Here is a 144,179-nt window from a genome sequence, read left to right as displayed (position 1 = left end):
TTATTTGCTGGTACGGCTACTAGAAATAAGATAGCCAGATGTAATCTTAAAAATCGATCTTAAGACTTACGCTTAGTTTCTGTCATGTGTTAGAATAATTTTGATTTCTAAAACTATGCAATTTCTACATGGTTAAAATTGCGTCAATGTGAGAAATAAGTGAGAATATGTGAGACATTCCATTACATTTTATTCCGCAGAATTGGATCCTGGGTTAAATTTTGGCTGGATCTTCTTCTAACTAGATTTTTGTTTTGCACTTTGCAAAGATTAAAAAAATGGTTTCAATTATTTGAAATACGTTTTTCCAGCATTCTCTTATATATTACAGACGTGTACATTTTCTTTACTAAAACGTGATTTCTGTTTTTATAAAAACGATTCTTTTCCAGCAATTGCTGATTTTCTTTTTAAATTTTAGGTGCTGATTTAACTGGTTTTTCAATTGAAACTATGATAGCCGGCATTTGCTGGTGTATTTAGTGACAAGCATTAACTTGTTGATTGAAAACATTACATCAATTATGTCATGATTATAAAGAGAGTATAACCACAAGGTCGTAGATTTACCACATGGTTTCTAATCAACTTCCTTGTAATACTAAATCAATGATGGTTTCTTTTAACAAGAAAAGAAAGAAGGAAATAATGATGAAATCACGTTTAAGTTATCGTTTAAAAAAAGGTACAGCTTTTTTCTCACTTGGCGCTGATATGAAATAATTTAAATATTTGAAATTGAAACCTCCAGTAAATCTACAAAACAGCTGATCGGACGGTACCAGCCTTCTAGAATTTTTGCTCAACTTCAAACTTTGCGAGGTAGAAAATTTACCAAAAAAGCCGTCGAAATCAATAGGTTAGAGAAAATATCTAGATATTTAGTTTTCCCTTTGTCCAATCATTTATTTTGTAGTAGGCTACTATTATTTAGTTAATTTATTAGTATTCAAGGCTACTAAATTTTTATCATTGTTTCCCATCCAATTTTCTGTCTACTAATTAAACCGACAGACTAAATCAAAATCAAAAGGTTTTCACATGTTTTTCGCTTTCTTCATCAAGCGTTATTTTTATGTCTAGATCAATGGCATGCTGTACTGCTCCAGCTACTATTTTTAATTCATTTCTGCATCCATTCTAGCGTTTACTGTTTTCTCTACCAATTGATTTGAACATCCAGTCGATTTAACTTTAAAACTCAATCAATTGTTTTTGTAATTAGACAAAATCATACCCATAACTGAGGCCCCCCAGCGGCACCCCTAATCACGCCATCACGCAAAAATATTTTCTCCATCACGCATCACGAAAATCGCTAAAATTTGTCATCACGCAAAAAATAGCGAAAAATAGCCCAAATCACGCATCACGCCTCAAATTTTTTCCCTATCACGCATCACGCCAAATTCTTGATCACGCCATCACGACAAAAGAAATCTCTAATCACGCCATAACGCAAGAAAAAAGTCCCAATCACGCCATGACGCAAACCGCTGGAGGGGGCCTCATAACTTCTAACATTTAGAGTCAAATTTAGGATCTACTTTGTCGTTTACATCGCACCTCTATTTATTTTTGACGGTATTTGATTACTTGACGGTGTGACGGTATCTGATCACCGTTTTCATAGCACAAAACGTTTTTCTCTATTCTCAAGAAATCAAAGTATCTTGAAATGGACCTACTTTGTGAAAATTTTAACGGCATGAATAGATAAAAGTTAATTGACGTTAGAAAATATAAAATGCAGAATCATTGCTTTCTCAATGCTTTTATTTACGCAGAAGATAAATACACGTTTTTTTTTTATAAGGAACCTTAACTTTGCTCTGAGCCTGGAGTTCCTTATTTTTACAGAGAATTTCAGTCTCAAAGTTCCTTATCGAGTTCCTTACTATATAGGAAATTTTGAACTTTTTGCCCCTTGAAAGATCGAAATTTGGTCAAATAAGTCCCAATAAGATACATTATTTTCAAATCCACTTATTCTCAGCCTGAGCAGTTCCTTAACAATTCCTTATTTTTTGAACCATTTTCAGCCTCGAGTTCCTTATAAACGTGTTCCTTATAAAAAAAAAACGTGTATCTATCTCCATGCGTTTTCTCTAATGATATGTTATTCATTTCATTTTGACATACTTCTAGGAAAATCACTTTTTTAAGAACAATCCGTTATAATTATCCAAATTATAACACCAATTATATTTTAACAGCACGAAGCGAAACTAATTCTTTATTGCCACGTTTTAATATATTTTCTTTCTCCACGTTTTTTTTGGCATATCCACCCTCTATTGTTTCTGAGTTTCTAACCATGGGTATAAAAGGAATGATGTTTCAATTGAAAATATCATCAAACAACAAACAGTTGATTTGAAGAGTGAAAACAGAACATAAAATAATCATTTGGCTGTTTTTATAAATCAAAAACAAAGAAGAGAATTTTAACAGAATTTCAGGTAACTAATTTAAAAAGTTTTATTTTCAATAAAAGGTGTCTACTGAAAATCTTGTATCGAATCATGCAATTAACACAAAACAAAAGCAATAATATTCTATAAAACTTTAATTTACTGTGGTGTTAAAGATAAGAGTTAAGTATTGAGAGAATTTATTAATGAGAAATTTTGATTTAGTGGAAATATATTAGGGAGTGGTCAGAAAGTATCTACTAGGGGGGGTGGAGGATTCTAGGGGGGGGTTCCAAAACTTTTTCGAGGGTTTAGGGGGGGGTTCCAAATCTTTTGGGCAACTCAAGAGAAAATGTAGGAAGTCTAATTTCATAGTTTTACGTTTCAAGATTTCAAAAATTTTTCGGCCTGACGGCCGACAACTCACAATTTATTTTATTTGATATATGTACATGTCATACTAACATTATTTGGGCATTATCGCCTTGCCCTTTCGGTTTGTAGCATTGAGCTAAATGAGGGAAGTAGATTAGTGGCTTTCACAGCTCATCAGAGTGGTTTGAAAAAGTACTTTTTAGAAAGAAATTTGTCAAAACAAAGTGTCTTTTAGCTAAAATGGTGGTGAAAAACATCGACATTTTCTCCCGTCGGCGCAAACCATGGTTGTGCCTCCTTCGTCTCTACTATTATCTTTTAAATTATATACACAGAGCTTTGACAGACCCTGGAAAACCTGAAAATATAGGTTTATAGGGAAATTTCAAACTCAGAGAATTTTATTTTTCAGACTCCTTTTAACAACAGAATAGCTTGTATTTTAGGGTCTCGAGTACCTGATCTTCAAAATTTTCTCCCTTCGGGGCCAACCATGGTGGCCCCTCAGGATATTTTGAGTAATTGAGTAATGCCTCTGTAATGTAGGGAGATTATGTATCAGGGAAAATAAGCCGTGATTTTCTCCCAAAACTTTTGGAAACTCAGAGAAAATAACTCGTTGATTCTTATTCTAACCCTGGGAGGGGAAGAAAGGACCTTATTCGCAGCAATCTAAAATCTTACAAAAATAGAGATTTTCAATTTTGTCAGTGGGTCCAATTGACCCTAAAGTGACTCTAAATGGGTCCAGGGCACTCAGTTGTGACTCTCAAGTCTAACCCTGACCCTAACTGGTAGTGACCCAATAAGCGACAAATACGTCACTAAAGAACGTCACAATACGTCACTGAAAAACGTCACATCTAACGTCACATCTAAAAAATGGATATGGCCGTCCACAACCCTGACCGAAAAAGTGAGTCCACCCCTCCGCAAAATTTTTTTCCGTAAGCGACCCAAGCCCTCATTTAGCGGTCCAAGCCCTCTTTTTAGAATTCTCTGATTGCGCCAGCGGCCCAAGCCCTACTTTAGCGGTCGTAGCCCTCCGAAAAGTATTCTGCGGCTCAAAATAGCGGCCCAAGCCCTCAAACAACGGTCCAAGCCCTCGGAAACTTAGTCACTTTTTTATTCTGGGTGATAATCAGCGGTTCAAGACCTGAATATTTCTGACAACGAATTTCCTAAACCAAATTGGCCGGACAACAAGAAATGTGATTTTTTTGTGCGCGAAATTATTATGACTTTAACGGCCCAAGGCCTTAAAGCATTATATTTAGACTTATCATTTCATGTACTTTTCACGGTGAAAGTGAAAGAGAGTGTGATTTTAGACAAAATGCATATAAAGCGAGTGAGTGAGTAAAAATTACGAGTGTTTGGAGATTTTAACTTGGAGTTTTTTTTGTTGAATGAGTAATATTTGTAATGTTGATTTCTTTCTTTCTTCTCAAGATTTAAAAAGTCTTTTTAAATTCAAAATGGACGAACATGCACGTGGAAGGGTAGAATTAATTTTAGATTACTTCAAAGAAGCTAAAATCCTTATTCAGGATGGAAAGGAAGAGGATGGACAAAGTCCGAGCATAGTGTTCGAATGTGATGTCAAAAATCAAGAGGATAATGACAACTTTTTGGATTTTTATATGAATGAGACGAATGAAATCATGAAAATAAAAGTAAAAAAAACACCAGGTCAGAAGAGCATTTATGCAATCAAATCAATTTACCGATGCCATTTTGATACAAGATATGAGAATACCAGAGACGCTGAATCTATTTTGAGGAAGGACCCATCAAAACGATTCAAGAATACAATGTGTCCTTTTCAAATTTCATTCAAAGTAATCAAATGCCCCTCTCATTCGAATGCCTCTTGTCAACTCACTATGACTTGCGAGCATAACCACCCAGTGAATTCCTTAGAAGCACTAAGCTTTAAAAGAATTTCGGAGGAAATTCTGATCGAAAGTTCAGAACCTTTTTGAAAAGGGTAATACACCATCCCAAGCATATCAGGAATTTCTCAGAACTCTCAAGCTACATTGTGAAGACCAAATCAAATTTCATTTGAGTAAAGCTGACAGATCAAAATGCCCACGACGAAGAGACTTTAATTCACTTTATATAAAGTTTTGCAAAGAAAAATTTGGTGGAAAGAATGGAGCTGATATGTTTGAGAAGCTTGAAGAAAGAATTAATCAGTTTGAAGAAAACATGGAAGGGATAAAAGTCGCAAACCAGCTTTACAACGAGGACGAAAATTCGGCATTGATTTTGGCTATTTTGACACCTTTGATGATAAGAGTCCACAGAATGGTAAAGACAACTCTATTACATTACATTTTAATATTACATTTTTTGGATTTTAAGACATGGATTTCCGAGTGCGGATGAAATGAAAGTTAATTTCCCAGTGGGGCTTAAATTACAGGGTTTTTCCGGGTATTTTCCCAGTGGGGACCAAATTTTTGCCAAATTTTCCAGTGGGGCTGGGGTCCTAGTGGGTCTGTGAAGCAGGGGTATAATAATTGATTATTCACAAGAGCAGCCACCGGCTAGGAAGTATGAAATACTTGTTCTTGAGGTCCTTTTTTCCTGGAAAAAACGAGCTGTTTTGTATCCTGGACTCTCCTGGATTATATCATTTGCTCTGGGAAAAAATGAGACTCCTGTATATCTGTTCTCTTGAAATATTATGCTCCTGGAAAAATATAACAGCTATTTTCTAAGAAAGTTATAATGTTCCTAGAAAACTTACTACAATACTGGCAATAATATTTGGGAAAAAAGGGAAATTTTCCCACGAAATCTGAAATCTGAAAACCAAAAATAATTTGCAAGCCCTCTAAATTAGATTGGAATGGTAGAGTTTTAACTCTGAGCTTGAACATTAGACTTAACACCTAGGACCTTAGGATCTGAGGATCCAAAAGTCCAAGAATGGTCCAACAGGGCTCAGAATATAGCCAATGGGTAAATGGGTATGCGGGTTGACTACATAGGTCTTCCCCAAGGATGACTTCCTTCTGGAAGTCTGGCGCCCTTGCCCTGCAGAGCCAATCTTCAAAAGTTCAGTCAGATTAACAGTGTGCCCTTTTTTTCCATCAAGTTTACGTCAACACTTGCCTTTCTTCTTTCTGCTATATTAATTCTTAGATAAAACAAATATATATTTTTTTCATCCAAGACGATGTTAATCACTTTAGTGTTGAAAATCGCTGTATTTTTATGACATTTATTGAATAGTTATTTACCATCATACGCTTGTATTTCAAATACCATCATTGATCATCTTACAGCGATGTTAATCACTTCAGTGTTGAAAATCGTCCACAGTAGTATATTTATCTAACAATTATTTATAAGAATCATAGAGGCAATGTTAATCACTTTGGTGTTGAAATTGTCAGTACGCTCCTCATTTGACTAAGACTTTGACTGTGAATAGTAACCGTATTTTTCAACCTGTACATACAAACTTATTTTTTAACTATATAACTGCGAATTCACTTTTTATCACGCAAATACTGTATTTTATCAGTTTTTACATTAATTTCGTTCCACAAAAACAGAAGGATTACTGTAAAACCTGGAGAAAACCATTAAATCTCACTTTGTTGCAGGTAAAGTGAATAGTGGTAGAAGCATTTAACAAGAAAACGTTAGTATGGTTCTCCTATCTGTCCGTTTGGCCTCCAGGCTAAGGGATTTTGCCCAAGTTAGTTGGGTACTGCACACTCTGCATAGGTTGGCTTCTTGCAGTGTTTTATTTTTGCCTCATGGGGTGGTTGACCTCTTTAGACAGTATTTACTGTCATTCTCCCTATGATGTATCCAGTGGCGCGGAGCATTAGAAACATTTAGCTATCGAAAGAAATACCATGAATAACTCTTTAAACAGCACCAGGGTTAAAGCCCCTGCTCTTAAAACAGCACCAGGGTTAAAGCCCCTGCTTTCTCAGTTTCAAACTTAAACCTTGTTTCCCGCGAAACCAATGAACCGTCTTCTCCAAACTCACCAGAGAGAGTTGACGGTGATAGGATTGAGTCTGTAACAAAACCTAAAACACAAAGACTACTAGTTTGCAAACATCCAGCCATTTTAGCACTTCAACGTGCGCTCTCTATCTCTTGTTAGTAGAAAACAAGAGCTTCTTTCGTGTTTTTCCAAATTCCAAATCGATGTGCTCAGTATTCAAGAGCATAGATTTCTACACAAAGACATTGAATTCCTCCACTCAAATCTTGGTGAAAACAAGCTTGTAACCGCCTCAGCATGGAAAAATTCCCAGGGAACAACAATCGGGGGTATTGGTATGCTACTCTCTTCTAGAGCAGCAGAAAATCTTTTATCTCTCCGTAAAATTTCAAATCGAATTATTGTTGCCGAATTTAATAGCAACCCTAAAACAACCTTTGTAGCTTGTTACAGTCCAACAAATGTCTCTGAACAGGTTGATGTCGATAGTTTCTATTCCATTCTTTCTCAAACTATCCTTTCTATTCCTGCGCATAACTTTCTTATATTAGCTGGCGACTTTAATGCCCAGTTAGGGAATGATAATGTAAGATTTTCATACCATAAATCGACAAATAGAAATGGTAATAAACTCTTTGATTTTATGTTACAACATCAGCTTGTTGCTACTCTTTCAGTTGAACTGATTACTGATTACAAGTAAGAGTTTTGAAAACCCAAATTCAAAATCCTATCAAAGAAATCAAGAAATAAACTTACAAAAACATCCATATTTTTTTCGCTTCTTCAGAGATTTCACTTCAGAGCATACTGACATTCCAAGTGGTCGGAATAATTGTGTTAATAGAAACTTTGTTTACTTTTCTCATTAATTATTATAAACATTATAACAAAAAAGCGAAGAAAAAAAAAACACGTGACTCGTGTGCGTATAAAGGCCTATAAATTCGAAGGCTTTAGTGTGAAAGCCAATTCTGTTGTTCTTTCGGCATATTTTTCTGCTTTCCAACCTTTTCAGGTCTTGGACCGCCGATTATCACCAAGAATAAAAAAGTGACTAAGTTTCCGAGGGCTTGGACCGTTGTTTGAGGGCTTGGACCGCTATTTTGAGCCGCAGAATACTTTTCGGAGGGCTACGACCGCTAAAGTAGGGCTTGGGCCGCTGGCGCAATCAGAGAATTCTAAAAAGAGGGCTTGGACCGCTAAATGAGGGCTTGGGTCGCTTACGGAAAAAAATTTTGCCACCCCTCCCTGGTTATTTGACTTGGTTCTAGTCTAGCCATTAAATATCCACTACCGGTTGAAAATTACGCATGCGCAGTATTATGAAATAGAATTGCGAGAAAGGTCCTTACTGCCTGTGCTGGACTATTCCTATAGGAGATCTACCATTTTGATTGACGTTGACACCACGGGTTTTTTTCTTTTGTTTACTTCAGAGAAATTCCGTCGTAACCATGGAAATCGACGGAATAAATCCCGTGGTGTAAACGTCAATCAAAATGGTAGATCTCCTAAAGGACTATACTCAACTTTACAGGGCTAAACTATCTCCCTTACCTAATTTTGACATAAAAACTGTCATACAAACAAATAATAATCTTTGTACCGCATCTGTATGAATTCTTTTTTTGCGTAAAAATTTTTCTAGTAGGGGGGGGGTGTGAAAAATATTGGGCCTTATGAGGGGGGGGGTTCGAAATTTTTTTCCAGGCTAGGGGAGGGGGTGCGAAAGTATTTTGGGATTTATCAAAATATCCTCCACTCCCCCCTAGTAGATACTTTCTGACCACTCCCTTAATCATATTTTCTAACCTTTTTAGCATGAAGTTACACCTTTTATCATTGGTTTTGGTATTTGGTTGTTTATTACAAGTTGAATCACAAAGTAAGAATTTACAAAAAATTCATTATCTAGTCCAAGTAATGTTTATATATCTACTCAACAGGAATTTAGTTTTACATAAAAAAAATCAATACAAGAATTCATACATTTGCATTTTTTTCTCTTCTAGGTGTGAGCGACTATGCAGCCCTTGACACGTTCATACGAGATGCACTTTCTGGCCTCGCAAAGTCAGGTGACTCTTTCATTCATCTGTTTTAAAGGTTTTTTTATACTCTCTTGAATAAGTTTTCATATATAAAACAAATTCATATTGAATTTAATTATTAATCTTTGAAATTAAGAAAACCTTTATCAACAGTTGATTAATGGAAGCTTGGATTTCACATCAATATAACATTTTTCAAATAAATATTTCAGAAAGCAAATTTAAAGAAATATCTGCCGTTGTCCAAGGTGCTATTGATTTCGTCAGTTCAATTAGTCCACGACGAAAAACCGATCAACAACGAGGAGAGGAAATTATTCAACTCTTGAAAGATGTCAGTGTAGATCGTGGAAATAAACAGGTTCTCAAAAATTTGCTTGGTCGAATTTTTGGATCAGTTTGGAAAACGGTATGTTGTTATTTTTATCATATTCCTCTTAAACAATTATATTCGAAAAATTGACGAGAAACATTCTTACAAATATATTAACAAGTCGTATAAGTAAATATATTTACAGAATAGGTAAATTTAAATATTTCTAATTTACTACAGCCTGTCATAAGATATAATTTGATCTTTAAACTTAATAAAATAAATTCGATAATAAATTTTACTTTTAGAGCACAGCAGCAGAAAGAGCAGCATTTGCAGCACAAATCAAAAATTTCATCGCTAATCCACCAACTTCAGCTCCACCATCGGTAAGTCTATCAAAACATTTTGATATTTTAACCAATTAAACAACAAGAATTGGCAAAAAGAAATTAGAAGTTTAATTAATCTGAATACAGCTACGATAACTGTAATTGAGATTATTATACTATATATTTTCAAGTATATTTTTAAGAAATCAAGTATTATAAAATTCTAGAACTTTAAAGTAAAGATGCGAAAAAAAAATATTTTCTTCTTGTCCTCACTTCAAGTATATTCCAGTAGTTTTTCCAGTATGACTGGCCACACTGCAACTTGTAAAACACAAATCTTTCTAGAGAAGGTATTGGTTTTCAACTTTTGTCCTTGTTGCGTTAAGTTGGTGAAAATGATTTCTCGCTCTGTTTGAATGTTTTTGATTTTTAGTTTGACACGCGTTTTCTGAATTTTAATTAGCTTTTTCAGATTAATATGACAGTGCTGTAGCAACTGGGGGGGCAAGGGGGGGCTATGCCCCCCCAATAATTCTTTCAAAAATGGTAATTTTGCAAAATGCAAAGTTTTTCTTTTTTAATTTGTCATAATTGTCACAATTGAGTGCATTTTCAAGCAATCTAGAGCTCAAATTTTCAAAATTTTCCCCCTCGGGCCAAACCATGGTTGGCCCTCGCGGTGTCACTAAACTTCAGCCCCCTCAATATGAAAATGCTTCCTACGGCACTGATATGTAAGGAGTAAAAGAAGAGGGATATAGAAAAAAAAGTTTATTTTATATATTTTGTATTTTTCGTTATAGAAAAGAAAACGACGAATGACAAACGAATTGTTTGACGAAGTTTCTAAACGATTGTATTTATTAGACGGGGGTGCTACTCTAGTATTTACCATCGATTCTACTACTTCAATGTATTTGGATATTGGTATAGCAAAAAATATTGCAACCCAAATCTTGGATCTGGATAGAGAAAATTCAGTTGATTATATGTTGGCTGACATCAACGACCCAGGTATGCAGTATTCTGGAGTCCTTGCAGTTACCTTTAAAAAGCCATCGGTTAAAGTTTTGTGTATGATCCTTTAGAAGAACTCTCTTTTACCCCTCTTTTCAATAAACATCTCTCCCAATTTTCAAAAGCTTTTGTACTATATAATAAATAGCATGCCAATCGAAACTTGGTTAATTAAAAAGTTGAATAATTGTTTAAAAGAAAATTCCATTTCTTGCTCTTTTAGCTGGATTAATCAGTGACACTATTGTCCGACCGCCTACAGAAGAAGGCCTTATGCAGTTTAGAGATGATATAGGAAACATCAACCTAAAAGGTGGTGGTACTGATTGTCCAGAGCTGTCATTCACTGGAATGTTAAAAGCATTCGATTTTTTCCCTAATTTCGGAAGTAGTATGTTTGTATTCACTGATGCAAGTCCAAAAGATGGAACAGATGCCAATATCGCGACACTCATCAATGCAGCACAAGGATTAGATACGAAAATTTCTTTTTTCACTGTATCAAACATAAGATGTACAATTGGTGGAAGTATACCATCGGATTATTCTAAATTTGAAGAAGTAGCTGCAGCAACTGGAGGTAAAATATTATTAAATCCATTTAGTGAAAGAAAATTACTTCTTATCATGGAGATCGAATTATCTAATATAAATCAAATTGAACTGTTAACAATCTCTTATTTAAATAAGAATAAATAATATTCTTATAAAAACTTTATACCTAGAAGAATTAGCTACAATTCCTCTTTTACTTTAGGTTTTGTATTTCCACTCGTTGATGGACCTTTACCACCAGGTAAACGTAAAAGACGGAGTGCAGGAGCTTCAGACCGCTTACCGTTCATAACATCAGAGTTGGCAGCCCATACAACCATATACCAAGCAGATGGAAACAGCATATTTGGTAAACGAATCTTTTTTAATGTTGATGATGAAATCAAAAACTTAACCATCAAAGTTCAGACTGATGCAAATCATGAACAAATCCGTGTGTTTAACGAAAGATTTCAACAAATCACAACAAGAGATATTTTGGGAAATGTTGTGTTGTATCAATTTGATAATCCATCCAGTGGAACTTACTTCATATTGGTCCCAAGAGCGGCTGGTTCTTTTCGTTATACTGTATCAGCTGCTTTCAAAAATCCAATTGCAGTTAACACAAAATATTTCATGAATGATGGACCTGTTGCAAGGCCAATTTCTCACCCAGTACAAGGTAATTATCATATTTTCAGTAATCTGAAGTGCTATCTATACCATTTTTAAAGATATCCAATAAAGGTTTCTTGAATATAGCTCTGAAATTAATGACTTGTTGGTCACATGAAAAATCCTAACAGGAATAAACAAAAAAAATGGCTCTTTTGGAGTAAATTCAAAATTTCATAATGTGTGTAAAGCCTAATTTATGAATATTAGTTCATTAATACATACATACTTATTTTACAATCAAGATAATATACAATATTACATTTTAATCTGACTGCTCATTAATCTTACATAGGCATTCAAAACAAGATATTGATCAGTGTCACAGGATACGATCGTGTAACAAGACATACCTTAACTGCAAATATCATGTATAAAAATGGAACAAAAAAAGCTATTACTTTGTCACCAGACAATGGAAGTGGCGCTTTTGAAGGAAGTTTGATACCACCTAATTCCGAATACAAAATTCAAATACAAGGTATTTTTTTATTTTATATCATTCTGACAAAAGTGAGAATTCCTCTATAAAGAGTTGTACCAGGAAGCTTCTAAAACTCTGACTTAAACGAAGTTAATTTGTTACAACCACATCATATTTTATAGGGAAAACAATTGGCGGAAAACCATTTACAAGATTAACGTCAAACTTTGAACAAGGAAAGCCAATCGCCTTTGTCACAATATACGCCGGTGAAGACAGCTCAACTCTTTACAACACGAAAACAACTGTATTTTTGATTGCCTACAAATCGCCAGGATCACCTTTTGAAGGAACAGCAGAAACCAGGTTCAAAACATCCAAAATCAATGATGGTGATTCTGCTAACCTTAAATTGTCTTCAACAAGAAATTTTGTAAGGCTGTTTTACACTTCGCCAATAGTTGCCGTTACCAACCACACAGCAGATGAGATCACAATTCGAGATAATGTCAGCAAAGATATTTTACACCGAATCCCAATTTTACTTCATTAGTTTAAAAATATCAATTGTTTTATTTAAGGGCTCTGACCATAGTCAAAAATTGATTTTGGTATTTGAACATAAAAGTTATATTTCAGGTTCCTTAATACTTTTAACAAAGTATTGCCTTTATAAATTGCTTTTTAATCGACTCCCTCAAGAGTAATTAAGAATTTAATTGCAAAAATGACGTTATGAACTTTAAAAAGATGTTAATAATATGTTGCATCACCCTCTTTTACAAAAGGTGCTTAGTTTTAATGGGCAATTAACTTTTTTTGTTTCAAAATTTCTTTACACTGTCCGCAAAGAATTGAACTATTTTAAATTTTGCGTAAAATTTTTCTAAAAAGATGTGTCAAAAGTTATGACTGTTTTTTTAAGCAAAATCCAGATTAAAAATTGATGAAAAACCACTATTTTGAAGATTTCGAGACAAAGAAGCATTTACAAAAATTTTCCGCAAAAAATTTTATTGTTCGGTAAAAGATACACCATCTACTGCGAAAAAATTTTCAAAATGTTTTTTCTTCGCCAAAACTAAGCCCTTCAAAGTTGAAATACTCTTCCTCGCAAAAGTCTTCATTTTCTTCCTCATCAAATTTTTTCAATGCAATTTTTGAATTTTCAGATTCAGGAATGGTTTGTCTAACAAAAAATGTATAACATGCCATAGTTTTGTTGGTTACATCAGTCAGAAAACACCACTATGGTCAGAGCCCTTAATCAAATACTATACTCTTTATTCTCAGCTTTTGTGGCATTAGTATAATTATATTTCTATGGTAAAATCTTTAGAAAGAAATAGCTCATAAAGAAAAGTTGTTTGTAATTTTACTTTTTCTAAATAAAAAAACGTTAATCTTTATATTACCAGGGACAAAGTTAATCTACAATTTATTTCTATCATTATTAATCAAATAAACTATTACCAAAATTTAATCAATTATGAACCTTTTTCGTTATTATCATGTTTAATGGGGGGGGGGGCGTACGGGGTTTCTGATTTCCGAAATTCCGAGCATTTTTGACCTGATTTCCGATATTCCGCAAAAATATTTCACTAATTCCGATACCGAATTTTTTTCTGTAGATAATTTTCACTTAAAGAAAAACTTGAATAAAAAAGGAAGAAACTGTGGGAAAAGAATATTTTTGCCACATACAGTACAACTATTACACCCCGCGGACACCGCATGCTGCAAAGAGGTGGTACGACACAGAGACCAGAGGACACAAATTTCAGTTTAACCCCCTACCTCAAAAAAGGAAGTTTGTAAAAGACAATGCGAGCGAAGCGAGCGCGAAAAATTTTCCTTGACTTTTGCTTTAAAATCCACCCTTTTTCCCTAAAAAAAGTGTTGAGAAGAGTAGTTTTCCCTGACTTAGAATGGAAAGAGAATATTCTTTCCTGACCAAAAAGGTCAAATTTTTCGTGTTGTAGTAAAATAATTATTTCAAAAATAACCCGGCCAGCTTTACAATAGTCAAAGTGTGTTGACTTTAGAAAAATAAAAAATAGAGATTCAAAGATTGACTGCAAACCATCAAATTCAAGGCATTCTTGAAAAAAAAGCTCCCTGACTTTTCCCTGACTTTTGAGAAATTTTACGAAAATTCCCTGACTTTTCCAGGTTTTCCCTGACCGCTGGTAACCCTGTTATAGAACTGGATTTTCATCGTTCCAATTGATAGGTGATGATTTGACTCTCAGTAAAATATTAACGCCTTATTATAAAAATGTTGACCTTCTCACAAAGCCCTCGAGGCATCGTGCCATTCATCGTACCTGCTTTGGTCCGTTTTGAAAAAGCTTCAATTTTTCACTGCTTACAAAAGGTCCGCGAATGAAATAAGATTGTGTTGTGGAGTAATCTATACCTATACCCATCATATGTGCGCGCGAACGCCGCTAGGATCTAGCGCGCGCTTGTGCTTGACGTCATTGATTCAGAAAGCGTCTTTTGTGGATGGAAATTAGTGAGGTTAAGTCCCAAGTGAGTTTCAACCAATCAAATTTCGTATTTTTTCGTCCGTCATCGTGATTATCCTGGTATGCTTAACCTCAGTATTATTTCCGAAGCACGCAATCGGATACCGTAAAACCGAAACTAAAGCTCTTCAGACCGAATTTCCGCAGTAAAAAAAGTCATTTTTCCGAAACCAAAGTCTTTTTGGATTCCGAAATACCGAAGTGTTTTGACGTGATTACCGAAATTCCGCACAAAAACTAGCCCATTTCCGCAATACCGAAATCTCGTACGCCCCCCACTTTAATTTCTTGAAAGAAAACTGATTTCTTGCGAAAGTCATCTGAAAAGATGGTATGAATTATTGATCGATACTTTTCTCACGAAGACTATGAAAATTGATAAAGCTAATGTTAAAAAATCTCCTTCCCACATCCTTCCTATTTATTTCCACAATAAAGGTCTTGAGTTTATTCAGCTCAAAAATATTCTTCGCAAGCCTTGTGTGAATTCCAAACTTCCTGAAATACTTCAAAAAGATCCACCATCGATTGTTTACTCTTTAACTCCTACGATTAGAAACAAAATCTTTAATTATAAAGAAACTGTAAATTCCATCAATACAGCAGATTTAGAAACTTTTGGCACCAACCTTCCATCTTGTGAGTGTCACGATTCTCCTTTTATTGATCTAGACCATGGTCATGTCATGACCGGAGATTTAAGTTTCATTAAAAATAACCATTTGCGAAAATTGATATCCAAGGGACCAAATTATCGTGAACCTCGAAATATCAATTGGAATAAATGCAGAGATGTTATTTCTAGTGGTCTGGATAGTTTTGTGAATAAAACTTCAGCCAAAATTAATGAGACTGACGAAACTTTCTTCAATGGAAAGTTGAAGTGTTAAAACAGGTGGATAAAAAGATAAAGTTTTGAAAAAGAAGATCAGGTACAATAAAGTGAGCTCTGTGCTCAAAAGACAAGATGTTACTGATTATTTGAATGTTTTACACACTAATTTTGTTATTGTCCCCATTGATAAAGCTGGTAATAACGTTGCATTTATTTGTAAACGTTTCTATGTTGAAGTAATTTTGAAGGAGATTGGGATTTGGGTGCAGGAAATGAAACATACATTAGAGTTAATCAGAATAAAGCAGAAATGGTGAATGAAAATGTTCGTTTTTCTAAACGTTTTGGTCTTGCTGTTTCTGAGAAGGACTTGGATCTTCCATGTATCTATTGGACTCCAAAGAAACACAAGACTCCTACTGGTAAACGTTTCATTATCGCTTCAAAACATTGTTCCACCAAACTGATTTCTAGATCTGTCAGTCTAGTTTTTAAGCTTGTTTACAGACAAGTTGAAAATTTCCATACAAAAGCAAAGTTTTTGAGCAATTATAATAAATTTTGGGTACTTCAAAATTGTGATCCAGTACTAGATTCACTCAACCGAATCAATAAAAAGAAAAACGCCAAATCTATTTCCACCTTTGACTTTAGTACATTGTACACAAAGATTCCTCATGACAAACTGATTAAAGAACTATCAGAGGTCATTGATTTTGTATTTGATGCAGGTAACTGCAAGTTTATCGCTATTTCTAAAAATGATAAAGCATATTGGTCAAAAACAAAACCCAAATCTTCTGTGTCTTTTACACAGAATTCTTTGAAAACTGCTATGAAACATCTGATAAAAAATTGTTTTTCAATGCAGGTGATATTGTTATGTGTCAAGTGATCGGGATTCCCATGGGAATCGATCCGGCGCCATTTTGGGCTAATCTTTTCCTCTACCAATACGAACAAAGGTATATGAGCAGGGTCATTGAGGAAAGTAAGGTTAAGGCTCGCCATTTTCATTCGACTAAAAGATTCATTGATGATTTGTGTGCTATCAATGACGGTAACTTGTTTCAGTCTGTGTATAGAGATATCTATCCAGATGAGCTTGAACTCAAAATTGAGCACTCGGGTAATCATGCTTCTTTTTTAAACCTGGATATTACCATCAAAGACGGGATATTTATTTATAAGTTGTTTGATAAACGGGATGCATTTCCTTTTTCCATAGTCCGAATGCCACATAAAGATAGCAACTTGCCAGAATCGATTTTTTATTCTTCTTTTGTTGGTGAACTTCTCAGGATTGCTCGTTCTACGTTACTTTTCGAGGACTTGAAAGTTAAAGCCAAAGTTTTTATACAAAGAATGCGATGTCAAGGTGCTGAAAACGCAAAGTTAGATTGCAGTCTTCGACGGGTTATAGTTCGTCATTTTTCAGAATTTTCAAGATTTCAACTCTCTCAAGATTCACTCGTTCGCCAGCTCTTGCGGTGAGCGGTCACGGTGTACGGGGCTTCGAACCGGGTTATAGTCCGATTTTTAAATTCTCATTCTTTCCCCACTCTTTCCATCTTATTCTTTGAACTGTAAAATGTGTGTGAGAGCCACAAGGTTGGATAGTGGCAATCCAATCCCAGTTCCTTCTCTTCTAGTATGCTTTCTTCAACGTTGTGGCAGAAACGTGTCAAAGGTGTGGCAACTTTGTCTAGTAGAAAGTATACTTCTTTTCTCATTGTAATTTTAGTTTCTTCGGCTGGTTCCGTGGTTTTACGTTTTAGTTTATTTTATATTATTGCGCGCGTTTTATACTTTCAATAAACACATCTTTTTACTATCTTTTATCTGTGGTGGTGTTTAATTAACACTGCTTGGCCTACCTACACAACCCTATTTCCATCATATAGGAGGATATTTTCGTAAAAGGCCGAAATCCTGTGTAGGTCGAAAACTGAGGAACAGATAATGTGTTTTCTTGAAATATATTTTTGACTCATATTGAGTTACTCATTCCATCTTAACTCATATTGAGTTACTTTCTTCCTTAAAGTCATTTTAGATCACTAGTTTTACATTGATGGATTTCTATGTCATCATATTTTCCTTTTCTACTCCAACCTGATTGATTTTCTGTGAATGTTCATTCTAGATTTTTGTTGTATTTGTATTGTCTTTTTGTTTTGTGGGTTTTTGTCTTTATGTTTCCATTTTGAGTAGTTGAAGGTTTTATACTTCTAGACTATATATATATTACTTATTTGAAAGTCCGTGAAACTGGTGAAACTGGTGAAACAGCGTATAGGGGTTTTTTTGCTTTAGTATGTACATGAAAATCCGTAAAAATGGTGAAACTGGTGAAACAGCTTAGAGGGGTCTTTTGGCTATAGTTATAGATATTACTTGAGAATCCGTGAAACTGGTGAAACTAGTAAAACAGCCTATAGGGGTTCTTTTGCTATAGATATGTACTTGAAAACCTGTGAAACTGGTGAAACTGGTAAAAAAGCTTAGAGGGGTCTTTCGGCTATATATATTACTTATTTGAAAATCCGTGAAACTGGTGAAACTGGTGAAACAGCTTAGAGAGGTCTTTTGGCTATATTAATATATATATATTATATATATATAATACTAATGGTATTTTTGTCTCGATCCTCCGTCCGATATATAATATATATTTGTTGTCATCTTGTACAGGCCGCTGGGGTAATGTCGCCTGACTGTCTTAAATGATAGTCAGCCTGTCCCAAGCCAGGATAAAGACAGAGGGACCCAGAGAGGACTAATTACCCTTTCATTGTAACATCGTCTCTCTAAGAGGAAAAAGAATTCGGCCACTCTTTGTTGTTTGTAGTTCTGACAGGAGAAAACATTTTATTTTTTCATACTATATATATATAATATTATATATATATAGTATGAAAATAAAATGTTTTCTCCTGTCAGATCTACAAACAACAAAGAATGGCCGAATTCTTTTTCCTCTTAGAGAGACGATGTTATAATGAAAGGGTAATTAGTCCTCTCTGGGTCCCTCTGTCTTTATCCTGGCTTGGGACAGGCTGACTGTCATTCAAGACAGTCAGGCGACATTACCCCAGCGGCCTGTACAAGATGACAACAAACTCCAGGTAGACTGACAGGAGAAGAAAACAAAACATGAATCAACAAGGTGTAAACACCTTAGACTCCTTTGGAGCCGACTGCACTAGACACCAGGCAGGGGACATCCTCGCACATCCTGATGTACTAGGCAAATATATATAGTATGAAAATAAAATGTTTTCTCCTGTCAGATCTACAAACAACAAAGAATGGCCGAATTATTTTTCCTCTTAGAGAGACGATGTTATAATGAAAGGGTAATTAGTCCTCTCTGGGTCCCTCTGTCTTTATCCTGGCTTGGGACAGGCTGACTGTCATTCAAGACAGTCAGGCGACATTACCCCAGCGGCCTGTACAAGATGACAACAAACTCCAGGTAGACTGACAGGAGAAGAAAACAAAACATGAATCAACAAAGGTGTAAACACCTTAGACTCCTTTGGAGCCGACTGCACTAGACACCAGGCAGGGGACATCCTCGCACATCCTGATGTACAGGCAAATATATATAGTATGAAAATAAAATGTTTTCTCCTGTCAGATCTACAAACAACAAAGAATGGCCGAATTCTTTTTCCTCTTAGAGAGACGATGTTATAATGAAAGGGTAATTAGTCCTCTCTGGGTCCCTCTGTCTTTATCCTGGCTTGGGACAGGCTGACTGTCATTCAAGACAGTCAGGCGACATTACCCCAGCGGCCTGTACAAGATGACAACAAACTCCAGGTAGACTGATATAATATATATACGTTTTAGTTTATTTTATATTATTGCGCGCGTTTTATACTTTCAATAAACACATCTTTTTACTATCTTTTATCTGTGGTGGTGTCTAATTAACACTGCTTGGCCTACCTACACAACCCTATTTCCATCATCTAGGAGGATATTTTCACAAATGGCCGAAATCCTGTGTAGGTCGAAAACTGAGGAACAGATAATGTGTTTTCTTGAAACAAAATTTTTGACTCATATTGAGTTACTTCTTTCCATCTTAACTCATATTGAGTTACTTTCTTCCTTAAAGTCATTTTAGATCACTAGTTTTACATTGACGGATTTCTATGTCATCATATTTTCCTTTTCTACTCCAACCTGATTGATTTTCTGTGAATGTTCATTCTAGATTTTTGTTGTATTTGTATTGTCTTTTTGTTTTGTGGGTTTTTGTATTTATTGTTTCCATTTTGAGTAGTTGAAGGTTTTATACTTCTAGACTATATATATATTATATATATCAAGAAAAGAAAATTAACCAAATTTGCTTTTTACAATACTTTAAGTTTCATGTTTCCAATAGTCAGTTGTAAACTAAATGTTGAACAAAATTCTCTTCCTATTCATACATCGTACAATAATTAGAGTAATTAACAAGGGAATCAATACGTGTCGTAAAATTTGAAAAATAAATTCTATTGGGAAAATAAAAAGTTAATCTTTTGATTTATAATTTGCCAATACATATTTGTTAATATGGCGGCACTTCGCAATAATTTCTGATCTTTTGTTTAAGAGTTCTTTTTTGTTTTTATAGCTTAAGATTTCGAGTTTTTCATTCAGACATAATTGGCATGTTTTGGAAATGTTATTGTATGCCTTCGCTTGGGAAACAATTGACCATTTTAATGTGGGAATCACGCCTTTTGATTTCATATCCCAGATGTGTGTCGAGAGTGTGGTGCTATTTTTGTAGCGCTCATTATTAAATGATGATTTGTGTCCATTGTAACGTTCTTTGAATGTCCTTTCTGTTAATCCTAAGTAGACCTTTTTGGGTACGTTTTCCCCGGTAACTTCACATTTGTAAATGACCGATGAGATCTGGCAATTTCCTTCGAGGGGGCAATCATCTTTTATTGTACAATTACATGGCTTGTCTGTGTTGTTAATCCGTGACAAAAGTTTTTTGTTGTGAGATTTGATTATTGAGCCAATGTTTTGAGTGCAGCTATAGCTCACCTTTACGTTGTTTCGATTGAAAATTTTTCGAAGACCGTTTTCGTTGGTAAAATGTTTATCGATTAGGCGGAGAAATGATTTGGCAACGTTTGTTGATACGTTTTTGTTGAACGGTGGGTTGAACCATATTATATTACGTCTGCGATTTTTGGTGTGTGTTTTCGGTTTGCTAAATTCGAGTTTGAAGTCTTTGTAACCGCTATTCTTGAGTGCGTTTTCGTATTCAGTCTTAGCTTCGTTAAAAATAGTTTCGTTTGAAGAGTTTGTTGACAGTCTATTATTTATTGAAGTCGGTAGCTGCTCCAAGATATTAGATGGGTGGTTGGATGATGTGTTTACGTAAAGGAGTCTGTCGTTTGGTTTTTTGTAAGGTCGGTGGGTGCCATTGATAAGGTCAAGTGTTAGGTCTAGAAAGTTTACCACTTTTAGGTTAGTTAAAATGTCGATGTCGAAACCTATGTCTTTGAAGGTGTTGATAATTGATTGTTTCATCTTTTCGATCAGTCGTTTGCTGGATGAACGGATTAGCATCAAGCCATCGTCGCGATACAAACCGTTATTGTTTTTGTCGTTAAGTTTTGATAGTTTTTCGAGGATGAAGATGCCTACGAGTTCGCATAATTCGGCTCCGTCGTAGCTTCCCATCGTCACATCAAAGGTACTGTGTGAATTGCCCCTTTTCCATGGTATATTTTTAGAGTACAAGAGGGATTTACGGCAATGCATTATTGTACGTATTTCTTCGTCGGTGATTTCTGTAAGGCGCTTTGCGAATTTTGGAGATTGATGGGTAGAACTCTTTGATGTCCATCTGAATGAAGGAGCATCTGTTTTTATTTTCGATCAGCGTAAACCATTCAATGACTTCTGATGAATCCTTCCACTGTCTGACGTTAAGTTGTCGTCGAAGGTCGCGGTTGATTCTGTCAAGTATGGATTTTGTTACCTTGCCCAAATTGCTCTTGCAAGGGTTGATAAGTCTGCATGGATAATTTTGATGAAAGTTGTCTTTGTGGTCTTTAAGTGAGATAAAGGCTTCCGATTTTGGCATAATTTCGGCGCGGTTGTCGATTTTATAGGATTTTGCTATTTCTCTAGCTTCAGAGTTAATTGCTTTTTCGAGGAGCTTATCGGCTTTTTCATAAGTTTTGGTCACATTATTGTCCAATAGTCTGTTGTGCTCATCTGGAGGCATACTGTAAATGTTATTTGTTTTGTCGGCGAAAACGTAGACTTTCTCGGACTTACGAATTTTCTTAACATCTTCTTTCAACGTGCGTTGGAATTGGTCTGATGTGTTGCGGAATTTTATGTTTCCAAACAAATCAAACAGTCCTGATTCAAATTTTATTAGTTCATTGCACGGTGGCGGCGTATTCTTGGTTTTAAAACCATAATAATTTTGGTTTGCGTTATCGTTTTCGTTTGCATTCTGGATCCAATACATTTTCCATCGCATACGTTTAACTAGTAATTCCATTTTGTCAATCATCTTGAGTTTGTAAGATTTCGCGTCAGGAATTGGAATGTTCTTCATTCAAAGAACGTTACAATGGACACAAATCATCATTTAATAATGAGCGCTACAAAAATAGCACCACACTCTCGACACACATCTGGGATATGAAATCAAAAGGCGTGATTCCCACATTAAAATGGTCAATTGTTTCCCAAGCGAAGGCATACAATAACATTTCCAAAACATGCCAATTATGTCTGAATGAAAAACTCGAAATCTTAAGCTATAAAAACAAAAAAGAACTCTTAAACAAAAGATCAGAAATTATTGCGAAGTGCCGCCATATTAACAAATATGTATTGGCAAATTATAAATCAAAAGATTAACTTTTTATTTCCCAATAGAATTTATTTTTCAAATTTTACGACACGTATTGATTCCCTTGTTAATTACTCTAATTATTGTACGATGTATGAATAGGAAGAGAATTTTGTTCAACATTTAGTTTACAACTGACGATTGGAAACATGAAACTTAAAGTATTGTAAAAAGCAAATTTGGTTAATTTTCTTTTCTTGATATTATGCTCCTTCGGTAGAGCACTCTTTGAAGATACATTTAACTTTCTACATATATATATTATATATATATATATTACTTATTTGAAAGTCCGTGAAACTGGTGAAACTGGTGAAACAACGTATAGGGTTTTTTTTGCTTTAGTATGTATAAGAAAATCCGTAAAAATGGTGAAACTGGTGAACCAGCTTAGAGGGGTCTTTTGGCTATAGATATGTACATTGAAATCTGTGAAACTGGTGAAACTAGTGAAAAAGCCTATAGGGGTTCTTTTGCTATAGATATTTACATGAAAATCTGTGAAACTGGTGAAACTGGTGAAACAGCTTAGAGGGGTCTTTTGGCTATATATATTACTTATTTGAAAATCCGTGAAACTGGTGAAACTTGTGAAACAGCCTATTGGGGTTCTTTTGCTATAGTACGCACATGAAAATCCGTGAAATTGGTGAAACTGGTGAAACAGCTTAGAGGGGATTTCTGGCTATATATATGTACAAGAAAATCCGTGAAACTGGTGAAACTCGTGAAACAGCTTAGAGGGGTCTTTTGGCTATAGAAAAGTACATGGATATCCGTGAAACTGGTGAAACTGGTGAAACAGCGTATAGGTTTTTTTTTGCTATAGTATGTACATGAAAATCCGTAAAAATGGTGAAACTGGTGAAACAGCTTAGAGGGGTCTTTTGGCTATAGAAATGTACATGGAAATCTGTGAAACTGGTGAAACTTGTGAAACAGCCTGTATGGGTTCTTTTGCTATAGATATGTACAAGAAAATCCGTGAAACTGGTGAAACTGGTGAAACAGCATAGAGGGGTCTTTTGGCTATATATATGTACAAGAAAATCCGTGAAACTGGTGAAACTTGTTAAACAGCCTCTATGGGTTCTTTTGTTATAGATTTTACTTGAGAATCCGTGAAAATGGTGAAAATGGTGAAACAGGTGAAACAGGGTATAGGGGTTCTTTTGCTATAGATATGTACATAAAAATCCGTGAAACTGGCGAAACTGGTGAAACAGCTTAGAGGGGTTTTCTAGCTATATATATGTACAAGAACATCCGTGAAACTGGTGAAACTTGTTAAACAGCCTCTATGGGTTCTTTTGTTATAGATTTTACTTGAGAATCCGTGAAAATGGTGAAACTGGTGAAACAGCGTATAGGGTTTTTTTGGCTATAGATGTAGTACCCACTTAGTCGAAGTGCTTGGGGGTCAACAAACAGGGAGTGACACAAATAATTGACAAGGTAAAGTTCAGTTCTTACAACTATTTCTTCTTCTTCATGAAAGACGTCTGCACTCTCTGCCAAGCTTGCAACTAAGAGGCTTTTGCCTCGCTCAACATAAACCTATCAAGGTAGGTCACTACACCTCTCCTTTCCTTCGGGTATTTACATATGTACAGTGCCTTCGCTATTGGCGGTTCTCAGTCCAAGGCATAGATTTTATATACATTAATGACTACTTTATAACTCGTAGTCATCAAGATAACGTGGCGCTTTTCGTCGTCTTTTCAGTCCTGAATTTTTACGGTCAACGTCCTCAACGTCTTCCATCTCACTCTCTCCTTCTCGATACGGAATCGTGTCACTTTCGCTCCCCGAAGATGTGTCGTCAACGGGGCTGTCGTCGGGCAATGGTGGATTAATATCGTTATCATAGCGACGATGACGAAACGGAAAATCATCATCCGAGTCGGCGTCGACGTAATTTCGTGTTGGTGCGCGTCTGAAAAACGGATCGCGCTCATGGACTTTCTTGAACTTGTTTGCTGCACGGGTAACAAATTTGCCTTTCGATGTTTCGGCGGTGAGCATGTAACCTTTCTTTTTCACCACAGTCAATGGTGATGGGTCGAAAGGAGTCTTCTTTTGACGGTAGACTTCTTTTGAGGGCGAAGGACTTTGTCCCCTAGGTCGATGTCAATGGGCTTCGCGTGTCGTCGTTGGTCATGGTATTTGGCCATGGCGGCCTTGTAACTTGTATCTTTCTCGAGAACGGATCGATCTTGTTCCTTCTTTTTCATCATTGGAACAGAGGTTGCAATTTGTCGATGGAACAACATCTCCGCTGGTGACTTTCCAGTGGCTGAATGAGGAGTCGCCCGGTACGAAAGAAGATATCTGTGAACCACTTCTTTTGGGTCCTTGTGTTCGACATAGGCGGTGTGGGCTACCTTCTGAAGCATCTTCATGAAGTTTTCTGCCAGCCCATTCGACGAAGGTTGTTCTGGTGTAATCGGCTGGTGTTTAAAACCTCGCTTCTTTGCGTAATTTGTAAAGTCGTGCGAGTTAAAAGGCGGACCATTGTCCGTCTTGACCTTCTCTGGAATGCCATGAGTTGCCAAAATTCGGTCGAAATGAGGTACCACCGTGTCGGCGGCGGTAGAATCTAGCACAGCCACTTCTGGAAATCGAGAGTATTCGTCAATGAGAAGCAGGAAATAGTAATCTTTGGCGATTGGGCCCTTGAAGTCCGAGGCAATGTGTCTCCAAGGTCCTTCTGGCAATTTCGTCGTGATGAGCGGCTGATGCTTTTGTTGAGGTGTAGCGGCTAAGCATGCATGACAAGATTGTACAAAGTTCTCCACAAGCTTGTCCATGTTGGGAAACCAAACTTTCGATCGGAGATAACGCTTCATTTTCGATGCGCCTTGATGCCCTTCATGAGCGAGAGCTATCACGTCAGGCTGCAAACTTTCCGGAATAATGAGTCGTTCTCCTCGTAAAACGACTTGTCGTGCAACTGAAAGTTCGTCGAATACGTGTCGGAACGGCTGTAAGTCGTTTGCATTCTTCGGAATGTATCCTTTCTCAAGGATGCAAAATTTCAAGCGGGCGAGCTGGTCATCGGCGTTCGTTGCTTTTCGAACCATGTCGAAGGTCATAGCGTCGGGAATATCGTCGTCGATGATAGCATTGATGTGGAAGGTTTCCTCACTGGCTTGCATCTTCTGTTGTTCAGTGATGGGCAATGGATGTCGACTGTTGTAATCTGTCGGATTGGTGCTTCCCTTTTCATACTTTACGGTCATACGGTACTGTTGTAACTTCAATCGGTGATTCTCGATGCGAGCTGGGGCTTGTCTTCGTTGATTATTGTACAATGAGACCAGCGGCTCATGATCAGTTATTGTGTCGAATTTCATTCCGTGGAGATACATTCGGTTGGTCGTGACGCCGAAAAGGATAGCTAAGCTTTCACCCTCGATCGGAGCATAGCGTTGTTCTGTCTCTGTTAGCGATCTACTCGAGTAGTTGATTGTTTTGTAATGTCCAGTGTCGGGTTCCTTTTGAAACAATGTGGCGCCAATACCCTTCGGTCCTCGGTCAACTACAAGCTTCGTCTTTCGATCGGGTGCCCAGGGTGCTATTACTCGGTTGCTACATAAACCCTCTTTCAGTTTGTCGAATGCGTCCTGACAAGCTTGATCCCAGTGGAATGGAACTTTCTTACGCGTTAGATTTCTTAACGGTGCTGTAATGTCACTGTAAGTCTCTGGCTCTCCAAACATAAAGAGGGCGTTATATTGACACATCTGCAAGAAACTTTTTACTTCCGCTGCGTTGGTTGGTGGTGCGAGTCTGACGATAGTCTCTACTTTCGATGGATCTGCAGACATACCTTCGCTGGAAAACTTATACCCAAACCAAATAACTTCTGGAGCACTCCACACACATTTCTCTCGTCTAAGTGTTAAGCCGAGGGATTGTAATCGATCAAGTAGAGCACTCAAATGGAGGTCATGCTCATGCTGGGTCTCTCCGTAAACTAGCAAATCGTCTTCAATCTGTTCCACACCAACGAGGTCTACAATACTTTGCCGCAAACGCTCGTGGAACTCTTGACTGGCAGGTCCAGCACCCATGACAAGACGCTTAAATCGGTAGATGCCTTCGTGCGTGTAAAAGTTTGTAAGTTCTTTCGATTTCTCACCGAGTGGCATTTGGTGAAATGAATGTTTCATGTCCAACTTTGTGAATACTTTGGCGCCGTTAAGCTTGTGACGCAAGGAATGGACAGTCGGTACGGGAATATGGCTTTCTTTGATGGCAATATTTGCGTGACGCATGTCTAAATTCATGCGTATCTGCCCGGATGGTTTCTTTGTAATGACAACGTTCGAGATCCAGTCGAGGTTAACACTTGGGTCTAACGGGCCTTCGATGATGTCATTGTCTCTAAGTTCTTTGAGATGGCTCGTGACTTGTTTTCTGAAAGCGAACGGTATCGGTCGCTCCTTCTGTATCATTGGTTTGATCGATCCGTCTATATCAAAGTTTATTTCTGATTTATTGAACTTGCCGATTCCCTCAAAGATAGGTTGATGCTTGTCGATGATTTCAGTCACTGAAGTTGGGACTTTCTCTGGTTCGTTGATGTGGTATACTGGCGTTTCCGGATCATTGGCGTCTCTGCGGCCTTCTGGGTGAATCTCCAAGACACCGAGCTCTAACGATGCTTCTAAACCTAAGAGCGGTTCCGTGTGGTTTCCTTCTATCACGTAAACGAGTTGCTCGGCTGTTGCTCCACTGCTAGTGGTCAGTTCGATCTTTGCCCTACCCTTCACTCGCAGCAGGTCTTTAGTACCATACGGGCGGAGCTTCACTTTCGATTTATACAGTCTGGTCGTATTGGCAAACTTGCGAAAGTCTTTTTCTGGGATCAGAGTCTTTCTGCATCCGGAGTCGACTCTCATTTTAAAACACGTACCATTGGCTTCCACATCGATCATTTCAATTTCATTTTGGTCATTCACCAGAGGGATGAAGTTCACGGTCAAAATGCGACCCATCAGTTGTTCATCGTCCGAATCACTCGATTCGTCCAGGGCATTAACATCTGTTTCTGGTGCACCAGGACATACTGGCGATTTTGCAAAATGGTGCTTCTTCTTGCAATCATTGCAACGTTTCCCTTTTGCGGGACACTTTCCTTTTGAGTGGGCTTTCCGACGTTCATATCTGAAAAGTCACAAATGTTTGGGGAACTTTCGGTTTGCTTTCCCCTACCGATCGAATCTCTCGTGATGTTCTGTTTCGGTGGGTCTGGTCTTCTTGGTCCTCTTCTACTGCCGATCCAGTTAACATTCTCCTGTTTCTCAATGTTTTGCGCTTGTGTCGATGATGATTCTAGCGCTATTCCGTATTTAACGAAATCATCGAAATTTGCACCCTCCGCGAGGGCATGTTTCCTGAGCTTATTGTTATTCGTCTGCATCGTCATGGCGAAATTGCAGAGCTTTGCTTGATCCAAAACTTTTGTGTACCATTCGGTGAACGGCATCTGCCCTTGTGGCATCTCGTTAAAAAGTTTAAATACCGGGTAAACTTCGTTTATCTGTCCCTTTAAGGAATTTCTGATTTTGTCAATTGCGGCTGCGTATGTATCTTCTGTCGTCACCTTTCCTTCGTGCTCGAAAAACGTAATCATTTCGTCTCCACCCCAGAGTTGCAAAAGAGCTTTCTTTTTCTTATCTTCGTCAATGTCCTCCGTATAAAAAATCATGTTTGCTCTCTTGATATATTTATCGAACGAATCGAGGGCGGCACCCGCGTCTTTTGGGCGTTTGAAGGTTGGGAGGGCGGAATAGAGAGCGCCTCTGGCGGCCATATTGGATTTGACTTATCGAGACAAAATGTGGCTGGTTCGATCGAAAGCAAGCGTAACTTGGAATTTTTCTCTGGAAACTCTGGAAACTACAAGAGTCTATTTTAGGTTGTTGATCATCTGGAACTGGGTAACATAAGTCTATTCGTCGCCAATGTAGTACCCACTTAGTCGAAGTGCTTGGGGGTCAACAAACAGGGAGTGACACAAATAATTGACAAGGTAAAGTTCAGTCAGCATAGAGGGGTCTTATGGCTATAGATATGTACATGGAAATATGCAAAACTGTTGAAACTGGTGAAACAGCGTATAGGGGTTCTTTTGCTATAGTATGTACATGAAAATCTATGAAACTGGTGAGACAGCTTAGAGGGGTTTTTTGGCTATAGTTATAGATATTACTTGAGAATCTGTGAAACTGGTGAAACAGCCTATAGGGGTTCTTTTGCTATAGATATGTCCATGGAAATCTGTGAAACTGCTGAAACAGCTTAGAGGGGTCTTTTGCCTATAGATATGCACTTGAAAACCTGCGAAACTGGTGAAACTGGTGAAACAGCTTAGAGGGGTATTTTAGCTATATATATTACTTATTTAAGAATCCGTGAAACTGGTGAAACAGCCTATAGTTTTTTGTTGCTATAGATTTGTACATGAAGTTGCGTGAAACCGTTGAAACTGGAGAAACAGATTAGAGCGGTCTTTTAGCTATAGATATGTAGTAGTGAATCCGTGACACTGGTGAAACAGATTAGAGGGGTCTTTTGGCTATAGATGTGTAGTAGAGAATCCTTGACACTGGTGAAACAGATTAGAGCGGTCTTTTGGCTATAGATATGTAGTAGAGAATCCGTCACACTGGTGAAACAGATTAGAGCGGTCTTTTGGCTATAGATATGTAGTAGAGAATCCATGACACTGGTGAAACAGATTAGAGGGGTCTTTTGGCTATAGATATGTAGTAGAGAATCCGTGACACTGGTGAAACAGATTAGAGCGGTCTTTTGGCTATAGATATGTAGTAGAGAATCCGTGACACTGGTGAAACAGATTAGAGCGGTCTTTTGGCTATAGATATGTAGTAGAGAATCCGTGAAACTGGTGAAACTAATGAAACAGCTTAGAGGAGTCTTTAGGCTTTATATGTATGTACTCAAGAATCCGTGACTCTTGTGAAACTGTTGAAATTGCTTATAATGGCTTGCCGTTAAAGTTCGTCGTAAAAAATCTTAATATTTGACATTATACTTAGAAAGGTCTGTCATCTTCAGTCCATGATATATTGTAAAGCTGCCCAGGGGGGTTCTTTATTCTTTATATAAACTAGCATCAATAGTTATTTTCCAGCCCCTTTTTCACAAAATTTCACTTTCCAGAGGAGTCTACCCCCTGATTTCCAGGGGATAATTTGCTATTCAAAATTTCCAGGGGGGATAGTGAAAAAAGTTGGTCAATACCCCTGTACAATTCTTTTTGGAATAGCCCTAAAGGGGTTTGTGGTTCATTTTAATTATCTCGTTCCCGTTCTTTTATTAGAACACCTAAAATTTGGCCGAATTTCAGCCTTGGTGTTCTTATAAACTGGGTTCTAATAAAAAATTAAACATGTAATCGTCAGTCGTTCAACATTACTCGAATCTGATTGGTTTAGAGGAGTGCGATTAATCGTTAATTGCACTATTACCACTTTTTGCACTCTTCGGCGGGGGGACACTTTTGCTCCCTTTATTAGCGAGATTATGTATTTGGAATTCTCTACGGGTACGGCTAAAGTGGCGAGGGAAATGGCGAGTAAGGCAAGTAATGGTGGGTGAAAGCAAGTTCGATATTTGACGTACGACATTATGTCGTTTTTGCTTATACGGTGTTTTGGTGTTTTTCCCGTACAGAGCAAAGTAGACAACGACATGTCGCCTCTTTGGTGACGACCCGTACGGTCAGCCCCGCAACCGTAGCCGTAGAATATCTCCGATACATAATCTCGCTAGTGCTTTCTCCCTCCCACACCCTGTTTAGCAATACAGAGACTTCTTTATTATAAAAACACAAAGTGATTTTGCATTGAAGTGACTTCTTTTTAATGAAAACAAAAATATCGCACTGCAATAGCTTCTTTTTAGACAAAAGAAAAAAGACAGGTTTTTCAAATGTACAAACAAAAAGAGTCAAGAACATGCCACATTTTCAATAGAGAACTATGGTTTACTGACGATTACCTCGGAATCGTATGTTCTGTCGTGCAATTAACGATTAACCACTCGTAACAAAGGAGAAAATATCATAATTTGCACTCGTCCTTCGGACTCGTGTAAATTATTATTTCGTTAATTGCACTCCAAACCATACGATTACTAGTGCTAATCACATGATAACAAGTGTAAATCGAGAATAATTGCACGAGTGATTTTTTTGTTATTAATTTCCCGAGTCCGAAAGGAAGAGGAAAATTCGAAACAAACAATCACGAGTGCAATTTTCGAGTTGCACGAGTTATTATGTGATTACGAGCTAATCGCAGTACTTTTTCCCCGTTAGGAAAAGTAAATTCCACTAAAAGTCATATTTTTTTCTTCTCTCTATGTTATTCTTTTATTGTTGTTTATAGATTTTCTTTCTCTCAAAATGAATCTCGAATGCAATTAAAACGTTCGATGAAAAAAATATAAGAAAGAATCATTAAAGTCAATTTTGTAAATTATGTTGAGATAAATTATCTCGTTATGTTGAGATAAATTATCTTGTTGCGTAGACATAAATTATCTCGCATAATAATTATCTTGTCATGTCATTAGAAAAGTTTTGTACTGTGGTTAAATCTTTTGGAGGACAAGTTGATCATTCTTGTGGGGACAAATGATCTTACAAAGTCAATCAATAATACTACCGAAAATCTTGATCTCCTAGTCAAAACTGTGAAAGAAATTAGTCCTGAAACTCAAATTTGCTTTTCGGAATTATGTTTACGTAATGATTTTCAAGGAAGCTTTAGTAAATTCAAATTGAAAACGAAGAGCTGCGAAAGTTCTGCAGAGACTGAAACATTGGCTTTGTTGAAAATGGGAACGTTGAACACTCGTGTTTAGCTAAAAGAAAACTACACATGAACCCAAAGGGATTGAAAAAGTTGGCACTAAATTTCAAAAATTTCCTTAGTGAGATGTGATTGGATGGCCCCCAAATGAGATTGGCATTCATACTGATTGTTCTCCCATAAAAAATCTCCGAAGTCAAAAATTGAAATATCCTTTAAATTTAACAATAGGATATATAAATATAAATTCAGCGCGCCATAAATTGAAAGACCTTCAAATTTTTTTTGGAAATAATATTGATGTTTTAGCTATCTCTGAAACCAGAGATTTGAGAATGGGGGATAAGAATCGACGCTGTTGCTCGCAATTTTCTCATTGTTGACCATTAAATTCGGCGTCGTTTAGAGTCGCTAGGCTAGGCAACAATTTGGCCAAGAAGGTACTGCGAAAAAAATGGCGTTATGTGCAGTATTAACCCTATTTTTATCAGGGGGGGGGTGTTTTCCACCAGGCTGGCATTCTTTTGCTAATAGCTCACCGAAAAAATTTTTCAACACTTTGAAAGTATTTGACTTTAAATATAATATTCTATTAGCAGCATGTATACCAAATTTTACAATTATACACTGACCAGATCAGGTTATATGACTTTTTTGTGCAGGCATATCATAAAATCCAGCTAAAACCCTGTAAAATCCCAAAATCTTAAATTTAGCATAACTTTTGATCTAGGCATCCAACTGACTTCAAATTTTGACAGGTTTTAGGTATCAATAATAAATTTTAAAAAATATTTTAAAAATTCTCATTAACTGCTGACGTCATCAAAAATGACGTCATTATTTTTTGAAAAAAATTACTCATTTTCTGAATAAATTTTAAACGTCAATTTTATTAGTATGTTAAAAACCGGCAAATATGTTAAAATTATTTATTTTGGTATTTAGAAATTCAAAACAGAATTGAAAAATCTCCATTTGTTCAAGTTTAATCGCTATTATATTGAATAGTACTTTTTCATTGGTCAGCGGTAATTGTGAAACTTTGTGATGACGTCATCACCTTTATGATGACGTCATCAACCCAAATTTTTTTCTATGAACTCCTTTTGTAGTAGAGAACATTTCTGCCAAATTTCAAGTCCATATCTTTTCTAGATCAAAAGTTATGCAAGGCTGGTGGAAAACACCCCCCTTGAGAATACAAAATCCGAAAAAGCCTGATAATAATAGGGTTAAAACAGTTCAAGAAAAACTGTCTGAATTTACTCCTTTGGAGGAGTTTCCTACTTATATAACCAATTGAAAAGAAAATAACGATCTTTTGGGGTTTCCACTGACAAAAACATCTGGTGTTGCATGCTTTATTCTTTGAGAAAAAGATGGCGGAAGCAGGCATGCTGAAATTGGATGTGAAATGGGACCTTTTTATTTTTAGCTAGCTTGCCTTACTGGAAAGTCTTTCAGAGTCAAAATAAAGTGGTTTGGTTTGGCAAAAGGTTGTATCTGACTAGCCTAGCTCTGGTTTTTATTGACACATTTTAGATCTTTTTGGCACATACTTCAAAGGGGCCCCCAGCGGTTTGCGTGAATGCGTGAATGGTCATTTTCGGTTGCGTGAAAGCGTGAAAATTGAAAAAACTTGCGTGAACGTGAAAATCCACTTTTTAACTGCGTGAAAGGGTGAATCTGGGCTATTTTATGCGTGAATACGTGAATTTTCCCTTTTTTCCACTGATTGTGTGCAGTGTTCCCGATTTTCCAATGTTTCCCCGATTTTTCCCGAAAATTTTCCGATTTTCTGAAAAATTGGGTTATTGCGTGAAACTCGAGGAAAATTTGCGTGAATGCGTGAATTTCGAAAAAAAATTGCGTGATTGCGTGAATTGAGGGTCCGCTGGGGGGAGGGGGGGGGCTCTTCAAAGATAGCTGGAAAATTATATAAAAAAGTGTATTTTTTGTTTGTTAAGTTAAATAAAATTAATTTTTTTTGTTATGCAAACATAATTTTTATGGGTAGAAGTAAGGTTGATTAAGTGACAACCTATAGCTTAGTTTTACATGGCACATCCTCAAACTTTCTTAGCATTTTGATTGAAGATGGGCAAAATCGACTAAAAATGTTGTATTTTTTTCCTAGTTTTAGATGAAAAAATAATGTTATCCTATCAAAACCGGGTCGTTGTAAAACATGGAGTAGCTCCATGGAGTACTCCAATGGAGTACCTATGAGTACTCCAATGGAGTACCTATTGGAGTACTCTAAAAATACTGCAGACCCGATTTTAGATCGCCGCGAGAGGAAAATAAAGACCTGTATAATTTTGTATTTGCTCTAAATAAGGGGGTTTTGTACTTTTACGGTGTGACGGGATTTGCCCTTTTTTAGTACGGTATTACGGGATTTGACGAAAAAAAAGACGGGAAAACGGTATTTTAAAATCAGACGGTGACGGTATTTGGCCTTATTTTTTGTCATTATGCCGGTATTTGAGCCTGTACAAACCGGTGTTACGGTGTTATTATTTTTTTAAATTTTCGGGATTCCGGGATTCAGCAAATATTTTGACGGGAAAACGGTATTTCGAACCCCTACAAACCCCCCCCCCTAAATAACATTGAGTATGAAATTCTCATATCAATGAAATAAGTTGGCAGACTCCATTTATTGTGATTGTCTTATTATTTTGTTAATTGTATGTCAATAAAATGACAATGAAAAAAACTTTAAAACCCCTCTGTAACCTCTCTCACAGACTGTCCCCAACTGCCATTTCATATCCAGTCATACTACCTGCATCATATTGAGTATGATAAAAATTCCTTTTGGAAATGTGTTGATTAGCTATGTATTCTATGATTGTCACAATATTTTCTTTAAAAATGTTAATCTGTTGACAAAAGGACAAAAGAAAAATATTGCTTGGTGGGAGTCACATGAAGAAATTTTACATTATTCATCATAACTTTTGAAGCAGAAAAGATTTCTAAATAAAACTTTCCAGAAATGTAATATAACAATAGACAATGTGAAAAATAAAAAAAAAATTCTAAAAATAGCCAAGACGGGGGTAATATCAGCCAGGGAGTAATACACTATCAAAATACTTTGGCAGCGTTTTAGAAAAAGCACATACAAAGCAAAAAAGCTATTCCAAAAATTTTTTTTAGAGGTTGCTAGTATTTGGATAAGCTGTGGAATGAATGTATATTTTTTTCAAAATTTCATTCCAGGTTGGTATGTCATGATCCTATGTTTAGATCAGCCATAAAGAAATTGGGCCCTAGCAACGGGTATGATTTTTCGTTGCTAAGGAAAATACTTTAGATCAGGGTCTAGAAAAAACCTTATATCTCAGGAAATATAAATGCTAAGGCCTTAAAATTTTCAGGGTGTGTTCAGAAAGGGTATAGGGTCATGAAACGCGCAAAATCCCAAAATCGATAATTTTTTCACCAAATCTCAAAGCTTCGTGTGACTACCACCTTAAGAAAGCTCTAGTGCCCTATAACTGGTGTTACAAAAATAATATAACACATAATATTATATACAACTAGCCGGTACCCGGCGTCTCACGCCGGTTTAGCTGTTTGCTGAACGCATTTAAAGTTACACTGATATTATATGTAATGTTATAAAGTGTTTGATATATAAGAGCTATTCTACAAGCTAAATCTGGTCTGTTAATTGTAGAATCAACAAAGATTCTTAAGCAGAGAGCGTGCGCTATATGAGATTTACTGCCAGAAATGATGGTAGCTAATTTCTCACAGACAAATACTTGGAAAATTCTTTTGGTTGCTATAAATTGGCAGATTACAGCTGGTGGAAAAGGTTGATTATCAAGTTTTTGATATTCATCGCTCTGACAGGTATTTTTGGGAGTACTCCATTAGGTACTCCATTGGAGCTAATCCATGTTTTACAACGACCCATCAAAACCTGCTTGATTGCAATGAATTTTAGACTTGGTAAAATATCGCTAAATTATCCTTGATGCCTTTTTAGTTTCTACTGAGGAAAAGCATTTTTTTGGGGTTGAAATTTCAAGTTTTTGTAACAGAAAATTGCAATCAAAGTTCTAATATTTTTACTTATAATTTATAAAACTATGATTCTGAAAGGGCAATGACTCTGACCGGTTAGTATATTGGCTATGATTGGTTAATAGATTGGCTCTGACCGGTTAGTAGATTGGCTCTGACCGGTTAGTAGATTGGCTCATCAAGTATTGACGGTTATCCAGTTTATATATAAGATTTATTTCAACGGTTGTTGTTGGTGGTCGGTGGAATTAAGATTTGTTGTTTGTGTTCTGTATTTGTTCATGATAGCTTGCTGCAAAGATCCTAATTCCCATTTTCATTATTATATACTTTCATGTTAGTTACCATCGTACTGCCCTAACCCTAACCTAGATCCATGAATTATTTTGTACCTCCACGTGGTTGGTATACAATGAGAATTGGTTTAAAGTTTGTCTGAATTTGTCACGTACAAGGCTCAATATCTTTGTAAACACCAACAAATTCTGCTAATAAGATGGATGAGTGGAAACCATATTTAACTCAATGGAAACAACAATGGAATAATTCTATCAAATTGATTATGTGCATTATGTGTACCTAACATTTTTTTTCTTGGATGTTTTTGGATTAAAACTTTCCCTGTAAACTGAACATCAATTTGTATCAGTTGTATCATGTACTCTGGAAAGTACATCTTGATTTGATTTTGATATGTAATGGCTGTAATTGCCAATGAAAATGAATTCTTATGTATACTGTATGTAGTATGAAATTTATTTTTAATGGCAACTGAATTTCGATACCAAAACATGCTGCATTATGTACAAATCAGTTTTTTTCTGATGACATTGCCCTGACATTGCTGATGTCATGGTTTGTTTGCAGTTGGATTGAGGGCTTTTTATCCCCGTTTTACCAGGGTTTCCTGCTTGATTACGCAAATAGTCCCAAACAAGTAACTAATTCAAAAACACTCAGGGTAATAAAACATCTGAACGATTCTAAGTCAGTCAGCGGTGATATTCATACTAAGATAAAAAAACTAGCCAAATTTGTTTGTGCTCCTACACTGCAGCATGTTTCAAACACAGTATTGAATCACAACATTTTCCTGATAGCTTGAAGCAGGCTGATATATTCCCAGTCCATAAAAAGAATAACAAGCACGATAAGGATAACTACAGACCCGTCAGTTTGCTCCCTTCCCCCGGCTAAAATCTTTAAAAAACTAATCTCGAAACAATTAAACATTTTTCTTGAGTCCTTTTTCTCTGTTTTCTCTACGAAACTCTGTGGTTTTCGCAAACAGTATAGCACACAGACTGCTATACTAAACATGTTGCGAAAATGGCAGACGTCTCTTTCTACCTCTGGTAAAATTGGAGCAATTTTGATGGATTTGTCGAAAGCCTTTGACTGGTTGCCTCATGATCGCAAAACTTCACGCTTATGGGCTTGGACGTAAAAGCCTCGCTGTTATTCATAGCTATCTTTCAAATAGGAAACACAGAGTCAAAGTGGGATTATCTTACAGTAATTGGCTACCTTTGGTATTTGGAGTGCCACAAGGATCTGTTTGAGGTCCAATTCTTTTCAATGTTTTTATTAACGATTTGTTTTACTTTGTAAATGAAGATGATCTCTGTAACTTCGCCGATGATAATACTTCTCACAAATGTGCTTCTTCCTTGCAAGAAGTCATCGATGCTTTGTATTTAGACTTGAAAATCAATCTCACCTGGTTTGAACAAAACTCTCTTGTAGCGAACCCGGAGAAGTTTCAGATGTTATTTCCAGGGGGGGGTTTCACTTTTACGGTATGACGGTATTGGGCCTTTTTACCCCCGGTAAATCGGTATTACGAGAAAAAAACGACGGGATTACGGTATTTCATTTTCTACCGGTATCGGTAAATTGCCTGTTTTTTTGTCGGTATTTCGATATTTTTATCAATTAAAAACGGTATTTCGGTATAAAACTATTTACCTTTTAGTTTCTTCATGAGTTTCATATGCAGAAAAATTTTCAAAAAAGTCTATTCCACGATTTTAACCAATAAAATTTTCTTGCTCGCTTCACTCGCACAATCTTGGATGTCCTATTGACTTATTGTCATGGTGAATTCTAAATAAGCAAAACTTTACGATATTTAAACAAATATTTTTGTTATTTTTCTGCGGGCGCATTTTTTAATGACAACTTTTGTGATGCAAATACTGCATCCAACAAATGAGTCTAGATAACATTTTCTCCGTCAGCACTACAATCAGTGCCATAATATTGGCACTTTTGGCTAATTTACCATTTTTCGAAAATTGAAGTTCGAGCGAGAATGTCAATTTTTAGGCCTTCAACTTGATTTCATCGATTATTTTCGATCCATCGCATTTATTGGTTTCTAGGCTATATTTCAAGCCCTACTAGACCATTTTTGAACTTTTGGATCCTCACATCCTAAGGGGGCCTAAGTCTTAAGTCTAGCGTTAAAACTCAGAGTTAAAACTCTACCCTTCGAACCTACTTTAGAGCACTTACAAATCGATTGTGGTTTCAAAACACCCCGGTGAATTTCCCTTTTGTGCCAAGTATTTTGTGACTGATTGTAAATGATATGGTCGTCTCTCCGTATTCACTTATATTGCTACTACAATACAATACAGTGATACTGCAGTAACTTAGAGACAGTAAAGGCGGTATTTACTCCTTCAATAATTAGTAAAAGTAGATAGTTCTAAAAACATCTTGTGCAGCATCGAACGATTAAAAAATAATTCACATCATGATGCACATGCAGTACAGCCCTACGTGAATTGGCAAAAATTTGTGCATGAATACCTGAATTGAGGGTTGATTGGGGGGCCTCCTAAAGTACAAGACTTGTTTGTGCAGTTTCTATTTTGTTACTACACAATAGATTTGATAACTGAAAATTCATTATTTTCGAAAAAAAACATAAATATAATATCGGTATCGGTATTAGGCTTCCTTCACCGACGGTATTACGGTATTTCACCCAAAATTTTGTCGGTATGACGGTATTTAAGACCCCTGAAAACCCCCCCATTTCCAGGTACAAAAAACGCAAATATATCTCTTGACATAAGTAATTTTAAACTTAAATCTTCTGAAAATGTTAAACTTCTTGGTGTAACCATCGACAGTGCTTTATCATTTTATCCTCATATTCAGGATCTATGTAACAAAGCCTCTTATAAAACTAAAACTATTCTCAGAATTAAATCATATCTGAACCAAGAGCAGGCAGACTTAATATTTAATATTTTTATATTATCTACTTTTAAATATTGCCCTCTCATTTGGATGTTTTGCAGTAAGATGGCCCACAATCTTTTGACTGAAGCTCGTTACAGAGCCCTTAGGGCTAAGCAAAATCTTCTCCATCTTGATTATGATGAGCTTCTGGTCGAAGGAAATTGTGTGTCCATTCATACTCAAAATCTCCAACTCATGCTAGTGGAAGTTTATAAGAGCGTCAACAATATTGGAAATAAATTGGGCTGGAACCATTTTGAAATCATCCAGCGTGATACTGAGAACGAGGATGAGGATGTGGATTCCCCACATGCTCCGAAACTCAGAAGAGGCGCTCAAATTAAACTTCCTCTGCCAAAAAATGCAGTTTGCTTGAACTCCTTCAATTATCGGACAGGACAGGCTTGGAATAGACTGCCAAATGAGATTAAAACATAAGACTCAGTAGAGATCTTTAAAACCAAAATTTTGAAAGCAAAAATATTGTTCTTGCAAACTGTGTTCAATATTTTAATGATTTAAATATTTTGACTTTGATAATATTATTTACTATTCAGTAAATATTAGATTGTCTGTTGGTTTTAATTAGTCTTTTTGTACTATTTTGTTTCGTACCAACGATAAATAAAGAATAAATAAAATGTCGACATAATTATAATTATCTTATTATGTCGACATAAATTATCTCGTTATGTCAACATAACAATTATCTTGTGTTTATTATGTTATTACCCCCGATTAAGTGCTGTTTATAGCATGTAACATATGGGCCAAAACACAAAATAGAAAAAATAAGATTTTTGAAAAAATGTGTAAAATATTGAGAAAATTTGCGAGTTTTAGTCCCATTCAGGGTCACTTTTTTTCGAAAAAACGAGTCCCAAGCAGGGTCCATTTTTCAAACTTCAATGGCACACCCCCGTCGGTTTGCAAAGGTAGTATCCCCCGGAAATTGAAGATTGGCCTAAATATTGTCCCCAGTGGAAAGTTTAACGCTATTTTGTTCCTGCTTAAAATAATCAGATAAGCCAATTCTCACTGCAAAATATTGTGCTGTTTGCTCCATCCCAAACGAACGTTCTGACTCGAAAACAATGGAATTCAAATCCCCAGCCATAAAAAAAAACACTGGAATATTAATCCCATCGAGTTTTTCACTGGGTATTGGAGAAGGGGGTGTAAATTTGCAGCAAAATGTAAGAAATTTTCTTACAACGTATGTCAACCAATTCCTGTTTCATGATTACACAAAATTTCATTTTACATTTTTAAATATATTCTGAATCGATAAATTTTATGTTCTCTTCGCTGCCATATTGAAATTACAAAAATTTTGCATTAAAGTAGTAAAACCAAAAAAACTTTCCAATTTAATGATGCGTGAAATTCCAAATGACCAATATAATTTCAGGTAGGAAGAAGCAGATGATTCGATTTCTGAAAAGTAAGTATCGATGAAAATATATCAAATTCGTATTTAATAAAAAATATAATTTTTCACTGGATATGCCCAGTTTTACTGCGTTTTTCTACTGAGTTTCGATCTTCCAATGCGCGAGGTTTGCAGATTGTTTCAGAGCTGGGTGATGAACAGACTCAGGACGATTTTTTTAAACATGATGAGAAGCTGTCATAGAATGAGCGGATTCTTTAAGGGATATAGAAGCTTTACAAAAATAACCAAAGGCAGTTAGTTAGTCACACTAGGAAATTAAGCTTTCAGAAAAAAACAACATCAGTCATCTACAGGATGTATTTGCAACAACAAGGATGAGAATTACCTGAATCAAGTTCAAGTTCCCAAGACAATTAATTAAAACTTGAAAACTTAAAATGAGACAAAATGACAGATTGCGAACCTGCAGCAGCCAGAATATCAACCAACCAAATTTTGTCATTCAATTCCCGAGACAGCGCTTCAATTTTTAACATCTATGGCTCAAATTTTAGACAATTTCTCATAGTATTTGAAAATAATGATTTTAATAAAAAGCGCTGGGTTATTTTTTCATGAATCCCTTTAGAAGTTTTGCGAAGAATTTTTTTGCTAGCGAGTGAAAACAATATAGCGCTTTCGCAGCATTAATCTTTGATACGCATTTCGGCGGGACGCTAGTGTGACTAACTGAAAGGGGGTTGCAAGTAGGCATAATAGGTATCGGGTATGTGGAAGCCCTTTTCATGCCCTTGAAAGTTACTCAAATAGCTTCAAAACACTAAAAAAGCAATTTATTCTTTGAAAGGGCTCCAAATTCTTAAAAAGTTCGAACAAAACTTGATAATTTGGTTAAAAATACGGAAAGGGGTTTGGGCTCGTGCATACTCGTCAAGCCTTGTCCCCGGGACCTATTCCATGAAAGATTTGGTACTGGTCCCTACCAATCAAAAGCACAAGAAACAACTTACAACATTTTCCACATGTCTTTGGGCAGTTTGTTTGGGCGAAACCTCTACCACATAAATTATTGCTTTTGTAAAATCGGCAAACACGTGGGTTAAAGCCAGGTTTGTCAGTACAACCTATATAGGAATACGGAATTATATTATCACAGACCTTTTGGAATGCTCGATCGTATGTGTTATATAGTACAGACAGATACAAATAAAACGTAACAGTGTCCTAGCTTCCATAAATCCGAGCATTTTTTTTTTTTTAATTCCCTATCATCGAAAATACGAAAGAAAACAAATCCATTTAATGATATACCTGAACAGAGATTGCAGGATTTCTTGCAATATCTTCTTGCAGATGGAAACTGGCAGGCGAAATATTTCTTGAGTTCGTTTTGGCAAAACTTTGGAATTCCTGGCCAGCCACGATCTCTGCATGAACCTTAAATTAATCCATTAATTGTTTTAATTTACTCAATTTTCATTCAATAACTTCCTAATTGAATCATTAATTCACACCAAACCATTAACAATTTCACATTTTGACCCATATTTACTGAAATTGAAATGGACCTTCAAAAAGTCTTAATGGTTATTTTTCAAAAGTTCACCTGGTTGGTCTAAGTTTAGTTTTTATATCAAATGGTACACCAGTCGATTTACTTTACATCATTTACTCTGTAGTTCAGAATAAAAAATCCAGCTAGAAATCATGTGTATATGATTTTCCTGTCCCTTCTTTACGAAAAAGAGTCATAACTGGCAGCGAATGGGGATAAAGTCTGTAACGAAATATTGGTAGCCCTTTTAAAATACATTTGCTCTTGATAGAATCAATATGGTAACTTCTTTGGTGTTGAATATGTCATTGAAGTTTTTGACCTTTGAAATTTTCCAAAAATTTCATTCAGTATTTTTTTTTATAAGAACAAACTATATAAGAACATAAGGCTTCGAGGCCCAAAAATTTAAGAAAATTCTAAGAACATTCTAAGGCTTTGGAGACTTAAAAACATGCATTTTCTTAAGAAATTACATCAAAATGCTCAAAAAATGCTGAAAATAAGAACATTTTAAGAACATTTTTAGGCTTCAAATCCAAAAAACTAAGAACATCCAAAGGCTTCGAAAATTTTTGACGTTCTTATAAAAAAAAAACGTGTAGGTCATAGAGCCACATTCAAATCATGAGGACTTATTTTTCAGGCATACGCGTAGCGAGATACCCTGCAAAATTTATGAGGGAGTGCAGACGTTTATGACATATTCATTATCTTTTGATAAAACAAAGACAATAATTATACATTATGTCTTAAAAACCGCTCTCATCCATAAATTTTGCAGGATATCTAGCTACGCCTATGAATATTATCAAATCGAACCTTTTATATCCACGAAGATAAACCTTAAATTTCTCATTCCATTGAAATAATTGCGAAACCTTACCTCTCTTCACGTTCTCCTTCTCATTCAAATCTTTTTGATGAAGATCGTTTTCCCCATCTGCCAATACCAACGGCAAAATCAAAAGAAGAGTGAATACCAAACTCGCTTTCAACATTGCTGGTTTCAGTCTCGGACTCATAAAACTCTAAAATGAAAAGTATTTGAAAACATTGTTGCTGCAGAGCACATGTTTTAAATTTCTATAATGGATTTAAGCGAAAACAGCAAACCTGAAAAGAAAAGTGGAGCAATAATTTTGTGAAGCTCTGATACTCAAATGTAAAAAGAGACGGTTTGAAAATGCAAAAACGTGAAAGAAAGATTATTAATATGATCTTATCACTCACTTACTCACTACAAACTTTAAGTCACAAAGCGCAAACTCCAGAAAAAAACAATTTGCATCAAAATCTTTGCAAAACGTAGTTCATATTTATAACATTTAAAGAGGAACTGTATTTTGGTAGACTTGGTCAAATTACACAAATCATTTGTCAGTTGTCTACAAGGCCAATGAGGTACGTAAAAACTGACTGCTATTCAGTCAAAGCCAAAATTTGGCAAGGTCAGAAAAACATAATTTACATCCAGTCTTTGTAAATAAATTTTGTAGTTTAGTACCGTCAAGTTACACAACATGCACACAACCATCTTGAAGACTTGGCTGGTCGCAAATGATAATCGAAAGCAAAACTTAAAATTTATTATTATGCAGGGAAGCTCATTTTTCCCCCATTTTGCTTTAAACTCCCTTTTGATTGGTCTATGAATTTGGGTGATCGCTTTACCGCCTTGGCGGAATAAACACACGACCATAATAAATAAATTCAACAGGGCAGCGGAGTAGCAAATATTTCAACTGGGAGTCCTCTCTTCTGTGCCAAGCACTGGCAGTGTTTTTTAAACTTTAAAAAAATGTTAAATGAAGACCAGATGGATCTATTTGTTATGACTGTGCAAGTTGTGACGAGAGTGTGCATGTTGTGTAACTTGACGGTATAATTCATTAAATTCTAGAAACCATTTTTCATAGCTTTCTGCAGTCCGCTTTCTGCAAGTCTGATAAGAGGTATGTATAAACTGTTATCGCCATTCATTCCATTCCATCATTCAGTCCAAACGTGCGCCAAGGTTAGAAAAGGTTAGAAAAACACAATCTGCGTCTGGAACTGCGTGAAAAATAGTTAGATCAATTTCAACAAGAACTGTATACAGTAATATTAATATAATTGATCAAATTTCAAAGACCATTTGTCATAATTTTGCAAGTCCAATAATAGGAGATGTGATGTCATCATTTGGTTACCGTCATCTGACCGAGCCTGATTTACGGTCAGCAGGTAGAGTTGGAGAGTCGGAAAGCTTTTCCACTGTCGACCTCTGCACGCTCTGTGTTTACAAGTTTGAAAAACGAAGTAGCGAGCCGCATGCTAATGGAGAGTAAACCGAAAACCAGTTTATCCACGGTTTCTCAATTTCTTAATTCGGATCAGTCCACACGGATTCCCTTTCAACAAGATGTAGCTGCTTCTTAAAAGAAAAATATTTTCGACTGACCGACCGACCGAATGACCCCCACTTTTTAAAGTAGAAATGACGGGAACCAAACGCATTTTTTTGCGATTCGCCTTATCAAACACGTCCAAACCAAGTCCAAAAAAGCACGATTGCATCCAAGTTTTATCAAATTTAGACAGTAGCTGTACTTTTGTAAACTTTATCAAATTCCAATAACACCATCAATCCCACCTAGAGGCAAACAAGAAAAATATGTTTTTATTGCAAAAACTAATAAAAAGCAGCAATAAAAAGTATCAGAAAATTCAACATAAACAAAAACTTGAGCAAACGGCTTTAAACCTTCAAAAGATGTAGAAAAAGAATCCCCTTGATGAAAATCATGTGCTCGATTTGCCGAGTTAAAAAAAATAAATGACAGAAATTGAAGCTTGCAACAATTTACACTGGAAATACTTTGGTACAACACTGACTTATCACATCTGACTTATCGCTTGAGCCGCCATCTTGAAACACCACATTATGATCTGTAAAAATAACGCACGCTAAAAGTACCCAAAAAGTTAACCCGATCGGAAAAAAGTTTAGAAATCAAAGTGAGATCGATCGGGAAATCGGATTTTTTTTTTTTGCCGTCTTATGATGCTGATGATGGTGGAAGAAAATTTTACCTATTTGAATGCTCAGCTTTAGGCTGACCAATTACCAAATCCATTATAACTTAGGTGGGTTAATATTGGTGGGGAAAAAAACGCCAAATAAAGCCACGCAAGAATATAGAAAATCGGTCTTTAACATAATTTAACAAAATCTTTTTAGAATAGAATTTCGATGGATAATACTCATTTTTTAGTAAAATTAGTCAACTAGAGCCTATAACCTATCCCATCTGCCAAATCGAATCCCCACCAAATTTTAGAAAATTGACCAATCACCAAATTAAATCCCACTCCAAAATTGATAGTTAATATAAAAAAATATGGAACAACGAAAAAATAATGAGGAAGACCTACCTTTTCTTCTTGTAAGTTTGGAGGTTGGGAAAATATGCTGTAGAGTCAATAGCCAGGTTATATCTATATTATAATACGCTTAAATCGGAACTCTCCCATTCTCGCATGAGGCTTTTTCGCTAGCGATTTTTAAATACACGGCAATTTTTTTCGCGCCTTTTTGATTGTATATTCAATTCTATTCGCCAAGTGCACTCCCATTCAAGAGAGCACATTTCTCCTTGATGGAGAAACACAACTGACTGTGCAATAGCACTATCAGCATAATTTATAGTTTTTTGAAAAAAAGTTTATGTCGGTTATGAAATAATTTTGATTCACATGGGAATACGTCGAAGATAAAATTTGAGTTTTCAAAAAGACATCATATTTATGATTACCCTTGAGATTAATAAAGCTCCGATGACATTTCCCTTCTATTTGATACTCTGATAAAAACATTTCAATTTAATGGACTTGACAATATGAGAAAAGTTGATGACTTATTCCCAATTCAATTATGAAATTTTTTAATCAATGTTTGCTATTTTTTGTTCTATTGAGATAGCAAAATGAAAACGCTTTTACTTACGCATTGAGTTTAATTGTTAAATAATTGTTGACTCTGTTAAGAGGTATTGAAAAAGGCACTCTTTATATTCCACCGTAAAGCACTGTGGTCTTTGGAGTGATCGATGTTGCCAAGTACCTCTAATACTGAATTTGAATTTCTATTTGTTTTTTATCTTCATCCTTGCGTGAGGAAAATAATAGTCTTTCCTCTCCCAAAAACCCAAAAAAAAGCACGTTTAAAGTATGACCGATTTCTCGCGAGAAATTTTTAACTCAATTTTCACCAATATTTGCATGAGCATTATTTTTAGCGAGTCAAGAACATTATTGTTTGAAGGTTTTCAACAAAAGAAATTATGACAAATTTATACAATTTAATAAGGAGAAGAAAAATCAAAATTCAACTAAAAATACTTTCACCATATTTTTTAATATGCATTAATTTTAGTGTCCCCTTAAAAATTTTAAACATAAATTTTTACGAAAAAGGCCTAAATTTAAGAACATTTCTTCTCGCAAAATAAGTACATTTGTATACAAATCCCTACAAGTTTCTGAAAAATAGAAAAGCGAGCGAAGCGAGCGTATTAAAAGGAGTAAGAAGTCGTCTCGGACGACGCCGGGACGGCTAGTACAAAATATTTTCGTTCATTCGTTGACTTTTTATATGTGTGCATAGTTATAACGAAATGTTTTCCACACCTTAACACCTTTGGGTGCTTTGATCTTTTTCTTTTCGAAGAACGTAAAGAACGCCAAAAGAAACTTGTCACCAGAGATTTGGGAAAAGTATTAAATTTATCTGCCTTCTTTTGTAGCAATTTTAATTAGCAACCAAAAGCTATCAGAATAAATTCTAATCAAAATTAATTATTGTTAAGATCATCACACTTCAAAAATTCAATGCGCGAAAAACACGATTTTTGAAGAGAATATTCCTCCGAGAAACAGGGTTCTTCGCAACCTTATTTGCCCATACACAAATGAAAAACTGTAAATTTTTAGAAAGCTAATGAAATGAATTTTTTGTATCCTAACTTAGTCTGATGTACCCTCGGTAACACACTTTCATGAGTTTTGCTTGAAGATTCGTTACTGGTCACAGTTGACAAACATTTTTAAAGTTTCTTTTTGATAGAAGCATGAAACACATCAGAGTGAGTTTAAATATCTATTCACCTCATCTACGCCGCTGTGTCACAGACCCACTGGAATCCCAGCTCCACTGGAAAATTTGGCAAAAATTTCGTCCCCGGTGGGAAAAAAAAGTCCAGTGGGGCTGTGAGACAGGGGTGTTCATTTAGACACCTAGATGTTGAATAAAGGTACCTTATATACAGAACAAAATTCAAGACCTGCAGATTTATGATACTTCAACAGTCTTAATTTATAGCTATGGAGGAAAAAATGAAAAATGAATATTTACTGTTTAATGAGCTGAAATGTTGTATCTTTCATTGAAGAAGAAAAAAAAAAAAAAGATTAATACAATTTTGTGGTCAAAAGTCAAATTTGAATTTGGGGGATTTTCGCGAATCAAAAATCGGCCATTTAGAGCGGGTTGTGCGTTTTTCGCGCGGAGTCTAGTCTAGCAAGCTCGACGACTAATTCAGATATAGTAGAAATAAAACAGCATTATAAACGACTCCAGTCTACGCGAAGTCGTGCATTGGTAGTTTTAATATTAGTTATCTTGCATTTTTCACTACAACAAGGTAGTTAAAAAAATCCTGTATTTTTTAGGGCTTGGACTCTATTTGTCTCATTTAGTGAGAATTTCATTATTTTCCGTATTGAAGTCCGGTCCTTCCAATCTAAGAACTGCGACACTAATACAGCTTGAATCTCTCTGAGCGGGTTTATTGATAAAAAACCCTTTACTACTCATTTACGGGGTCAGACCTTTGCAGAGACCGAAACTACTCTCGTTTGTACCAAATCAGTAGTAGCGCCTCAAGGAGTTCGTTTCCTTTATTTTCAACGCTCGCTTGATTGGTACAACTGCTTTAATGTTTTGATTTAAGCATCGAAAATGAAGTACAAAGGTCTATGCAGCTTGGAATGGAAACTTTTTGTTGAGAAATTCAAATGCGCAGTTCCAAAAACTTAGCGACACGTTCCCATCAATAATTTTTTTCTTCGCCACAGGAAGTCATGTAATTAACGTCTCAACCAATAAGATCGAACCGTTACATATTATATACCGTTGGAAAGAAGATTTTCGCTGTTATAGACTGCGGGTGTTTTCACGGGTATAATTACTTACAATATAATTTATTATATATGAGTATGATTCATTCTTTTTTTGCAAACCAAACTGATCCTCTTTTTTCGTTAGCTTGCGGCCTGTAAGAAAATGACAAATTAAAATGCATCACACTTACACTTGTAAAACTTGTAAAAAAGCTGTGATTGAAAAATGCCGCTCTAATAAAATTTTCCTAGAGCAATCAGACAAAACAAGCCCCATACACTGGAGATAAGCCTGGTGGATACAAGTTTGTATTACAAAAAGATTAGTCTTTCAAAATAAAAGAAAAAAGCCGTACTGCTTATACCTTTCTCTCTTTTATTCTTGAAAAAATATATATGATACTTGCTTGAATCTGAGTTCTGCTTGTTAAAAATAAATTCAAAACAAACCATTTACATAAAACACCTTGTTGCAAAGAAGTTGCAAACTAAAGCACTCTTGTCTATTGACAAGTATGCCGAATTACAGCTAATTCTGACCATCTTGACGTCTCCAGGCTCTCTCAAAGATAAGTAATCATTTTGGCGCTAAATGCTGGTCCTATGGCCCCGTAGTGCTAATAATTTTCAGAAAGAATATGTCAGATATATCCGACATTGGCGAAATAGGAAACCCGTGAAAATCCATTTTTGATAATAAATTTTCTTGGCAATAGAACTTACATTTTTCTAAAGCCGATGCAAATAGAAGGAGGTGCTAAATCAAGGTATTGGAACGGAAACGGTTAATAGGTTGTTTAAGACCTTTTGACATTTTAATTATTAGTTTCTCTTCCATTACACACGTCAGCACTTATATTCATAGTGAATGTGGTTATCCTCAAAAATTATCTTGGCTACATTCTTCTTGCATGCATTTGCATTAGAGAGTTGTCAGAAAGTATCTACTAGGGCGAGGTGGAGGTTATTTTCAAAACTGCTAAAAATAATTCGCACACTCTTTATATCCACAGAAGATTTAAAGCCTGTCTCTCCCTAACCAGTCAATAAATTTTGGCGCCTAAATTTTGGTCTAAATTGAGTCAAACAGCTTTAATGAGGCCTTGAATAAAGGACAAAGGTAGCCAGAATTAGGTCACCCCCTATTGACGCCTCCTATAGAATCCTCCACCCCCCCCCCTAGTGGGCCTTAAGTAGATACTTTCTGACTTTCTGAAGATCAAATTGTGAGCCTTCATATCCCGTTAAGGAGTTAGATATGAGGCTGACCTTTTCCATCTAATTGAAATTTCATAGTTACAAAATTTAGGTAATACAGTGAGGGAAATCCAGGTGTTTTTAATTCATAGCCGTGATAGAATGAAAAATTAAAGTGAGTTGGTTCTCATTAAACTCAAATTCCCCACGAATTAATAGAAATGAGATTTACTTATATTTCAAGCAAAATGAAAACGCACCTTTGTTTTACAACCCCCGATTATTGTACAGGGTGTCCCTAATAAAAGAATCGAGTTTGAACATGCGATTGAGTAGAAAGTTTTAAGTGTGTATTCACAAAATTGTATTTTAAGCTCTCCCTCTTTTTTCTTTGTCATTACAATTAATTTATACGTTGTAACTACCTTTTGTAATGAGCCTATGTGATGGAGAACGTTCTTATATTTTAGCGATAACACACACAAACTTTTTTACTCAATCGCATGTTCAAACTCGATACTTTTATTAGGGACACCCTGTATGAGAATTTTAAATCATGGATGATCAACTGAAATAATAAAATAGACCATTAAAAAAAAATAGAAACTTTAGCAAAAAAGGACATTACTTGAGCTTACTTTAATGGACCTATCGCACAGCGCTATTATTTCCTTTTGTTAGCAAAGATTGAATAACACATAGTGTGATAAAATGTTTTTATCCGGTCTTCGTGTGCGTTCTCGGCTAGACACAGAATGTCTTATACTATATATGAAGGAGTTCAGTTGACTGTCATATTAGGAAAATGAAACAGTCTCCATCATATGCTTTGGAATGCTGATTCTGTTTTTTACCACAGTTTTCTATATATTCATTTATAATTTTGTACTAGGGGTGGTGTATACAATGTGACATAGTTCTGTTAGTTTCGATCACAGTAATTTGGATTCTTGTCATAGTGTGAAATCGTGTAGGATTTTGCAATGGTAAATTCTTAAGGCGTTTAGTCAACCTCCCTTAGTGAAGTCACCTAGAAAAGAATACAGTAAACCCTCTCTGAATCCAATCTCTGCCGTAAATCGAATCTTTCTTTGATTCGAAGTGAAGCAGACCTTCAGCTGAAAAGCAGTGTAAATTATTCTCTATTATTCGGTTTTTTCTCTAATTCGAAGAAAATTTTTTTGAAGATCGAATTAAAAAGAGGCAACTGTATACAAACGGGGGTTTCATGGTTGGCGGTCGAGCGGAATCGGCCCTTTTTTCGGACTGAGTGGCGGAATTTCGCGAAAATTTAGACGGAATTAGTGAAAATTGAATTTTCTGACGGGGACGGAAAATTAGGCAATTTTAGTGCGGAAAACGGAATTTAGAAAAAAAAAATTTGCGGAATTTCGAAATTGGCAAAAAATATTCAAAATTGTCTTAAAAAATCTTGAATCCCCCCCCCCCGTACAAACTTTCAAATTCTCTATGAGCCGTGGGGAAGCCATTATGGATTTTATTTCCAAGTCTCTTTTTGAATCGAGCTCCGAGCGGGAAAACAGTACTGTGTTTACTGGTGATTTTCGTAAAAGTAAATAGAATAGCAAGCAAGAAGCTCAACAGCTATTTTGCTTTTTCTTTCTTTGGTTTCTTAATATTGATTAATTGATCTGGTCTCTCTGCTCTGGTCACTGGTGCCATCATTTGTACATGGATAGGGAATGGTCTAATGGTCATGGTATCCTGTTTCTTAAATAGAGAACATTTTGTTATGGATTTGTACAGTTGTTTTTCAGAAACTATTATGGGGCTTATTGCAACCAACCATCTTAACAAAATAAACTAAGACCAAAGACCGACCAATGGAAACATTTACTTTAGCTCTCTTGAAAATTGAGAGTTGCATATTTTTGCTGCATGGTCGTTTCAACGACCGACCGACTGAGACCGACCGACTGTGAGACCGACCGACCAGCCGACTCACTTTTTAGATCGACCGACCACCTCACTTTGTAGGCCGACCGATCGATTCACTTTGTAGACCGACCGACCGCCTCACATTTTGTAAACCGACCACCTCACTTTGTAGCTCGACCGACCGACTCACTTTTTAGACCGACCGAATGACTTTTTAGACCGACCGACTGACTTTTTAGACCGACCGACTCACTTTTTAGACCAACCGACTCACTTTTTAGACCCACCGATTCACTTTTTAGACCGACTGACTCACTTTTTAGACCCACCGACTCACTTTTTAGACCGATCGACCGACTCACTTTTTAGACCGATCGACCGACTCACTTTTTAGACCGATCGACCGACTCACTTTTTAGACCGACCGACCGACTCACTTGACCGACCAACCGACTCACTTTTTAGACCCACTGGTTCACTTTTTAGACTGACCGGTTCACTTTTTAGACCGATCGACCGACTCACTTTTTAGACCCAACGAGGACGCAAAATGAAGATATTTGTGATTGCCGCCTTATACGTTTCTCTTCGATACTTTACTTTGGTTGCGGGCTGTGCTGCGCAAGAAGAAGCAGCAACATTGAATATTTGGTACGTACAATAGTGTAGATACATTATCATGTTGAAACGTATGGTTGAATATCATTGACAATGACTATATATTCAACTTTTTCCTTATCACAATGTGTTGTTTAACCAAGAACTCTAGAAAGTGGGGGGCGTACGAGGTTTTGAATTACCGCCATCCCGGCCATTTCTTTGAAAATCACCGTTATCCCGTCCAAATTTTTCGAAAATACCGGTCCCGCTGTTTTTCCCATAAAATTCTAAGGACTAGAAGTCAAAAATTCGGCAAAATGGAATAGAATGTGTATGAGGTCGATCACTGTTTTTGTATTTTGTTTCGATTGCAAAATTTCAGCCTAATCAGACAATTTTAGAAGTTTCTAGTCTGCCCCAAAGTTTAGCCTCGTTTTGAGGCTAAAACTTGTGACCACGCCCAAAGAAATCAAAAGTTTGAAAAAATGAAAAAAAAAACACAGATATCTGTAAAGCCGGAAGGGCTAGATCTGCGGCCTGGATCAAAAAGTGGCCCTCATTCTTGTTTGTCTAATCATTGTTCGGGCTTTGGTGGGATTTCCTACCAAAGTCATCTGACTAAAATCATGCAATTTCACTGGTTTGAGAGATGCGAAATAGCGTTTGCCGCCTACTTTTCTTGCTCTCGCACTCCGAGAACAATGAAAATGCTAGATCCTACACGCTTTTTTTTATAAGAATACACTTTATAAGAATGTCCATGATGAAAATGGCCAAAAAATTAAGAATATGCTAAGAATATCACCATCATGGAATTTTGAGACGTATTACTAAATGTTAAATCTAGTCTGAATTAGATCTAACTAAGAATGCGTAAGAATAGTTTAGATGATTTCCAAAAAGTAAGATATTATGATGAAATGGATTTACACCATTCTTATAAAAAAAAAAGCGTGTATCCATCACCTCGAAATTCAATCAAGTCACAAAATCATGCTTCATTTTTTTTGCTGGATAAAGGTTAAAGCTGCAAATCTAGTCCTTTGGGCTATGATAAATCATTGAATAAAAGAAACACCCCAGGGATTCACCCAAGGAACAAGACAAGCGGCAAAATTTTCAGCCACAATTCGACCAATTTTGTAGACTCCAGCTACCTCAAAGTTTGAGGTGACAGATAGACAAGCTGATCGAATTCGAAAAAAAAACATTCAAAAATTCGAATCTTTGTCTGGTTTATCCTAGGCTACGGTCATATCTCCTGCGCTCCAGACGTAAAACTTCTTCTCTTCGAAGAGAAGCTCAAGTGGAACAAAGGAGATATGACGTAGCCTAGTTTCTCCGCGAACAAAACATTTTCATAAGAACCGGGCTTTATAAAGCTCCGTGCACATCTGCATTAACGAACGTTTCAATTAAGGTTTTTTATGAAATGTAAGATCCTTATTTTTTGGGTGTTTTTCGCGTTTTTTTCACCTTTGCTCTGACTCCTGTGACAAGCTTTTTTATAGTCCGAAAATTTTATGTACACCGTCTACGTATGGCTTTTACCAAAATACCGTTGCTTTTTATAAGAATTACCTCATCCCGGACGAAAAATCAGGTGTTTTACCGTCACCGTGGCTCTTGCAAAATACCGTTTCCCGAACACTTTTTATCGTTTTTACCGCTTCCCGGCCCTAAATTAGGCCTTATCCCGAATACCGCCAGATCGTACGCCCCCCACTAGAAAAATGATAAGCAAAATTAAGAATACACTTTCACTTTATTTTCCATCATTTTTATTATGTTGTAAATAGGAAAAGGTTATAGTTATTGACACACCATCATATCTAATTTCATTCAGAGTTATACACATTAAATTTATCACTAGCACCTAAACCTCATTATGAAAATATTGACATTATCCTATCTTCAATTTCTTTGGGTTCCTTTAATATTGAGCGGCTGATATTTTCATTTTATACCGTTTTTTGTCCTCACCAAATTCATGTTTTCTGTCTAAATGATTTTGGCCTTCGAGCTTAGCTTCTTGCTTTTAAAGTATTCAGTTAGTGATCATCATATGTCTATATAAAAAGTAAAATGGTTTTAATCGGGAGGGAAAAATTGGAAAAATAAACTTTTTCTAATTTTTGTTCCTTGTGTTTTGTTTATATCGGGAATCCGCCATTTTTCTTTAAATCTGTTCACATAGCAACGTGATAGACCGTATATTTAATAGCCCGGGCTTTTACGGAAGATAGCTAAGAAACTCACCAAAGCGATATCTCGAGATTGGAAAGGAGTTAAGAGATGGTTGACCCTTCATTGGATCGGGAATTTAATAGAGAATAAGTTGGGAAAGGTAAGAGTGGGTAAAGAGACTTTCGAAAAAAAATATATTCGGCATCTTTGCCCGATGACGTCATCAGAACTAAAAAAAAATATAAGTTTGAGAAGGATTTAAGCAATGGTTGACCCCTCATATTGTATCGGAAATCATCGAAAGAATCTTTTCGGTAAATGACAAATTGATTTCAGTCAAGCAAAACATTTATTACCCTTTCAATGACGTCATTTAGGACCCAAATGAGGTCACAAAAAATTAAATTTGCAATATTTTTAGTTTTCAAGTTTATCCATTTAGAGTGGTAATTTTTCGTTGTTTGGGCTTACAAATCAGATCTTTTTACCCTCCCCACCATCCAAAGGGCTTATGATGCGTTCAGCTCATCTACTCCTCGGCGGGTGCGACACCGGGTACAAACTGGGTGGCAAAATTCTTGGAATCAAAGTGCTCATAATTCCAGCTGCAATACGCTTGTTATGTGCAGTCAGTAATTTTTGCGCAGATATGTAATTAGTTTGCGCAAATATGCAATTTTTGAGCAAATATATAATTATTTTGCCTAGATATGTAAATTCGAGCTGCTCAATTATGTAACTAAATTTCTGCACAGATAATATAAAACACGATCTTTAACATCAATGGCACACCCTTGATAGTTTTTTGCCATTACTTTTACCTTTTTTGGGCTTAGGTATTTTAGCTAATATCTGCAATCATGGTGAAAATATAATGAGAATTTAACTTAATTTCCTCGTTTTTAGAAATTTGGAGTTCGGGCGAGAAAGTCACTTTAGGGCAAATTGATAAATTTATTTGAGTATTTCAATTCAGGAGGGGTTTAAAAACTTCCAGGCTATATTCTGAGCACTAATGGACCATTCTTGGACTTTTAGTTCCTCAGATCTTAAGGTCCTAAGTCTTAAGTCTAGCGTTATAACTCAGAGTTAAAACTCTATCCTTCCAATCTACTTTAGAGCGCTTCCAAATCGTTTGTAGTTATAAAATTTTGTAGGAATTTCTCTTTTTTTCTCAAATATTACGACCATATGATCGCATCAAATACAAGAATTTGTCATTTCATAGATATGTTTTCAAAATTTTTAGATCTTATAAGCATCAACTTTATAAGAAAATGATCTTGGAACATGGAATCGCACTTAAAATGGGAATATTGGTTCCGCGTCCTCCCTCTCAAAAATATCTTGTAATATACTGTTCTTTTGAATAGACTAAAAATGGTTAGGTCGTAGAAAAGATGTCACGGGACTCAAGGCTTGCCCCCCTACTATTAGATGATAATCCTCATAGGAGCAAGGGGGGTAAAGCTTTGAAAATATATTCTAAATAAGCATTTATGATGCAAAAGATTATTAAAGATTAAACTTAACACATGGTCAGAGCTTGTTTTCTCCAATACTTGCAATATATCTCTAATCTTAATTTTTCGAGAGCTTTTCAAAAATATACAACAAGCCTCTATTGTCTCAAGCTAATATTTTCATTAATTCTTGACCCTATACACTGGGTGAAAACCGAAATTTCCAGTTCATTGGAAATACCAAAAAAGACCTAAAAATGTCTGGAAATCTCACTTTTTTTGGTATTTCCGAAGGTATGGAAATGTCAAATTCTCAAAATTTGGAAACGCCACTATGTGACATTCGCTAAATTCCCAGACTTTGAAATGTCAAATTTCCTGATCTTTTTTTATGTTTTAAAATTCATCTTTTTTGGGATTTCTTGAGGAATGGAAATGTCAAATTTTCCAAATTTGGAAACGCCACTATGTGACATTCGCTAAATTCCCAGACCTTGAAATGTCAAATTTCCTGATCTTTTTCATGTTTTAAATTCATCTTTTTTGGGATTTCATGAGGAATGGAAATGTCAAATTTTCCAAATTTGGAAACGCCAATATGTGACATTTGCTAAATTCCCATAACTTGGAAATTTCATATTTCCTGGTATTCCTTTTAATTATTATCATATTTTAATAGGTTTTAAAAAGCTTCAAATTACTATGTGAGGAAAGATGACCATAAAATCTTCGTTAATCTAATCATTTTACCAACTTGACGCTACAAGGATACAAAAAATGGCAAACCAACAAATAATACATAACATTAAATATTTATTTAACATGTTTCATTTCAAAGCACAAAGATAAAAAAAGCTATGATATTCTGTGATATTAATTGTATAAAAAATCCATCAAATCCACCATCTCACCATCAATCAAATTCCTGTCGAGTCTAGTTATTAGAACCTTGCATACAGTATTTGAAATTTTGTGTACAATAATCTGTTGAGTGTATCATTAAAACTGTGATTTCTGAGATTTCCGATGAATGTTTAGTTTACCCATTCTACAAGTTTATGTCTGGAGCGAAGGAGATATGAGTTTTAATTAAGTTTTCAAGCCACTGATCTGAATGGTAAAGTCTGTCATTCTGAAGCGTAATGTATCAATACTCTGTCCATTGGAAATCCAAAAGAATTCAATTTAATTTACCGACTGCAACAATATTTCTTCGAGCAAAGGCTTCAATTAAAAGTCTTTAAGGTACAGTAGAAATCCCATGGTTGCGTTTTTGTGACTGAATTTGTTTCCATTCAGTTTCATTGTTTTTCTGAAAAGAAAATCAACCATTAATCGAGCATTAAATGATAAGAAATATATAATTTTCAAGTACAAAATTCATAACCACACACAACTTCATCTTACAAAGAACTTGAAAAAAAAAAATCGAATTTTTCAATGTTCGCCAAAGTCACATGATTGAATACTCACAATAATTGGCCAACACTTGTTATTGATTTAAGATAATAAACACATTTTTTCTTTCTTTCGCTCTCTTTTGTGAAAATAATAAACAAATCTAATAAGCGATTTACGTCATAGCAAAAGATAGTTCAAAATAAAGTCTTAAGGAGAGCATTACTTCCATAAGGAATAATAACAGGAAAGAAACACTTTTATTTGAATATATTTTATTCAACCTTTTTTGTAGAAAAACTTTGAATTTTCGACCGTTTTTCACAAAATTTGCTGAGTCGTGACCAACATTTGAAAGAATCTTTTTCCATTTTTGTGATCTTAGGACTGCTCCGAAAAATTGGTGAAATTCATACCCTTTACATGTCATACAGTGGGCATTTTCCTCAATATTTCAACCCTTTAAGAGCGAAAAATCTTTTTAAGAATTAAGAACTAATTCATCTTTAGTCTTTCTAGCGACTAAAAATTTGAAATTTCCTGAACTTTGAAAAGCGCTATAACAATGTGAAATTTCGAATTTTGAAAGATGTGAAAATATAAACTTTCAGATCTTTTTGTAAATTAAAAGGTCAGATTTTGAAAATTCAGGAAATACGACTATTTTTGTGAAAACTTCAGGAAATAGACATTTTGAAAAATTTTGGGAAAGTGATCCTTCATGGTCTTTCTGACATTGCAAAATTTCGGATATCTTGACATTTGAAATTATGAGAAATGTCACCTTTTTTTTCTTTGGAAATCTTGGAAAGTTCATCTTTTAAATGTTTCTTACGACTCAGAAATCTCACATTTCCTGAATTCTAGAAGACCATAAAATGTGAAATTTCAAATTTTGAAATATCTGAAAATATCAGCTTTCAGATCTTTTTGTAAATTAAAAGGTCAGATTTCGAAAATTCAGGAAATACGACTTTTTTTTATGGAAATTTCAGGAAATATGACATTTTCCAAATTTGGAAAATTCCCGAAGACAGCTTTTCACCCAGTGATAATTTTGCCTGAGACCGTCTTGTTTGTCCGAAAATCACACCAAAGTGTCCGAAAAAAAATTGACACCTAAGTTATTTTGATCCCCCTACCCTTAGCTTTCCAAAAATGTATAACAAGTGCTTTGACCAAAAAATCGAGCGATTTTACAAATTTCACCCTACTAATTGGGGAATGTTGCTTTCTGTCAAAATATTCTGTACTTCTAACCATATGAAAATGGTCTGGTCTGTAACTTTTCAAAGTGTAATAACACCCCTGTGTCACAGATCCGGTGGACTCCCCGCCTCGGTGGAAAAATAGGCCAAAAGATTGTCCCCGGTGGAAAAATTACCCTACATTTTCAACACCACTGGGCAATTGCCCTATGATTCTATCCCCATTGAAAATTGAATGGAAAAATTGGACTCCAAAACCATCCCCACTGGAATTTTTGAGCTGGAAACAATAGATTTTCTATCCCCATTGGGATTTCCATAGAAATCTTCATCCCCACTGAGGGAAAAGGTTCCACCGGGGTACTGAGACAGGGGTGTGTAATAGGAAGAAAGACAAAATGGCAACCACACTCAATAAACAGAAAAAGGTTTTAGTACTTTTTACAAAATTGACTAGAGGGGTAACTAAAGTAACGGAGCAAATTTAAACCTGATTTCTTTAAATGAATGTTAAAAGGCTAAAACGTTGTATTTTCATAAATTAAAACACTAGGATTAAATTATTTGGTAAATAAGAGTACCCCACAACCTAGCCCAATTGGGGTAGCCAATAGGTCTATCGGGCCCCATCTGAAAAATCGACTACCAGAAGGACCATTGTTTTTGCAAATCTTTTTAAGCAGTTCTGATCAATACATGAAAATAAATCACTATGCAAAATTTAAGGCTAAATGGTTCACTTGAGCCCTTTTTATGGCACTTTAAAATTTCTCAGATTTTAGGGTTTGCAAGGATAATGGAGTTTTAGAATTGACAAAATTGAAATTTTTGATGAAATAAGATTCAGCTCAAAATATTTTCGTACCCTACCCAAAGCCCTCAAGCTTTTCATACCCTACCCAAAAGAGGGAAAAAATTTCATGCCGTACCCAAATCCCTTCCGCCTCGGTATAATAACCGCTCCCTAACGTTAAGTATGAAAGTGATGAATTAATATTTGTTTCTTCATTTTTCTACTTCATGTTCAGATCTTTTTCGAATTTCTTCTTTTTGATAATATTCAACTCAAAATTATCTTTTCAACAAAGACAATACCACTATCTGATTTGAATTCCATCAAAAGTTACATTTTCTGTCTCTGCTGCAAATTATATTGAGACAGACTTTACAGGCCAGCCCTTTTCAGTGACCTCGTTTTTGTTAGGGCTCAATTTTCTGAAAATATTTGCAGCCATTTAGAACGTCATGATTTAAAGTTGAAAATGAACAAATCTGTGCAGATTTCTCTATGAGAAAGACGTTGAAAAGATTATGATTTTTTATCATCATTCAATTGACTTGAGAATCCATTTCTATTGCTGTTGCCTTTGTAAAACTTAATCTCAATTCGCACAAGAGTATTCAGCCATAAAGTTTCTTAACTTTCTTAACTTTACCAAAGCTTCCTTCACAGGTTCTGTATTATATAACATCTTATTTTAAAGTTACGTCACGTTGTAGTAATAGGTCACGTGTACTTATTTTTTATAACACGTGTTTTTCTTTTGAAACATTTTTAGTTCACGTTTAGACCCGTATCGGACGGTTGTCAATTTTTCTTGGAGATTCTTTTAATGGTCCACACGAGAAACCGGATTTAATATAATTTCGATTTGAGTTTATGGTTTTTTGATTTTAATTTCGTGGTGAAATTGAGTTTGTGAATTCATGAATTTTGTGTTTTGATTTTTGTTATTATGGCTGTGGCTGACAAAAATCCGAAGAGATCGCGTACAGGATTAATCGTTTACCTTAACAAATTGTTCGACGACGTCGAAAGAAAGTTGGAACAGTACGATAGAAATTTGAATCATATTATTTCAGTTGAGAACTTGGCGGTTAACAAGTTCAATAAAATTATTGAGTTGTCCGAGGTCATCGCGGAGTCGATCGAAGATCCAGAGCAGCTCCAGAAAGAAATCGAGGAATCGGTGAAAAGTGAGGTAAAATTTACCGAAAAATTAACTGTTTTGAGAAACTTTATCGCATTGAAGCAGTCTGCTGTGAGTTCAGCTGTAGAATTTGCACGCGCTACCGTCGTTGAACCGTCGAAACCTAAAGAACATTTTAAAAATGTTAAGCTCCCAAAAATGGTCGTACAAGAATTTTCTGGAAATCCTGAGGAATGGATTTCATTTAATGAATCGTTTGAAGCAGTTGTTCATTCGAATAGAAACTTGTCGAACATTGAAAAGTTTCAGTATCTAAAAAGTTATTTAATCGATGAAGCCGCTGACGCTATAAAAGGACTTAGACTTTCTGCTGAAAATTATGATAAAGCGAGAGAGATGCTGGAGCAGAGATTTGGCGATACACAAGTTTTAATTTCGCATCATATGTCGCAGCTTTTAGATATACCACCTTGTGCAAATGTAGAAAACTTAAAAGAATTGCGAAAACTTCATGATTCAATCGAATTTGCTATTCGAAATCTTGAAACTTTGGGCTTAGATCAAAAGGAATATGGTCCAATGCTATCACCTATTTTGCTGAACAAGATTCCTGTAGAAATCAAACTGATCGTTTCGAGAACTTTGGAAAAGAATCAAAAATGGGACATTTCCAAAATAATGAACACTTTTTTGACAGAACTAGAAGCGAGAGAGAAAGTCAGCACCTCATATACGGAGGAGGGTGCATACGCGTGTTCTGGTGCATCCCTACATGTTAGTTCAAAGTTCGAAAACAAGCAGAAACGAGAATTTCATAGAAAGGAGGATAATCAAAAACTGATTTGTATTTTTTGTCGGAGAGGTCACAGATCTAGAGATTGTGATATTATAACGAAACCGGAAATTCGTAAAAACTATTTTACAAAAGGAGAACCGTTGCTTTATTTGTATGAAAATTGGACATCGTGCTCAAAAATGTTCAAATAAAATGAAATGTTTTAATTGTAAAGGCAGACACCACGTTGCTGTTTGCACATACAAAAGTGATTCTTCTCAAAGTAATTCACCAAATACAAACTCCTCCCATCAAAAAGAGGAGAAGAAAGAAGAGAAAGATCAACACCCTATTGTTCCAGTCACAACAAGTAACTTTGTCGATGTAAATAAAGTGAATTCGGTTCTTTTGAAAACTGCTCGAGCGGAAATCTTTACAATAGATGAAAAACATTCAAAAAACGTTAGACTTTTATTTGATGATGGTTCAATGTCCAGTTACGTAACTAAAGAATTGTGTAAAGAACTTTGTTTAAAACCAATTGCAAAACAAAGGGTTGCGATCAAAACCTTTGGTCAAAACAAAACAGTCAAAGAGCTCGATGTTGTTGAATTGTGTATCAAGTCGAAAGATAATAGAGAAAGTTTATACATTGAAGCTTTCGTGAACGACATTTGTTTACCGATTGAAAAGAGAGTTTATTCGAGCGCTGTCAAGGATATATGGTCTTTCGTTAGAATATGGTCTCTCGTGGAAATGTGGTCTCGAAAACAATAGAGAGAGGGAAGAGTGAAAAAGAGGAAAGTTGTTTAACGTCATAACAGGTGTTTTTAAACAACTCTCCTTCACTTGTTGAATTTTTAAAAGACGGGGGAAACTTTCCCTTTTGCTTTTTTGTAACAAAATCTGTTGATATTTTAATTAATAGAACACTATCAGGACTACGACAGCTCTTTAAAAAGGTTTTTCTTGTAAAAAAGAAAAATCTTTAAGAACATATAAAGTAATTGAATTTTAAAACTTGTGCTTTTAAAAAAGCTTTTTTTTATAAGAAGAGAATCATAAACGCAACTATCAAGTCTACAGATGTGGTTTTTTATTAAGAATAGGATCAATTTCTACGGAGCCGAGTCTTTACTCCTTCGATTCAGCAGGCTTAGGACGCTCAGGGATGGTTTATGGTTTGTGTTGCAATTTTGTTAATTTATTTTGGTCTAAACCAGTCAATTCCTTTTTGCTCACAAAATTCATATTACCTTACGGGGAGAAATTTTCGACTACATATTCACGCCGCTAGACACTAGAGACCACATATTCGCGACGCTAGAAAGAACGCTCATTAGCTTTGTTCTTTTTTTGCAAGATTAATTTTTGTGCTTATAAACACTCGAGACCACATATTCACGACGCTAGACACTAGAGACCACATATTCACGACGCTAGACACTAGAGACCACATATTCACGACGCTAGAAAGTAGTGTGGTCGTGTTACAAAAATACAGGCTGTTTGTAGGAAAAGAATAAGATCCAGCTGAAACTTTCTCCAGACCTTCTCTATAGGATGGTTATGCCTCAGGAAAAATTCCCCTAAGATCCCACTGGTGGAACATCCTTTTTTTGGGACATTTCTTTTTTCCCCAGGCAAAATCCTAAGGGCGAAATTTTTTGAAAATTTCAAACTCATTTTTAGACATTATCAAGTATACCATTCGAAAGCTCTCGAAAAACTATATAGAAGACTTTTAAACGGGTATAGCCGATTTCCTTACCTAACTCGAGATATTTCATGCGCAAGTTCCACTTTTCGCCACATTTTGGTTATTTTGGTCTAAAATTGACCATATATAGCATCTTCTGCGTGAATTATCTTGACTTAGGTAATGAAATCGGCTATACCCGTTTAAAAGTCTTCTATATAATTTTTCGAGAGCTTTCGAATGGTATACTTGATAATGTCTGAAAATGAGTTTGAAATTTTCAAAAAATTTTGCCCTTAGGGTTTTGCCTGGGGAAAAAAGAAATGTCCCAAAAAAAGGATGTTCCTCCAGTGGGATTTTAGGGGAATTTTTCCTGAGGCATAACCATCCTATAGAGAAGGTCTGGAGAAAGTTTCAGCTGGATCTTATTTTTTTCCCTTAAATTATGCTAGACAACCCCACTAGAACGCTCATTAGCTTTGTTCTTTTTTTGCAAGATTAATTTTTGTGCTTATAGACACTAGAGACCGCATATTCACGACGCTAGAAAGAACGCTCATTAGCTTTGTTTTTTTTTTGCAAGATTAACTTTTGTGCTTATAAACACTCCAGACCACATTCACGCCGCTAGACACTAGAGACCACATATTCACGACGCTAGAAAGAACGCTCATTAGCTTTGTTCTTTTTTTGCAAGATTAATTTTTGTGCTTATAAACACTCGAGACCACATTCACGCCGCTAGACACTAGAGACCACATATTCACGACGCTAGAAAGAACGCTCATTAGCTTTGTTCTTTTTTTGCAAGATTAATTTTTGTGCTTATAGACACTCGAGACCACATATTCACGACGCTAGACACTAGAGACCACATATTCACGACGCTAGAAAGACGCTCATTAGCAATGTTTTTCTTATGGAAATTTGTACATATAATCACTAACTTATTTATCCCTAACTTTTTATTTAATTTTACTAATTTTAGTCCAACACTCACAGATAATTATTAAAGATATTACACCATGCATTTTTGCAACTTTAGCGTAGAGCTGAACAATTCATTAAGAGAATTTATTTATTAAATAAAATTGAACAATTATCTTTTAGTACACAAGAAAATATTTTCACAAAAACCCCCTGTAAACATTTTTTGTAATTTTGAAATACTCTCCTTCGCATTTGCTTTCGAGACCACATATTCTTGAAAAGACCACATATCCACGAAGCCACATTTTCACATCAGTGCTCGAATAACTGGTGATTGAAAATCAAGATATTTCTTTAGCAAAGGAACAGTATGAACCTTTGAACTTCGTTGATCTCGCTGATAGTAATCCACGTAATTTACCCATGTAAGAGGCCAAAACCGAAGCAGAACCAAAGTCGAAGCAACTAAACAACTGAGTGATTTCCTTTGTTTTAAACAATAGAAGATGTGTACACGCTAATAGAGATTTTATTTCAATGAAAGTTTGTTATTAAAAATGTGTGGAGAGTATGTCTCGCAATACTCGAAGTATAGTCATTAAGCAATTGCAAAATAATTGTTTTGAGTTTTTTAAGGTAAGTGATTACCAAATTAAAATGGTTGTGTCATTTGCTAATGTAACATTTTTGGAAGTTGTGTTATAAAATAAATCACCATTATATTGAGGTCATCAGTTGAAGCTACCGTCTACAAGGTTTTCGGCCCGCTGTTGCTAAGCAACATCTTCAATAACCTCTCATAGTAGTGGGCCAAGCTAATTGGTAAATTAGCGTCCTCAAATGGTGTTTAAGAGTTTGAATTCTTACCTTTTCCTTGGTCAGGGTTCATGGTAAGAGTTGAGAGTGTAGTCTTATAGATGTATATGTTCTATCAAGACGTTTGAACAGTGTGGTGACTGTGTTTGAATGACAAAAAAGTTCTTCCTTTTATAGTGAAGAATCAGAGTGCACTGTAGGTACGTTCTATTGTTTTTAAATTCGTGTGTCCAGAAGTACCTGTTCGGTTCAAAAAGTGTGCCTACTGTGGCGGTATAAATTACAAAGAAAAAATCTCTGCAGGGTGTATGTCAGAAGAATAAATCCCATTAATAGTGGAAAAATTAATCCCATTAATGAAACAAATATCGTTTTCATGCAAGTATTTTCAGAAAATACTAGGGCCCTCTGAGGCCGAAGAAAGCGACCTGTATGGACCTAAGTAATGCAGATATAGTCAATTTTCGTGTTATAGCATATATTATATTTCTCCAATAAACTTTACAGTACCAAACACAATATAAAATATACATATCCCTATAGGATATTGTGTGTATAGTCCCCGTATAGTCTGGTCAATTTTGAAATTTAGTTTTGACCAGAATATCTTTAAGATTTTTGTGTCTTTTATAAGATATAAATGGTGGGTTTTTGTATAATGTTTTGAGTGTTTGGTCTCTCGATATAAGAAACCAATATTTGGAAAGTACTTTGTGAAGGCTGTAAAAGTGTTCTGAGTAAGGGACAATGAAGGGTAGTATATATCGAAAAAATTCACCCCTGTAAATTGAGTTGTATGGCGACTCTGCAATGGAAAGTATGTTGACAATACCAACACTGCTGGGCCATAACGCCACTTAGGCTTTCTTGTTTTGCTATAAAAATCACTTAGAATCAAATGAATACCTTCCTCGGACTCATCGTTGCTACTATATTCTTGGTTTTCAGCTGCGCCAAGAAGTCCTTCAAAAGCTGAAATTAAATTATAAAATTTTCAAGAAATTTGCTAAACATTATCAAGAAAAACGAAAAAACGCAAATACTTTGATGTTTGATTTGTGTTCTTTCAATTTTGTTTGCTTGAAAAGTAGGAACGAAGTCATCTATTCTTCGAGCTTTACTTTTAAACCTCCAGCAGCGCATCCGGAGACTCATAAAAATCGAAAATAGAATTTAAAAAAAAAATCTACCTGTGTCAAACAACGCAATATCGAAATTTGGTTTTCGTCCAAAGAATAACTCGAATGGAGTTTTGTTTTTTCCAATGGAACGATGCGCACCAGTGTTGTATTGGTCTTGACATTCTCCAAGACGTTCTACCCAATTTTCTAGGAGAAGATTAAATAAGTTATAGTAAGAAATGTTATTGGCTATGAAAAAAGCATATGTTATCTATAGATGTAGTAAGTTTGTGGACTGCCTGTACCTCTCGTTTTTGACCTTTTACTCTCAAACTATTTTCTAAATTTAGTAAAAAAGAATAGTTGAATATGTTTGGATACAGTACAATAAAAAGCATACCTCCACCTTCTGCAATTTTGGTAAAGCAATATCGAATCTTATTTTTCCATGTACGATGGCTTCTTTCACTCTTTCCTTGACTCTGCGGATGGTAGGCACGACTGTTTCTAGCTTCAATTCCAACTCTTTCGAGGAAAAGCTTTAATTCACCTCGGAACTCAGTTCCTCTATCCGACTGGACTATCTTAGGAGGGCCAAATGTTCTGGAAAGAAAAAGTAAAAACTAACTTCGAGCACCTCACAATAAATTCTTTACAATCCTATCCCGCCAGTGATAAAGTGATAAATTCTATATCCCCATGAACAGGTGAGGATTTCAGATTCTACAGCTAAATAAATCAGAGGGAATGGCAAAATTTTTGTGGACAGATCTGTGGAAAGTGACACTATAGTGAAATCATATTTTGAAGGTGCGTCAAATTTGGTTCAACTCGGAATAACTCTGGAACCAAAATAGAAGCAGTTCATAGAAACGGCTTTTTTCTATAAAATCATATAAAATCATACACCTACCACAAAGGTCAGATAATTGAATTGATTTATCATGACTTATTCAAATTAAGAAGCTGATTTAGAGGTGCTTCCATTTTGGTTCAACTCGGAATAACTCTAGAACCAAAATAGAAGCAGTTCATAGAAACGGCTTTTTTCTATAAAATCATACATCTACCACTCAGGTCATATAATTGAATTGGTTTATCATGACTTATTCAAATTAAGATGCTGATTTAGAGGTGCTTCCATTTTGGTTCAACTCGGAATAACTCTGGAACCCAAAATAGAAGCAGTTCATTCATAGAAACGGTTTTTTTCTATAAAATCATATATCTACCACTCAGGTCATATAATTGAATTGGTTTATCATGATTTATTCAAATTAAGATGCTGATTTAGAGGTGCTTCCATTTTGGTTCAACTCGGCATAACTCTAGAACCAAAATAGAAGCAGTTCATAGAAACGGCTTTTTTCTATAAAATCATACATCTACCACTCAGGTCATATAATTGAATTGATTTATCATGACTTATTCAAATTGAGATGCTGATTTAGAGGTGCTTCCATTTTGGTTCAACTCGGAATAACTCTGGAACCAAAATAGAAGCAGTTCATAGAAACGGTTTTTTTCTATAAAATCATATATCTACCACTCAGGTCATATAATTGAATTGATTTATCATGACTTATTCAAATTAAGATGCTGATTTAGAGGTGCTTCCATTTTGGTTCAACTCCGCATAACTCTAGAACCAAAATAGAAGCAGTTCATAGAAACGGCTTTTTTCTATAAAATCATACATCTACCACTCAGGTCATATAATTGAATTGATTTATCATGACTTATTCAAATTAAGATGCTGATTTAGAGGTGCTTCCATTTTGGTTCAACTCGGAATAACTCTGGAACCAAAATAGAAGCAGTTCATAGAAACGGTTTTTTTCTATAAAATCATATATCTACCACTCAGGTCATATAATTGAATTGGTTTATCATGACTTATTCAAATTAAGATGCTGATTTAGAGGTGCTTCCATTTTGGTTCAACTCGGAATAACTCTGAAACCAAAATAGAAGCAGTTCATAGAAACGGTTTTTTTTCTATAAAAATCATATATCTACCACTCAGGTCATATAATTGAATTGGTTTATCATGACTTATTCAAATTAAGATGCTGATTTAGAGGTGCTTCCATTTTGGTTCAACTCGGCATAACTCTAGAACCAAAATAGAAGCAGTTCATAGAAACGGCTTTTTTCTATAAAATCATACATCTACCACTCAGGTCATATAATTGAATTGATTTATCATGACTTATTCAAATTAAGATGCTGATTTAAAGGTGCTTCCATTTTGGTTCAACTCGGAATAACTCTGGAACCAAAATAGAAGCAGTTCATAGAAACGGTTTTTTTCTATAAAATCATATATCTACCACTCAGGTCATATAATTGAATTGGTTTATCATGACTTATTCAAATTAAGATGCTGATTTAGAGGTGCTTCCATTTTGGTTCAACTCGGAATAACTCTGGAACCAAAAATAGAAGCAGTTCATAGAAACGGTTTTTTTTCTATAAAATCATATATCTACCACTCAGGTCATATAATTGAATTGGTTTATCATGACTTATTCAAATTAAGATGCTGATTTAGAGGTGCTTCCATTTTGGTTCAACTCGGAATAACTCTGGAACCAAAATAGAAGCAGTTCATAGAAACTGTTTTTTTTTCTATAAAATCAAAATATATCTACCACTCAGGTCATATAATTGAATTGGTTTATCATGACTTATTCAAATTAAGATGCTGATTTAGAGGTGCTTCCATTTTGGTTCAACTCGGAATAACTCTGGAACCAAAATAGAAGCAGTTCATAGAAACGGCTTTTTTCTATAAAATCATACATCTACCACTCAGGTCATATAATTGAATTGGTTTATCATGACTTATTCAAATTAAGATGCTGATTTAGAGGTGCTTCCATTTTGGTTCAACTCGGAATAACTCTGGAACCAAAATAGAAGCAATTCATTGAAACGTTTTTTTTCTATAAAATCATATATCTACCACTCAGGTCATATAATTGAATTGGTTTATCATGACTTATTCAAATTAAGATGCTGATTTAGAGGTGCTTCCATTTTGGTTCAACTCGGAATAACTCTAGAACCAAAATAGAAGCAGTTCATAGAAACGGCTTTTTTCTATAAAATCATACATCTACCATCCAAGTCAGATGCTTTAGTTGGTTTCAAAGTAAGATATTTGTACTTGAAGGCGGATTTTGTTTATTTTTAAACTAAAACAGTGGCGTGTTCGTATCATTCATAACACTCCAAAGATACATATAATTATAATGAAATTGATCATAAAAAATACCTGTAAATTTGTATGATGTGTAATAACAATTCCTTGGGTTCTTTCGATGTTAGTGGTCTGAGTTGTAGAAATCTTGTGAAATTGTCTATTACGGATAGGATTTGAAACATAAATCTGGTCACCTATTTGAACGGGAAAATTCTCCATGCTAACAAGATCAATTTGGTGGTGTCCATTGACCGTTTTTGATACGACGGGTGTTATTGGAGCCTTGTTTGAAAAAAACTGGTTGGTGCTGGGTATGTTCTTTATTTCGATTAAGCCAGGTTTGAACGAAACGTCTTGTTATACCATGAAACTTTATCCGAGCTCTGATATGTATTTTATGTGCTCCTTCTCCTTTTAATACGTGGTGAAAGTGTTTAACAATCAGTTCCAAATCTGACTTTTTTGGAACGATCTTCTTTTCAGCATCAGCTATTTCAGGGGCAGTCGTTTTTTTCACTGGATTAAATATCTCCTGAGTTTTTAGACCCTTCTTGGCGAGCTCATAAATTTTCCTTTGGGAATAGGTATAAGAGTGAACAAGCCTAATTTCATCTGGTTGTTTAAGTAAATGTAATGCCTCATCATAAATTCGGTCATCGATGGCTTTATGCGTTGTTTCTGATGTTCTGATCTGCTGTTGCTGCGGTTCATCTCTAGTTTCGGCATTTCCATCAGCGTTCACATCTTCTCCATCCAAATCATTTCCTATACTATCAGTTGCATCGTCATCCCCCGAACAATTGGTATGAACGGAAAAGAGCACCAAAAAAAGAATTAATGTAAAACTGAAATACACTTGCATTTTTCTCTCCGTTAACAATAAAACCGCTTACTACTCAATTGCAACAGAAGACTCTTTAAGTCACTTTTACATCGCAACATGGTCGCGTGGACACGAAATTTGAAAATTTTAAGCCCTCATTTTCTGTATGACCTCTAAAACATTCACCTATATATTTCTTTTAATAGGAAATCAATTATTTTTAGATTTATTGAAGTGGGATGAAAATGATAATTACTCTGACCTAATTCACCAATCACTGAGTGCGTATTAAAACAGGAAAACAATTAATTCACCTCTCAAAGACTTTGGTCTAGGGTCAAAAATATCTATATCGTAACGGCAATGTTAAATATTGTGTTCTTACAAAATTTTATTTCTTTCAAAATAGTTGATCTTTCAGCATTGTTTAAATGGATACGAGAAAGGGCCTATTATTCGAAAAAGTTGGCGCCTTTTAATTTGTGTTTACACGCTTTGAATTATTACAGATTCAATAAGATTTATAAAAACAAAAGAGAAATCCCGCTCAATTGAACAAACCCCCTGATTCGTTTAAAGCTTTTTACAGTGCTTCCATTTTGGTTCTGCTTCGGTTTTGGCCTCTTACAACCCATGACAATAGACATTCTTATCGGTTCAGCGCACTATTGGAACTTCATTGGTAACAAACAGATCAGATGCCCTGATGGTCCTACTGCTTTGGAGTCAAAACTCGGTTACGTTTTGAGTGGTCCAATCGCCTCGAATGATACATCGCCGACAACCTCGAATTTATTCGTTACTACACATGTATTGAAAGTCGCTTCAGAATTCGTTGACCCAAGACATGAGATTCGAGATCACCTACACCAAATCTATGATACCAATAATGAAATTCCATCTGACCCAGACGTTTTAAAAACTTTTGATGAAACTACGAAATTTCGTGACGGTCGTTATGAAGTTCAATTGCCTTTCAAATCTGAATCAATCGATACGTTGGGAGACAACTACAACACTTGCAGAAAACGTTTGAGAAATCTAACCAAAACTTTTAAGAACAATCCTGATTTACTTCAAGAATACGCGTCAATTCTTGAAAACCAAGAGTCGTTAGGTGTTATCGAACGTATCGAACCTAATGATTACAAAGTCGGAGAAACTCATTACTTACCACACCGTGCAGTTGTTCACGAACAGAGAGAGACTACCAAAGTTCGTGTCGTTTTCGATGCCAGTTGTAAGAGTGGAAAGGATGCTCCATCATTAAACGACGTTTTAGAATCTGGTCCTTCGCTGACACCATTGCTCCAAGACGTGCTTATGCGTTTTCGTTCGTTCAATTATCTAGTCGTTGCTGACATTGAAAAAGCATTCCTGAATATCGCACTTGCTAGAGAGCATCAAGACTACGTTCGGTTCCTGTGGTTTCGAGATATTTCGAATATTAACTTTGAACATTTTGAGCAAAATGACTTGATTGAATACAGAATCAAAACGAGTGTTATTCGGTGTTTTTACGTCTTCGCCGTTTTTACTCGCTGCTACGCTTATCAAACACATTTCACCGTTTCGCGAAAACGACCCAGAATTCGCTGATACTCTACTATCTTCGTTACACGTCGACGATTTAAACGCCGGTAAGAACACTGTTGCTGAAGCTTTTTCATTCTACAAGAAAGCTAAGGAATGTCTAAGCACCGGTGGTTTCAACTTACGTAAATTCAAGTCCAACTCGCCAGAACTTGAGCAATTAGTCAAAGAATCCTATCCTGATGAGGAGAAACAAGTCGCTTCTGATGATAAAGTATTGGGACTTGATTGGAACAAACAAGGTGACAAAATTGTTTTTGACATGAAAAACATTGCTGAAAACTTTGTTCGAGAAGCTACCAAACGTACTATGCTGTCATCGATCGCATCCGTTTATGATCCTCTGGGTTTGATCAACCCTCTTATCGTGAAAATGAAAACTTTGTTTCGTAAAACGTGTGAGCAAGTCGAAGAATGGGATCAACAATTGCCCGACCACCTATCTAAGGAGTGGAACCAACTTATCGACGAGCTTAAAGAAGCCGGTAAAGTCATTATAGACCGGAACTATTGTGTTAACAACCCAGATGACCCGATCGAGTCAACCCAGCTACATGCCTTTAGCGACGCTTCGGAAAATTTTTATTCGACCGCAATGTATCTTCGTTTTGTCACCAAGTCAAAAAAGGTGACCACCAATTTAGTGACAGGTAGAAATCGATTTATATCTGCTAAAGCCAAAGCTTCCAAGAAGATGTCCATGCCTCGTGCAGAGTTAAACGGTATACTGTTAATGTCTGAAACTTTTAACGATGTGAAAAGAAGCTTTGAAACTGTTTATTCGTTCGACAAAATCGTATTCTGGACAGACTCTACTGTCGCGCATACTTGGGTTAAGAGTGACCACAAAACTTACACAAAGTATGTCCAGTCTCGCTTGAAGAAAATTCGAGAGGTTATTTCTAAAGAATCTTTGTTTAAGCTCATTCCTTCTAAGCTTAACCCATCAGATATCAACACTCGCGGTTTAACACCTTCTGAAATGACTTATAATGAACTATGGTTTAAAGGCCCTGCCTTTTTGAATTTGAATGAATCTCTCTGGCCTAATCTTAAGGTCGGGGATAAGTTTACTGATTATGATATTGATGCAGCTATTAAAGAAGAAGAGGTTCACACGCGTTTAACAAGTGTGAGTAATTTAGTTAATGATGAAGGCCTCATGGTTGACAGTGAGTATAATGTCAATCGCACCTCAGTGGGCGTGGTCGAGGGTGAGTATAGTCTCGATCACATCATACCCTCTGAGAAATTTAGTAAACTTAGTAAGCTACTGCGTACAACAGCACTCGTGCTGATGTACATCAAGAAACTAAAGAAGAAACACAACAAAGAAGAACTGAAGAAGTCAAAAATAAACAACAAAGAACTGAGTAAAATTGTGAGTTCAGAGGAATTTCTGAATAGTGTAAATGATGCCAAACGTTTATGGATTCGACATGAACAAAGTAAGTTGACTACTTTGAAAAACTTTGATCAATTAAAATTGCAACTTGGGCTTCGCCAAGATGAACATTTGTTGTGGCGTTGTGAGGGGAGGTTACAGTTATCAGAACTCGAATACAACACAAAACACCCCTATCTACTACCAAAATCAAAATTTTCAGAACTCGTTGTGTATGATTCTCATCTTATGGTCAAACACAATGGAGTGAGAGACACTTTAAACTACGTCAGAAGAGAATACTGGATTACCAAGCCACGTAATTTTGTTAAAACAATCATTAAGAGATGCACCACCTGTAGAACTTTTGAGGGTAAGCCATATTCTTACCCGAAAAATGCAGGTCCATTACCCAGTGAAAGAGTCAGCAAAGATTATCCTTATTCGAAAGTCGGTATAGATTATGCCGGTCCGATCTACTGTAGGGACATTTACAGTGAGTCGAAAACCTTGCACAAAGCGTGGGTTGTATTGATTACATGTACAACGACAAGATGTTTGTATCTCGATATTGTTTCCAGTTGTCATTCAAGCGGAACTATCAACGTCTTGAACAGATTTTTCAGTTCGTACGGTTGTCCGAAAAAGGCATACTCTGATAATGGAACTAACTTCACCAGTGAAGAGCTCCAAACCTTCGCTAAATTCAAAGGTATTAGCTGGAAATTTAACATCCAAGAAGCCCCATGGTACGGTGGCATGTTTGAACGTATGGTTCGTTGTGTTAAACGTTGTTTGAAGAAAATTTTACGACGTTCGAATTTGAATTATGATCAAATGATTACTGTATTGAAAGAAATTGAAAATGTTTTGAATAATCGACCTCTTACGTTTTTGTATACTGACGATTTGAGTGAACCTCTAACTCCAAACAAGTTATTGTATGGTCGAAATATCTATACCACCAATGTTGATGATTCGAATGACGAAAATGTCGAAAATGAAAGTCTTGAAAACAAGTTTCGTCATGTTAGACAAATCTTAGAACATTTCTGGAAGAAATGGTAATTTGAGTATTTGACTGAATTGAGAGAGTACAACAAATGTACGAAAAAGGTACGTGAATTTATACCTAATGTTAATGATGTTGTTTTGGTGTACGATAAAGACAAGAAACGATTACTATGGAGAATGGGAAAAATCAACAAACTGATTCATAGCGCAGACGGTCGTATCCGTGCTGCAGAAGTAACTGTTATGAGCAACGGACGTCAGATTTTATTGAAACGTCCTATAACGAAATTATATCCAGTCGAATTTAATGAACCAAACGGAAACTATTCCAAGAAGAACGATACAGTCCTCAAATTTGTCGACGAGAAAGATATAATTGTATTTTAGGTTCTTAGTCCCTCGGGAGTGTATTATATAACATCTTATTTTAAAGTTACGTCACGTTGTAGTAATATGTCACGTGTACTTATTTTTTATAACACGTGTTTTTCTTTTGAAACATTTTTAGTTCACGTTTAGACCCGTATCGGACGGTTGTCAATTTTTCTTGGAGATTCTTTTTAGGTTCCTTGTTCAGGTTCGTTTTTTGGAGAATAAAATGAGAGGGTTTCAATCAAAAGTTTTCCTCGTCAGCACATCGGATATCGCTTTCATTTTGAGATTATCGCTTTTAATTTATGAAGTGATCACTAAGAAATTATCCTTTTTCTTTTGAAAAGAAACAAACAAATGAACAAAATCGTAGAATTTTCAAAAACCAAACAATTAAAATTTTAAGAAAATACTTCAAAAAGATTTATTCATAAAAGTTTACGCTGATAATTATCTTGATTATAATATAAAATTAACAAGCCTAAAAAGAAAGGCCAAATGTATCCGCAACATGGAAAGTCCTTTCTGTATCAATTTAACAAGATTAATAAATCTTAAAACTTGCAACTGTTACCCGGGGGGGGGGGCATTCAGTTTAAAAACGTGTATGTGTACGTGTATTTGGATTTGTGCGGCCCGAAATAGGCCTTTGAAATCGAACCCTTACAGTGCAGGGAAAATTTAGCTAAATTTGAGTACATTTGGGCGAAAATCGACTCTTAAGGTGTATTTCTTAAATATTTTGACCATCTTAAACACCCCCTTCTCACAGATCCACTGGGGCTCCTTCTCACTGGAAAAATCGGCCGAAATATCATTACCAGTGGAAAATTTTAATCTAAAATCCACGCTGAAAACAATCAGATAAGAAAATCCTCTCTGCAGAATATTGTGCTATTGTTTCCATCCCACTGAATTTTATGGCTCGAAAACAATGAAATTTACATCCCTAGGCATAACAAATTTTACACCCTTAAAGTGCATTTTTTCTTATCAATTCGACCCTTACAAGGGCTTTACAATTTACTTTGGGAATTTTTAAAAAAGGACCCTTAAGTAAGTGCGGCTATGTATCCCTCCGGACCTTATATCAACTATCCAAAAATACTTTAAAAATAAACATATAAGATTTACTAAACTAAAATAATCATAAGAAGAAAAACTAATTAGATTTTTTTGATTCATAAAACCTAAAAGCAATTTCAACATTACGCAATACATAAGAACGTTCACATTCATTCAGTCTCGAAATAAAACCTTCACAGTCTTCTATAAGTTGGCGATAGAAATCTGCATATCCATTAACTGAAGCTCTATCGTGTAAAATCATCAGCTTTGTTACAAGTTCAACAAATTCTGAAAATAGTGGCCGTAACAGATTACAAATCTGTTGATAAACCACTACATTGTTAGAGTTTAAGGCTTGATCGCGTTTATTTAACAACATTGTCATCAAGTCGATATTCTGTGTCGTTAGTTGACTTATTTCATCACGAAGTTGTCGATTTCGTGTTTCTTCTTGTCTCAGCTCGCTTTCCTGTCTTTCATTAGCTTCTTGTGTCGCTTTTTTACGTCGGTGATAGCTTTGGTTAGCGTTGTCATTGTGTCTTTTCCTGCGCTCCTCTTTTGACGAAACGGTTCCATCGGTTGACCTTGAAGAAGAAGCTCTAGATTTTTCCTTTGATGTACTGTAAACTGATTTTGAAATTGGAGTATGACTCGATGAATTAAAAACACACCCATTTGAGTTCGTTGAATCACTTTTTTCTACACGCGAAGCCCCAGGTTGTGCGATTGAAGAAGATACACGAGATACACCATGATTCATTTGACCAGACAATGAGACAGAAACGAGTTCATCCGGAGAATTCCTTTGATATGAAGCTTTAGATTGTTCGAACGAACTTGAAGTTATCTCGGAGACGCGTACATTTGAGCTCAAGGAATTTCCTGAATGCAGAGCTTTAGTTTGTTCAACTGACCTCGTGAAAGTAGCCTCTGAGTTCGTTGGATTAGAAACGCGTTCATTCGATTCCATCATTCGATGCGCATTCTCTACACTAGGGTCTAGGGACTTTTCCATTAAAATCATGCTAGATCCTTCTAGATTCGTTGGATTTGAAATTACTACATGGGTTAGACTAGGAGCATTATTTTCATGATTATGCTTGTTTTGAAACTTGTTTCGTTCAGGGTGAAGATCTCTGATAGCATTAGCATTACTCACTGTTGAAGCAGTAACGTTTGATGATTGGTTCTCAAAGCTTTGAATAGTTTGTTCATTACTTTCGTCTGACATATGGGAATCTGGTGGAGTTGGAAAAAATAAAGACGAATCGAGTAAACTCTCATCCATCAATTGATCTGAAGATGGCGAAAGTGGGTTTAAGGTGATTGAATTCAATAGTTCTTGATAGTCGTTATTTGAATTCGGTGTTAGTTGTATGTCTGAAAATGATTGTTGTGCATGTGATGTGCATAGGAAATTTCCACTCAAATTTTCAACAGTTCGGCTGGAAGTTGTATCTTGTTGTGGAAGCATTGCTATATATAGAAAAGAATAAACCTCAGTAATCTATAGAAAGATACTTCTCAGTGCCGTAGCAACTGGGGGGGCAAGGGGGGGGGGGCTATGCCCCCAATAATTTTTTCAAAAATGGTTATTTTGCAAAATGCAAAGTTTTTCTTGTTTTTTCTTGAAAGCATTTTGTTTTGAGTGCATTTTCAAGCAATCTAGAGCTTAAATTTTCAAAATTTCCCCCCTCGGGCCAAACCACGGTTGGCCCTCGCGGTGTCACTAAACTTAAGCCCCCCCCCCCCCCCAATAAGCAAATGCTTCCTACGGCACTGCTTCTAGGGTGCATAATCTAAAAGATAGATTATTTCGGATATATTCCCATACTCCCAAATGAAGATAAAAAAAAGAAAAAAACAATTCCACTAGTTCAAAAGCATGACATCATTTTGTTAGAATCTTTGAGCCTTGCTGATTACAAAACTTTTCGCATCTTTCATGGATAAAGAATTACGTCCTTTGAAGCAAGTCTGAAAAGGCGACCAAGAAATCGCCAAAAAAGACCTACTCCACAGTACTTAGATGCGAAAAAATCTGATAAGAGTTTTTAAAATAGCAAGAGTCTTTCTATGAACTTACGACTATAACCAAACTACAAGATACATGAGGTAAATATCATTTACTGAAATGTTCAGTAGGCCTCTAAAATCTGAAAGCTCCATCATAAATATTCAGTTACTATACCTGATGAACTATTGATTGAAGGATCAAAGAAAGTCTCTGGTACGCGAGCCCGCTCATTCGTATCAAACCCTTGAAAATAAAAGAATCGTTAGATTTTTAGCATGTTCCAGAGTTATTTTGATGTACTATTAAAGTGATTTTAAAATACCGTATTACTTCAAATAAACCCTTATTCTTCTTTTAAAATCTCTCTTCGAATAAACGTCTTCCCCTAGGAAAGCAAGCGTTTAAACAAGTAGCTGTAAGGAAGTATGATTTTGGGGAAACTTACTCGTATGAACTGATTTTGATCTTCAATTTAACACATTTCTACTCAAATAAGAATGAAAAGGCGATAAATGAGGTTCCCATTCGCTTTACTAAAGTGACTTTGGTTACAAATTAGTAAGCGGCCCCTTGAAAAAACGCCCTTATAAAATCTAAAAAAAATCAATAAACGCACGGGGCGTCTATTTGAAGTAATACGATAACTTGCTTTGAAAAATCAGTAAATATTGGGAAAGAAAGATTGGTCACGAAACCGAGAAAAAGAAGAAAAAGTGAGACCGAAAAGTGAAATATCAACGTTTACTTTCTTGTCCTTGCTGGTAGGGAGTTGGCTGGTCGCATTGGATGTTTTCATTTCCAGTTGAGTTCTCGAAGAACTGTCCTCCCCTTAAGAACTGCGTGTTGATAATTGATTGAGCGTTATATGTTCTTGTTTGGCGATGATACGCTTCACTGCCATTCGCTGCACGTGAGAGCTGATTGATAGTGCCAGATTGTTGTTGAAAATTATTTTGTTGTGATTGGTAATCGTTATTTTGTTGAAATGGTTCACATATTGTCGTCTGATTGCTTATCTGCTGGGCTGAGATCAATCCCGAAATACTTGAATCTGATCGGCTAAACTCTTGATTATATATATCAGGAATACTGTACTCGAAATCAGGAAATATTTCGTTTTCCGTCGCCTGAAAATTTATATGATTAAGTCCTACAACATTGTCACAATAAGTCTGTTGAGTTTGAGGAAAAACTAAACTACACGAAGGAGCTTGATTTTTAACAACATTAACTGTTAAGTTGTTGTATCCATTCTGATGGGATTGAGGCGCTGATTGGAACGATACACTTTGTTCCGAATTATTCACCTGACTATTTGTCAGACATTGTCCTGGATTTTCATCAAATCTTTGAGTTGAATTTAGACAACTCAAATCCGATGAAGAATATTGGTTGGAAAGATAACTGAATTGGTCTTCCAAAATTCCATAATTAAGTAGGTTGAAATCACCAATGTTAATATCTAATAAAAAAGAAACAGATGAAAAAAATATATTAGTTTTTAAAAGTAACGCTCTATGACACTTCTAAAATGATCAACATTGTCTTAAATACTCTCGGGTACCTAATAGCCGGGGGGTTAGAATAAGCGGGGGGGGGGTTGGAAAAAACCTCAAAACCTAATTAGCGGGAAGGGTTGGAATAAAAATGTCCCAGGTGGAAAATTTTTAAAAAAGGAGGCTGATAGCAAATTAGGACAAAAGAAGGAACTTTCAAAAATATTTTCCCAAAAATTAATAAGCGGGGGGGGGTTGGAATAAGAATGTCCTGGGTGGAAAATTTTCGAAAAATTAAATAGCGGGGTGGACGGCTATTAGGTACCTAAGAGTAGGAATATGCTTAACACCCCCTTTTCACAGAAGCGGTAGGATTTTTTAGTCATTGGAGGTAAAAACAACGGACTGAAGCTGCGGATTGAAATTTAATTGTTTTAAAGTCATAAATTTCAGTGGAGATGGAAAAAATGTTTTACATAATAACGAAATAAATGCTCTTACCATTTTTGTATGCCATTGTAAAAGTAAATCTTTGCTGCATTCACTATATCTCTTATATTGAAGTTTCTTCTCGTTCGATAGGTTGTATCCCACATCGAACCCTTTGCCCAGTTTCCCAAACAAAGATTGCGAATATCCTGAAAACATTATTGCAGAATACAAGCACCCTGTAACCGGTGTTACAGAGTAAATGTATTCTGAAGTGAATGCTTCAGGATATATTTCATCGCAAGATGAGCTTTTGTATCTTCCTTGCTGCGACATTTTGAAATAGTCCCTCTTTAAGTACCATACGATTCCATTAATTAGTAGCAAGATGTTCTGCCTGTGTAGAGCACTTCGTGAGTTCATTGCAAGTATGAATAGTTCTCTCAATAATCTTTCCACGAATTTGGGGAACCATATCAGGAATCCCAGGGGTATACTTTGCTCCTGATTTAATGATAAATCACTTCGCTGATTTAATGATAAATCAGTTCGGCTTTGAGTAACTTTTTGTGGAAGCATTGCTGTATAGAGAAGGATAAATTGCAGTAATATGTGTTCAATATTAAAGTTTGTCTAAAAGTACAGACACCTTTAATTTTTGAAAAGTTCTTAGTATTGCATTAAAGCGTTATTAAAGTGTTCTTAAAGATACTTCCAGGGAAAAAGATTTATATAGTATAATATTTTTAGATATTGACAAATGAAGATGAAAAAGATGAAAAAGAAATTTCCACTAGTTCAAAAGCATGAAATCATACTGTTTAGAATTTTTGAGTCTTGCCGATTACAAACTGGTGCTCATATTTTTCACATCTTTCATTGATAAAAACCTACTTTAAAGGGCTCGGACCATAGTGAATTTTTCATAATTGCCGTGTTTAAAATGTGTTTTCTGACTGATGTAACCAACAAAACTATGGCATGTTATACATTTTCTGTTAGACAAACTATTCCTGAATCTGAAAATTCAAAAATTGCATTGAAAAAATTTGATGAAGAAGAAAATGAAGAAGAAAATGAAGACTTTTGCGAGGAAGAGTATTTCAACTTTGAAGAGCTTAGTTTCGGCGAAGAAAAAACATTTTGGAAAAATTTTCGCAGTAGATGGTGTATCTTTTACCAAACAATAAAAATTTTTGCGGAAAATTTTTGTAAATGCTTCTTTGTCTCAAAATCTTCAAAATAGTGGTTTTTCATCAATTTTTTATCTGGATTTTGCTTAAAAAAAAAAGTCATAACTTTTGACACATATTTTTAGAAAAATTTTCCGCAAAATTTAAAATAGTTCAATTCTTTGCGAACAGTTTGAAAATACTTTGAAACAAAAAGGTTAATTACCCATTAAAACTTAGCACTTTTTATAAAAGAAGGTGATGCAACATATTATTAACGTCTTTTTAAAGTTCATAACGTCATTTTTGCAATTAAGTTCTTAATTACTCTTAAGGGATTTGATTAAAAAGCAATTTATAAAGGCAATTCTTTGTTAAAAGTGTTAAAGAATCTAAAACATAACTTTCATGTTCAGATACTAAAATTAATTTTCTGACTATGGTCAGAGCCCTTAAGGGAACTAATTAAGTTACTTCAATGTGCTTAGATGCAAACAAATCTGATCAGATTTTTGAAGTTAGCAAGATTCGAATATTCTTTCTATGAATTTAGGACCTTAACTAATATACAAGATGCATGGAGTAAACATAATTTACCTAAAAGTTTCAAAAGCTCTTCAAGTACTGAACCTGCTTCTAAGAAGGCTTCCTCATTTCCCACAACAGCTTTGACATAGTCATGTTGTAATTTGGTCAGACAACCTCCTTTTGATACGATTTGAAGACAAAAATATCTTTCATCAAGCAGTTCAAGTTGGTCATTGTTGGTCATCATTGTTGAAAATTTCAGTATCAATGCCCTGATCATTTTAAGCACTGAACAGGATAGTTTTTTCTTCTTCTTCAGATAAAGATTAAACCTTTGGGTGATGTCCTTGTAAGTCCTTGCATACTTTTCTACAAAATTGGAAATACAAACATTTATCAGAAAGATGAAAAGGTGGTGCAAGTTTCTCTGGCTTTAGACAAGTTTGATCGTCCTCGATTTTTCTGGTGAAACTCCGGATGGGGGGTTCACAAAATCGGGTACTGGGACGTGCCGCTGGTCAGGGTCTCTCTTTTAGACCGTAAAGATTTCTGACAGGGTCCCAAAATTACTAATTTTCAAAATGTGTATTCGACAGGATCTACTTTTGGTTATTTTGGACAATTTTCAGGGTGGAGATCAGAAAGTTTTTCATTTTTTCGTCTGATTTTTGGTCATTTTTGCCACTTTTCAGGGTGAAAATGGGAAAGATTTTCCAATTTTCGTGGTGACAGGGTCCTAATTTTACCATAAATTCATATCTCACAGGGTCCACTTTTCAAACTCTACTGGCACGTCAACGTCGACCGTCAAAGTCAGTGCCCCCGGGGTGAAACTGCGGGATCCAGATTGTTTCAATCACTCTGTTCCCAAAAGGGTAAACACAATTTTTTAAACACAAATCTAATTTGCCTAAAATTTTATGCATGTAAAACGCATTCGAGTCAATTTTGCTCCATTGTCCCAGGAACAAAAGCGAGAGAAGCACAAATTTCATTAAAAGAAAAATGGGGTGGAGGCACGAGAAAGCGTTTCAGGTTAGTAGGATGGAGCGTGTTGCATTGCACCAACACGAAAAAAACTTCTCGTGTCCCCAAGCCTTAACTGCAACAATCAAGAATTTTCTCGAAGGTAATTGTTCAGATAATTTAGATTCAGATAATTTTTTTGATTTGATTAATTTGTCCCGGGGGCAATTGTCCTAGGGGTAATTGTCTGGGGGTAATTGTCCTGGGGCAATTGTCTGTGGGCAAATGTCTGGGGGTAATTGTCCTGGAGGTAATTATCTGTGGGCAATCGTCTGGGGGTAATTATCCGGGGTGCAATTGTCACGGAGGGAGGCAATTGTCCTAGAGTCGAGAATGAGAACATTTTCGATTTTTCGTTCTGATAAGGTCCCAAATTCGCCAAATATTCATATCTGACATGGACAACTTTTTGAGCTTCAGCGGCATGTCCTTGTCAGTCGTCAAGGTCATTGCCCCCCCCCCCTCCGCCCCTCGCCAAAGTACTCGCAAAATCACTAAAATAAAAATAAAGACTTTACCTTTTTCATGTCTCGATGGTTCTAATGCTTTATGCGTTAATGCGTCAATCTCGGCTTTTAGAGCGACGAGGATATCTGAAATAAATTAAAACATAAGTAAAATATCAGAATGTCAGACAAAAAATTATATATTATTAATAGGAGTGGGCTATACAGGGTGATTTTTCAAGAAAAGTCAAACTAAATTTTTTTGAGGTCTAAATTATAAGTGTAGACAGGATCAAATAGAATTTTTGAACAAAAATGAAGAAAAAAAATCTGGGAAGCCTTTTTGTAGACTAAGGTTTGTGCCCTCAAATCAATCGTTTTCCATCTACCCAACTACCCAAATTATGTTGGAAATGAGACACACAGTGATTGAATTCCGCTCAAATTTGGCACATTCACTCCTCAGGGACAGAAATAAAGTATATCAAAACATTTATTCGATAAATATAATTTTGGACATTTTGGGCGTAGCCCAAAGACTTTAAGCAGGCAAAAAGAGGAAGGCTTGGCTATAAAGGCGAGAAAACATTCTTTCCTGCTTAAATTTGGCACATTACCTCTTCAGGTGAAAATTTGTCAGTGTAATTGTGAAATCTTAAAAGTTTTATTTTTCCTATCTAGAGGGAGTAACTTCTCGTCCTAAATATATGAAAACTTGACAACCTTTTATTTCTATGATCTTGAACAACAGAAAATCCATCAAAATTTATGTTTGTGAATTGTAAGCACTTCTTTTATATCTGAAATAATGTAAATTCTCGTAGAACTGCCGACGATTTGCTCTATGTGATAAAAACACTTTCCTTAATTTAGCACTACCTCAGTGAAGTTCAAAAGACGTAAAAAGGGATCTGAAAGCGGAAAATTGAAACTTTTACATTAATTTCGACTCTGAAAGGCTTCAAAACTGTTATTGGATCAAGAATACCAATTTCTAGAGGGAATTTCAATTGAATTACACGATTTATGAATGAGCCCTAGCCCGTCTATATTTCCCCTTTTTTTACGGACATCGAAACAATTATTTACGAAATAACGAATTTACTTTGGGAAATATTCTCAGGATTCGTCAAGACACATAATTGAGGGTAGGTATGCAAAACTTTAGGGCAAAAATATCATTCCTAAGTTTTCTAGACCTACCTAATCCTTTTTGCCCTTTTTGGGGTTTGGCCACGCCCTAAAACGTCCGATAATGAAATTTTTTAAATAATACTAACAAAATGTTATTATTGTTATTCAAGGAGGACCTGTACCAAATTGCAGCAAAATTGATGAAATTTTAAGGTTTCCAGGTCAAATTGGGGATTTTTTGTCATACTTTATATGAGTCTAATAGGGGGCCAGAAAAGGGGCTCCCACATTTTTTATATTCAAAATATCTCAAAAATTCTTTTTGATCCTGCCTAGATATGCCATACAGAGCTAAAGAAAATTTATTTTGACATGATTGACGAAAAAAATGAAAATGACCCTGTATATCCCACTCCTAATATTATAGTATAAAACATTCAACTACTCAAAATGGAAACACTAAAGACAAAACCCACAAAACAAAAAGACAATACAAATTACAACAAAAATCTAGAATGAACATTCACAGAAAATCAATCAGGTTGGAGTTGAAAAGGAAAATATGATGCAATCAATGCAAAACTATAGATCTAAAATATGACTATAAGGAAGAAAGCAACCCAATATGAGTTAAGATGGAAAGAAGTAACTCAATATGAGTCAAAAAATATTTCAAGAAAACACATAATCTGCTCCTCAGTTTTCGACCTACACAGGATTTCGGCCTTTTACGAAAATATCCTCCTATATGATGGAAATAGGGTTGTGTAGGTAGGCCAAGCAGTGTGACTATATATATATATATATATATATATATATAGTCAAAGAAGTATTGATAACCTTCAACTATTCAAAAATGTAATAAACAAAAAGAGACAAAACAATACCAACAAGGAGACACAACAACACAACATGCTCAGGATGAATATTCATAAAATGGAAAACAGGTGTGTATCGTATTTCATGTAATTGAAAATTAAAAATAAGTTAGTTTGATATTGTGGGGGGGCGTACGGTTTTTCGGAATTGCGGAAATCGACCTTTTTTTCTTCGGAATTTCGGAAATCAGGCAAAATTCTTTCGGTATTTCGGAATTTTGAAATTGTTTTGGTATCGGAAATTCATGAATTTTTGCTTCGAAATTTCGGTATTATAAAGTTTTTATCCCCTTTTTTCGGAATTCATACATGAAAAATCAAAAATTAGTCAAAACGTGGAAAAATACCCAAAAAATCGGTATCGGAATTGCAAGTATTTTTTTGCGGAATCTCGGAAATTTTGGCAAAATTATTCGGTATTTCGGAAATCGCAAACCCCGTACGCCCCCCCCCCCGATATTCAGTTTGATATTCAGTTTGATATTCGAAATTCAGTTTGATATTCGACTTTTTGCTCTAAGAAGGAGAGCAGTCATATGAACTTCTAAACTTCAAAAGATGTTAGCCACTATTCCTAAGTGTCATTTCCACCAAAAATGGTCGCTCTCCACCACAGTGGGGGAGCTCTAAAATTATGCAACCACTTAGTTTGAAAATCGTCTAATTAGCGTTTTGAGCCCTGCAAAGATGAGCAGACATATTTTGAACTTCTAAACTTCAAAAGATGTTAGCCACTATTCCTAAGTATCATTTCCACCAAAAATGGTCGCTGTCCACCTCAGTGGGGGAGCTCTAAAATTATGCAACCACTCAATTTGAAAATCGTCTAATTAGCGTTTTGAGCCCTGCAAAGGAGAGCAGACATATGTTGAACTTCTAAACTTCAAAAGATGTTAGCCACTAATTCCTAAGTGTCATTTCCACCAAAAATGGTCGCTCTCCACCACAGTGGGGGAGCTCTAAAATTATGCAACCACTCAGTTTGAAAATCGTCTAATTAGCGTTTTGAGCCCTGCAAAGAAGAGCAGTCATATGTTGAACTTTTAAACTTCAAAAGATGTTAGCCACTATTCCTAAGTATCATTTCCACCAAAAATGGTCGCTCTCCACCACAGTGGGGGAGCTCTAAAATTATGCAACCACTTAGTTTGAAAATCGTCTAATTAGCGTTTTGAGCCCTGCAAAGGAGAGCAGTCATATGTTGAACTTCTAAACTTCAAAAGATGTTAGCCACTATTCCTAAGTATCATTTCCACCAAAAATGGTCGCTCTCCACCTCAGTGGGGGATCGCTAAAATTATGCAACCACTCAGTTTGAAAATCGTTTAATTAGCGTTTGGAGCCCTGCAAAGGAGAGCAGTCATATGTTGAACTTCTAAACTTCAAAAGACGTTAGCCACTATTCCTAAGTATCATTTCCACCAAAAATCGTTGCTCTCCACCACAGTGGGGGAGCTCTAAAATTATGCAACCACTTAGTTTGAAAATCGTCTAATTAGCGTTTTGAGCCATGCAACGATGAGCAGACATATGTTGAACTTCTAAACTTCAAAAGATGTTAGCCACTATTCCTAAGTATCATTTCCACCAAAAATGGTCGCTCTCCACCTCAGTGACTAATAATAGAAATTCTATCGCGCATGTGTCAATCTAATCACTGTAGAAAGAATCAAAGATGAAGAGCAAATAGTACCATATTAATGTCTAGCAGACTGTATCAGTATGCAGTTTACTATTTACGATTTCCCCAGAAACCTCCAACTGTAATTGAAATGAGTTTATTTCGAAAGAAATCTTTTACATGATCCCCAAATGTATAACAGTAATTACTAAACTTTTAATTATGGAAATTTCACTTTAATTGAATCGAAATAATAGACAGACTTTATGTTATGATTCTCTATCACTGACTCTTTTTACAAAGCATTGATGACTTTTTGTAAGTTGTGTTTTCAACGACGGGAATGAAAATATCGACTATGACGCTCATCCAAGATCTTGGATGGTCGTCATGGTTACTTTTGTCTTCGCTGATTGCGCGATGAATAGAATCTCGATTCGTCGGCACAGCGTAAATATATGATTTTGAGCTGTGCTTTTCACGGTACATGTAGAGAGCTGCGAAGTTCTTATAGGGTTAATTTTAGCTAAATAAGAGGCTGTACGGGTCGCAGGGTTGTAAATCGAATTGTTTCTCTGTCTAGACGCATACCATGATTACGTTTACTAAATGTGGTAAAAATCATAGTCGTAGGGTCTGCGCCTAAAATTTGATCAAAGGACATTACCTTCGTTCCTGACTTTTGAGAGAGCCTCATTTCTGGCTAAAATCAGGATTTTCATGCAAATTTAGGATGTGAAGACTGTAACTTTTGCCAGCAACCTGTGCAACCTTGGTTGACAACCAAGCATCGCTTTCATGTCGAATTTTCCGTGTTTTAGTATGCACAATCGACATCAGAAAAGGCATGTCTAAGCTTTATTATTTCAGATGCTATTAACATTAGTTTCCTAACCGAACAGAAAAGCCCTCTCCCCCAGTACCAATAGGGAGCTTTGCAGGCACAAGAACATGGAAAATAACACCAAAGCCAGATGATTAAGACAATATTGGATACAGGATGTGACCACTGGCCACGGTCCATTTTTTAGGCTCTGAAGATATTTGACAGGGTCCCAAATTTAATAATCTTCAAGATGTGTATCTAACAAAGTCGACCTGTGGTTATTTTTCGTCTACTTTTAGTCATTTTACCAGTTTTTAGGTTGAAAATGAGGTTACAGGACAATTGCCCCCCCCCCCGGACAGTTACCCCCGGACCCGGGGGGGGGCGGGGTACTTAGGCAAATGGAGGGTACGGTATGTGCCGCCCTTAAGGGTACCTTTTTTGGACTGCCAAAGTCCCGCTAAGGGTCGGAAAAATCAGAAAATCAAATTTCAGTCCCAGTAAGGGTCGGAAAAATAGGAAAATTTCAACTTTTTACCCCCTGAAAAATCGAAATTTGTTCAAAATTGGTCAAATTAGTCCCGCTAAGGGTCGTAAAATTCCCAAAATTTTCCTTTGTTTTCTCCTTTTTAGTCCCGGTAAGGGTCCAAAGTTCGAAAGTCGGGCGGCACCCCCCCGTCAGCTCGCAACTCTAGTACCCCCCCCCCCGGGCCCCCGGACAATTAACCCCTCTTTATTCACAAAAAATAATTTTTGCTCACACATGTTTGTTTTACAGTGGTTGTATGATGCAGACTGTTTTCTCCTGTAAACGAGAGGCTTGAATAAAAAGTGGCTTTTGGAAAAATCATACTATTATCAGTATACACTTTCATACAACACTCTTAAATGCAGTTTTAAAGAAAAACAAGAGAAATAATCAAAAAGACTAAAGGCTTGATGGGGACACCAAAAGTATTTTTCGTGTTGGTGCAAGCCTTAACTGCAACAATCAAGAATTGTCTCGAAGGTAATTGTTCAGATAATTTATTTTTTGATTTGATTAATTTGTCCCGGGAGCAATTGTCCTGGGGGTAATTGTCTGGGGGTAATTGTCTGGGAGTAATTGTCCTGGGGTAATTGTCTGGGGGCAATTGTCCTGGGGGTAATTGTCTGTGGGAAATTGTCTGGGGGCAATTATCCGGGGTGCAATTGTCACGGAGGGAGGCAATTGTCCTAGAGTCGAGAATGTGACATGGACCACTTTTTGAGCTTCAGTGGCATGTCCTTGTCAGTCGTCAAGGTCAATGTCCCCCCCCCCGCCCCTCGCCAAAGTACTCGCAAAATCATTAAAATAAAAATAAAGATATTACCGTTTTCATGTCTCAGTAATTCAATGGATATATGATATGATAGATGGAAAACTGCATTTGCCCATTTCCTATTACCGGTACCTGAAATAAATTAAATCATAAGTGAAATATCAGAATGTCAGACAAAAAATTATATATACATAATATAGTGAAGATATGTAATATCTGTCATTGAAGAATTTAAAAAAGAAAAGTATTGATATATTTTTGTTAATTATGTATGTTTACGATTTTTTTGGTATTTTTCATTTTTAAATCATTCCGAAACAGAGGGAAATTTAGCAGAAAGTCAAAGGGAATTTAAATAGTGGTATGTGAAAGAAAAATCTAATAATGAAGATGATAGAAGAAAAGTAATATTGGAGAAACAATGAATTGCAAAAATTGCTGGCTGAAAAACACTTTTTTTAAGGGTTAATATCTCGAGCTAGGTACAGAAATCACCTATACTTGCAATATATCTCTAAACTTAATTTTTTGAGAGCTTTCCAAAAATATACAACGTTTTCTCAAGCTAAAATAAAATGTTCATTAATTTTCGACCCTTATAATTTTTGCCTGATCTGAGACCGTCATATTTGTCCGAAAATCACACTAAAGCGTCCGAAAAAAAATTGGCACCCAAGTTATTTTGATTCCCCTACCCCTTATTAGCTTTCCAAAAATGTATAACAAGTGCTTTGACTAAAAAAATCCAGCGACCTCAAAAAAAACGAACAAATTGCCCCCTACTAATCCACAAATATCAAATAATTTAGATTTTAATATTTAGATTTTATTACAATTTTTTTCGACTTATAGAAGTGGACTTTTTTCGGGACACCCTGTTATTTATTAATTGACATATGCTCTTAGGCTGAATTATGGCTTAAAGGGAACTGTTGAGGAGTAGAAACAATCTGAAAATGTAACTAAAAACGCTTCTTTTAAAAACAATAACATCTTGTATGTCACAATTTCTAAAAGTACCAATGAAATGTAATTGCATTGTACTGTATGTTAGAACATAGAAGAATTTGACGACTGGAAAATATTTCAGGCTGGTGTATATGCTTATATTTTGCTTAGGATATCTGCAAATCTGAGCCTTCATATGCTTATAAGCGTTGTGAATATAAAAACAAAGGATATTGTCATAGAAACCCTTTACTTTCTTTCTCATAAAGAATTTTAATCAAGATTTATAAAAAGATCAAAATCCCGAAAAATTCTCTTGTTAAAAGGATAGAAAATGCTTTACTAGATGGAAATCCCGGGGAGGGGTACTAGGGTTGGCGAATGAGAGGTATGTGCGGACGGGACCTCCGAAAACCGACCCTTAGAGAGACTTTTTGAAATTCTTTTTTCGATTTTTGAGAAAATTCATACCCTTAGAGAGACTTTATTGGAATTTTCTTTCTGGAAATCAAAAAATTTCCTAAAAATCCTGAATTTTCCGACCCTTAGAGAGACAGTAAAGTCATCTTCCGCACCAGTTTTCGAATTGCAAATTTGTTAATGTTCAAAGGTAGAATACCTTCAAGGTTAAAATCTCATGTGGTGTACGGAGTGCACTGCACAAATTGCGATTCTTTTTATGTGGGAAAGACCAAAAGACACGTTGAAACGAGGTTCAAAGAACACCTAGCCCGGCAGTGGCGGCCTGGCAGGGGGTGCAGGCTGTGCAGTGCACCACCCAGAAAGACCTGAGAGGGGCACCAAAAAAGCTTTTCAAGGGGGCGCCAAAAATTTTTTTGATCTTTGGTTGGGCGATTTGGCGGCGCCCTTTGACACGTTTTTAGTGCCTTCTATAAGTGCAATGTAAATATTTTTTCGCCTGCGGCGCTTCCTTATTTTTTACGAATTTTTTCAAAACTATTATCAACATTGAATTGCGAAAAGTCAAAGCAAGAGAAGTGTTGTGTATCCACCAGGGGTTAAAGAGGATGCTCACCCCCAAAATGAGAGATTGATTGAAACTGCTCGCTGTGGTTTTTGTGGTCTTATGCGGACTAACTTTCTCCTTTTTAGAATATCTTTTGAGCTGTTTGACCCTTCTTACACCAAATTTTTTTGCCTGCGGCGCCAGAATTACAAAGAACCCTTATTCCTGCCAACTTTCTGAATTTTAGGGCCTCTTTCAGCCATTGATATTTAATGCAGAGTAAAGTAACACCAGGAAATAACAAGGAAATAGATATCAAGTTATCATTACCACCACCTTCGTATAAATAAAAGTTTGTTAACTCAGAGATTCCGGGCGTTACTTTCAACCAGTCACTGCTCTTACAGTTTAATATTTTCACTTAATGGTGGAGGGCGCAAATAAGGACAAAAATACCAGGGGCGCCAATTTCATAGTTTGCACCACCAAGAAAATTAAGCCAGGCCGCTACTGTAGCCCGGGGTCCACTTAAAGCTTTTTTTTATAGGCTTGATGGCGCCATTAGCCCGGGGTCCACTTAAAGGCTTTTTTATAGACTGGATGGCGCGATTAAGTGGCCCGGTAGTATATGGTAATATGCTTTTGCTTAGGCGGACTGTAAAACAGTCCGCCAGATTTTAGTTGTTTTTGGAAGGTAAAAACAGTATGAAGCAATGTTTTTATTTGAGAATAAGGGATTGCAAATCTGTTATTGATGTTTGTTTCTCACTTTTGATTATATATCTCAATCCCGAGTAGTTTTTTTGTTATTTGGATTTTTAACATTTTCTCTCAAAATGGCGACCTCGCCAAACGCTTCTACTCTACCACAGGAAAAATTTTTCGATTTCCAAGGTTGGAAATTCAATATTTTTGGGTTGGAAATTTTGGTTTTATAATTGAAGGTTGGAAATTTGAGCGATTACCTTAAGCTGATTTGGAAAACGTAAATTACCCATAGGTTTTGTAGAATAAACCAATGCCCTTGAAAAATCAAGTGAAAAAAACCCATGTAGAAATGACAATTTTCCAAGGCCGGTTGGAAAACATGACTTTTTGGGTGGGAAATTTTTATTTTCCAAACAGTTTGGGAATTGAAAAGAAGGTCAAAAATCGATGTGAAAATACATATTTTTGTAAATTTGATACCTCAGGTTGAAAAACTAGACTTTTTGGGTCGGAAATTTGTGTTTCTCCCGAACAGTTTGGAAAACGTTAAGACCATGTGGAAATCACATTTTTCTAAGATTGAGACCCTTTCTTGGAAAACTAGACTTTTTGGATTGGAAATTTGTGTTTCTCCAAACAGTTTGAAAAACGGTAAAAATCCATGTGGAAATTACGTTTTTTTAACCATTTTCTGCGCATGTCCTTTGGGAAAACCACAAGCGATTTCTCGCTCAAAACTGTTTTGATGTATAGCTAACCTAAATATTAGGCTATAATATGAGCAGTCAAGCTGTAAGTTTCCGTCAGGTGAGGCGTCCCTTCGGAGCGGCCTCGGTCAGTCGCAGTGAGTTCGCACAGTGAAGCACATAGGGTACTTGTGTCATAGTTTCAAATAGTGCCCTGCTGAGCTGTGTGATTGATCTAAGAGCAACCACGTAACTGTGCGAACAATAACGATAGATTGATCGGGAGCCATCGAGCATAGGCTAGCGAGTGACTGTTCACAAAAACAAAAACCTTGTTTAAGATCTTTTTTTCCACATCTCTGCCATCACTTTTTGGATTTTGGCTTTTTTCAACCTGAATTTTCGAAAATTCCAACCTTGTTTAGCTCGGATTTTGGCTTTTTTCCAATTGAATTTTAAAAGATTCCAACCTTGTTTAGCTTGGATTTTGTCTTTTTTCCAACTGAATTTTGAAAAATTCCAACCTTGTTAAATTTGGATTTTGGCTTTTTTCCACCTAGATTTTCGAAAATTCCAACCTTGTTAAATTTGGATTTTGGCTTTTTTCAACCTAGATTTTCGAAAATTCCAACCATGTTAAATTTGAATTTTGGCTTTTTTCCAACTGACTTTTATTTAAAAAATTCCAACCTTGTTAAATTTGGATTTTGGCTTTTTTCAACCTGGATTTTTGAAAATTCCAAGCCATGGAAAATGCAAAATTTCCAACCTTGGAGAATGTCCCACATTTCCAGGTTGGATTTTTCATTGGATTTTATCTTTTTTCCAACTAAGAAAACTTAAAATTTCCAACCTTGGAAATCGAAATTTTTTTCCTGTGTACTTCACTGGACTCAGCATCATAAAAAATTATAAAAAAGCAAAGTTTAGGCAAAAGTAGACTCTAGTCTGATAAACACCGTGATCCTCGTAAACAGTCAACTGTTGTGAAGCATCTATTGTTAACTGGACATGATGCCTCTCTTGATGATTTGAAAATTTACGCCTATGGAAAGTTTGACAAAGAACTTTTGATTAAAGATTCGTTAATCATTAAAAGTTTACGGCTGGACTTGAATGAAAAAGTTGCGTCATATCCCGGGAGGGGTACTAGGGCAAGATGGGTTACGGGGATGCTCCGCTGGTCAGGGTACCTTTTTTAACCTCCACGAGTCCCAGGTAGGGTCGCAAAAACACCAAAATAGAAAAATCAGTCCCTCGTAGGGTGCCTTTTTTTGAAAAATTTGGGGAAAAAGTAGAAAATTTGAGAAAATTTTGGAATTTCAGTCCCATTCAGGGTCACTTTTTTCGCAAATTTCGAGTCCCACGTAGGGTCCATTTTTCGAACCTCAGGGGAGCACCCCCGTCGGTCGACAAGGGTAGTACCCCCCCCCGGGCGTCATATCCCCTTGAGCTTTTCTAGTTTTTGTTTTCTTCTTCTATGTGAAATATTTAATTACACGCTTTTTTTTTAATAAGAATACACTTTATAAGAATGTCCATGATGAAAATGGCCAAAAAATTAAGAATATGCTAAGAATACCACCATCATGGAATTTTGAGATGTATGTACTAAATGTTAAATCTAGTCTGAATTAGGATCCTAACCTAAGAATGCTGTAAGAATATTTTAAGATGATTTTCCCAAAATAGTTAAGAATATCCATGATGAAATGGATTTACACCATTCTTATAAAAAAAAAAGCGTGTACCGAATAATTATTGCTGTGATTTATCATAAATTTGTGCTAGTTTCAACTTTGCGGAGAATGTTTTTCATATAGTATTGTGATCACAATGAAAAGAAGTCATCGAAACGTCAAAAAATGGAAAAATTTATATTTTTCGTCTTCACATTTTTATTTAAAATTAAAATATCATCTTTGTGAAAAAATTGTTCAAAAATATTAAATTCGATCAAAAGATATAGCCCAAAGTATATCACTGATTGACTTAAAATATCATCAAAAAGAGGCCCATTTTTTAGCCAAGCAGGCAGTAGTTTTAAACTATATTGGCCTTTATTTTTTGACTTCATGATTATTTTTTGAATTTTCTTTTCACAGTGATAACCCTAAGATCGAACATTTGTTAATGCTGTATGAAAATGAAAATTGTTGGAGAATCCTACAAGGAGTTTTTCTATCTTTTCTATTTAATAATATCCCACTTCATATCATCTTTTCAACAACCACGAAGCTGCCATACCCAGCTGGCACACAACGTTGTTTCAACGTTTATCTAATATTCATAACGTCCATATAACGTTAGATGAACGTTGAAACAACGTTGTGTGCCAGCTGGGTATGCATTTCCTTCGAATTCTATCAAACGTTACAGCCTTTTTTTGTCTCCGCTGCAGATTATATTGATACGTATAGTAGGGGACCAAGCCTGGGGTCCCGTTGTCACAGTTAATTTCAACTCCCCTAAATTATAACCCCCAACCCCCCCCCCAGTCATAATAAACTAGATTATTGTGACTCCCCAGTTAAAATACACTAGTTTATTATAACTCCCCAGTTCTTATAAACTAGTAAATTATGACTCCCAGAGTTAATATTTCCTAGCAAATTTAGACTCCCCCTGGTTTATAATGACTCCCCCTAACTCCAGTCGAGCTAGAATCTAAGAATGCATGTCTGTTTTGATACTGCATATACCAGAAAAATCTAAGGCAGCCTGAAGACTTCCAAAGTTGTCGGATGGATGAAATTGGGTATACTTGTTCGTCGTGTTCCTTGGGTAAGCATCTAAATGTGCTTGATTCAAAATTTGAGTAGAATTTTTCCTTGTGAATTTTTTTGCTCTCTATTACTAGTTTTTTATGGACAAGCCACAAAAGAAGTTTTTGTATTAATTCAATGTATTTGAAAACAAGGATGATGCAAAGTTTCCAAGATTTGCGAATGCAGTGTGTTAGGGGTAAAGGGACATAACAGTACTTGCGAAATTTGTAAGGGCCAGGGCAAACCAGTCCAACATTTCATCCAACATGATTTTCCAATGTTGGATGAAATGTTTGATGGTAAAACTTGCGTTGGATGAAGCGAAAATCAAGGCTGGGGCAAACCGATCCAACATTTCATCCAACATGACTTGGAAAAAAAATAAAAATTCAAAAAATTAAGAAAAAAGTACCACCAAACCAATCCAACACAATTCAATGAGAGAGCTTCTTTAATCTCGCCGCAAATGTTGGATGAAATGTTTGATGGCGATCAAACTTCATCCAACACCGTCCAACACGATTTTTTTCTTCTTTTTCTGAATTTTCATTTTTTTCCAAAAATTTGAATTGACGCAAACCGGTCCGACATTTCATCCAACATCAGAAAAAAGGCATGTTGGATGAAATGGCCTTAAAGAAACTGCATGCAGCAGATACAAAATCAAAACAAATGTCACATGTCAAAATAAAAAATCAAACCAAATATGGCTAATTTTGATTGTTCAATTGTTTTACAAGTTTGTTTTGGACACGTGATTTTAATTGTTCTCTTTAATGACACGTGGCTCGCGCAATGTTTACATTTTACTACTTTGATGTCCCTTTAATGCAATGCAATACAATGACTTCTTTTGCTTGACTTTTGAGGGGAATTTTATCCAACTAGTTTTTTAACTCCCTACCTCTTTACCCTCTTTAGAAAAAGGGTTTTGGGGAGTCATCATTTACTAAGGGAGTTATATTTTCCTAGGAAATTTCTACTCTAGGGGAGTGTTTTTTTACTAGTTTATTATGACTGGCGGAGTTATCTTTTACAGGGAGTTAAAATAATCCGCTACACCGTGACATCTTTTAGATATCTTTTTCATGCTTATAGATCACATGGGTTTTATTTCACTTTCTGAAAATACATAGTCTAGGCTATCAGATCCGATTTTTGGTTTTGCCCGAAATTAGTTGCAACTCTGAAAAATTTGAGCCGGATTTGCCACTTTTTGAGTTTGGAGCCGCCTTTCAGAGCCCAGTCTACTTTAAAATTTTTTTTTCAAAATTGCTTGAATCTGCTGTCATAAAGTTGTTTAACACATTTCCATAAAGAAATTTGGCCCAAAAAAGTCCTGGGCTGAGTAATGGCACCTTAAAAGATGGCTGAAATGGATTTTGGAGGGTTTTTAAGCCGCCATTATGGAATTTGCGTTTGAGGTCACATGGTTTTATGGGGGTTTTTTGGAAGCACTAATTGGGTACTTCAAGAAAATTAATAAAAACTCATGTGATCTTAGTTGCAACTTGAAAAAATGCCTCTTAAAGTTGTAACAAAGAAAACGGGCAACTAAGCGAAATTTTTGATTGGCTGTAAATCCGCTATTATGGATTTTGGGGACCTGAAGTTTTTCTGAGTTTTTCACTATTGCCTACCAAATATTCAAAAATGGAGGAATTCAAATTTTTTTACCATCAAAATTGTCCAAAACTGCCTGGTTCTTACAGAAAATGGCTCTTAATTGCCCCCCGTGACAATTGCCCCCAGGACATCCCCAGACAATTACCTCTTCTTTATTCGCGAAAATTGATTTTTGGTCACACTACAGGGGTTGTATGATGCAAAATTTTTTCTCCTGTAAATGAATAAAAAGTATGACTTTTTGGAAAAATCATACTATTATCAGCACACTTTCATACAAACAACATTCTTAAATGCAGTTTTAAAGAATAACAAGAATCGCAAAATTGCGACTAAATATTTCCTTAAAAATGAAGGTCACTATTGACATATATAAAAAAGCACACATAATAAAGTATACATATATATTTGTCCAGAAAGAACTGGCATGTTGTTTGCTTTGTTTTGGTGTTTAAAAATATGTACTTATCAGTCCTAAAAAAAAAAAAAATTGAATATAATGAGGGCAATAAGTCTGGTTAAATGTTACTTTATTCACAAGATTTAAGGATTACTGAAAAAATACTACTGCAGATGAACTAAACTCAAAAACTAAAACTTTACAATAAATTTACATTACGACAAAGTAAAAATCTATCTTTAATAGCAACAAAGAAAAAAATGTGGCTCAAAGTTTTAAAGCATTTAAATAGCTTTAAACAGTAGACCTTTTTTTAAAGAGGCAGCCATATTGAATAATTATGTACTCCAGCATAAAAACAATGATACAGCCATGCATAATTTATGTCTATTTAGTTCAGTAGGTATAGAGAATTCAAGATTTGAAAACAGACACTGCATTGGTTTACAAGACTAGAGAAAGATGTCAACCATCCACACGGTTCATGAAAAAAATAAAGTATTTATCAAAAAAAGGTTCTCTTTTTTTTGGTAATCAATACACCGTTTAACAGTGTCGGCTGCACACGCGTATGAACAATTTTCTATTGTTTTGATTTTGGCAACCACGAGAAACTTCACTACTCTCCCCCGTAAAAAATGGTAGGTAAACAGCCAGTTCTCATAAGAAAACCCAGCAGAGAAATGATAGGTAAAGAACTCCTTTTCATCATAACTTCTTTTCCTATCCTCTTGGTGAATTTTTGTGAAATTTTCAGGAGAGATACATAACATTGTCATTAATATCATGTTCAAACATCTAAAACATTCTCTTTAAAAAGGAAGGAAAAAAAATGGCAATGTTTACATTTCTCTAACCTTCCACAGTACTAAAGTGAGCATTTTTACCTCCCGCCTCTACGGTGGAGATGGCGAGACTGTTAAACGGTGTCTTCCAACAAACAACAATCAATATACCCTAACAGGATCCCACGGTGTAAACATTATCAACCAACAAAACCCACACCACCAAAATTGTAAAAATAAGTCAATATAATTTCTATCAACAATTTCTCGTAAAATGTTTTTTTTCCAACATTCTGACTGTCTGATACCAATCATGGCTGGAGTCATCATGTGTAGAGTGACTGTGTATAACAACAAAAGTTTATTGAAAATCATCCCACTGTCATGGTGAAGCTAAAGATTTATCAACCAAACAAAACTGACGCCAAGTCAAATCTGAGGACCCTGCCGACGCACCGGACTTAACGAACACCGGACACGCGAAAGTCCGGTGTAAAATGAGAATTTTTTTACCACCGGACAATTTCTACACCGGATTTAAGGAAGTCGGGTGTCCGGTGTCGGAGAAGGATATTTTTTCGCACCGGACAATCAAAACACCGGACATGACCAGTCCGGTGCGTCCGGTGTTTCATAAATGTCCGGCCTCCAAAATTCCCTGTATGCAACACCGGACTGACACCGGACTTATTGTGTCCGGTGTAGCGAAAGGATACTTTTTGCCACCGGACAAATACACCGGACAGTCCGGTGCGTCGGCAGGGTCCTCAAATCTGTCGATTTACAATCGAAACTTATCTCATAAAATGCTTTTTTCAACATTCTGGAGGTGTTCAAAGTTAGAGGTATCATATGTAGAGCCAAGCAATACATGAAAAGTCATTTGCTATCCCATTTGCAATGAGATATACGAGTCAAGAAATCAAACAAAAACCAACAAATCATGTCTCTTCACTTTCATGTCACATCGTGTTTATATGGGGTAACCAGAAAGTCAATCCACAAGAACAGCCATCTTCCTTTATTATGGAGTGTTCCAAAACTATTGGTAAGTTGTTTGGAAGTAAAGAAACCCACACAGTTTGATTTATTTTAAAGATTTAACTTGAAAACAAACTGCATCTTTCTAGCAAAAAACTCATGTTTCAACCTGCTACATAACAATTGCCAGTCGGGTCTGCTACTAACATGTAATAGTTTTATTATAACCGGGCTTGAGAATCCGTAAGGAACATATATTATATATATAGTTTATCAGTCGACTTGAATCATGATACATTACTTATACTTCACTGGATGCATTTTTCACTGTGAAATTAAAAACGGGCGTTAGTCAGGGCGTATGGAAGGCGTTTTGACACGGGAAATTATTATGAGTATGACGGAGAAAGGCCGTTTTAACAAATATTTCCCTTTTGGAAAACGGGAAATATTTAACAAGAGAAATAGTCAAAAGACTAACTGTAAAGATCCAGAATTGTCTCGAAAGTAATCGTTTGGGGATTTACTTTTTTAGCTTGGGGTTAATCATGAGGTAAATTGTCCCAGGGGCAATTGTTTGAGGGGAATTATCCAGGGGGTAATTGTCACGGGGGGCATAAGTATGTCCTAGAATCGAAAATGAGAACATTTTTCGTTCTGATAGGGTCCCATATTTACCAAACATTCATATCTGACATAGAACACTTTTTGAACTCCAGCGGCACGAGTGTCCCCCACATCGGGCACCAAAGTACTCACAAAATCATTTGAAATAGAAATAAAGATCTCAGTTGCCTTAAGTGAGTTTCCTTCTCTTTAACAATATTAAATAGACGATATCGGCTTAACATGAAAACTCAGATTTGACCCCCGAGATTTCCCCACAATGCTTTGCGCGTAAAAAATTTCACCGTGAACTTTTTCCGCGCAAAGCATTGTGGGCAATTTTCGGAGGTCAAATCTGAGTTTTCATGTTAAGCCGATATCGTCTTTTAGTATCAATTTTGAAAAACCCTATAACGTATACTTTTGAATCACTTTTATCACTCCAATTTTATTTTTTGACTACTTTTGGAAATATTATGCTAAAATCGAGAGAGAATATCATAATTTGAACTCCATACTCTCTAGAATTATTCCATAGTCAAAATTTATAAATATTAGTCGGAGATTGGACAAGATGACGATAATTTTGCCTCTATCTTTGTTATGATATAGATAAAGACTTGAGAAAAGTAGAACAACAGAGACTTTTGTCGAAGTTTTGACGTTGTTAGTAAGGTATTCCCTATCCTAGAGGTATGTCATCAAAATTCTTTATTTCATTTTATGGTTTTAACGAGGCGGCAACGAAGCTAGCAGATGCTTTCTACAAAAATACAAAGGAGATGGATGTCCAGTCGCTTATATGTTCATGGTTCAAGAGATTTTTTAGTAATTTAATTATGCGTGTACATTCCTGTCTCAAAACCCCGGTGAAAATTTTTCCCACAGCGGGGAAAATAAATTTGTTATTGAAAATACAGGGGGATAAAAATTATTTTGTTCGAAGGTTAAAAATTGATGGGAAGGTTTTGGAGAGCAATTTTAAACATTGAATTTCAAATGGGATGAAATCGAAAGCAATTTCCCGATGGGGCTGAAATTCTAGGGTATTTTTCCCGACGAAATCGCCGCAGCAGGTCAGTGACACTGGGGCAGTTAGTCACACTAGGAAATTAAGCTTTCAGAAAAAACAACATCAGTCATCTACAGGATGTATTTGCAACAACAATGATGAGAGTTGAATCAAGTTCAAGATCCCAAGACAATCAATTAAAACTTGAAAACTTAAAATGAGACAAAATGACAGATCAACGTGCAGCAGCCAGTATATCAACCAACCAAATTTTGTCATTCAATTCCCGAGACAGCGCTTTGATTTTTAAGGCCTTGTTTATACGCTAAAGTAAAAATAATTCCGCACATGTAAATGGGTAATTTTTTTAGGTCCGGCAAAATTTCCGGGAAATAGCCTATCCTGTGGTGTGCGGATCTAGGTGGGTCCTGTCTCCCTCGTAGATCTTTTTCTTGGAAAGTTGATCTTGAAATTAGTTTTCAAGATTGGCTTGGCTCAAATCTTTTCATCTATGGCTCAAATTTTAGGCAATTTCTCATAGTTTTTGAAAATGTTAATTTCATTAAAAAGCGCCAGGTTATTTTTTCATGAATCTCTTTAGAAGTTTTGCGGCGCATTTTTTTGCTTGAGAGTCAAGTAAACAATATAGCGCTTTCCCAGCATTAATCTTTGATACGCATTTTGGCGGGACGTTAGTGTGACTAACTGTGGGGTGTGCGTATCTACGTGGGTTTAAGTTCAGAAAGCTTATTGCTCGTAACAAGTGTTCACAAACTGACTGTTTCAAAGATTCTGTGTCAGACTAATCGTTTACCTGCATCAAGCTCAGAAATTTCAGATTTTAGTGATCCCAGAGGTTGACTTACCAAAAACTGGCCGACCCAACCAGTATAGCATACCGCAGTGAATCTAAAAATAGACATTGATTTTTCTGTTTGACCGAAATTCAATCCCATCACCCTTCGCGTTAACTACGCCTGCATGCAAATTACACTCAACTACAAAGAAAAAGTAATTACTTTCACGACTTTTTAATTAAGACGAAAAGTATTGTGGGATTGATTTTCGGTCAAGTGTTAAAAGTAATAATTATGACGTTTGCATAACGGTGTGCTATTCCATTGGCAGCATTGGTTCCATGGATAAAGTAAAACCATGTGATGATAGATGTAGAAAGAAATGCACTAATAATAAAATTATCCTCTGCTTGCCACTTTTTATCGAGAATCGTCCTTTCTTGAACACTGTCTAAAGAGAACTAATCTCATTCATTTCAAAAAAACCGTTCAATAAAAACAAGGACGTCAAAAGGAGGACTTCACTCCCTCCACCTCCTTGATAAAAACAACACACAGATGAGTCAAGTAATATAATCTAATGTTACTCGAAAGAGAAATGCCATCATGTCATTTTTGATGCATTTTTCAAACAAAATATAAGAAAATAGAGGTCGCAAAAAGTGCTGTAATTCTACGTAGAAGAAACAACAATTCTTCACAAAAACTATTAAAAAAAGCTACAAACGGGAAAATTCTAACATCAGCAGAACATAAAAGGTTTATTTTTCATTTTAATCATGGTATGGTTATGATTGTACAATTATTGATGCAAACTGACAAGTTTTTGATCTTATAAAAAAGAGTCCAGTTTCATCTGGGTAATGGTTTTTTATACGCATTTTATTAAATATTTCCCTACTATAGGGGAATATTTGTTAAAACGGCCTTTTTCCGTCTTTTCTTCCATTTTCGATGTTAATGTTTTCTTTATTCGTGCTGCACATTATGACTAGGCTCTTCAGTCACGTGACTAAAAATCGTCGCGAAGATTTAGCGGGGAAAAAAATAGTATCCTTCTATCAAAATATGGCAGGGGTTTATTTTTACCAGCTTTTCATAAAACAAATGATTGTGTGTAAAGCTCAGAGGACTGCCTGAATTTCTCTCCTGTGTGCTGAATTTATTGTCTTTCCCATAAGTAGAAGAAGAAGGGTGAAGAAAGAAGCTGAAACACATGGAAATCCAAACCATTCCTATCTTGACTTGAGAAGAAGGTGAGCATAAATTTCTTTCTGATTTCCATCATGTAGATATATATTGTCTAGATATTAATGGTCAAAACTTGGAAAAGCTTGTACTCTTCTCAATGCCCCATTTTTAGCCTTGATGCCAGATGCTAAAAAGAAAATATATCATAATAGATGCTTTTACTCCCTGTTTACCTTTTTGTATGCTCCCCTCCCTTGTATCTTTTGTGCGCTTTCTGGGATCCTTTGGTACGTTTTGTGTGGTCCTTTTTGTACACTACCCATGGTCCTTTTTGAATGCTTTCAGGGTACCTTTTGTACGCTCTCCGTTGGTCCTTTTTGTGTGTTCCTGGGTACCTTTTTGTACGCTCCCCGTGTACCTTATTGTATGTTCCAGTGTATCTTATTGTGCCGTTCCCCGTATACATTATTGTACGTACCCCATGTACCTTATTGTACGTTCCCCAGTACCTTATTGTATGTTCCCCGTGTATACCGTGAGATTGGGTAACTTGCATCAGTGGAGGCTAACATGCATAGCCCTCAAATGAATGACCTGTCTGGTCATTAGAATACAACTATGCAGCTCCGCTGGAAGCTCTACTCTACCATTTTTGTTTTGATTTAACTTTGTATTTTAATGACCAGACAAGTCTTTCATTTGAGTGCTATGCGTGTTAGCCTCCAATGATGCAAGTTACCCTTTCACACGGTACCTTATTGCACGCTCCCCGTGAACCTTATTTTATGTTCCCCGTGAACCTTATTGTATGTTCCCAGTGTACCTTATTGTACGTTCCCAGTGTACCTTATTATTGTACGTTCCCAGTGTACCTTATTATTGTACGTTCCAGTGTACCTTATTGTACGTTCCCCTTGTACCTTATTGTACGTTCCCCTTGTACCTTATTGTACGTTCCCCTTGTGCTTGTACCTTATTGTACGTTCCCTGTGAACCTTATTGTATGTTCCCCGTGAACCTTATTATATTGTATGTTCCCCGTGAACCTTATTGTATGTTCCCCGTGAACCTTATTGTATGTTCCCAGTGTACCTTATTGAACGTACCCTGTGGTCCTTTTTGTACGTTCCCGTAAACTTCTTTAATGGCTCAGTATATATGCATGGCAAACATAGCTCAAACCATCAAGCAGAGTCTCACCCTTTTAAAGTCTTTTTTTTTTGGGAGATTTCAGCGAATGACCACACATTTGGCATTGATTACTGTAAAGATATTATTTCCCATTATGAAATTTTGAATTTTTCTTTCCTTTCACATTCAGGTGCCAGGATTACAAATTCAACAAAGTTTGACGACCTCTAAAGCTGACAATACAATGTAACTTGCTGGCAATGATGTAATGATAATGTTGCACATAATGAGAATATGAACAAAGATAAACATTCTTGCAATAATTGAACCAAGGAACTCTATTGTTCCAAGATGTGATTTAATGATCAATGATACAAATGTCATGGAGTTTAGTTTATCAAGACACAAATTTCATAAAAAAGTTTGCTGGAAAGTGTTGTAAACATTTAGCAATACTGTAACTAAATGTGACAATTTCAAGGTTGACAATTTGGTATATTATCACATGAATACTAATGTAACAGATGTTATGCACTGTAAATCTAAATCTGTAAAGAAGGAGATCCATTTTTAAGTAACTTTTTATTTGTGAATGGTATAATATGGTGGTTTAAAATATTGATGACAAGGAAGTTTTTCATATGAAACTAACGTGTACAACATATTTCCATATCTCCCAAATTCATATTGCCATATTTCCATATTAGTCCCTTAGTAGACAGTCTAGATATTTTGGCACTTTCTTACTCAGATGAGTCTTAGAATAATATCAACTTGTAAATCTGAGATTTTATTTCCTTAATGAAGGTAAAAACCAATATTAGTTGAATAAAATACATTTATTTTTGTGTTGAAATTGTTATCATTTGCATGAAATTTTTTAACAAGTTTTTAGACTTTTAGACATCTGTGAACATGTCTATGAAATAACGACAATTTTTAGCAGTAATATGGTTATATTTTGTTTTGCATTGGATATTGCTTAATATAAAGGCTTTAATAAATCTAAGTTACTAAGTTGGGGCTTTAGGATAATCTGTGGGGTTCGACTGCGACTACAATCTATGCTCTGAGCTATTGGAGGAAGTATTTAACCACATCTTTGTGGCTCTTGTTTTGTATTTAAAAAAGTCATTAACGATTGTAAATAACGTAATGATGGAAAGTCCCTAATACATCTAAACCTAAAAACATTCCTCTTCGAAAGTATAGGTCGATACATGGTCGATATAAGCTTAATGTTAAACCAAGGTTGAAGCATCATGTCTTCAATCGTTACCTGACGATCGATGGTAATATCCATATCCTTTCATATGTGAAGCCTGCGGGATCCTTTTTTAGATCTTCGAGGCTTTTATAACAGTCCAAACGGGAAGATTCTTCCGAAGAACTTCCCAAACGGGTAGAACTTAGGCTACTGAATAGAAAGATTTTCCCGCCTATGTTTGTTTTGTTGCTTTAATCTTTAGTGCACAATGTGACTACCCTGAAAAACACATGTGCCAACCAATCAAGATTCTATTCAACGCAAAATCAATGCAGAGAAAAGTAACCATGACGACAATCCAAGATCTTGGATTAAGTTCAAAGTTGATATTTTTATTTGCGTCGTTGAAAATACAACTCAATAAAAAATACAATTCAAAAATGTCATCAGCGCTTTTTCAAAAGAGTCACCGATAGAGAATAATAACATAAAGGTATGTTTATTATTTCGTTCGATTCCATTGAAGTAACATACCGTGATTAATAGTTTAGTAACTACTGTTATACATTTGGGGATCATGTGGTAGATTTATTTTAAAAGAAACTCATGTCAATTACACTTGGAGGATTCAAGGGGAATTCACCAAGAGTAAACATACATACTGAATACAGTCTGCATACATTAATATGGTAATATTTTCTCTTCATCTTTAATTCTTTTTACAGTGATTATAGATTAACACATGTAAGATAAAATTTATCTACTTGACCTTAAGAGGTTGATATGTTCTTTGAAAACTCGCAGCCTCTGATACTCAGGGTACAATGTGACCAGATCAAGTTCAAACTTGACGCCCGTTTCAGCAGTTTCAAAAGATATTTGAAGTGAAGTGATTTTGAAAAACTGGACAGGAAGAGAGCCCAAATGTTTAAAGATGAAACTTGCTAAGTCGAGAGTTGGTTAAGTAAAGCATGAGATTAACAAAATGAAAGAGAAAGCGCGAACACATAGTCAAGTAATCGAGGGGATTTCCCACTTGATCGAGTCAAGTAACAAGGGGAAATACATTATGCCAGTGTTCTGTTCTGTTTATTTAAACAAGAGCCGCAAAAGATGCGGTTAAAAATTTCCTCCATAACATCTATATAATATACACTAGTCATAGCTTTCACTAAATGCCCACGCAGAAGATCATGTCATGCACATATAAAGCTTTTAATGCTTTAAAGATTAAAGCAATAAAAATAATCAGGAATAATTGATTGATTTAATTATTGAATGATTGATTAATTGATTGAGGCATATGCTTGAAAAAAAAAATATATTCCATTAACACAATACTTGAAGAATTCATACAGCTTGATAATTTGATAAAATTTAAGGAATTAAAAAAAGCTTCTCAAAAATATATTTCAAAAATTATGGTATCATTAGCTTACTGGTTTTCACATCTCCTGTTTGTTTTTTTCTCCCAGTTTCTTTCTTAAAACAATATATGTCATGATTATTATTCACAATATACCTTTTCTGATAATGCCGCAGACATCTTAGATTGTAGGCAAAATATATAGCAGTGAATAAATCAACAAGGCAACCAATCAGAAATAGCTTGCTTTTTTCATTGACTGCTATATTTCAATAATTCTCTATTGCTACTTTGTCTAATAAACAATAGTCAAGAGAATACTACGTATAAGATTTATCAAAAAGTTCTGCGCCATCTTAAATTGGGTGAAATAGAAACCAATCCTAGTTAAGGCCCGGGCTCCTCTTGTGTACGCTGTGATTGCACTTCTCAAGCAAAATCTTCTATGTTGTTGGTCAAAAGAAAAATAAAGGAATGCCATTGTGGTCTATTCAGACTTACAGTCAAGAAAAGTTGAAATGCGCTTTAATTTTTTTTCAAGTGTATAGAGCTTTTTCACGATGCAATCTTTTCTCCAAGCTGAAAGGATCGAAGCCATTAAGATGATCGCAGCGCAGACAATGAAGAGACGTGCCTCCAGGAAGCTAGACGTTATTATGTTTCCATATGAATGTCTGTGTATCTAGTCTAACCACCGTTAAATGCCTTCGGGAAGGTCCCTCCTAACTTGGAAAGCCAGAATTGGAGCTATTTCACCAAACCACTCCCAGCGGGGAAATATACGTCGCAAGTACGTCGTTGTTACGTCACAAATTACGTCGCCAATACGTCGACTGTAAGTGGTGGAATGAAATGGCGAAACGACGTAGAAAGGTTGCTTAGAAACTACGTAGATAATTTACGTCGTATACACGTTGTAAGGATGTAATGCATCCTACGTATTTACGAAATTTTTGTGATTACGATTTCTTTTGTAATTACGACATTATCTTTGATTCATTTTTTTTTTCCAGTTTTGTGTCCGAAAATCAAAACATGTCCGAAAATCAATACCTGTCCGATAAATAAAATCTGTCCGATAGTTAATCCCTCCCCATACCGTTCTTTGTAATATAATCCTAACGTTTACCTTTTAAACCATCTTCATTGAGCCAATTTTTCATAGCCTTGTAGAGTAGGTCACCCTTTACCATACTTAACACACGTATATTCTCTTTGTGGCTTTAAGAATATAAGACACGCATGCGTAGTTTTATATATCAAGGATAAACGGAGACGTCATAGAGACGTGATGTTTACGTAATATGAATTACGTTGCTTTTAAGACTATTTTGTGTGAAAGTGGCACGAAATTCTTCCATGTGATAAAGGTCGAAAAAAATTCGACTAATCGAGTCCAAAATTTCATAAAATTTAAAGTAACACATTTACGTCATCTTTAAGTCCCATTTTCTACGTAGTCATGACGTGCCCATGATGTTTTAAATCGACGTAATCATATTGTCACAAAGTTTCGTCACGAATACGTTATTACCAAGTAACTTGGTGCACGTCGTTTCGTCATCGTAAAGTTACATCAATAAGACGTCTTTTTTACGTTCATATTATCGACGTAAAAATTAGACGTTGTATCTACGTCGTTTGAATGTTGGTCGCCGACCGACTTATTTGCGACATAAATCCGACGTAGCTGTGACGTCGCTTCCCTGCTGGGCTGGAGCGTAAGTTATTTAGAAAAAGTTGAATATGCGCCTGTGTGCGTGTAAAGTTAAACAAATGTTAACAAACTTTTTTCAGGTTTTTGAAATAGATTTCACCACACTGAAAAAACAGTGAATACACTCTAAGTGAGGTAAATCTATTTGAAGACCAAAAGAAAAAGTTTGTTTACATTGATTCAACCACTTTTGGATTCAACTTTACATATGGCCATAATGCATACATTCGACATTTTTGTACTTTGCCGGTATCTTGTTTTACAAAGTTAAGAAGGACTTTCTTGAGTTACGACCATATGATGGTATTTAAAGCTCAAGAAGCTCTATAAACAATAAAGCTAGTTATTGATATAATAACAGACAAAGATAAATTACAATTTGAACAAAAAATATCAAATGTACGTACATTAAAAAACTTGAGCAAATTTCTTTAAAGATTCCAGAAAAAGAATTGAAATCATTGCTGAAATGAACTTCTGATTTCAAAGACAAGAAACAAAATTTGACATACAAAACACTTTTTCCAGTCAATGAATCAGCTCATCATCATAACCAGTCTGCCATTTTGTTTGTTTTGATGATTTGCACAAGTAATATTGTAATTCGTGTTATATCATACACTGTTATAATTTGCATTTATAACACTCGCTTCAGCTTTTCAAAGCTAAATCAAAACTAATAAATTGTAATATGTAATAATGGTAATAGCATATAACGTAATATGAAAATATGCAAAACCGAACATTTACGGAAGAGACTAACTACGGGGATGCTTGCGCGACAAAACACAAAAAAACAACAAAATCTCGAGATTCCAGTCCAATATCTATGCGTGAAACTATGAGTGCCTCCTCGTCGCTACGCTCCTGCGGGGGCAATAACGACACACAGTGTCAATAAAAAAAATTAGACAATAAAAAAAATTAGACTTTTTGCAATGTAATGTAGTCAATCAAAAATGAATTGAATGTTGAAAGCTCGAAACTTTCTACCCAAAGGTCAAATTCAAAATATCATTAAATTTAACTTCCATAAGAAACAACATCAAAAAATGTAAAAATGGTGCCACATCGATTTATTGAGCTTCTTCGTTGTATTGTCTTTGTTCATCTTCTCCCTCTTTCCTCCATCGAGGTCAATTCGACTTATAAACAATTATGTGAGTCGAGTTTGAATAATCCAAGCCATTGACCGTTAAATGCGACAGCTCCAGAAATGACCATTTCATTTAATGTGTAGCATCATGAAAAAAGTTCCAATCTTGTTCAAATTTACACATGAGCTGCATTTTAGTCTCCATTGTCATATTCCATTTAATCGGTATTTGAAATAATTCTGTGTCGAGTTTGAAAAATCAAGCCACCAAATAATTCGTTAAACGAGACCGAACTAGATATAACCATTTTCACACGTAGCATCATGGAAAAAGTTTCAATCTTGTTCAAATTTACACATGAGCTGCATTTTAGTCTCCATTGCCATATTCCATTTAATTGGTATTGAAATAATTCTGTGTCAAGTTTGAAAAATCAAAGCCACCAATTCGTTAAACGAGGACAGATCTAGAAATAACCATTTTCACACGTAGCATCATGGAGAAAGTTCCAATCCTGTTCTAATTTACACATGAACTCCATTTTAGTGTCCATCAACAAATAGACCTTTTTTCAAAGAGGACGTCCTGTTGAATAATTATGTAGTCCAGCCAGAAAAACAATGATAGAGCCATGCATAATTACTGTATCGTCTGGTATCGTGCATATTGTAATAATTATGCATGGTTTTATCATTGTTTTTCTGCTGGACTACATAATTATTCAACAGGGTGGCCTCTTTGAAAAAAGGTCTATTCCAGAATCAGTTTACTTGAAATGATTTTGTGTCGAGTTTGAAAATCATGCCACACCTGACGGTGCCTGACGGTTGTTAACAAACAGTGCGACAGATCCAGAAGTAACCTTCACCTTGTATAGCATCAAGAAATATGTTCCAACTTATTCAAACACATGAGCTGCATTTCTGTTTATTTATTTTTATATTAGAAGCCATTAAATTCCTAAAAATAAAATCTTTTTGAAAACAAGAAATTAAAAATGAAACTGATTTAAGGTAGAATTTTCACTCAGAAAGCTTTATGAAAACTTGAGCAGAAACTATACGATATGACAGAATGTTGAAAAAGTTTACAAAGAAAAATCAATACAAAGTTTCTTTGGTTTGAAAGTCTCTTGACCACTAAAGCAAAGAAAATGTTCAAGAACAAAGAAAGTATGAATCAAACGAAATCAATCTCCTCGCTTCGACCGCCATCTTGTTTTGTTTTGAAAACGTTTGTTGTTTAAGGAGCGCGGAATCAGAAAATATATCTTTTATAGCCAGTACCCGACTTAGCAAGCTTTTCCCTGTCCAGACGGCAGAAAGTGTGTTACTGGTATCAAGCGCCGTTTCTACCAAAACGGACAGACAGAAGGGCGGTGGCGTAATACTGTACATGGGCGTAGAATGGCGGTAAAAAACCGCGCACTGGAAAAGGAGGAGAAAGCGCACCGTTTTAAGAAAAATTTCCCTTGAGCAGGAAATTTTTAAATAAAAAATAACATCTTTGACATGACGAGGAAGGATATTCGATCGAGGTAGTGGCGGGACTGGAAGGCTTTCAAAAACACGAACAAAACACGATCTATTCATACCTAGGGTTATAATTCTAACAGGTTATCAAATAATTATATTTGGCTCAATTTATCGCCCAATGTAGGCTGTAAAGTGGGCCTCTAAAAAGATTTTGCAAAATCTAAAAAAGAAATTCACAGGAAGGCAGTAATTGAGGACACATTATCCAGGAACCACAACTTTTTGTGTTTTTTCAAAGCAAATAACTGGATGTGAAAGAGCCTAAAATGGTTAAAAACCTACTAACTCGAGAAGTGGTTCAAGAAAGCATGAGATTAACGATGAAAGAGAAAGCAAACATACAGTCAAGTAATTGAGGGGATTACCCAACTAATCAAGTCAAGTAACAAGGGGAAATACATTATGCCAGTGTTCTGTCCTGTTTACTTAACCCTATTTGTCCTAGGGGGCTGTTTCTATTCGGAGGTCAGATTACTGGTAATAGCTCCCGAAATAATAAGGATTTTGCCATGAAATTTTCTGTAAATTTCTAACTTCTATTTAGCTTAAAAAAAAAAATTTGACACATAAAAATTTTCACACCTTGAGCATGATGACATTTCTGACAGTAAGGTGTCGCAAAAATTGCCACTTTTCCATTACAAATTAATTTCTTGTGTCAAATATTTCGTTTAAACTGTAATTTATTGAATATTTAGGATAAAATAAGCATTTTAAACTCAGGCAACTTTTTTCTAAAGCCTTTGTTAGAATACAATAGCTATTTATAAGAACAAAGTAAATTTTCAGTTATTGCTCACTTTGGGCATGAGTGACGTTATCAGAAATTTTTTTTAAAAGTTACTTTATGTGACAAGGATCTTGTGTACCAAATTTCATCCAAAAAGACCTACTAGATCAAAAGTTAAGGGGTGGTACAGGAAAAGCCCCCCCCCTCCCTAGTTCTGAACCACCCCTAAAAGTCTAGGTTGAATAGGGTTAAACAATTTGCTGTATTTCACCGATATTGAAATATTTCTAGCCAGAATTTCTCGTCTGCATTGGAATTTTAATTGTTTTTAGCTCTTTTCCATTCAGTATTATTGTATACAAGGCTAAAAGTGATAACTCTCAAGTATCACAGGAAAAAATTTTCGATTTCCAAGGTTGGAAATTCAACATTTTTGGGTTGGAAATTTTGGTTTTATAATTGAAGGTTGGAAATTAGAGCGATTATCTTAAGCTGATTTGGAAAACGTAAATTACCCATATGTTTTTAGGGGTTTTGTAGAATAAACCAATGCCCTTGAAAAATCAAGTGAAAAAAAAAAAACAATGTAGAAATGACAATTTTCCAAGACTGATTGGAAAAAATGACTTTTTGGGTGGGATATTTTTATTTTTCCAAACAGTTTGGGAATTGAAAAAGGCGTCAAAAATCGATGTTGGAAATAAGATTTTTTTTAAGATTAAGACTTCGGATTGAAAAACTAGTTTTTTTGCGTTGGAGATGTATGTTTCTCCAAACAGTTTGGAAAACGTAAAAAATTCATGTTTTTGTACCATTTTCTGCGCATGTCATTTGAGAAAACCACGAGCGATTTTTCGCGCAGAACTGTCGTGATGTATAGCTAACCAAGATATTAAGGCTATAATGTGAGAAGTCAAGCTGTAAGTTTCCGTCAGGTGAGGCGTCCCTCGGAGCGGCCTCGGTCAATCGCAGTGAGTTCGCACAGTGAAGCATACATAGGGTACTTGTGTCATAGTTTCAAATTGTGCCATGCTGAGCTGTGTGAGTGATCTAAGATCAACCACGTGTCTGTGCGAACAACAACGAGAGATTGACCGGGAGCCATCGAGCCAAAAACAAAAACCTTGTTTAAGATCTCTTTTTCCACATCTCTGTAATAACTTTTTGGATTTTGGCTTTTTTCAAACTGGATTTTTGGATATTCCAAGCCATGGAAAATGCAAAATTTTTCCTGTGTATAATAAGGGGCTGTGATGGAATAGTTGTACTTGTCGGAAGGAGGAGAAACCGGTTTGTGTAGACGGGGATATTTTAAATTTTCAAGTGTTTCTTTGCTAAGAAAATGCCTACTTTTAGTCTAATGTATCTTTCCTATTAGTAATAGGATTTCAGGCGAGTGAAGTGGCATAAAACAATTTAGCCTCATTTGTATTGGTCAACCAGAAATTGTAAACTGGTATCTGTTAAACAAATGTCTTTGGGCTGAACACTGGACTGGAATACACCCCTGTCTCACAGCCCCAGTGGAACTTTTTTCCTTGTTGGGGATAAAAATTCCTATTGAAATCATAATGGGGATAGAAATTCTATTGTTTCAAGGTTCAAAAACCCAGTGGGGACGGTATTGGAGTGCAACTTTTAAACATGGAATTTCGAGTGGGGATAGAATCAAAGTCGATTTCCCAAAGCTGAAATTCAAATTTTCTCATCGGGGACAAAATTTCTGCTTAATTTTTCAGTGGGACTGGCGTCCCATTGGGTTTCTGACACAGGGGTGTTAGAATACAATTACTATTTTTGTTACAACCAATCAGATTGAGTTGATTTTGTATTTTGAGATCTTTGCGTGAATCTATCTCATTACATTGTTTTCTTGTGACAGAAAGGTCACTTCAAGCGGCGATAACTAAGTTCATATTTCTTTTCTATTTTTGCCACCGTAGTGAGAATGCTACAGTTAAGGTTTTAATTTGAAACGTCAAATGTTGTAGACATTTAGTCGGTTTTTTTAATAATAGACTCTCGATACACAGTGATCTTCACGCGGTTCTATACCTTTCAGTAAATATTTTTTCAAGTAAACCAAGGCTGGTGACAGTATGAGCAAATTCTTTTTATAAAATGATATTTAAACGGTGGCATTTTAATGCAAGCTATATCTAGTTTAATTTTTGATACTTATGAAATTTTAACTAGTACACAAAACTTGTGATTACTTTGTGTGTGTCATGTTATTGGTATTCAAAACACTTTGTAAGTTTGTAAATATAATCTATAATGATTGTTTTCGGTAGTGCAGTGTTATAGTTTTTTTTTCAAAGAACGCTTTTGCATTAAAAGGTCTGCGGGAAAAAAAACACAAAAAAACTGTGTGCTTCAACAGTTGTTGGAGGAGTGCAGTCAGCCCTTTCCTTTGAAAGGTGCGGTGCAACTTTATGATTGCTTATCAAGGTCTACTGGGAAGTAGAAACGTTTGCCGTTTATCCCATTATTTATTAATGAAAGCTGTGATCGTGAAAATAAATAGATTTTTTCCACTTCTGACTAGTGTAGGGGGGTTCAAGGGGTACTAGATACCGAAATACCGGCAATTTTATCCCGAAATACCGAAATACCGGACAGAAAAAAGGCCGATACCGTGTCACCGTAAACTTTGAACCCCCCCTACCCCCCTGGTGAGAAACAATGAAGAGATGCATTTCCATACAATCTCTTCTCATACAAGCCATACCCTGAGTATCAAAAGTTAAGTTTTCAAAGAATATATTAACCTCTGAAGACCAATAATAGAAATTTTATCGCGCATGTGTCAATCTAATGACTGTAGAAAGAATCAAAGATGAAGAGCAAATGTCTAGCAGACTGTATCAGTATGCAATTTACTATTTACGAATTCCCCAGAAACCTGCAAGTATAATTGAAAATGAGTTTCTTTCAAAAGGAATCTTTTACATGATCCCCAAATGTATAACAGTAATTACTAAGCTTTTAATTACGGAAATGTCACTTTAATTGAATCGAAATAATAGACATACTTTATGTTATGATTCTCTATCACTGACTCTTTTTAAAAAGTATTGATGACATTTTTAGTTGTGTTTTCAACGACGAGAGTAAAAATATCAACTTTGAACTTCATCCAAGATCTTTGATGGTCGTCATGGTTACTTTTCTTTCCGTTGATTGCACGCTGAATAGAATCTCGATTGGTCGGCACAGGTCAATATATGATATCGACCTGTGCTTTTCACGGTATACAAGCCACTTACATCACTTTTAATAATTACGTGAGCGCTATCCAGAATCTTAAAAAGCGAACTAAGGGACTGGAACATTACATTACAACTTTTAAACCAATTAATATTCATGATATTCATAGAGCCAATTACCAGTTGATATTCCTTAAACCCACATATCCCTTAAGGCCTACAAAGTTGCACTTTGGACTCTCTTAGCCACCACACTTAAAATTAGATATTTTATAATTCACTATTTTACAACCTCTTATAAATGTACTTTCATAAAATACCTAATTTCGAGTATTTCAATTAGCCTCAGTCTCGGAAGAAGACTGGGCCCGAATTTGCGGACGTTTTCACAGTTTCACTTTCGTTTTCAGCTATACGGCAGCGTTTTCAGGCAGAAAGCAAAGGAAATATGTGAAATTATGACAGGGAATGCTAACCTATTTCTCCAGTGTTTCTCAAGATGGGAGCAAGATTATTGTTCTAGAAAGTTCATGAAGGCCTAATAGTTCCAGATTAGTATAATTTCATCAGAAAGAAACATTTACACCAAAGCTCCTTATTGATATGTGAAGGCTACCAAAAATGGCAATGCTCTCCATCAAAACAACTTTAACATAAGGGACAAGGACAGTCATGAAGTTTACTTTGTTGAAAATTTGCACAAAATACTTTACAGAAAGTGGCACTATGGAAGCCCATTTTATACTCCTAAATGCCGATAGTTGAAAGATAAGTAGTTGAGAGGGTTGATTGAAATAGAAATCAAAGCACACAATAAAGTATATATATTTGTCCAGAAAGGGGGGCGTACGGTTTTGACGGTGTGACGGTATTAACCCTTTTTCCTGTCGGTGTTTCGGTGTTTGAAGAAAAAAGTTACGGTATTTCGGTGTCAAACATGCCATGCGGTGACAAAATAAGGATTTTACCAAATTTTGCTGTCAGTGTTGACGGTAATCCAAGAAATATGCGTCGGTTATTTCGGTGTCTGCGATCCCCGTACGCCCCCCTCCAGAAAGAACTGGCATGTTGTTTGCTTTGTTTTGGTCTTTAAAAATATGTACTTATATCAGTCCTAAAAAAATACAAATTTGAATATAATGAGGGCAATGAGTCTGGTTAAATGTTACTATATTTACAAGAAAGGATTACTTAGAAAATACTACTGTAGATGAACTAAACTCAAAGACTAAAACTTTACCATAAATTTACATTACGACAATTTAAAAATCTATCTTTAATAGCAACAAAGAAAAAATATGGCTCAAAGTTTTAAAAACAGAGCTATGTCAGAGCTTCAATTCAGTAGGTATAGAGCTTTTAAGATTTGAAAACAGACACTGTATTGGTTTACAAGACAAGACTAGAGAAAGATGTCAACCATCCACACGGTTTTTTCGATTCATGAAAAAAATAAAGTATTTATCAAAAAAAGGCTCTCTTTTTTTTATTATAAATTCCAACAAACAAAAATCAATATAACAGGTTTTGAAAACCATCCCACAGTGTAAACATTATCAACCAACATAACCCACACCGCCAAAATTGTAAAAATAAGTCAATGTGATTTCTATCAACAATTTCTCGTAAAAAATTTTTTTTCCAACATTTTGATACCAATCATGGCTAGAGGCATCATGTGTAGAGTGACTGTGTGGCATTTCATTGCTTTTAATGATCACGATACCAACCGTCAACCAAACAAAACTGACGCCAAGTCAAATCTGTTGATTAAAAATTTCCATGAAAATTATAATCGAAACTTATCTCGTAAAATACTTTTTTCAACATTCTGGAGGTGTTCAAAGTTAGAGATATCATATGTAGAGCCAATCAATACATAAAAAGTCATTTGCTATCCAATTTGCCTGTTTGCAATAAGATATATGAGTCAACAAATCAAACAAAAACCAACAAATCTTGTCTCTTCACTTTCATGTCACATTGTAAAAATTTCTTGCTGGGCCAGATAAATTTGATAAAAAAAGGTGAAAACTAAAAATTTAATTTTATTCATTATTTGACGTTTCGGTTTCTTTGCACCATGATCACAAGTATAGTAAAAAAAAAATTCAAAACGAATTTCAATTTACAACATTCAAAAAAAATCACAAAATTAAAAAATTACTACCAGGTAATTACAAGTTGTTAAATTTCACAAATAAAAGGAACGCATACATCCTAAAAGAGCTCAAGGGGGAATGAAGAGACATGCTCATTCAAGTCCGGTTTGAGCTCCCTTATGATCAGCGTTTCTTTTATATAAAGCTCTTCATCGATCCAATAATTACTATTATGTAAAACTTTCATATTTTCTATGGAAAAATCATGATTTTCAGTCATTATGTGAGTTGTAACCGCGGAGGGTTTCTCGGGGTTACGATGTTCTTTGTATCTGGTGGCGACATGTCTTTTGGTCTTACCCACGTAGAAAGAATTGCAATTTGTGCAGTGCATTCCATACACGATCCAAGCTCGAAACCTTAAAGGTATTTTATCTTTGAAATTAAACAAATGTGCAATCCGAAGAGTGGTGCAAAATTTGACCTTTAGGTCAATTTGCGGGTATGTAACCCTAAACAGTGCCAATAGACGTTTCTTTAAAACCTCAGACGAGTTCCCAAGAAATGGTAAAGTCAAAGAAACTTCCTTCTTTGGAACAGTCATGACAACGGTCTCATCTTGTACAGAGTTCATCTTCTTAACAAAACTATCTGCTAACGACTTCAAAAGTTTTTCAGGAAACTTGTTCTTTAAAAGGTTCCCTTTTATCACATCCCAATCTTTCTTGAAAAGTTCTTGATTAGAGCAGATTTTCCAGGCTCTATTAAGAATATTCTTGACTAAATTGAGTTTGTACTTTCTAGGGGTGAAACTGTAGCAATTAGTGTAAAGGCCAGTGTGGGTAGGTTTGTAATATGTGCTTGTGGCAAATTTCCCTCCTAGCTTCATGATTTTTGCATCTAGAAAGGGAAAACTCTCATCAGTCGGTGACTCTTCCTCTTTCGTGAACTTAATGTTCGTGTGTTTCCCGTTCAAATAATTAAAGAAAGGCAGTACGTGAGACTGGTTGTTGAAAAGTAAGAAACTATCATCTACGTAACGTCGGTAGTATTTAGGAGGTGCTACGTCTTGAGGACAATTTTTGAAAGCGTTTTCCTCAAAACTGCGCATAAAGATGTTAGCTAATACCGGAGCCAATGGTGACCCCACGGCGACTCCATCAATCTGGTCATAAATCTTTCCATTGAAAATGAAATTAGTCTCTTTGGTAGCCATTTCTAAAAGTTTTTGAAATTCGTCTCGCGATAGTCCACGAACATTAGACTCGTTTTCAAATAAATAATCCAACGCAATCTTGATGGTTTCGTCAAGTGGTATTGAGGTGAACAAACTCGATACGTCAAAACTGACGATGTGGGTGGAGGAGGAATCCATGTTTTGGATTTCATTCACAAAATCGAATGTATTACGTATTGTGTAATTGTTCGTGGAATGTGGAGACAGAATCTTTGCCAATTCAGAAGACAATTTGTAATTGTACGAGTTGATGGATGAGCATATTGGTCTGAGAGGATGGTTGGTTTTGTGTATTTTTGGTAAACCATACAATCTGGCTGGCTGGGAACCACCAGGACGAACTTACTTGTAGAATTCCTCGGTAATGGAGTTGTTTTTCTTCAATTTGAGGAGGTAACGAATTAGCTTTTCCTCGCGTTTGATGGTTGGATCGTCTTTCAATCGGGTGCACTTTTTAGTGTCGCCAAGCATTACTTCTAGTTCCGCTACGTAATCAGCTCAACGAAGAAGAACAACACACCTGCCTTTGTCAGCTTTGCAAATAACAGTACTCTTATCCTTGCTCAAGTTAAATAGTCCTCTCATCTCATCATCAGTGAGATTTCTTTCATTCTTATCGTTGTAATTTTGACAATAAGAATATGCAAGATCGGAAAATTTGTTCTTAAATCGATCTTTACTGTAAACATCAATGTTCATATCTAAATCCTTTAAACCTTCGAAGCAAAGCTCGAACTCTGTTAGGATACTGTGTGTGTCTTGAGCTCTTTTAGGATGTATGCGCTCCTTTGTGAAATTTAACAACTTGTAATTACCTGGTAGTAATTTTTTAATTTTGTGATTTTCTTTGAATGTTGTAAATTGAAATTCGTTTTGAATTTTTTTTTTACTATACTTGTGATCATGGTGCAAAGAAGACACCGAAACGTCAAATAATGAATAAAATTAAATTTTTAGTTTTCACTTTTTTTATCAAATGTCACATTGTGTTTATATGGGGTAACCAGAAAGCCAATCCACAAGAACAGCCACCTTTATTATGGAGTGTTCCAAAACTATTGATAGGTTGTTTGGAAGTAAAGAAACCCTCACAGTTTGTTTTATTTTAAAGATTTAACTTGAAAACAAACTGCATCTTTCCATCCAGTACAAACTCAGAAGCAGCCAACGACCTAAAATTTGCAAATGTCTGTTCTTATTTGCCAGCTGGAAGGATTTCCCCGAAGTTAAGAACAGTTTCTCCTTTTTCAGGAGAGAAATTTTTAATTCAGAACAGATATATTTTTCCAGCTAGGAGGTGAAAAAACTTTCAGAACAGGTACGAAATTACTAGGCGATTGATTTTATGCGAGTTAACTGTTCTTATCTACCAGGGCTGACAAAATGTTATAAGAACAGATCGCTAAATTCCAGCTCGACATTGAAGGACTTTTAAGAACAGAAACTTAATTTCCAGCTAACAGTTTAACTTTAAATATCTGTGCGAACAGATCGACAATTTCCAAATGTTTTGTAGAACAGATAGAGAATTTTTAGCTGGCACTCCAGGCAACCACATTCAGAAGGAAAAGAACAGATCTCAAAGCGGCAAGTACAAAACGCCTACTACCTACTACTTAATACTTACTACCCACTACCTACTACTTACTACCTACTCAGTTTGTATACTTTACAGACCAGAACTCTCTTTCGCTTGTTCGAAATTTCTATTCTAAAAAAATTGGTTATGTGATATCTGAATGCTAACACACAAGTCTTTGCTTATATTTACTTGAAAAAAGTGTTATCTAAAGGAATATTTAGCATATTTACGTATAAGTATAAGTATACTGAAGTATAAAACAAAAGGCCATTATCTTGATTTTTTCTTTTTCCTAAACCTACTCTCTCTTATGACTCTTATTATAAGAACTTTCCTTTTTCCTAAACATACTCCCTCTTATGACTCTTATTATAATATTTTTTTGATTAGATTTTCGTTTTTCATTGTTCTTAAGGGTTGTACTAATCACCTGTAAAATTTTAGCCATGAGGCTCATGACCTAAATTTAAGCCCTTTTTTACCTCTTTTTTGGGGCGGGTTTGTACTTTTACGGTGTGACGGGATTGGCCCTTTTTTAGTACGGTATTACGGGATTTGACGAAAAAAGAGACGGGAAAACGGTATTTCAAAATCAGACGGTGACGGTATTTAGGTACATTTTTGCCCTGTACAAGCCGGTGTGACGGTGTTATTATTTTTTCAATTTTCGGGATTCCTAGATTCAGCCAAAATTTTGACGGGAAAACGGTATTTCGAACCCCTACAAACCCCCCCTTTTTTTGGGCTCGTGGAGATCAAAGAGACCGCTAGTGTTCGATCTGACAAAACTTTTTTGACAGTTTTCGATAAAATTCTGAGGCTTATGACCTAATAAAAAGGCCAACAGCTCTCGAACTATAAAACAATAATAATACACGTAATGTCTAAAAAAGGCTCTGTAATATAAATAGGGGGTCAATCTATCTCTATCCTATTGTATGATCTGCATCATATCAAATGGTGCCAAAATATTTCTTGGAATTGGTTTGCGAAGCTTTTAATATTTTTATCAAAAATTTCATTTCCTCAATACTTTGACATGGTCAAATTGACACCTCTAAAACAGCTCTTTGTAGTATTTTCCTACTGAAAATTTCTACCTTGCGATACTGAAAGCATCTTATTGAGCACAATAAGAATTTTTGCTACATAAAATGAAGTCTACAAAGGTCATATTTAACGACCCTGTCATTAGTTTGCTTCAAAAGGGTCATTTTGTCAATAAATGTCAAAGACATGTCAAAGGATTTTCAGCAAGTACCCAGTGAAACATGGGGCTCTACTTACTTAAAGTATTTTAACTTTTTAGATTGATCGGTTCTTATAAATAAAACTGACATGAATAAATAAGTGGAGGAAATATTTTTCTCTTCTACGAAGAAGTGCGTCTGTAAACCTGTAAACTTTATAGAAAAAGCGCGGGAAAAAGTCATAAACAAAATAAAAGAGATAAAATATTTTGAAGTCTTCAAAGTACGATAAAAGAAGAAGTTTTAACTTTTTTAGTTTCAGATTTTGCTAATTCTAACATGCTGAATATTTTAAAGGTAATTTCGAGCCGTTCTGAGCTATTTTACAGTAGGTAGTAAGTAGTAGGTAGTAAGTATTAAGTAGTAGGAGTAGGCGTTTTGTACTTGCCGGATCTCAAAGACTCTTTGACTTTTTTGAAATTCCCTCAGAACAGATAGGAAATTCTTAGACACCTTATTTTTTGGATATCAAACTATTTTTTGGTAAGAACAGATCATATTTTTCCAGCTGGTCCCAATCTATAGTAGAACAGACAACTTTTCAACTTTTTCCAGCAGACTTTTTTCTTTAGTTCGCTAAGAACAGACCGCCATATCCAGCTGGAACGTGCCTTCAGAACAGATATTTTGAAGTCCCCCTTCGGTGGATGCTTTCGGAAACTCATGTTTCAACCTCCTACATAGCAATTGTCAGTCGGGTCTGCTACTAACATGTAATTGTTTTATTATAACCGAGTTTGAAAATCCGTAGCGGAACTTGTAACATATACTATTATTATAATTCTTTTTTTTAAATCTCTTTTATCACCATTAGATTTGGTATAATACTTACATCCAAAAAAATTACAACTAAACAAAAACTATGTTTAAAATAAAATGTACATGTTCTCGTTTTTATTTGAAAAGAAATGCATAAATAACAGCACCCGATGTTAAAAATACCCTGGGTCACTTCGTTATGGAGGAGAGACCGCGATATCATCAGGGCCTACCAGAGATAAAGAAGCGGCCTTGCCTCCAAACGACCTAAAGTGAACCCCATAAAGATATGAAAGTCTATAGACTAAGAATGGATCAGAGGCCCATAATAGATATAAACTGTGAATCGGAAAAAATAGGAACAAAACTACAAGGATGGCTACCCCTATGTGCATAGAATAAGTAATTTAGTATCTCAGAAGTTTCAAGAGAAAAAAGATGTGTACACGTTTTTTTTTTATTAGAACCTAGTTTATAAGAACATTGAGGCTGAAATTCGTCGAAAAATTAATAAGAACATCGTAAGAACATGCCCAGCCTCAGTTTGGAAAAAAATGACAAGAAACTACAATTTTTTCCTCTTTTTAAGCAGTTTTAACTGAACTTAGGGATGGATTTTCTAAAATCGAGAGTCAAATATTGTCCAAATTTTACCAATTTTAAGTGCTCTTTATTTTGCATGCTAAAAAAAAAAAGCACATCCAGGCTCAGCCAAATTTTAGGTGTTCTAATAAAAAAAAACGTGTATATAATTATGTGTATAATTATATCAGTCGACTTGAATCATGATACATTACTTACATTTCACTGGATGCATTTTCGCTGTGAAATCATCCGCAAAATTCGCTGACCGCGTTTCGAGACGGAGGCTAATTAGTACAAAAGATAAACATACCGGATGTGCCACAAAAAAGTTTCTCTCTTTGAAAATTTGAAAAGTCTGAAAATTTTAGAATAACCATTCCTATTCTATTGGAACAAGAAAGATAAACTTACATTTTTATGGGTCATTTATCAAATTCGCTTAGTTGGATCAAAGTTTATGGTCAATTGAATAAAAAAGTTACTTTCTGAAAGTGCTCAAATAAACGTTAAAAAAGCATAATTACATGATACATCAGTATTTTCATTTCATCCCTAACCCTATTCAAACTAGGCTTTTAGGGGCGGTTCAGAACTAGGGGGGGCCTTTCCTGTAACTTTTGATCTAGTGGGTCTTTTTGGATGAAATTTGGCACACAAGATCCTTGTCACGTAAGGTAACTTTTGACAAAAGATTTTTCTGATGACGTCACTCATCATGTCCAAAGTGAGCAAAGGCCGAAATTTTCCATTGTTCTTATAAATAGCTATTGTATTCTAATAAAGGATTTAGAAAAAAGTTGCCTGAGTTTAAAATGCTTATTTTATCCTAAATATTCAATAAATTACGGTTTAAACGATATATTTGACATTAAAAGTAAATTTGTATTGGAAAAGTGTCAATTTTTGTGACACCTTACTGTCAGAAATGTCATCATGCTCAAGGTGTGAAAATATTTAGGTGTCAATTTTCTTTTTATTTTGAAGCAAAATAAAAGTTAGGAATTTACACAAAATTTCACGGCAAAAGCTCTATTATTTTAGGAGCTATTACCAATAGTTTGACTTCCGAACAGAAATAGCCCCCCCCCCTAGTACGAATAGGGCAAGGGTCACATCCGGGGGGCAGTCAGGCAAATTGACTGATGGGTATGTCCGGCGGTCAAGGGTATGTTTTTCAAAATATCAAAAATGCACTGTGTAAGGGTGGACTTTTGATAAATTCACTGTATGGGTGGAAATTTCAGCAAATCTAGGAAAAATTTCAAATTTTTGCTCGAAAATCTTGATTTTTTTGCTCTAAAAGAGTTTAAATTTAGAAAAAATACACAGTAAGGGTACGAAATTCACGATTTTTTTCTGCACTGTAACGATGTGATTCTAAAAGCCATTTTCCCCCGTATATACCGTCAGTTGGTAAACCCACTACCCCCCCCCCCCCCCCGGGTCACACGATAGATTCGCATACGGTGCACGATTAACATCGTTGCACGCATTGCCCCGGCTATTCAGACACTGAAGGTGTATGGATACGTATCGCACACCTTTTGACGCGGTGTTACGATATCTATCAGATACTCATTGCATAAAAAGGTGCCTTTCGAGTCAAGTTTTAAAACTCTACTTTCTAACCGTACTTTAAAGCACTTAATAATCACTTTCGGTTTTAAAGTTTTAAAGAAATTCCCCTTTTGTGCCAACTATTTCGGCGCCGATTAAAGATATTTGTAATGATACAATCGATTAAGCCTAGCATCAAGATTTGTGCAAGCACTAAAATTCACTTCGTCATTCGAAATGACTGAAATGAGGCTTTAATTTTGAAAAACTGCAGTTGGCACTGGCGATCCCTCAAAACGAGAGCTGAATATTTTTTCTGTCAAAGCCCCGTAATCCAAAGGTTTATGTTACTCTGACCTTAACAATTTCAAGGTTTCGAGCTCCTGATAATGTAAGGCTCGAAAAAGTTTCAACCTCCTTTATATACTGCACAAATGGATAATATAAATGACCTACCGTTTTTTGATTCACTGATCCTCTTGATCTGCTGTTTAGAGATGAAATGCTGTTAAATGTCGTGTCATCCTTCACTTTATTCCCATAATCCTTTTCTTTTTACACATTGGTACCCATTCCCCTAAATGACTTAGCAAGAATGCAATGTACATTTTGTCGGAATTCAAAAGTGTTGCATTGTAAAACGATCAAAACTTGATGAGATTAGAAAAGAAGAAAACTCAAATCACACCATCACGCAAACCACAAAATTTAATCAGTCCCTTGTATTTCGGTGCACCCACCATAACGAAAGAAGAAAACTCAAATCACACCATCACGCAAACCGCTGAGAGAAGTTTTTCAAAATAAATTCAATTTTGAGTTTAAAGGCAAATAATTGAAATGAATTGAAATATCATGGTCAATATTTGTCGTGGATAGCATAATAAAATACATGGATAACATCATCTACCTGATTGCGATCTTTAGACTTAAAATACATCATGCGATCACGATTTGTACTGCAATAACCTACTTTTACCAGGCCTTTTTGTAAAAACTTCACAATTACTCTGGAAGGAATCGATAACCAGCATTCTGCCCAATCTCTCATCAATTTCTTGTTAAAAATGTCAAGGGACAGAAAACCCAAAGGTTCCTTACTCGGGCCATCTCCGGGCTAGTATTTTTTCATGAAATTTTATTCTTCTTGGATAATTGAATGAAGATACGAGGATAATTCAGAAGTTTCTCTTTTTACACCCTTGCTTCTTTCATTTCGCATAAGGGTTTCCATTAGCGAGCACCTCACTAAAAACCGGGGTTTTTCATCTCGTTTCTTAGTGAGTTCCACTTTGATGATTTTCGAAAAATAGAAGCCTTTCAAGTGCTTTGACGCTAGCCTAGATATCTTAACCCCTCCCAAATCGAAAAATCCAATGAAACTATTTGGAAGTACTGAAACTGCAATTCTTGCCCGACCTATAAAATTCTGAAAAACGATAAAATACCCAAAATTCCCAATCTATTTTGGCGCCGATTATAGAAGTTTTTTTACGGTTCTTCTCAAATTTGAAAAATATAGAAATTCTTCCACTAACCCAAAGTGTGTAACATTTACCATGCAGTCATTGAAATTTCTAACGTTTATTTCATTGGCCCAGCGCTAGCGAGTGGGCCTTTAAAGAGAGTGTCACTATTTTTTTTCCGTGTTTCCTTCTGTCTGTCCGTTTTGGTAGAAACGGCGCTTTATACCAGTAACACACTTTTTGCCGTCTGGAGAGGGAAAAGCTTGCGAAAGTCGGGTACTGGCTAGCCTGTACCAGACGACCACGGCTTTTTCCTCGACACCGTATCGTCTGTAACTTTTTACATTTATTCCCCCAGAGATTCGTGGGGGAATAAAAATCCTCGGCTTCAAGCCAAAGGACCGTAGCTTTTGACTGCAGCAAAAACTCTACCAATAAAATTTGTCACCGCGAAGGAGTGTTTTTGTAAACAAAGCTCAAAAACAGAAGCGGGAAGAGTAGGAACTGATGTTTTGCTACATTTCGAACGAAAACATTCGAAAATATGTGACTTTAGAAACATTCTAAAACGTACCAAGAGAGTTCGAAATGTTGCAGAATGTTGTGTTTATATTTATTTTGTGCTTTGAACTTTGAAATTTGAAGAGTCACTCTTCAAAAAGTTTTTGGAATGGCTAGTCACTAGTTGTCTAGAATTATCCAGAAATTAATAGATACGAATTTATAAAGGGAAAGAGCAGAAAGATGACTACAAGAAACTTTCTCTGGAGCACTGCTTATGTTGGATTATTTTTGTTACATAAAGACTTTAATTTTGGTAAAATGGGCAAAGATTGACGAATGGTTTTATGAATTTGTCGAAGAATGGACAGTGGTGTGGTGAGACACACAAATTAATCAAACATATCTGTATGTTGGAATGATAGTGGTTGGATTTTTGTTAAAGATTGCTCCATGGATCATCCCTGCTTCCAACAAACTTGGAAGTACATGAGTATATACTTAGGCTCCTTGTTTTTGTTACCAAAATAAAGCACTATTTTTTCATTTCGAAAGATTTGAGTAACATTGTTTTTAAGTCAGATCGTTTCTATCGTGGACATTTCTATTTCTATTCAGACAGTGGACATACAGAATGCATGGTAGTGTATTTCATAATGAGAAATGTTAACAAAGAGAATATATGTTACTTACGTGGGTGGTGTTTGGTGGCAAGCACAATTCGAGAGGCCCACCAAATACTTTGATGATATCATGAGGAAATGTGGCTGATGGTCTACAGCTGGATTATTTTATTTATAATTTTTAACAGAATAATCCTCGAGATAGGAGACCTTTTTAAAAGATTACCTTTTTCTTTCCTTTTGTGGATTCTACCGGAAACCACTATGAGTATAGAAATAATTATTTGAAAGTTTCGAAATAATCAAAACATGTTTCAACTTGATATATGCGAAGTACAAATCCAGAAATCAAAGTAAATCTTATTTATATTTTATTTTTTTTTATACTTTTTTACTCTTTTCAAGGGAATTTTGCATATTTTTTTACAAAGTGGTAGGAATCTTTTGTCGTTTTAGGTGCATAATTTTTTTTTTTTTAATTCTTGTATTCCTCTGTTTTTATGTATGGTGGTAAGCTTTATATTTTCTATTTCAAAAAATTTGAGCAATTTATTTTCAATCAATTTATCAATAAAAGATTGATAGAGTAGGGTTGTTACTTTATCTGCTTTTTACTTTTTAGGCAGTGAAATTTTATAAACAACACTCAATACATTTTTTGTTGTGTTTAATTTTTGTAACATTTTGTACAATCAACACAGCGACACACCTCACAATACTTAAAAAAAGTTCTGCAATAAGTCTCAACATTCAATTTTTTCTTTTCCTTTCCACCCGCCCTTCTTTGTTTATGTTTTTTGCCGCCATCTTTTTTCGTCGCTTGTAGTGACGTCGAATTTTATAAAAAAAACACGGCGTCGATAAATTCGGTCAAGTTCTCCATCGTAGACGCGAAAGTGGTAACAAGTGATAGACCAAAGAAAGAAATTTGATCTACGCAACGGCAAAGATGGCGGACGCAAAACCGTCAATCTGTAACTTACGGTACTGATTTTCCAGAAATTTTAACTCTTTGCTTAGTGAACAGTGCTTAAAAGCAGAAGAAAGTTTACACCAAAGATGGAAGAATTGATGCGGAAACTTTTTCCTGAAAATTACAGTTCAACCGGTGCTGTACAATCAGAATCTTTGGTGGCGAATGTACCCGTTCCTGACCTAGCTACCGTGCCCGTGTACCGTGACTCTCAACCTCCGAAAGAACCACCTAAAGAACCACCGAAAGAACTTCAATACGAATGTAAATGGGGTTGCAAAAGGTCATTTTCAAAGCCATCGGGAAGGTCAAATCACGAAAGAAAATGTCCGCTTAAAAGTCACACTAAAGAATTCGAAGATCCTGTATCGAAAAAAACTGTCAACCTTAAAGTGACATCACTTAGCCTAAATAAAGAATCGTCGTCAGAACCGATAAATCCGAAAGATTTCCAGCCAAAAGTATGGGGCAATCACACAGTGAATGACATCGATCAGATCCTTTCTGCCGCGTTCAATGAAACCAGTCAATGGCGGAAGAATATCTTCAACGTCCCAAGTGGTGCAGTCGGTAAAAGCTTTGTTGAGGAAATCACTCGCTTGATAAATTTATGGAACAATCTGTCACCTTTGTCGAATGTCGCCTTGAAAGCCCTGTCCGTGTTACCATCGCTCCTTTTACAGAAACCATCAAAGACATCGAAATCGAGAGAACATACGAAACATCTACAGCGACGTCTGGATCTTTGGAGAGAAGGCGATTTTGACTCGTTGATCCGCGAAAGCCGAATGCTACAATCAAAATTTTCAAAGTCTGCTGCTGATCGAGTTACATCAATATCGAAACGATTTAGTGATTTGATGTTTCAAGGCAAAGTAAACGCAGCAATCAAACTCTTATCTAACTCAACGAATTCACACGGAATTGTACCAATCAACGATACCACGTTGCAAATTCTTCAGCAAAAGCATCCTAGAGGTCAACCAAAGATTGACGAGCTGATTGTTCAGGGACCATTCAACAAAATCGACCCCACGCTTTTTGAAGCCATCGATGAAGAACTCATAAAAAGTATGGCAGCTAAAACAAAAGGTTCTTCCGGCCCCTCCAAGATCGATGCACAAATGTGGCAACGTATCCTTTTGTCAAAAAACTTCGGTGATCGTTCTAGTGATTTATGCAAGGCGATTGCAAGGATGACGAGAATCATGTGCACTGAACAATGCAACAAAGAATCCGGTAGGGACATGGAGGCGTTCTTATCGTGCACCCTGATACCTTTGGATAAGAACCCCGGCATTCGACCGATCGGCATCGGGGAAGTTCTTAGACGCATCGTTGGAAAGACTGTTACAACATTCCTGAGGAATGAAATACAAGAAGCAGCTGGCAATCTCCAACTGTGCGCTGGTCAGCTGGGTGGATGTGAGGCTGCAGTGCACGCGATGGCAGACATCTACAACGACGAGAACACAGACGGTGTTCTACTGGTCGACGCTTCAAATGCATTTAACAGCATAAATCGTGAAGTTATGATGCACAACATTAACATCCTTTGTCCAACCTTGGCGATGTTTGCTACCAACTGCTATTCGAACCACGTCCGTCTGTTTGCGATTGGAGGAGCAGAGCTGTCGTCTTCTGAAGGTACAACACAAGGAGATCCGATCGCTATGGCTCTCTACGGCATATGTTTGCTTCCCTTGACCGACACCCTCCGAAACGTACCAGATACCAAACAAGTCGCGTACGCTGACGACATCACTGGTGCTGGTAAACTTGTTGCACTACGCAAGTGGTGGGATGACCTAACGCAACTTGGTCCAACTATCGGCTACTACCCAGAACCTTCTAAGTCATGGTTGATAGTAAAACCCGAAATGTATCAAACGGCACTCGACACATTCGAAGGTACGTCTATAAAGATCACATCAAAGGGGCATAAACATCTCGGTGCTTCTGTTGGGGAAAAAAGCTACAAGAAGGAATTCGTTTCAAATAAAGTCGAAACCTGGGTTAAAGAAATCAAAACTTTGTCAGACATTGCAATAACTCAACCCCAAGCTGCGTACGTCGCCTTCGTTATTGGCTACCGGCAAAAATTCAACTATATCATCCGAACTCTAGACGATATATCAGAATTGCTTCGACCCATCGAAAATGTCATCCGTTTTCACCTCATACCAGCCATATGTGATGGCAGACAGTGCTCCGATATTGAAAGGAAGATCCTCTCGTTTCCGATCAAGATGGGAGGCCTTGGAATCATCAACATCGAGGATGAGGCTAAATTTCAAAACGAAACAAGTCGTTTGGCAACTAAAGTGCTAGTCGAGCGCATCATAACACAATCAAATGAATCAATTGATCCAAGTCAATCGAAAAAGATGTTGAAAATCACTAGCCGCTAAACGAATTGGAGAACAAAAACGATCACTCGATCAAATCGTTCAACAACTCCCATCAATCAACCAAAAAGCTTTGGAAATCGCTTCATCTCAAGGTGCTTCCTCGTGGCTGACCACTCTTCCACTGAAAGAAGAGAATTTTGTATTGAATAAAACGTGAATTCGCTGACGCACTCCACATGAGGTATGGCTGGGAAATGAAGCGACTGCCCATCAAATGTGCCTGCTCAGCCAACTTCACAATCGACCATGCGCTATCTTGCCATCTTGGCGGCTACGTTATCCATCGACATAACAACGTTCGCGATACTCTGGCAACCATGATGAATGAAGTCTGTCACGACGTGTCGATCGAGCCCCAGCTTATGGATTTGTCTCGTGAACAGGTCGATTTACCACGCTCATCTGTTACTGGGAATGAAGCTAGGGCGGATGTTAGTGCTAATGGATTTTGGCAGCGGTATCAAAGAGCATTTTTTGACGTGAAGGTTTGCAACCTTTTAGCTCCGAGCTATCGCATAAAATCTATTGGCACTACATTCACTTCCCTTGAAAAGCAAAAGAAAGAGAGCATATAAACGAACGGATTCTTCAAGTTGAGAAAGGGACTTTCACCCCATTAGTATTTGGTGCTACAGGTGGTGTAGCCCGAGAATGCTCAATTTTTATGAGCAGGTTAGCTGATAAAATCTCGGCAAAACAAAAAAATGCTCGAAAAGTGAGGTTGTGAATGGCATACGACGCAAAATTTCCTTCGTTTTGATCCGATCAGTGGTTGCTTGCCTGAGAGGTGAACGATCGAGTCGTTCGTTTACCCCAGAACAAGCGGCACTGAAGGACTCCAAACTGACGGAAATTTTGACGTCCTTGCATGTTTGAGTGTTGTGGGTTAGACGATTACATAGGCTACTTTTTCGAGGGTTTCTTTTCAGTTTTTCATCATTTTGGTCTTTTCAGGTGTTTCATTGTTCTCTTTTTTTACAATTTATACAAAAGTATGTTTGTTAATATATTTGACTCATGTTGTATATCATTTTGATTAAAAAAGTGTTATTAGATTAAATCCCGATATAGACCAACAGAGTGATAAAAAAATCGCGTGTTGGGATAGAGATAGGCTAGGTACTGGCTAAAAAAGATATATTTTCTGATTTCGCGCTCCTTAAACAACAAACGTTTTCAAAACAAAACAGATACAAGATGGCGGTTGAAGCGAGGAGATTGATTTCATGTGTTGATTCTTACTTTCTTGAACATTTTCTTTGCTTTAGTGGTCAAGAGACTTTCAAACCAAAGAAACTTTGTAGTGATTTTTCTTTGTAAACTTTTTCAACATTCTGTCATATGTTATAGTTTTCATGAAGCTTTCTGAGTGAAAATTCTATACCTTAAATCAATTTCTGACTTTCACTTTTAGTTTCTTGTTTTCAAAAAGACTTGATTCTGGAATTTGCTGATGAACACTAAAATGGAGTTCATGTGTAAATTATAGCAAGATTGGAAATTTTTCAATGATACTACGCACTACGTGTGAAAATGGTTATTTCTAGATCTGTCTCGTTTAACGAATTGGTGGCTTGATTTTTCAAACTCAACACGGAATTATTTCAAATACCGATTAAATGGAATATGGTAATGGAGACTAAAATGCAGCTCATGTGTAAATTTGAACAAGATTGGAACTTTTTCCATGATGCTACGTGTGAAAATGGTTATATATTTCTAGATCTGTCTCGTTTAACGAATTGGTGGCTTGATTTTTCAAACTCGACACGGAATTATTTCAAATACCGATTAAATGGAATATGGCAATGGAGACTAAGATGCAGCTCATGTGTAAATTTGAAACAAGATTGGAAACTTTTTTCCGTGATGCTACGTGTGAAAATAGTTATATATTTCTAGATCTGTCTCGTTCAACGAATTGGTGGCTTGATTTTTCAAACTCGACACAGAATTATTTCAAATACCGATTAAATGGAATATGGCAATGGAGACTAAACTGCAGCTCATGTGTAAATCTGAACAAGATTGGAACTTTTTCCATGATGCTACGAGTGAAAATGGTTATATATTTCTAGATCCGTCTCGTTCAACGAATTGGTGGCTTGATTTTTCAAACTCGACACAGAATTATTTCAAATACCGATTAAATGGAATATGGCAATGGAGACTAAACTGCAGCTCATGTGTAAATTTGAACAAGATTGGAACTTTTTCCATGATGCTACGTGTGAATATGGTTGTTTCTGGATCTGTTGTGTTTTACGAATTGGCGGCTTGATTTTTCAAACTCGACACAGAATTATTATAAATACTAATTTTAAATGGAATATGGACATGGTAAATGTAGACTAAAATGCAGCTCATGTGTAAATTTGAACAAGATTAGAACTTTTTTCATGCAATGATGTTGTTTCTTATTGAAGTTGAATTTAATGATATTTTGAATTTGATTGTTTACCTTCGGGTAGAAAGTTTCGAGCTTTCAACATTCAATTTATTTTTGATTGACTACTGTACATTCATTATGTTTCGTTTATTTTTTCACTTCCCTGTTCTAAGAAATCAAGAAAGGGAGAATTATCCTTGTCGACTTATTTTTCATTTTATTTTGCTCGACGCAGTAAAATTTTAAATCCTTTGGACATCCCTTTCCTGAAATCTTGTTAAACATTTTTTGGAATTTTTGGAAATCTCGAAATTCGCGAAAATCGCGTAAATTTCGCTTTTGCTGGGCCTTCACGCCTAACGGGCTTCTTGTTTTATTTTCAGATGACCCTCTTTCATTTAATCTTTTGTACACATTTCTTACTTATGATTTGATTCGTCCACTATTCTGAATTGTTATCATAGTTACTCTTTTATTCGCTGAACGCGCATGCGCACTAATAGAATCCTTGTTTGTCGTCACAGTGTATTATCTGTACATGTGATACTCACGGTAGCCGATCATTGCTTTCAGATGGAAAAAGTGGCTTCATTTCCCTTCCAAGACTTTCACTAACGCCCTTCGGGACCTAAAACACCAAATAACTACCATCCCTTTCCGTCCATTTCCGATTGAAAATCTTCTTATTTTAATGTTTACGCTTAACCTCCAAGCAGCTCTTCGTGCTCCACTCATTCCACGCATGCGCTCTAAAGGGAATGGTTCTGCAAGAAGACCTGCGAAGGTTCTCGGGTTTTCTTTGATGGCCGACACTCTGAAATTTCAGAGTACTTTTCACGATTCAATCTGATTCAATCGCAGCATTTGCATAAAATTTATCGATTTGCTCGGGCCGTCTTTGGATGCGTGGGCTAAACAAAACCGATTCTACTGCGACCGTGGCTTTCTTGCTCCGAACCAAATCCAAGATGGCGCCTGAAATTTACGTTTTGGCTCTTGGTCAATGTTTTGAATTTTTTATGGATTTTGAGACTTATAAAGGAAAGTTCAATGTTTCAAATGTTGTTTATTTATTTTAGTGTAGCTCTGAAATACACCCACAGAAGTGGCTGCTCATACTTATTGACCTAAAAGCTTTGAAAGACTGTTTTGAAAGTTGTATTTTGTACAACTGATTTTGCTTGGATATTTTCTTATTTTTGTTCAAGATGAAGGCTCAAACACCAACCAAATTATTACAGGTATGTTCTCTTATGTAATGATTACTTCTCTCTTGTTATCTGCTTGATTATTAGGAGGAATGAAGCATTTTATCAGAACAATTATAACTTAACGTGTGCGAAATGTCTGTCAGGCATTCAACCGACAAAAAATTTGATTCAAACACTAAGAGGTTGACTAGTTTAGGCTCTCTTTGTATTGTTGGATATTTGGATACTCTTTTTGGATAAGATATTGGTGAAATTTTATGTTTGTTGAGCTTTTTTAAGCTGTTTCGATGATCTGCTTTTTGGGTTGATACTTTTTGCAATCAGACTTCAAAAAACTTTCATGAGAACTTTTTAATAGATTTGGAAGATAAACAAATACCAACTCTAAGTTCTGGAGATTATCTTTTGGCTTGAAAAGGTCTCAAAACTCCAAATTAAATGATATTATTTATGATTTTGTAGCCATGATATGTTCAGGTGCTCAAAGGACATTCCAGCAGGAAAAAAGTTAGTATTTTTGACAGGTGAAGATTCAGACTGTTCCATGTACAATTGCCTGTTATCATCTGAAAAAATTCTTGGAAAATATTCAATTTTTCAAAAGATACAGAGGTTTTTGCTACTTATTTCTTACAAAAAATTGTTTCCTATAAAATGATAAATAAATCTTGAAAACTGCGGACCAATAGGATACCGGTATCTGGTCACGTGTCATAGTTTTTCCCAGACCCTGCCGAACGCGGTTTTGTAAAATTCCGCTGGAGAAACTTTTCAGATCATCATATGCCTTAGCAATGGTGATCGGTTATGAGATTAGTTTACGCTCGAATGAACCTTCACATATGTTTCTCTATATCAGTTTATTCATTTATATATTTCAGTCATTTGGATACATCAAATCATTGATGATGTGCAAGTTGTTTGTAATCATGCTCCTTATCATTTCGTTGGTTTCATCCTCATTCGGTTTCTTCCTCCGAGTTTCTGGTGACCGTAATGCGGAAAGAACTGCTGGTGAATTGGCAAAAAGAGGTAAAGACACTTGGTTTTCCTTACCAAATTCTTTCACAATTTTATTAAACAAAATTATAGATCTCCGTTGTATGAGGCTATGCCGTGTCCATTATGAGAATTAGTTAGCCCTTGCTAATAGTGTATGAAATTCGATGCTTAATTTCATAAGGTTTGAAGAAGTTCCATACTTTGCTACATTTTTTTCTCACATTTTTCACGAGGTTAATTTATCTCAATTAATCTAATTGAAAATTGTCTAAATTAGAATAAAACCATATAGTAAATTTGCAACTTTTCTTCCAATTTAAGGTGCTTGCAGCGATCGTGGATGGCCAGGACTTCCAAACTTTTGCAAAAATAAACTCAAGACATTTCATGCTTGTCAAGGGCATTCGGCTCTTACTCGTTGCAAGAAAACTTGCAATTATTGCCCAGGTTGGTCATCGATTACCTTTGCAGGGAGTTACACTTTTTCGTCATTCCGTTACTTTTTCCTAAATTCTTTTACATATTGTCTAAACAAAAGAAAAAATTGCACAACCAAAAATCCTTAAAATTTAAGGACATTTTTGATTTTTTTTTTTTAATTTTTTGCTAAATTTTGTCGGACGTCAAACCAAATCTGTACGGTTGTGCTCCTGACAATGCAACAAAATGGCGAAAACTTCTAAAAATTTTAACACCGAAATTTCAACAAATTATGAACCCTGCACCCCAAATAAATGCTTTATAAATGAGATAATACGGAATAAAGATGTCTTGCAGTGTAGGAAGTGTCAAAGATTTGTTCATTATGCCTGTTCTGAATTTTCAGCGTACCAAATACCCCTGGCGATATCACTTAGTGCCTAGCGGGGGGAGGAGCTATCTATTTCTCTGTATTCGTTTTGTAAGTAGTATATGTTTGTAAGTGTAATTGCAGTTTCCTAAATCATTAAGAAAAATACAGATTTGCCTTCAGTCCAAAGCAAGGAGATTAGAATGTGCAAAATGCATCACATTCACGCCAATACTATATTAGAGAAGATCAAAACAAGTAAACAAGGGATGACAAACAACAAGGCAACAAATACTGAAGGTAAAGAGGAAGATCAAAACGAGCAATGCGTTTTCGCTAGACAGGATAGTCTGGAGAAAAAATTGATGAACTTGTAAACAAAACTACTTTGTTGGTGGGTCAAAAGAACACAGACATATGCAAACATCGCTAAAGATGAACTAAACAAAAAAAGACCGCGATATCGACCCAAAACAACAACAGCCATACAATAGCATTACTAAAAATGTGCTACAGAAACAAGAGGTAACGATCAAGAACTTCATTAAAGCAGAAAAAGAAGAAGAAAGATGGTTTCATTTAACAAAATGCAATATTGTACCTTGTACCTTATACCTTGGCGAGAAAACAGAATTCCATAAGGAAGCCAGAAGGATATAAAGTTAGAGGAAGTCCTCGGACAAAACTCTATCTCAAAAACATCTGTAACAAACCCGCTACTGTAAAGACAATCGATTTAGAGGACTGGGCACTTACAACTGTAAAATATTTATAATGATAACTAGTCATAACTGGTACTAATGCCACCTGCAAATTGCAACATATTATATGGTGATTTATGATGAATTTGTTTAAGTTAAATATTAGGCTTGTGCATACTGCACTAACCTAAAACAATTTAAAAGTTTCCTAAACAATCCAAAGAAAACATGTCCGCTAAAAATTAAAATTTTCGATTAATTTGAGAGACGAACCAAGCTGGCCTGCAATAAAAAGACTTTGCAAGAACTATTTTGTTGATAAAACGCCAGCAGCCTGGTTTTGTTTTTTTGAATGTTGCTGTTTAAGGAACTTTTGGATTGTTTTAGCGTTTTAGGTACCTAAATTACGCTGAGTCAGGGAAATTATACAATCTGTCTCCTGTCTGAGACATTCAGATTAACATGATTGTCTGATATTGATTGTTCAAGGACTTGTTCTTCCAAGGGTTCGTTTTCACGTTCGATGGCACTTATATATACTCACTTTTCGCTAGAAGCAAAAGAGAAACTTCTTCCAAGGTAAAAAGGGTAAAAAGGGTAAAAAGACAAAAGCTACTGTTAAGCTATAAGCGCTACGACCTCCGGATAACAAACATCACGGAATACTAATTTGACATCGGACATCAAATTACGACGCGCAAACAAAAGAACAAACGCAAACGGAAAACATCGGGATTACCGTCAAATATCTGTGTATGAAGCTCTGAGTATCTTCCAACTCGCTGTACTCGTTTCAGTGGTAACAATTAAACAACCCAATCTTCCGTACCGACAAAGGACAACTTTCAGAATTTCATCCATTTTTTTTTTGAAACCACCTCCTTCTAGACGACTTAGTATTTGACTCCTCCGTTCTGTTTTATATTTTGAGTGTAATATTGTTATTAAACTGTAATCTTCCTACCATAGGTTGTACTGACAAGCCTGGCTTTAATCCACGTGCTTGCCGATTTTACAAAAGCAATCATTTATGTAAAAGAGGTTTCGCTTATTCAAACTGCCCGAAGACATGTGGCATATGCTGTGAGTTGTTTCTTTTTTGAATTTCTGACACCCAGAAATCAAGTATGATTTTGAATCTTTTTCGTTGAGCTAATTTCCCAACCGCACCCAAGGAGACAGTAATTTTTAGGGGGTGGTCATAAAGTATCTACAGGGCGGGGTTGGAGCTGGATATCCTTCAAGCTAAATCTCTTTGAATTGAGATTTTTGCACCATACATGCAATGGCAAAAAAAGATTATCATTGGTAAGGCTCTGATAAATTGTTCAAAAGACCCTCCTCCCCTTTCTAGAAAGTTTATGACCAGTCCCTTAAATGAAAAACCTTTGTTTACAAATTACCTTTCATGAACGAAACTCCATCTTATGTTCTGTTCAAAAGATTTTGTCGTATTAAGACCCGATAAGAACACCTGACCTGAACCATTGAAAAAGTCGGCAAAAATAAAAATACCCTGAATTTCCACCCCATTGATAACACTTACCCCTTATTTGATTATGTATAATTTTTACTTGAAATTCGTTTTTTTTTTTCAGAGGAAATTCGACTCAGCCGTTCCTACTCACTTAACTGATGTCATTTATGGATCATTTGTAATTTTACGATTGATCAAATCAAAAACACTCCAAACAGCATATTGAGCTTTTTTAATGTCATGAAACATGTAAAAATTTTGTAATCACAGTAGTATTGAAAAATATAACCAACATTCTTACGGATCTACAACCAAGTTTTTCAATCTCAATCTCATTGATCCTTCTGGAAATATCAGATCTGTTTCGGATATGAAGGTAAAGAGGGTTGACGGTTAGAAATACTTAGGCTACTTTATTTCATCATTTGAACAAGATTTTAAGATTCGCAAGGTACTTGCCTGGAGTGCGTGTAACAAACTACACAGAATTTGGATATCTCTTCTTCTTGATTATAAGCTATACTAGCCATAACTTTCATTAAGGTGCCACTGCAGCAAAACGAACACATAGAGTTGAATTTGCGTTCAAAAGGAATGATCTTAGCCCTACAGTAATTTTTGTTAAGAGTGACTTCTCATCTGAGACAAAATTCTTTCAAATGCTAACAAATGTGTCAAGGGAGTGATTTACAGTGAGTCTGCTAAATGACGTGTCGTACGTGCCCACGTGCCCTCATTTTTTGACGTGCCTTCGTGCTCTACGTGCCTGACGTGCCTTCGTGCTCACGTAGACGTGTCTTCCTTTGACGTGCCCTCGAATTTTGACGTGCCCTCGAATTTCGACGTTCCCTCAAATTTCGACGTGCCCTCGATTTTCGACATGCCCTCAAATTTCGACGTGCCCTCAAATTTTGACGCGCCCTCGAATTTCGACGTGCCCTAATATTTGAGTTTCATGTATGAAATAAAGGTCCGAACCAAACGATTTGAATTCAAAATTTTCATCAACCGAGGGGGGTGGTGAATGAAAAAGTACGTCCTTGCAAGGGGGTATACAGGCTCGGATACAGAGGGAGGCTATAACCAATGGCGGAGAGTGCACTTTATTATCGTATTACCTTATATGGAAACTAATTACTCTCCATGAATAAGATAGCCTACCTCCTGTATCCGACCCTGGGTATAGCCATCTGCGTACGCGTGCGTACAGGGGGGAGGGGGTACTCGATTTTCGACATTTTAGTGCGTACGTACTATGTGGACAACCCCCTATGAAATTTTGGAGTCTGCTAATGGTGTGCCCTTTCCATTTTCATTAATATTGACATTTAAGCCTCAAAAACTCATATAGAATTAAGAGCAACCCAGTTAGAATCATATGACTTACTGTTTTTTCCTATAAAAAGCGTATATCTGAAGATACTGTAGATAATGTTATTGCCACCGAGCGGAGCGCAGCGGAGCATAGGTGGCGTAATAGTTTCGCGATGAGTGAGAGGTTAGTGAAAATTTTTGTCTGTTTTTTTTTTTTTTTGTCACCTTTTTTTTCCGTAAGTTTAGCACTCCGTAGTTTATCCGGGCAATACTTTTGGGGCGCAAATTATGGCGTGGGTATTAAAATATTTTATCATGTTTTCTGGTCATTTGTAAAGTATTTAAAGAGGTTTATTATTCGTTTACTACTAAGTATTTTATGTTTTTGTAGTTAGTGAATGCACCAATAAATTGATAATGCTCAGTGAGTAGTACAAAAAGAGTTAATTTTCCACAACAACAACACTAAACAGCAACACGTAGCCCTCTTCTTCACTAAACTACAAACAGCACAGGTATGATCTTTTTTTCCTTTTTTCACCAGATAGTTATGTGTTAAATGTTAACCAGTTGTGACAAACAGTCAGTTTTAGCAAGAGTATTTCCACCATTTAGTAATTATTTTTTTGTATTCGAACTGTCGAACTATCCAACGAAATCAAACAATAGCTGTTCTGTTCGATTACCGTGCCTGATTTGGTAAGAAAATTTTTTGATTAGTTTGATTACAAACTGTCATCAAACTTATATATTATATATATATTATATATAAGTTTGATGACAGTTTTTAATCTGATGAAGTTCGATGGTGTTCAATGAGTTTGGTTCCAACAGCCCAGGCGATGTCAACCGAACCCTATCAAACCGATTTTCATCGACTAAATTTCATCGAACGGTTAGGTGTTTGATTACCGAACCTGATCGAACAGTAATCGAACTTAACCGGAAAATCTTCAGTTTGATTAAAGTTCGATTACTTTTATCGCAGTCCGATCAAGTTCAATCAATGTTTTTGTAGCTCAAATGGTTCCCTTATAATCATTGGATTAGCAGAAAAGAGTTGTTCATGTGCTCCGAGAATGATTTGTAAACGAAAACCGTAAATCAAACATCAATCGAACTAATCGAACCTTGCCGGAATTTCTTGGTTCGATGACTGTTCGATTTGGTTCGGTAATCTAACAGTTCAATTGATATCGCCCGGTTGATGGGATGATAGATATTTGTCTGCTCTTTAAGCATTTTAGCGTGGTCGTCTGCTAATAAGCCGTCAGAGATGGGCAACAAGGTAATAAATCAAGCTTCAATATCTAACTTCACCGATCTTGATACAACGTTTGCTATTCAGGATTTTTATTTTGAATCATTAACAACTTCCCATTTCCGTACTAAGATTCTTGATACTTTTCTGGAATCTTTTCCTATATATATTTTACGGGATAACCAGCAAAAAATTGGGGAGGGTTCGTTTAATGGGATGCAGTATAAAACAGTTATAAAGGAGTCATTGTTGTGATTTGTACTTATTTTGATTATTTGGATGGATTGTTTATATTGTCATTTTTAAAACTAACCCATCATTTTTATCTATTTGATAGATTCTTTACGTTGTTATTTTTAGAGAAAAAGAAAATCTTCACATTGATTTTTTCATGTAACCAATGTATGCTTATATTTTATTCCCCATGCATGCCAAATTATTGTCTTATAATTGCCTCTCTTAAAGAAAGTTAATCTCCTATTACAGAACTTTTTTTTCATCATAAAATCGACTTCCCTAAAATAAAAATAGGGCTCTTCCGTCTAGAAATAAAAGGATAAAAATAAGTAAATGAATAAATAATAGTAATAATATTTCAACATATCATTTGAAAGGTGGCAGTTAGTGTAAGCTATATCTAGTTTTACTAATGTACACGTTTAGCAACATAACTGTTCGAATACTTTGAGAAGTAATATTTTAAGCTATGAAGAGCGCTTAGTAACTACTTGTGGTAAAAAGGGGAATTTCCCAGAAAAGGGAATTTCCTTAGATTCATTAACTCTCCAGGGATAAGAAAAAGACAAACAGAGTAATCAGATCAAAATAGCTCCGGAAAAATCTTTTTGATGATGATAAAACAATAGAGAGACCGTAAGATAAGAATGCTACCGCGCGCAAAAACAAACGCAAAAATTATGAGATGTTTGCCCAACTTCCTTATGCGTGAAACTATGACTGCCATCCTCAGGAGCTTTAGGCTCCCTGCGGTGGCAAAAAGCTTTCAAATCTACCATAGAACCTATCCTTTTTTATGGTTCAGAAACGTGGTCCTTCATCTTTCCTGGCGTGATCACCCCACCAAAAACACCATCTATGGTTTGCTTAAGCCTATCTATTCCATATTAAAGGCTAGGCGCGTTAATTCGCTGGTTTGTAAAAAATTCTGATTAAAAGTCCATTCGTTTTAAGTGCCACTAAGCTTTGTTTAGCTTTCCGTTTTCAACATATGCTTCAATTTAAACAAACCATATACGTCAAAAAGAAAATTTGAAGCGCTTTAATTTTTGCGAAACATAATTCCGAAAAATTATTTAAATTAAGATAAGATGAAAAAACAATATTTTATCCTTCAGTGCTATAAACTTCTTTTTTTTTGTACAGAGGTTTGTTTGAAGCCTCCTAATTTTCATAAAGAGTTAAAGGGACATAACAGTAGTAAAATGTAAACATTGCGCGAACCACGTGTCATTAAAGAGAACAATTAAAATCACGTGTCCAAAACAAACTTGTAAAACAATTGAACAATCAAAATTAGCCATATTTGGTTTTATTTTTTATTTTGACATGTGACATTTGTTTTGATTTTGTATCCGCTGCATACAGTTTGTTTACAAATTTCGCAAGTACTGTTATGTCCCTTTAAGGTTGCCCGTTGGAATGAAAACAGCAAAAGACGTACCGTGAAAAGCACAGCTCAAAATCATATATTTACGCTGTGCCGACTAATCGAGATTCTATTAATCGCGCAATCAGCGAAGACAAAAGTAACCATGACGACCATCCAAGATCTTGGATGAGCGTCATAGTCGATATTTTTATTTCCGTCGTTGAAAACACAACTTGACAAAAAGAACAAAAAAAAACACAAAAAGCCATCAATGCTTTGTAAAAAGAGTCAGTGATATTATCTGTCTATTATTTCGATTCAATTAAAGTGACATTTCCATAATTAAAAGTTTAGTAATTACTGTTATACATTTGGGGATCATGTAAAAGATTTCTTTCGAAATAAACTCATTTAACTTACACTTGGAGGTTTCTGGGGAATTCGTAAATAGTAAACTGCATACTGATACAGACTGCTAGACATTAATATGGTAATATTTGCTCTTCATCTTTGATTTTTTTCTACAGTGATTAGATTGACACATGCGCGATAAAATTTCTATTATTTGTCTTCAGAGGTTACTATTTTCTTTGAAAACTTAACCTCTGATACTCAGGGTACAAAAGACGGGGTTTTTCAACTTCAACGAGCTACCTTCTAGCGGCTGTAACTAATTATGTAGATGAATTGAATACAGTCGCTTTCATATTTTTTTCTGACCAGTCACCAGAACCGTTGGGAAATCACAGATCCGGCGAGACTCGAACTCATCATAACCATGCCATTGAGCTACGGGTCCATGTGGAAACCGAGGACTCAATTAGGGGGGGGGTTTTCACTTTTACGGTATGACGGTATTGGGCCTTTTTACCCCCGGTAAATCGGTATTACGAGAAAAAAACGACGGGATTACGGTATTTCATTTTCTACCGGTATCGGTAAATTGCCTGTTTTTTTGTCGGTATTTCGATATTTTTATCAATAAAAAACGGTATTTCGGTATAAAACTATTTACCTTTGAGTTTCTTCATGAGTTTCATGCAGAAAAATTTTCAAAAAAGATAAGTCTATTCCACTATTTTAACCAGTAAAATTTTCTTGCTCGCTTCGCTCGCACAATCTTGGATGTCCTATTGACTCATTGTCAATAGACTGATACTGCAGTAACTTAGAGACAGTAAAAGGCAGTATTTAATCCTTCAATAATTAGTATAAGTAGGTAGTTCTAAAAACATCTTGTGCAGCATCGAATGATTAAACAACAATGCCGTAGGAAGCATTTTCATATTGGGTGGCTGAAATTTAGTGACACCGCGAGGGTCAACCATGGTTTGGCCCGAGGGGAAAGTTTGAAAATTTGAGCTCTAGACTGCTTAAAAATATACTCAAAACATGCACATAAATACAATTATGACAAATTAAAAAAGAAAAACTTTTCATTTTGCAAAATAACCATTTTTGAAAAAATTATTGGGGGGATAGCCCCCCTTGCCCCCCCCCCAGTTGCTACGGCACTGAAATAATAATTCACATCATGATGTACATGATGCGTTTTCAGGCAATCTAGGGCATTCTGAATTTTAAATTTTTTCTCCACTCCACTCAGGCACGGATTTTTCACTTATATCCTTAGGATCCTGAGCATCCTCAGGCTTTTAGAGGATATCCTCAGGATCCTCTGTTTTGCCTTGCATACGGCTTGATAAAACATCAATATTTTAATTTCCTTAGCTAACTCAGGATCCTCATCTTTTATGTCTTCTTCTCAAAATATGAACCTTAGGATCCTCAGGGTCCCCAGGATATTGCGAGGATATCCTCAGGATCCTCAAATATTTATTTTACGTCAATTATTTTTCATTAAAGAAAGTGAATCTTAGGATCCTTAGGATCCTCAGTCTTTACCAAGGATATCCTCAAGATCCTCAAAAAAATTAGAAGGATTTACGATATTTTGAGAGAAACAAAGAAAAAAAGTGAGGATCCTCAGGTTATCCTCGCAAAAGCCTGAGGACCCAAATGATCCTAAGGTTCATATTTTGAGAAAATACAAAAAAAGGTGAGGATATCCTCAGGATCCGGAGGATGAATGTGAAAAATCCGTGCTTAGCTCCGAAACTCTTGGTACGCCGCACCGGGTACGGCAGGTACGTCGCTCGCCGCACCATATTTTTCTTTTAGCCAACAAATGGTCGGTGTTAAATCAAATCAAAAATTGTGTGACCAAACAAGGCATACTTGGCTAACAATAGCGTATTAAAGTCTATTCACGATAAGTGTGCACTCTTTTTTCATTTACCTATAACTTTTGAAGGAATTCTTCAATTTTTATAAATTTGGTATCATTGGAAAGATGTTAGTGAGTGGAACAATTTGAAATTAAAAAATCTTTAAAAGAATTATAAAAATGAAGATGAAAATAAAGAAGAAAAAAATGAAGATCTTGTAGAAAGGTGATATGACTTTCATTTTCACTGAAGTGGCTCCTTGATTATCGAACATTATCACTGTGAAAAAATTTCTCAAAAATAATCATTCAGTCAAAAGATATCAAGCAAAGTTATAAGCTCATTGACGTCTAAAAACGGTGTTTTCTGCTGTTTTTTGCTGTTTTTTGGGGCCCGGGGGGGCACTCAAGGTAAATGACCTACCAGACGTTCGGCCCTTAAGGGTAGGTTTTTCATAGTTCAGCTAGTGCACTGTAAGGGTAGGAAATTACAAAACTGCACTGAACTGCACTGTAAGGGTAGGAAATTGTGATAAAAGGCCAATTTTTTGGTAAAATTGGCACAAAATTGGTCAATTTTGGAGGAAAAATTACACATTTTCATGGAAAATTGCAAAAATTTTCGCCCTTACGGGCGAGAAATTTTGAAAAAGTGCACTGTAAGGGTATCATTTTTCATGGAAATTCACTGCACTGTAAGGGTCCGATTTTAGAAGCCAAATTTTGGGCCGAACGTATGGTCGTTTTCAGATCGAGTGCCCCCCCGGGTTTTGGGGTCAATCACTTATCAACTTTGTATCATAACTTTTTAATGAATATATATTTTAGTAGAATTTTTTCACAGTGATGATATCCTAAGATCAAAGAATCTCTCCAGTGAAAATGAAAGTTATAGCAATTTTCTACAAGATCTTCATTTTTTTCTTCTTCATTTTCATGTTCATTTTTAGAATTTTTTTAAACACTTTTTTATTTCAAATTGTTCCACTCACAAATATCTCTCCAACGATACCAAATTTATAAAGATTGAAGAATTCCTTCAAAAGTTATAGGTGAAAGAAAAAAGAGTGCACACTTATCGTGAACAGACTTTTTTTTTTTTAAGGCCGTTTTTCAATAACAAAGGAGAGCGAAAATTGTCGAAAATGGCTACGGTCTACGGCTTATCAGACCATGGTTGACCCAAACCTTGATTTTAAATTAATTCTCAATATAAAAGACATCTTACGGGTCTGCGAGGAAGAAATTATTGGGGAAAGGCTTAATTTTGCATTTTCCTCCCGTAACAAGCAAGTAACTTTGGCACGGCAGACCTAAAATATTGCTTTATGAAAGCTCAAATAGCTGTACAAGAGGCCTTAAAAAGTCGACGATATCGAGAATAAGGTCACAAAACTAGCAAAAAACTTTATATATTGGCAAAAATATTTGGTATACGAATAGGTCAATCTGTTTAAAAGAGACCATAAAAAGGTTAAATTAAAATTTAGCCCAATAAGGTTACAATTGTTTAACCAAAGATGTAAAAGCAAAATTGTGCGTGAACGTGAAAATGGTTGTTTTTCGCACGTGAATACGTGAATTGGCAAAAATTTGTGCGTGAATACCTGAATTGAGGGTTGACTGGGGGGCCGCATAAAGTACAAGACTTGTTTGTACAGTTTCTAATTTGTTACTACACAATACACTTGATAACTGAAAATTCGTTATTTTTGAAAAAAAACATTAATATAGCATCGGTATCGGTATTAGGCCTCCTTCACTGACGGTATTACGGTATTTGACACAAAATTTTGTCGGTATGACGGTATTTAAGACCCCTGAAAACCCCCCCCTCAATTACGTATTATGTAGATGAAATCGGAAGACTTCACTCTTCAGTCCCTCCGATCCAAAAATGATAAGTTTGTAGCACTAAGAGTAATTTTGTTTCTTTTTTCACTTTCTAAATTTCTTCAGTCGTTCAGATATGATTACAGCAGGAGACTTTGACATCGATTCCTTGAAAGATAGTCCAGAGCAAGACAACACGTCAGCGTCACAAAACCAACAACAAAATGCTGATGCTCGCATCCGATGTCATTATGTGTGATCTCTAAAGCACCGTGTGAATTTGTAGTCCAGTAGAATTATGTAAATTTTCACCAGAACCTGGACAAAATTCCCAACAAGCTGAAATTTTGTACATAGGTCCCCAATAGGATACTTGACCACCAGAAAAAAAGCCCCATCGATTCGGACATGGGAAAACTTTTTACGGACGATTTAATTTCGGACACGTCCGAAAAAAAAACTTGAAAAAAAAGTTCTCAAAATATGCAAGTGTCATATATCAAAAGAAAGATGATTTCAATACGAACAAAAAAGTTGCCTACAAAGAAACCTGAAAATCATCTCACAAAGATTTATGAGGCCTTAAAGTGGGTACATTATCAATAAAAAATAAAGGACAATCGGTTTCGTTTTTCAAG

At 35.7% G+C, this 144,179-nt stretch overlaps 2 protein-coding genes and 3 long non-coding RNA genes across 5 annotated transcripts; 3 read left to right on the top strand and 2 right to left on the bottom strand.

Annotated features, from left to right (window-relative positions):
• The first annotated feature begins 2,350 nt into the window (after positions 1-2,350).
• LOC136820589 (hemicentin-2-like) lies at positions 2,351-13,643 on the top strand. The gene is made up of 10 exons (XM_067076781.1): positions 2,351-2,462; positions 8,592-8,656; positions 8,784-8,849; positions 9,035-9,231; positions 9,444-9,524; positions 10,274-10,484; positions 10,711-11,067; positions 11,245-11,706; positions 11,995-12,180; positions 12,306-13,643. Exons 2-10 carry the CDS (start codon positions 8,593-8,595, stop codon positions 12,674-12,676), a joined length of 1,995 nt encoding a protein of 664 aa, XP_066932882.1. The 5' UTR covers positions 2,351-2,462; position 8,592; the 3' UTR covers positions 12,677-13,643.
• A 26,151-nt stretch (positions 13,644-39,794) lies between these two features.
• On the bottom strand, positions 39,795-122,308 carry LOC136820582 (uncharacterized). Its single transcript, XM_067076776.1, has 5 exons — positions 122,210-122,308; positions 42,379-42,523; positions 41,249-41,374; positions 40,948-41,061; positions 39,795-39,978 (listed from the first exon to the last, which is right to left on the bottom strand). Coding segments are annotated over exons 2-5 (381 nt in total). The 5' UTR covers positions 42,518-42,523; positions 122,210-122,308; the 3' UTR covers positions 39,795-39,976.
• On the bottom strand, positions 64,686-68,192 carry LOC136820596 (uncharacterized). Its single transcript, XR_010848619.1, has 4 exons — positions 68,159-68,192; positions 65,279-65,481; positions 64,948-65,085; positions 64,686-64,729 (listed from the first exon to the last, which is right to left on the bottom strand). It is a non-coding gene; the product is annotated as an uncharacterized lncRNA (long non-coding RNA).
• Positions 100,698-102,676, top strand: LOC136820586 (uncharacterized). Its single transcript, XR_010848616.1, has 2 exons — positions 100,698-100,754; positions 102,011-102,676. It is a non-coding gene; the product is annotated as an uncharacterized lncRNA (long non-coding RNA).
• Positions 122,309-132,733: 10,425 nt separating the features above from the next.
• LOC136820578 (uncharacterized) lies at positions 132,734-135,595 on the top strand. The gene is made up of 3 exons (XR_010848615.1): positions 132,734-132,776; positions 134,790-134,903; positions 135,419-135,595. It is a non-coding gene; the product is annotated as an uncharacterized lncRNA (long non-coding RNA).
• Positions 135,596-144,179: the final 8,584 nt, after the last annotated feature.

The sequence above is a fragment of the Clytia hemisphaerica genome, unplaced genomic scaffold (genome assembly GCF_902728285.1).
Source record: "Clytia hemisphaerica strain Z4C2 unplaced genomic scaffold, Clytia hemisphaerica genome assembly, whole genome shotgun sequence".
NCBI lineage: Eukaryota > Metazoa > Cnidaria > Hydrozoa > Leptothecata > Clytiidae > Clytia > Clytia hemisphaerica.
This window is presented reverse-complemented; position numbering and strand designations above follow the sequence as displayed.

Excerpts from the sequence above, each read along its gene's own strand:
- LOC136820589 (XM_067076781.1), top strand. The coding sequence starts at position 8,593 with ATGAAGTTACACCTTTTATCATTGGTTTTGGTATTTGGTTGTTTATTA. Across the intron at positions 9,232-9,443 it reads TTGGATCAGTTTGGAAAACG|AGCACAGCAGCAGAAAGAGC; the intron begins GTATGTTGTTAT and ends TTTTACTTTTAG. Across the intron at positions 11,068-11,244 it reads AGTAGCTGCAGCAACTGGAG|GTTTTGTATTTCCACTCGTT; the intron begins GTAAAATATTAT and ends CTTTTACTTTAG.
- LOC136820582 (XM_067076776.1), bottom strand. The coding sequence starts at position 42,517 with ATGAGTCCGAGACTGAAACCAGCAATGTTGAAAGCGAGTTTGGTATTC. Across the intron at positions 41,375-42,378 it reads GAAGGAGAACGTGAAGAGAG|GTTCATGCAGAGATCGTGGC; the intron begins GTAAGGTTTCGC and ends GATTAATTTAAG. Across the intron at positions 41,062-41,248 it reads ATCCTGCAATCTCTGTTCAG|GTTGTACTGACAAACCTGGC; the intron begins GTATATCATTAA and ends ATTCCTATATAG.